This window comes from Ciconia boyciana, chromosome 1 (assembly GCF_034638445.1).
Source record: "Ciconia boyciana chromosome 1, ASM3463844v1, whole genome shotgun sequence".
NCBI classification, from domain to species: Eukaryota; Metazoa; Chordata; class Aves; order Ciconiiformes; family Ciconiidae; genus Ciconia; species Ciconia boyciana.
In genome coordinates, this window is record NC_132934.1 from 131,958,084 (window position 1) to 132,102,262 (window position 144,179).

General features: G+C 43.1%; 2 long non-coding RNA genes across 2 annotated transcripts; one reads left to right on the forward strand and one right to left on the reverse strand.

Annotated features, from left to right (window-relative positions):
- Window positions 1–4,830: 4,830 nt before the first annotated feature.
- On the reverse strand, window positions 4,831–8,545 carry LOC140647677 (uncharacterized). Its single transcript, XR_012040907.1, has 3 exons — window positions 8,071–8,545; window positions 5,605–5,651; window positions 4,831–5,090 (listed from the first exon to the last, which is right to left on the reverse strand). It is a non-coding gene; the product is annotated as an uncharacterized lncRNA (long non-coding RNA).
- On the forward strand, window positions 7,321–42,178 carry LOC140647680 (uncharacterized). The gene is made up of 3 exons (XR_012040912.1): window positions 7,321–7,528; window positions 38,819–38,948; window positions 42,109–42,178. It is a non-coding gene; the product is annotated as an uncharacterized lncRNA (long non-coding RNA).
- The last annotated feature ends 102,001 nt before the right edge of the window (window positions 42,179–144,179 follow it).

A 144,179-nucleotide genomic window follows, 5' to 3' on the forward strand; every position in this document is an offset into this window, starting at 1 on the left:
TGACTCTCAGACTTGTGCAAAGAGACTGCCTCGACCCATGCTCAGGAGCTCTCAAGGCCAAACAGGTCCAGTGGCTTAGCATGAGGCCATGCTGTCGTTCCCAGGGTCTGCAAGGCCTGGATGGGTCAAGCACCCCACAGCGCAGGCCACAGGGCTTTAGCTCTTTGCAAGCACAAGCAGGATGCTTTGAACATCCAGAAACGAGCATCTCTCTATGCATCTGCTCCAATCCTGTTACGATGGCAAGTTTTAAAACTAATGTGAGAGGAAGAAGTGGACAAGGTTTTATTTAAAATAATGTCTTCCTCCTACCTCCCCAAAAAGGGTCCAATCACAGAAAAAGCTGAGAGAAGTGTTGGAGGAGGGGATTCCTGATGAGTAACTTCAGATGAGTAAAGAGGGCCTAGGGGAAAGGAAAGGTGGCAGGAGCAGCTGGGATGGCTGTGGGAGGTATGCAGAGAATCAGGATTTTGCATTGTTTAGTTAGGCATGAGGAACCAGAGAAGATATTTTAGGAGTGTGTGCAGGGGATTTAGTGCTGGAAATGGGGAATGATTTTTGCAACAGAGCACTAAGCAATGTGTGATGCAGGTTCCAGCTGGAGCTTGGAGAGAATGAGGTTACCCACAGTGAGGAGATGGGTAACAAAGACCTTTTTCTTTTTAAAGGGAACTAAAAAGAAAATTTTCAAGGAGAGTTTAATAATAATGGCTAGATTCTTAAGGGATGCAAAACCTTTTTCACTGAAGTTCTCTGTGTTACACTCACATATACCTGCTGAAAGTCTGGCTGGTGACATGCAAAGACACTGTGCTTTGTGCCAAGGGATCAAAATGACATGTAGCTGGCCCAGGATGGCTGGGGAGAGCAGTAGCTCTCGTTGCATCACCCGACCGAGCTCTGCTCTGTATTTCTTGGCCTTAGGTCTGGGACCTGGGCCAATGCCAATTAAATTGGTGAGGGCACAGACAAGGTTAACGACAAAGTTAATCTCCCATTACTGATTGGTGAGGGAACCTCACAACTTGTAGCTTTTGTCCATTCGCAGTTAACAGAAAAGCAAAGCAGAAAGAGACCTCCTTATTTCCAGCCTGGGTCCCATCACAGTAGGAAGATTACCCAAAAGTATCACTCTGTTCACTGATACATGCAGCACTTCTCCCACAAGGATGGCAATTTGCTTATACTGAAAAGGGCTTTCTAGAACCAACCATGGGAAATTGTAAGCCGGCCTCAGTGCAGTTAATAATTTATCAGTTAATAATTTATCAGTGCAGTAAATAATTTAAAATTATTTATAATTTTTCATTTATTAATCAATGAAACTGTTCACTTTTCTCTTTTTGTCTCTTCAGTCCTACCTTCTCTTGGCTGCCACCAAAGAGTGGAGCATCATGGGCATGAACAGCATGATCAGTTTGAGAACCCTAAAACTAAGGTGATTTTTTGAACTCTGCAACCAGAGAAAGCAGAAATGAAATAGAGGATCAAAGCAGAATTTTTAGCATGTGTGATCTCTCCCAGAACAAGTCCTTTGGGGCATGAAGGATGGGGCTATCTGAACAACGGCTGCCTTCTCAACCCAATGTACAAACCATGCAGCAATACCCTGCCACGGGATGGCCGCATATTTTGCAATCTTCATCCACAGATTTCATTGCCACAATTCAAGATGGCTGATTTCTTACCTGCTGAAACGGGTTACTGACAAAATCAATTGTGTTGAAATTTTTCCTTCAGCATGTGTAAGCCCCTAGTGTTCACCACACAGAATGGAAGGGAGAGGTAAAGATGAAGAAAAGCTATGGCTGTGCACGCACTTTGGCATTGCACTCCCGAGTGCCCTGACGTTCTGCCACCCGTGACAGGACATACATGCTCTAATTGGACTTGCTAATGCAGATCTTGGGAGAAGTCACAGGAACTGGAATAGCTTTTTGCATCAGCTAAAAGGCAAGAAATCCTCCCTCCTGCTCCTGCAGGACAACAGCTCCTTTTTGCAGCCTGTCCTGTAAAATGCAAATAAGTAAATGCTCCTTGCTGACCTCTTCCTCCTACTGGATAGAGAGATATACAAAAAGAATGTAAATCACCAAGAAATACTTTGACAGCTGGCACCTGATTCTTTCCTGAGTGCCCTGATGGTCACTCTTGGGCAGCTTTTTGCTGATTCATGAGGACTGCTAAGAGAAAGCGTGTGTGACTTGTCTTTTATAGTGTAATAAAAGGAGGGAAGTGCCCTGTGTGGCTGGAACTGCAGTTCTGTGGTCTGTCTCTGAGATGCTCCATTAGCCTGCTGCTGGCAGTGATGACACAAAAATTGGAGATCCCCGATTGTACCATTAACATGAACAGATTGAAAAAACAAACTGGAATGTAACAGGGAGCCTGTGCTTTTTTTCTCTGCTTGTATGAAAACTCAGTAGATGGGAAGGACAGTTCTGTTCCCTTGCATATTGGCATAGGCTGCACAAAACCACAGCTCTGCTTTTATTAGGGTTCTCCCACATTATGTTAGATCTAGATTTACTTCTTAAGCTGAAGCCTTTGAACCATCTCTCTCTGGCTATATTTTTGGCTAGGCCATCTGATATTTGCGATTGACCAGATTATTCATCATGGCCTCTCACCTGTTTATTTTAAAACAGTGACTGCTGACACTTCTGTCAGCCTTAGGGAGGGGTCTTTCCTTCGCCATAAACAATAATGGCCTGAAAAAAAGTCCTTCCTTGCAGAAAGATGGATTAAGTTCTTATTTTGAAATGCAGTCTAAATGGTCCTGATGTACTGAAATGTTACAGCTAATATAAGCAGACGAGTCAATTTACAGCTTTCACACTACATTTTAAGAAACAAAACAAGCAGACAAGACAGCACAATAAATCTGCCTGGTGTCCCAGTCTGGTTGTTAATTGAACGCAGTTGTATCAGATAACTGGATGATGCAGCTTCCTAAAAAAACAGGAAATACACAAATTTTGTCAAGATCATGAGTTTGTCCAAAGAAGTAGAGGACAGACTAAAACAGTATATTCTTTGGGAAAAAAGCCTGTGGGCCAATGAAGAAGCATAGCTGTGGATGTGCTATCCTGCGTACACAATACAAAGTTCATATTAGAATAATCCTGATGATACTAGAAAAACAATTATATTCTTCAGGATTCAAGGGAGCAAAAGAAAAAAGAGGTATCATTTGTGGATAAATTATTTTAGAAAAATGGGAATTTATAATTTAACTATCACAGTTAAGTGTATAAAATGTATGGCTTCTTTGCTTTAAGAGTAAAGCACTGCTTTAAGAGACAAACAAGTTTTGGTATAAAACAAAACATTATCTGGGAGTTTAGTAAATATGTCTGGAGACACTGGGATTTTGGCAGAGTGTAACTCCTAGAATAGTGTGAATGGTTTTTTTCTGCTTATGTGTCTTCATGCAAAACTGGGCAAAACAAGTAAGTTGCAAGTGAAAGCAGAAGAAAACACATGGAGCTATTGAAATAGGTTAGCATCTGATTTAAAATTTAGGAATAAATGCATACATATGCACACATATATACACATATATATGTGAATGCACACACACATGTACATCATATATATATATATATACATATGTAAATGCCTATATATATATTTACATAGACAGGCTTAAATGAAAGGAAGGGACATTTAAGTCAGATAGTAGCAAAAGTTTCTAACAGTAACAACTTTCTAATATTAATGTGGAGTACTAGGGTCACCTGGGAAGGGTGTAGGCTTTCCAGTATTGGAGGATTTTAAAAGCAAGCTGGATAAATGTGTAAGGTGTGATGTAAGTATTGCTAATCCCGCCTTGGGGTAGAGAAATGGACTAGGTGTCCTTGAGGTCTCTGTCATCCAGCACTATTTCCTGTGACTCTAGGATATAGCCAAAGGATAGGTTAGGTGTTACAGATCCACATCTGATGAAGTGTAAGAAAAATAGCCTGTGATTTGCAGATGCAGACACCTATTACTGAGCACAGAGGACAGCTCCTCCCTAGCTCACCTACAAGAACAGAAAACATGGGCTTGGTGGTAGTCCCTGGCACAGCAGCCAAACTGTATAGACAGGGCTGATCAGCCTATTTCTCCCCTGCCTTACTGCTTCACATTCTGACTTATGTCGCCTTTATAGCCTTTGGCTAGGCTTTGTGTCTCTAAAGCTGTTAGTAAAGACAATTATCTAAATATAAATTACAGACATACAGCTTTGGGACAGCACACTCTGACTCAGAATTGTCTTCATACTGCTCTGTCACGTTTTTCCACCTGCATCTAGATTGCATATTGAGTCATATTGACAGTGTAGTTGGCTACAAAGTACGAGACCTTCAGTAAAGGACATTTAAAAAAAAACCATCTTAATTTTTCTCCAGTCTTGCAGAATGTGTGTATGAACTGGTATAGACTGACTAGATTTTAGACAATATCACAGGGGTTTTGCATCATTTACAGGACACAGCACAGATGATGGACCAAGAACTGAAAGCTGCAGGAATCAGGTTCCACCACTGCTGTATGGTCACAGTCAATTCACTGTTAATCTCCCCTTGCCTCAGTTTCCCCATCTTTAAAACTGGGATGAGAAAGATTGTCTGCTTCTCACAGGGAGTGGAATGAGCATAATCAGCAATTTAACAGCACTTAGGAAATACAGTATGATATACCAATATGGAGTTGTAGAGTATTCAGACCAGAGAACTCTTATTTGTAAGATCATTCTTAACGTTATGCTTTGTTATGCTTTATCAATTGTTGCTGAATGTCAAAATGAGACAAGTAATACAATGAAAAGTAAAGGGGAAGTGAGTTTTAATTGCTCTTTAACCAGCCCATTTTCAGCTTCCCACAAAAATATGGATCCCATGTGGCCATTGTCACAGCCCTGTCCCAGTGCTTTCTCAACATACACCAGGCAATTGCACCAGGTACATGCTTGACAAGAGTTTGGATGTACCTCCGTGCTGTTTCTCTGCTGTGCCTTGAGCTGCTGCTGTCCTTTCTGTCTGTCACAAACATGTCTTTCCCCTGCATTGCTGTAAGTACCCATGAATGAAGTCAGGAACTGGCTACAATCAGGAGAAAATAGTAGAAGAGGACCAGTTAGGACCTTTAAGTAGCAAAACAAACAAACAAAGCAAAACAGCCACATTATTTTAAAGCAGGGGATCGGCCATTCATACATCCCTTATGTTACATGTGATTACTAAAAACGTACCACAGCAATATTTGAATAGGCCTTAAAAATGTCCCGTTACTTTCTTACCCCATGTTGCCAGATAAAGAATATGCAGGACAGTAGCTGAAGATTTCTTTGAGGAGTGTGTTTAGGGTAAGACAACAGTCTGCCTGGTTTTATTTTTAAGCACTAAAAATCTCCCATGACAAAGCACGGAATGTACAGTGGTGGAAGAAACTCACTGCAGTAAGTCACAGGTGTACATTTTATGAGCAGGTGAAATGCATGCAGCATTTGATAGAGAGCACTTGTTCTTAAGGTGTACATTTTCAGTTCAGAAGCATTAGATATTGAAGCAGGTATGTATTCAAATTAAGAAAACATCAGATTCCTTTTTCTCTTACATGCTTTTCATAGGAGTGGCTTGATTTTCCTATTGTTCCTGATGTTCCTGAGATAAAAACAGAAGCAGAGAATTATCCTACTGTACAATGTACATTTGATCTTCATAGGATTTTTGGGTTTGCTTTCTATGAAAGCTTCATTCCAAACAGCGCTTTCTGCTCATGAATATAGAATTATATTATTACTGTAAATGTAACATGTTATTTTACATTTTAATCGAGGAGCTGATGTTCTACCTGGGTAAGTGCCTATCAGCATTAGATGACACACAATTAAAGCAGAGTGTCAAAATCTAATTTTCTAAGGCAAATGTTTAAAATTGCATATGTGCCTATTTTTGGATCAAAAACCCTTATCAAGCCGTACACTGGCTTTCCTAGCAAATATGAACGTGCAGACCATGGCAGTATGAATCATCAGCTTGCCTCTGATCAGAATTGAGGGTATATTCTGAGGGTATATTCTGGTTTGTGTATAATACTAATTGATTTTGACTTGGCACCTGAAAGCACACACTTTACTTTGACTGCATGGGAATATCATACGAGGAAAGACTGCTTTATATTTCAATGAAATTTACTGTACATTTAAGGAAATCATTAAGAGTATTTTTTTTCCTCAATGCTGCTGCAAGCTTACATTTTGGTTCATGGGAGATGAATGTTATTCCTGAGTCTAAAAACAGTATTTCATTATTCTGTAATATTTATGTCACAGTAGTACTTAGAACCTCCTCTTGCTGTTCCTGTAAAATTCTTCCCAAATTCACTAAATCATAATAATCTCAAAATTCACTATTTGCACATGCTTAGCAGATGGTTCCTAAGAGATGGCTGCTTAAACCACACTGTATTTAGCATGCTCAGTTTGGGGCTTTGCAATTGCTTTTTTTGGAAGCCAGGGGCTGCTCTGGTCCCTGGCAATTCTGCTAAGTTCAGGGAGATCGTTTTCCTGATTTTTTTTTTAATGCATCCTCCTCTGATATCATGGAAGGTGAATTAGTCTGACTGGAATGGAGAGGAACAGAGGTGCACGAAGATACAGAAATCTTAGGAAGCTGATGGGGAATAATGGTGCAGAGGGAAACTGGAACCAGCAGGTGGGATATACCAGTAAGAGAGTGAATCCCAGGCTTGGGGAACACATTACTTACAGGAGTGGAAAACAAACAGGGAGATGTGTCTGTAACCACCACCATACATCCCCCTCTTTGTATCCCTGGGTCTCTTCTGTTGCCAGAGAAAAGTAGTGACAATCACAGTAAGGGGAGTGTTTCATCCTCCCTTGGAAGGTTTCCCTCTCAGCCTGTGAGGTCGAAGTCTGTGTATTAAGAGTTCAGATGTGCCAATGGGTCCTCTGAGACAATACTGCATGCACGAATTCACGTGGGGGAGGCGAAGCCATTTGCTTTAAAATCCCCCCCCCCATTCCGGAATTTATATACAGCTATATATTTAAAGAGCATTCAGGTTGCAGAGTCAAGCACTGAAATGTTCAGAAACACCTAATTTGAGATGCCAATACGACCTTAATTTGGCCTCAGTGTGCACACACATTTTACTTACATGGTACACATTAGCTTTTTTTAGGATTAAGCCCTTCCTTTTTAGGTGTCCAGGATCAATTAGGGAAGGAGTCAGAGCTGCATATGGAATGAGTCTGTTCCCTGGAGGCCAGACCCTGCGTCATTTGCTGTAGGTGCTGGAAAGAAGCTGTGACTGGAAAGAAGAGGAAAGAGGAAAAGAAGAGGAAAGATTCATGAGTTACGTAGCTGTATACCCTCTTGCAAATCAGATTTTGTCCTTGCTTCTCACTGCTAGGTCTGACTGCCTGGGGACTCTGATACTTGAGAGCTGGGAAGCATGATTTTGTCTGAGTAAAAGTTTGGCGGAAAGGGCTTGAGTGGGGAAGAGCTGCAGTAAGGTGAGTGAACTCAGCCTTAGCTTCTGAAATTTGTTATCTGTCTTCTTGTCAGGGCCGGGCAATCCTCTGACTGAAACAGAAAATCAAGATAAGGGACACTAATCCCTGGGTCACTGATCTGTAGCCAGAGGTCCAGGTGGCTTGGAATGGCCTGGACAGAGGTGAAACTGGTCGCAGCTAGAGAGAGGAGGAAAGGGTGTGGCAGATGAGGAATGGCCAGGCTTTGGCACAATCAAGCTCACAGATGTGAGGAAAAAGGTAATGAAAAAGGGAAGCCTTCAGTAAGATGGAGTTCAGGGTTGAGAGAGAGAGATTGCTAAGCTCCACTGTCTCTTGGTAAAGCTTCATAATTTCTTCCCGTTTGCCATTGCTGAGGCTCTACCGCTTTCAGTGGCCATTGGGGATGCTACCAGCCCGCCGATGCATCAACCGCCACAGGCTGTAAACACAGAGGATTACCTGGAAAAAAAGGTCGATTAGTTCTTGTAAAGAAAACAGTGCCTTCCATTTACACTGACTGCGATATTGTAGATTCCCCTCACCTCCAGTTCTTGGAAAGAGCCTGCGAAGGAGCTTGCTGGTGCGCTGGTGCTGTGCTCGGCCAAATCCTGGCCCTGTGGCGAGGCAACATCCCCGCTTCTGCCGGGCTGGTGCCCAAGGCGTTGTCGCGCCCTATTTCCATATCAGATCCTGAGTTTTCTGCTCTTCCTTGTCCTCCTTTACTCTGTCCTCGGTTTCCCTCTGCTCCTCCCCTCAGACCCTGCTGTGGGCTCCCACCGCCTCCGCGCCCGGGGCCGCCGCGGGCCGTGCCCGCCATCCCCACAGACAGCGGGGAGCCCCACGCGTTTCCCTCCGGGGGGAGATGAGATAAGAAGGCAAGAAACCGGTGGCGGGGAGGGACGGCGCCAGCGGCTCCCGCCCCGCCGAGGAGGCCGCGGAGGGCGGCCAGGCGGCGGCGGCCACGGGGCGGCGGTGTTGCGCAGCGCTCCTGCGGGCATAGCGGGGCGGCCGGGGGCCGGGGCTGGGGCCCAGGCTGTGCGCGGGCCGGTGGCGGTGTTGTCTGGCGCCGGGGCCGGCCCTGAGGGCCCTGCCTGCCCGCCTCGCCCCGCCGGTGGATGGCACCGCGGAGGGGCCGGCGCCTGGAGCCCTCACGGGGCCCAGGCGCCATTTCGTGGCCGCGGGGGCGGGTGGCGTCTCCGGTGGTGGCCCGGCCAAGCTGGGTGGCTCGGGCCAGCCATGAGCGCCGTCAGCCTGGCTCCCACTCTCGGCCCCCAGTTTGCATTCCCGGGCATTGAAGTTATTCCCGATGCAGACAGCGCAGAGGAGCGCTGGCTGCCGGGCGATGCCTTCCTGCCTGCTAACGGCCGCCGGAGATCGCAGGGGACCAAGCGTGGCCTCAGCGGCAGGCCGCGGCGCCAGCGCGGCTGTGGGACTTCTTGTGTCATTTTGGGAAAACAAGTCAAAATCTCCGAATCGGACGCTTCAGCTCCTTAGCTGAAAAAGCAGCTGGTGCTGCTGGTGTGAGGCTGCATGAAGCATGTGGGTGTTACCCAGCCAGCATATCAAATACGAAGCAATACAATATTTCTGCCCAAAAGAAACGGTCAGGCTCTTTTCTTTGGGGTTTTTTTTTCACCTTCCAGATACAGGTAGATGCTGCTGCAGAGAAGAAAGGCAAATCCAATGCCATGGAAAAGCAAGCCAGAAGGTATAAGTAGCTAGGGACAGCCCTGGTACGGCACTGAAGTGTAGGAAGTCAAAGCATTTCTGAGCAGCAGCAGCAGCAGCGGCAGCAGCAGCAGCAGCGGCAGCAGCAGCAGATGAGTGTCTCTGAGCAAGTGTCAGAGTGTCTTGGCAACAGTACAAGATGTCTGCAACTTTCCTTCACTTATGCAGAAAACACGTCATGTAGGCAGTGCAGTGGTGCGTGAACGCAGCAGTGTAGGCTTGGTTTTGAAATATTTGCATCGAGAGCAAAGGCTTGTTTGGTCGGTGTAGGAAGGCTGAAAATTTTGTGACAGAGGCTATGGCATTTCTCTCTCTGGCCATTAATTGGTTGTTACAAATCTGCAGTGCAGTCATGTGTTTCCCCCCCCCCCCTTCCTTTCTTCTTCAAATTATTTATTCTAATAGTAATATTAGTTTTAAGTGGTGTAGAACATGAACTAGTTTCTTTGGTAACCAAGTCGGTTACACACCCACACAAAGTTAGAATCTGCTAGGTGCAGACATTTTCCCTTTTAGAAAAGATGTGGGTTTTGAAAACCACAGCAGTAGGGCAGCAGTGTATGTTCTCAGGGAGTCATTCCAGAAAAAGTTCCATATACCATATGCAGATTTATATCTAAGTCCTGATCTTTTGTTTATGCACACATATGGAATTTGAATATATTACCTGTATATTGATTTCTCCAGTGACTTCAGGATTCTATACTTCTTTCTCATCCCAGTATTTCATTCTTCCCACTCTCCCCCTCACTCTTCCCCATTTATAGAGAATAGGTGGCTGTGAAAGAGCACGCGGTAGGAATACAGCACAGGTGAATAAGCTTGCAAATACATGCTGCATTGCTTCTTACTTTATTTGGTGTAAGTAAAAATTTGCGCTGTTCCTTAATCTGCCCCCTGAAATTATAGAGGTGAACTGCAGTGGCTTTTGTAGATAGCTTCTTTTTAGGGATTTAAATATAAAAGTGGCCTTTGTGTTCTTGGTAGTTTTTTGAAAGCAAATAGGTACATGCAGGATTAAAATTAATTTGTGAATATGAATTGTAACAATTAATATGACTAATAATCCCTGCCATATTTTCTTGATCACGATCAGTAGTTTAGTCTATAGCAGAAGCAGAAGCTTGGAGACTTTTATTGCACTTTCTCTAGTGACACGTCAAATCCCCACAAAATTAAAACATGTAAATTTTTAAACATACTTCCCTCGTTCCTGTGTGTGAGGCAAGATGGCACTAGTACCTGAGAACTGAAAGGTAGCCATAAAAAGAGGCTGAGCCTGACAAGGCCATTTCATTGTTCTTGTCTGAATGAAGTGTTAAAAAGGAAACAAACAATAAATAGGGAAGAGTGAATTAGAAGGTTTTAATTTCTTTCCTTTCCTGTTCTGAATCATCAGTCATAAAACAGAATAGTAGGTATGTTTTTAGTTAAATATGTTTTTTATGCTAATGTGATGTCTTTTAACTGCAGTTCTTCCAGAGTGGGAAAAGCCTGACACAAATACAGAGAGCACCTGAAAGTACTGTTATGCAGTACTTGTTATTTCGTAACACCCTTTCCTGCGCTACAACAAAGTACATAACATGCTGTGAAATTCTGCACTAGAAAGCTGGAAAGGTTGCATTTCCTAGTTTACAAAAGCCTGATGAAGATTGAGCTGGGTGATGTGCAGTAAGCACTTTTTATAGTACTGCATAGTTAAAATTTAATCCATTATAAATAAAAGGTAATGAAAACATTAGCTGGAAGAAAAGCCTGACTTGAAGAAAACAGACACGTATTTCTATCCTCCTCTAGGTCACTTATGTCATCTTATGGCCACATCACTTTCCTAAGCCTGCAGGGAACATTTCCCTCCAGGCTTCTGCACATTCTGGTGTCTCCTCCTGGTGCCAGACACAGTCCTTTCTGCAGCATCTTTCTCAGGCGCTTCCTGTCTCTCATTGCCATAGAGACAGCGTGTGCCTATTAGAGACACCGCAGAGATGTGCTCACTCGAACCCAGGGATGGCTGGAGAAGGCAGGCCATGAGCAGACCTGTAGGCTTAAGGTGCCACAGAGAGGATTTTGTGGCCAGGTCCTGATTTGCAGAGCTGTTTCAGTACAGAAGGGCAACGGGCTCCAGAAATCCTCAGCAGGTGAAATGAGCTCATGGGGTGCAGCCAAAAGGCTTAAGAAACTCATTCCCAATGCCCTGGATTATCTGAACCATGGCCTAACACTGTTGCTGTTAAAGATGATGCACAGCATTATTTCATATTCTCAGTAATAACCAAAATGCTGCGTAGAGCAGGAAGGCTGGGCTTGTAACACAAGAGCTAAAGCAGGGAGTCAAGTCAGCCTTGATTCCCCCACCAGCCCAGTGTTTCTCTGTGGTCCTGACCAAATTGTCCTCCTCAGTTTCTTCTCTTCAGAATATGGGTATTATTTTATTTTCCCCCTTTTGTAGGGTAAGTGGGAGCCTATGGCCATCATCCAGCCTAATCTCCATGCACATACACACTGTCCAGTCACTTCCACAGTTGCTCCAGAACAGGTCTATTGCAGCCCCTGAGCAATTCAGCAAGCTTGAGCACCTTTGGTGCCTTGCCATGGGCTTGTAGTCTCCTGCATCCATTTTGGAGAGGCAGGCTCCAGGCAAGGTGCCTCAAAGCACAGTCCCTCACCAGGTATCCTAAGTCCTGCTTGTAATGTGTAACGTTGGCACTTTGTGTGTAAACTGCAGTTGGAGTAACAGGAGTGTGGGTGCAAAATACATAGTGACAGTGTTTACTGGGTGTAAGCCTATGCTTAGTCCTAAACTTGAAGTAGCACCACTACTGTAATAGGAGTGTGTATGGTTACTCTTATGGTGAGCAGCAGCTACAGGGCAGAATGTTGTTTCTGCTGAGCTGGTGCATGCCCTCTCCCATGCTTGCAGGTGAGAGTAGAGGGAAAGAAACGGGGAGCAGAGTGAATGATGCTCCTCCTTCCCCCAGCTGGCCACTGCACTGGGAGAACTGGGGCAGCACACTGCATCAGGGACAGGCCCAGAACATGCAGCATGTCTGTGTGCAGGTGCCTGGTGCAAAGACCCGTGGTCCTGTGCAGGCCAAGCGGTGTCCCTGGATGGTAAGACAAGGTTAACAAATGTGCATGCAGGCTAATAAAGCTTGACTCTCAATGGGGCTAATTAGCTTCTATACAGCAACACAGCAAAATGAGTGGCAGCTCTGCAGCTAAATCACTGGGCACAGTCCCATGCAGAGCTGCTCTGCTTTCTTTGTCTGCTTGGGAGAATCTTCTACTCGTGCAGCAGTGGTAAAGCCACAAGGACAAGGGATGCAGCTGCCAGTAAGGAGTCGAGGTACAAAGGTGGTATCCATCATTACTGTTGTTTCTGTAATGATAGCTAAAACCAGCAAAGGTCATCATTTACAGATACAGTTTCATACTGATATTCTAACACTTTCAGCCCCGGTTAGCCCCATTTTCCTGCTCTTTCTTCTTTTCTCTACCTCTTCATGAAACACGTCTTAGTCCACAGCAGCCCTTAAAAATGTGTAAGAACATGTTAGCATGTGGGCTGCAGTAAGCACTGCTCTTATCGACTGTGAAGAGAAACCAGCTTGTAAGAAAACTTGGTGTTAGCTGTACAAAGAAGCTCAAGAGAACCTGTGCCTACAACGTGAATGAGTATGCAAACTGCTGAGGGATCTCTGGGGAGGGAATAAATTGCCCAAGAAAGGAGGCGATGGGGGACAGTTCCCCAGTTTTTATGCTCCCAGCCTTCTGTTGTGAATTAGCAACTGAAACTCATCATACGGCCCTCATTTAGAAAAGCTCCAGTGTGAGCATTTATTACTTTTGGGTTTGTGTGTATGTGCTTACATTTGCTTATTTACTCAAGCCACAGCTGTTGTCCCCACCTTGAATGGAAGGGATGGGGGATGTGTCTCAGCTACCTGCAGTGTGTGGAAATCCTTCTGCGCATCTGGTTCCTGGGTCAGGCCTGGGTTTCCTTTTATTTGGAGTCTCTCAGTGTTTAGGTTGCCAAACAACACTAGCTCTGAAGCAAAAGTGCCTAATGTCACAAAGGCCTTATAAGAGCTTTACATCGCTTTTATTGAAACTTGGATTAAGCTCATAATAATGGCCTTCATGTGCTGCAAATACATTATCACACTTCTCTGAGACAGAGCCTGCTTCCATTACGCTGGTTCCTGTGGCACACAGGAATTATTGCCTACCAGAGAAGTGTTAAGTGAAATGTCGCCAGGGGATTATCACCTCCCTTTCCTGCATGGTTTTGCTAAACTGAGCAGGAGAAGAGGAGCTCCCACTGCCCTGCTTGGAAGCTTCGAGGAGGAACCCTGGTTTATGCTTTGTTTTTTTCAATAAGGAGGGAAGAAACATTGTTTTGCTGTATGTTTTTCTGGTATGAAGACCTGGCCTTCCACAGCTCATTCCAACACTTCTGGCTGCCTTTGTGGACAACATGGTATGGCCCAGGAAGATTCACCTAATGTGAGGGTCTCCCTCTCCCCATGTCCCTGCATGCTCCAAAGATGTCTCCAATGGGGTTTTACTGTCTGTACATTGCTTACAAGAACCAACTGTATAGTTTAGTCGCTTGTACCATTTGAGTTCATTGTATTCCTTGTCTGCCAGCCTTTGCTGCCAGCACAAGCAAAGGTTTTCTGACCTTAGTGTCTTTTTCTTACCCTGGTCACTCTCATCTTCCCTAAGATTGATGTGCTGTACTGTGAACTCTGGTTATTATTCACTGTGATTGTTGCCTAATTGTGATTTATGCAAACTGGTGTCACCTCAGACGAGGTGTATGTACTCCCTAGCTTGTGTACACATGCAGTTGATGGCAAGATGAAAATTGCTTGACATGTTGATATTTTATGATGTTAGATGGGTACATCTTGGAACGTATTTCAGTTGTGTAATGCTGTAGTAGCAGGCGATCATAAGACATTTTCTACAGCAAATATAATGCCTGGGACAAAGATACATGGATTTAGGCAGTGATAGATTAAAAACTAATTGTGGTGCAATTTAAAAGGTGCCAGTTTAAAAGGTTAAACATTGAAAACAGCATTTGAGGTTTTCAAGCTTCTGTCATAGCAGTCCTCTCTTGGCCAAGCTGAAGGGCTCGTCTCCTCTTTATTTTGCATTTTTCCATGTGCTCCCAAGCACACAAGGCACCTGATGTACAGAAGCAAAGGTGCAACCCCTGCCTGGGGCAGGGCACAGGGTGGGCAGTCATGGCCCGGCACTGGGGAGGGGACTGCAAGCCGCTGCGCCACTCATGCCTGCCAAATACGGTCCCTCTTCTTGCCCTGAGAAGGTATTATCTAATCTTTGTGAGAGAAATAAAAATCATAAGCAGGCAAATAGAAGCGAGGGAGGAGAGAAAGGGAGGTGGGGAAAGCAAGGATAACACCATTTCTCACTGTAGCATGAATGTATCTCGGGGTCCATTTAATGACAGCCTTTCCTCCTCCCTGTCTTTACCCTCCCGCCCCCTCTCCAGACAACTTGCGTGGGAACTGGAGTGAGGCGAGGGAGATGCTTTGGGAGTGAACTGAATATAAAGAAGTGTGTGGAGCAAAACACAAGAGCTTGGGAAGAGGCACCAGGTGTAGGAACACAAACAGGCAGATGTCCTGGAGTAAGTCGGCAGCTGAAGGTGACTTTCAAGTAGAGCACATACAGTCCTCAGTCTAGACCTTTCCAGAATTGTGGCCGGGCATACTTTACTGAGAAAATTTAAGGATATTTAAGTTGGTAGTGTTGACAAAGCAGTGACAGTGGCGGCTGCAGAAAAAGTCCGTATCACAGAGGTGGCAAGGAGGTGATGTGTGGGACCCACGTTGCTGAGGGTACAGCTGGGGAGTTTGAACTTGGCACCCGCAAGGTGGAGAAAATCACCTGCTTGTCGAGTTGCAGAACCAACACCTAGAAAACTTTGGCTTCTTGTAAGGCCTCCTGTGAGAGACTTTCTTTTCTGTGACTCGGCTTCCATAACTGCTAAACAGAAAAGCAGTGTATTTGTCAGTGTCACGGGAATCAGTGCATCAGTGCTGGAAAATGGCTGTGAGGTCTTTGGATGGACGGTACCATGAAAAGCACTTCAGCGAAAGGATCATCGTAAAAACACTTAGCCTGGTATTTTACCATTTAGGTTTTAAAACAGATATTCTTAATACTGTATTCTGCAGAATGAGCTAGTGTTGCTGTTAATTTAAAAGTGACTTGCAATGTCTTTTCTGGTTTTGTGATTTAAAAAGTGCCTGCTTTGTTTTGCTTGCTGTCTCCTTTTTTAAAAAAAGAATAATATGTCTTTCTTTTTTTGATTTCATGTTTGGGAGATGTAAGATTAGAGCTGGATGAAAATTTGAGGGTTTTTTCCTAACATTAACTTTTATCCAACCAAGAAAAAACATTATATTATCAAAATTAAAAAAAATAAATTCTGATAGGGAAATAATGAAATGGGCTTATAAACCAGGTTCTGAATTACAGTTTTTCTAAATTTTGTAGTCTATTGAAAATGTTACTGGCATTATTTTGCCCCAACTGGAGCCAAATGTAGGTCTTGCAAGTAGTGGGAGAAGGCTATTTTGTAACAGGGGAGGTGAGTTTGTTCAGGAAAACTGTCCCAACCAGAGGTGGGGCATGGAGCTATAGCTCACGGTAGGGAAGTGTACCGTTCCAGTGAAATCCAGCTGAACTGCTTCAAAACGTAAGCGCTTTGTGTCAAAATAAAATATTTACATCTGAATGGGACTAGCTAAAACAAGATACTTTAAAAAGTTTTTGTGGTTAGCGAAAAGAAAGAATAACATCAGAGATCCCCTTTCCCACCAGTATTTTATTATGTGAGATTTGCACTATCCGCTGAAAAATCTTTCCAACATGAAGTTTCTAGTCCAATTCTACCTAGGATGAATCCAAAATACAGTGGCTGTAGTGACTGTCTCTTAACCCCTTCCATATTTTAACGTGTTTGTTAGTCGCTACTGAGATGAAGCATGTTCTGAAATGTTACCTGTCTGATAACAGGGGAGGATAATGTTATGAGAAGCATTTTGCTAAATTAGTAACTTAGTATTTCAGTAAGAAGTATTTTAATGTTACCTTACTCTTTCTATAATTTGTTCAAATTAAGTTGGATTTAATGTAAGCTGCATGATACAACTGTCAAGCTAGGCATATACAACAAGATGTGAGAGTTCAGATACATGTGTATGTGATATATTTCTATATTTAAGAGAATTCTGTTAAATTTAAGACCCAGAATTTAGCCACCTGATATGATACAACACACTAAAAAATACCTGAATTGTAATTCTACCTACATGTCATTCCTGAAAAAAACATAAGGAAAAAGTGATATGACATATAGAGTACACCTATAATGATTTAATTTGCTGCAGAGTCATCCATCAGCAAAACGATAACTAGTCAAGCCTTTTGTCAACAGAACACTATTAAATTTATCATTTAAGGTGGTAGGTAAACAAGAGAGTTAATGAACCAGAGACAAGTTGGTCATGATGGACAAGAAATACAGGGATTCTGCATTGCCTTCTCCCTTGTTCATCCTTTCATACCTGTGCTATTTTGATTTGGCACCAATTTTACTCCTGTTTTACATTTGTCTTGCACTGCAGTAAATAATTACACAAAGATTAAGACAATTGCAAATCAGGCTTGACATATTTCACAGAGCAAATTGCAGGAGCTGTAGTTAGGACTCCTTAGGTGCTTGCCCTGGTTTTGCAAATCACTTGCTATGTGACCTTGGACAATTAACCTTTCTGTGTTTCTGTTTATCTAACTGTACTACCTCCTGGGGTGTTATTAGGCTTAATTTATCAATCAGTCAATATGCTCTTATAAAATATTTTGAAATCTCTGCTGAAAGAGACCAGGTAAGTGCAGAAGAGTATTTAGAAGGATAATTCACCTATTAAACTTGGTTTGTAGTGACTTTGATTCACTAGGTTTTATGAACAGAATTTGATCCAAAATATTTAGCAAGTAGAGATGGAGAAAACCAGGAGAGAGTTATCAAGATCATGGATATTTAAAAAGATGAAAAATTTCAAGAATTGGTAATGGGTCTCTTTAGGCATGATATGACACTGAGTCTTTCAAACAAGCTTAAATAAATGAATATTTGCATTAATACGTGTTACTCAGCAAAGTATTATCAACATTTTTAGTTTGCAAGTCAACCATGAAAAAGCAGGAAGATTTTTGAAAAAAGATCTGTAAATAAAGCTAGTCAGAAAAGACAATTTCCAGTTTTCCTTATCTTTTAAATGAAAGCTTCAGTCACCTCAGAGAGGAGCAGAATTTGCAAGGTCTGAGCTCATGCATTTCTGTGACTGTAAGGTTTAAGATTGCAAGTCCATGCTTGAAGTAGGCAGAAAAGCTTTTTTTCCCAGAAATTTCTTCTTGGATGTAGGAAATTGCCTTCATAGAATCAAATTTTCTAATGAAGATGATTATTTTTGGTCAGAAAAATTCCTGTGTAGACTACTCCGTAAAAAATGATAAACTATAAACTATGTCCAAAGTTTCATCCACTGGAGACTATCCTTTACTCTCCTTACATCAGCGCAAACTGGGAGGGTTTTGCAATGGCTGCTTCAAGGTTTACACCAGAGGAACTGAGAGCAGCCGGAAAACTAACCCCAAACTCACAGGTGCCAAGGGAAAGCACAGCAGAAACTAGAGACGTGACGGATGTATGAAGCAAGGTGTAAATGCCGATTTTTCTGTTTACTGGAAGAGCACCCCAGCAGTAGTGGGGAGGAAAAGAGCAGAGCACTTTGCAGGTAGCCCGTTGGACACGTTACATTGTAAACAGATAACGAGGAAGGAAAAATGGGTATGCAGCCATCAGGGAAGGTAGCCGTAGAAGTTGAAAGAACTAATGTTTCATAATTAAGAAAGGTTCGGAGATGTATGTATTGTACATAAAATGACTCGAGACATGATGTTAGGACTGCATATTGTTTCATTTAGAAATCGATCCTGCATGCTACATAGCTGTGGTAACATAATTTCTTTCCTGATTAACAGGGCATTTCTCCCTCTTCCGAAGGCACAGCACTGAAAAAACCCCCAACCCCTTATTTTGCTTATTGCAATGTATATTCTAGGATTTGGAGAACTTGCTTCTCCACCCAGGGAGAGTAGCCGGGAGCCCAGCTCGATGCCAGGCTCAGGCTGCTGACTTGGCTTTTCTTCAGTGAGCACTGCAGCCCTTTTGCCTCCTACTCCCATCCCGAGCTGCAAACTAATAAGGTTTTTTCTCCTGCTGGCTGCAAAGAAAGAAAGCAATTGAAAGAGTGTCATACCTATGCTGAAATACTTGGGAAGGGCTGGCATATTATGGGATAGGAGGGTCATAACAGTGCGTAGGTATAAATTGATGTGAGAGTGATTTTTGCAGTTAACTCATTCTTAAGCTGAAGGCACATCTTTACATCTGCTCTGGAAACACCGTGGTTTATTTGTCTTTAGCAGGAGCTTAATTTTGTCTGATTCCAAGTGAATGTTTTCAAGCCCAGCAGATGAACCCAGTCTGATTCTCCACTGCCTTGTGCTCTGAGTAGTCACTCAAGTTTGCGGAAAGCAGCCCTTTGTGCTGCCTAACCTGGCCCTGCCGTTCACCTTTGTGGCAGCATTTCTGGCTAGAGTATGGGCACCACCTTGTTTTTCATTCTGCAAGGCAAGGGAGGCTCAGACCAGGGGACAGGAGTCACAGTTACGTTGCTGCTTTGTCCTCAGAATGGCATATCTTTATGTTTTTCATATTTTTCCTCTAAGCTGGGTGAAAAGTGGTTCAACTCTATGCGAACTTCTGTTCAACCATCACTAAGTTTGGTTTAGGGGGTACAAGTTAAAGTCTCTCATGCTTTCTTTGGGGGTGCAAGCTTACTAGGGACAGGTGCTGATAAAGACTGTCCTTACAAGTTAGAAGCTTCTGCGTGTTGTTACTGCTGGGCTGCCACATTCATCTTCTAAGAGTGCCTGGTATTATCATACCTAGGTGACTGATTATCATGTCTTGAGTGATTACCGTATCTTGAGTGGTTGAACACAGGCAATTTCTTTTATTATATGACCATTCAATATCGGAGATAGCAGAGGCCTGAATTTCCACGGAACGAATGCACTTTTACCTCTATTAGCAGACTCAGAATGAGATAACTTTGCCGGCAAAGCAATGTTGTCCGGGAGCACAGCGTCAGGCCTGATGAGTCACCCTGCTCTTGCTGAGTGGCTTGCGCACCGTTCTAGGGTCCCTTACGCAGGGTTAATAACACTAGCACAGGGGAAGTTGCTCTCTTGCTGGCTAACACTCCACTTTCTATTCAGAAATGGGCTGGGCTCATCATTATGCCAGTTTTTTTATCAGCCAAGAAGTTGTAGGAAGCAAAACCCTTTGAAAAACAAAAATTATTCATCAACAGTTTATACACCAGTTGTTGAATGAATTATTTGTGACCGTCACTGCACTGGCTCTGTGTGGAAGAGTTATAAGCCTCTGGCTTTGCTTACTAAGTCCTGGCCAAGCTTTCCTTGGTCGTTTCCACTCTCTGTGGCATTTCCTTTTTGCATTGCTTTATTCATAAGGTGGTGATTTTTATCGCTCTCTGCTCAGCAATAATGTGGTTCCTATCCTTCCTGCAAGAAGAAATTTCTTATTCTTTTTATTACGTATAATCATTCTTTTCTTAATTTATAGCATGTCATGTATTATTCAGTGACATCTCTTGGCTCTGATTACAGGTTCTATATAATCTTACACACTTCAAAAATGATTGTTTAAATTACAATAAAATAATATCCAGCTCATTTATCTGGTGAATTTGTCTTTCATTTGCAGTTATCGGGGCCAATGTTTTATACAAAAGAACTTTCTTCAGGAACCTTGCAGAGAAGTGGAGCTAATGTGCTGGGATTCCCTGAGAAAGAGAAAGAGACAGCCCTAGGGAGCACTACCTGCCTCAGGGGAAAGATGTTGAGGTTTGGAGAGAAATGGCACAGAATCTATAAATCACTGGAGGCCTGAACCAGAGTGCATTGAAGATGGTGGGAGCAATGTCAATGGATGGCAAATTGTGGTCTCAGCAGGTTTTTAAAGTCTTCCAAAGGTGGAAACTGAATAAAGCTTTCTTGTCCTCCTCACCACCTCCAGACAGACTCAGAGCTCATCCTAAGGGACATGTGAACACTGGGACCCTTGTGCCTCCATCCCTCTGCTCTCTTCTGGTGGCCTGAGCCAGCAAGAGCCAAGTGTGGTTTGGTTTGATTTGAGATGGGAAGAAGACTGGTACAGGAAGTAGGGTCAATGGAGGGGACCTGCTTTTAGGAAGCGGAGAAATGAGGAGAGGCTTGAAAAGCTGCCCTTCCTTGCCCCTGATGAAATTAATTTTCACACTGTTTCTCAAGATCAATGAAATCATCTGTGCTGTGGTATTTTCCCATCAATCCAGATACAAGTTGCTTCTATTAATAGTTAAGTATTGTGGTAGTGTTATGCAAACCCTGTTGGAAATTGGGCTTCTGTTGTTTTTAGCAGTGGGGACACACAGAGGACAGCATACCTGCTCCTTTTAACTGCTAGTTTCAGCCAAAACTTGTTGGTCCATTTACCCTTTTCCTATGTATTTAGAATATCTCTGGTCCTCTCCTTGATGCCAGCTACCTGCTTTCTGTCTGAGAGAGAGAGAATTTCCTGCTGCGCTCTTGAACAAACAATAGACGCAGTGCAATCGCGCCTGGGCTAAACCCTGGAATAAAGCTACTAGAAGCATCCAGGCTTTTCCCTTGCTTGGTGAAGACCCACTGACTCAAGGGAGGAGACCTTTGCGTGGGTTTTCAGAGTGCTGTTAGGACTGAGTGCAGTTGATGGGTGTTACGGGTCTAATCTGGCTACCCCTTCAGCTCCCTGGTCCTTATGGAATAATGCAAGATGTCCTTATGAACTCACCTTATTTCCCAGAAAGATGTATTTTTCTTTGCTCCTTCAGTCTACCTCCACTTCAGAAGAGGCTGCTGGATGCTCCTGTAGCTGGTGCAGCTCCTCTGGCCACCACTATGTTTGGCAGGAGCCATTTCGTAGGGAAATCACTCCTTCACGCCTCAGCCCTCCTCCCATCCAGTTCCAAGTCCAGATGCCTTGAAGAGAACACAAATCCTGCCCAGGAATTTATTTTGTCTAACTTCATCTTCTCAAGCTAGAGGTACTTCTAGGTTCTGACCCACTGGGCAGGCCAAATTGATATCAAGATTTTGTATCTTGGGCCCATTTCTAACCCATATTGTAAAAGCAGAATGGCACATACCAAGGAGTGGGCATGTCTCTTCCAGTGTTACTTCAATCTGCTACAAAGATACCGCTCCTGTGTGATTTCTGGCCAGATGTCCAGATTTCAACTTCAGCTTTCTCACTTTAGGGGGCGAGGGCAGGTGCTGGGTGTCCGTGCCTAGTCTGAGCCCCTTAGCTTATCCTTTTTGCACCTTTGGGTTAGGTGCAGGGTCAGCTGCAGTGGGTGACTCCTCCCCAGCTAGCATTCCCAGGGTGGCACGGAAACCACTTCTAATGTGAAATCAGTTCCTATTAGCAAAACTGCCCACTGGAAGCTTTCATTTACACTCCTGATGCCAGGAAAAATAACATGTTTCTTACCCTTCTCACACAGACAGTTCCTCCTACAAGCTCTTTTATCAAATAAAAGCAAGGGAGGTTTTTTTGTTGTTGCTTTTTGTTGAAGATGCCTGACTGAAAACCTGCAGTACCCACTCTTCTCTCTGGTTAGGATCCAGCACTGCAGAAACTCATTTTCACTCTAGTCCAGCTGAAAACTTTAAAGACTGTGGACAGGAGTTGGAGCAGTCTCTGGGTGCTGATTCTTGTCAGGTTTATAGATGTATTCCTAAGCAAGTCGTTTCTATTCTCTGCAGGATGTTACTTCTATCTCTAAGGGCTAGGTTATGTAAAAATAATGGCAGAAGCCTGCCTTAACCTGGCAAAAGCTGGGAATCCTGATTGTTCAATGAAAAGCTGCCTTTTCAATCAGTCTTCCTCTCTAATTAGTGCTGCATGGTGGAGCTGATCTTTTAATAATAACGAAAAAAAGAGAGTAATTTGGTTGATGATTGATGGGAGAAAATCTGAATATGTTATTAGAAGTACCGATCAATCAGCTGCGTCTAGAGGGGGTTTAATAAAAACCATATTTGTCAAAAATCATAAGATAGATTTTTCAATATGAATCACTTGAGTGGCTCCCCCATGCAGGCATTCTGTCTAAGGCAGGCTGGTGTGACTGGGGGAGAGAGGCTGCCCGCTTTACTTCATGCACTAGGACAAGTTACCGTGGACCTCAGCAGGCCTTATTGGAAAAAATGCCTTTCACTGGGGTAATCCGAGTGTGCAGAAGAACAGAGTGGGCCAAGTCAGCCACGAGAGGTGGTTTTACAACACTAGGAATGAACACAAAGCTGAGTTGATACACCTTAATACAAAGACCGATTGTGACTAGTAATTGCTTTTTGGTATGACACTGTTCTTTTTTTCATCGGCTCCATTTTAAGGATTGGTACTAACTGGCCTGGAATTGTAGGCCTAAAATGTTATACTAGCTTGGTGTGGGAAGTATTTCCTGGGTTAAAATTCTCTTACTTTACTGCAATATTAACTCAAGCAAATAGCATGAAGGGATATAGTCTTTTGCTACTGACCTGCATTTGAGGAAATAGAGCTAATAAAACATGCACTTATACCCCACAGGCTTTGGTATGGATATACACAAGAAGCCAGAAAAATAAACTCCTTTCATCTAGGAGAAAAAGGCAAGAAGAATCAGAAAGGCTTTTCTTAGATGGTTAGATTTCTTCAGTCTTATAATGTCTTAGGAAACACAGCATTGTTAAAAATACCCGACAAAGGTATGAGCTTATGCTCTCTTGTAGCTCCTCCTAGCATAACCTCCCTTATTAGGAGGTATTAGAGGTTCCCTGAAAAACCCCAAACCAAGCCTGTGAAGTCTCTTACCCAGCTTTCATTGCTGTGGTATGGCCTGGCCAGTTAGTGGTGGCAGCTGGGATGCTGGGAGCAAGGATCAAAGGGAAACAGATCTGAACCGTGCTATTGGGAATAGGATTGCCTTAGGAAAAGATAGAAACTTTCCTATGACCTTTCTCAGGCACAAAGGGCTGGTGCATGTTGGTTGCATGCTGTCTTTTTGCACTAAAAAGATAGTCTCTGAGTTTGGAGGTATTGACTCCATCCAGCTTTAACTATTTTAACAGAAGCGAGGGGGTCAGACTCCCTGCTGAGGACAGGCTCCTTCAGTGGGCAATCCAGCATGCCCCATTAAACTCTGAATTACCCTCTGGGGAGCTTACATCTCTCCATGGACAATACAAGGAGACTAGCCTTCCATTTTAGGTAGCTGAGTTAGCTGATGTAAATACCCCCGTAGTGCTGTGTGTGTAATCTCACATCACAGCCGTGGCATCTCGGTGTGAGCCAGGGCAGAAGCTAACTGATTGCAACCAGGCTTTAAAAAGAAATGTAATTAGATGTAAGTCACCATTTCAGAGGAGTTGTGCTGACAGCTAGGGGATTAATTCTGCTCTTACTTATTAAGCATATGCTCCAGATTTTTGATATAATTTAAGTTGAAGAGAATATTACATGACAGGCATCCCTTTAAACTGTTACAACTTCTTGGATCTCCTTCCAGCATTAATTGTAATCCCAAGTGATGAGACTACCCATTTAATTCAAACTCAGTAATGTGTTCTGCCTCTGGTGAAGTGGTTGCTGGGTGTGAGGAGTTGTTCCGCGGCTCCTGTCCGCGTAGGCACTCAAGGCTGGTTAAGGGACTCGATTCTGCAGTGGCTGGCGTGAGCTCTCTGGTCGCAAGGAAAACAAAACCTCCCACCCTGTAGACTGCCTGGTCTTCCCCTTGGCTCTGCTCTGCTGTTCCTGGCTCTTCCCCTCCTCCACTTATTGTGGAAGAAACTTTGGCGCTTCCTCGTCCCCTGGGGCTGTGGCATCCATCACCCTGACATGCAGTACAGACCGTATTTATGAACCGTAATACAAAAAGACATCTCTTAACTATGGCAAGCAAGTGTTAATGCAACATGCTGCTGCAACACCGGCAGTACTGAAGCCCTTAGGCAAAGGGCTGGACAAGACTTGGAGATCCAGAAAACTCACCTAAGCAGCTAATTTTCAGCAAAGTGTGCTCTATAGTGCTCACGGGACCAGGACGAGCCAGGCGAGAGAGGGGGGCAAGAACACGGGTTTTTCACTGGGTGGTTTTGAAGTCGGAGCCTCTGTTTCTCTTGAAGATCTGACAACAGAGGTGTTAGTTACCCTGCTGAGGGAGGCTGGGGGTCATGGGTGGCACCCACGCCATGGTCCTCAGTGAACCACCGGAGGCTGAGAAGTGCTAGTGGTGTTGGAGCAAGGAGAGGTGAGCAGTCACCCCTCTGCAGGCAGAGCGGTCTCTCCTGTGAGCAGCTCTGCAACGGTTTCCCCAGTCAGGAAGCTGTCCCACATTTGTAAATAGTCAAAAATGATAGTCATGCTGCTAGCTGAGATAAGCGTAATAAGGAACTTGACGCAGGCAAGAGAACTGCATTAGGAAAAGAAGCCTGGGCTGCTTTTTCCCTCAGCAAAATGCTCAGCTAGTTAATGCTGGTGTAGCTGAATCTGAGCTGTGTCACCCACCTTGATATTGTATTATTAATTGCATAACAATTGTGTTGCTATTCTTTACCACGGATGGGGAGTTTAACTATTTCATTAGCTCAGTGGGAATGGTACACAGAAACAGTTTAATTCTGTAGGATTATACTGAGTCACAACACTCAAAGGAGCAAATTCTAGGATACTAGAACAAATTTGGACACCACCAACCTCCTCACAGCACAGACTTCAGCTAAGATCTCTCTGACTAAAATACGCAGCTAAGGCAGAGCTGAACGTGACTCATAGGAAATAGTATGCTGACCTGAATACACATGCTGAGTACATGCCGTGGGTGGGCAGCTTAAACGCTTTGTAAAGCCATTTCTCTTAGTCCTGTTTTCCCCCCTCCTGATAAACAGTGAAAACCAAACTTCAATAATCTGAGTTTCCCCTTTGCCCTGCAAAAGCAATAAATATGCTGTCCCCACCCCCCCGACATCAGGGGCTCCTCTGTCACAGATTTATGTAGAAAAGCTTCTGACAAATCTGGTGCAAGGCTCGCTGACGAGCAGTGGGAAGGATTTGCAGCTGGGAGAGATGTCGGAGGCACTGTGAGGCGAGGGCGTAGGTTTGGGTGAAGCGATGGGTCGCCAGGGTGGATCTGCAGGGACCGCTACAGCTGGGCAGGTCCCTGCACAGACACATGCTGCACTGGCTGAGTGCTGGGCTTCGGTGTTTTGTCTGAGGTAGTGCTCAGTGGAGGCACTTACCAGTGCAAAAATACAAACGCTGATAGGATTATAATGCCTGGTAGTTCACAATGGAATAAGTTCACAATTCCTAATCCCTACCTTGAGCTAGGAAAAGGGCAAACAGTGATGAAACTTCTTTTCTTTGTCCACTCAGGTCTTAGGCAGCATGAACAGTAGGCAGCCAGCATGGTTACAGCCTCACATAGCAATTCCCACAGACTGCATTTGGGCACACATTCCACTACAGGCAAAACCTGCCTCTGTAAGGGGAATTCAGGGAGAAAGAGGAGCTTATGTTTTCTTGACATTAATGAGAAGGATCTGGCATTAACTGAAAGTAATTGACAGCATTAGGGCAATGATAAAGGGCTGGCCTTGTTGCCAGAAAGACAGATTAGAGGGATAGACACTTTTTGAGTCCAAGAATTATTCCAGAGGCAAGGAAGTGCATCCTCTCTAAATCCATAGGGATATATAATGGATCTACTTAAATTTTCAGTGCTGCACAAAAACTTTCAGTCTCTGAAACAACAAACCCTTTTTTTTTTCCTACTGTGGAAAAATATAGAGCAGGATTATACTGATCTATTGTTAACTGTACCGTGGTCTACAGCTGAGCTCTTGCTAAAGAAAGTGAATCCATGAACATGTTACCATGACACTATAAGTTACTGCGTGCCAGCTGAAATGTGCTAACTGTGAGAGAAGATTGCACCAATGGATGAAACATTCTATTTTTTCATTTTTTTTTTCTTTCATGTGCTTTTGTGCTAAATACTTACAGAGGATGACCGTACTGTATGAACTGTAATTCACTGGTGTTCACCCGCACCAGAGTTTGTGCTGTGTTGGGGCATTCGATTATATTGCATTGACTGAACAATCCTAAATGTACATAGGACTGCAGATAATTGGGTGCCTTAAGACAAGGGCAGAACTATGCAGCTGGGACTTCATCACTGCTTAAGTATGGAGTGTGTGTATAGCAACACGTCTGCTTGAATGGATACTTTAATTTAGAAAATATTTATGCCTATGGAAACGATGTAGCTCATCTAAAGACACCATGCTCATAACTGTTGTCTTTCTTACAAATAGGAGTAAGACATTTAAACAACTTTATAATATTCTTTGCACCTAGCTCAACTTTGAACTTTTGAGTCACCAAAGGTGTGTGACTAATTTTGCAAAAGGGATTAGAACAAAATAAGGAAAATATGCAAAATTCTGTACAGAAAAAATACTGATCTAACTCTAGTCTTTTTGGCCTCAGTCTTAAAACCCACACTGACTTCAGTGCAAGTGGAATTTAGATCAGTATTGGTGATCGTTTTGGAACAGAGAGACAAAATGAACATCAGCGAGTCACCAGGATGAGATGGTATTCACCCCAGCATCCCAGAGGAATGTGGGGATAAAGCAGCTGAGCTATTAGCTGTGGTGTAAAGCCTCTCTTGCAGGACTCCTTGTTTTCTGCAGTTTGTAAGGAAGTAAACGGGATGCTGATTTTTAAGGGGACTAGGGAAAATCTGATGAGAGACAGACATCTGTACCAAGCAGATCTGTTGAAACAGTAATGGAGTAGAATCCGTGGAAAGAAGGATGAATATTATGTATGAAGAGTCACAATATCTTTTGTAGTGGGGATGTGTGCCTCCTGTTGGTCTTCTTTTCATGTAGCTGCAGCAGACCTGGTTGATACCATCCACATAAATTTCCAAGTCTTTTGACGAAGTTTAGAGTAGAATAGAATAGAATTTAGAATAGAATATTTCAGTTGGAGGGGACCTACAAGGATCATCTGCTCCAACTGCCTGAGCAATTCAGGGCTGACCAAAAGTTAAAGCATGTTATCAAGGGCATTGTCCAAATGCCCAATATTGACAGGCTTGGGGCATTGACCACCTCTCTAGGAAGCCTGTTCTGGTGTTTGACCACCCTCTTGGTAAAGAAATGCTTGCTAATGTCCAGTCTGAACCTCCCCTGATGCAGCTCTGAGCCATTCCCACGCATCCTGTCAGTGTTCATCCAGGGAGAAGAGACCAGCACCTACCTTTGTTGAGTTCTGCCAAAAAAGGTCCCTTTAGGAAACTAGGCAGCCAAGGATAAGAGGGAAGGCCCTCGTAAGGGTAAGTAGTTGTTTAGAAGATAGGTAACATAGGGTAAAAATAGTTCTTCCAGGGGAGAGAGGTTACTAATAAAGGTCCAGAATGCTTTGTGCTGAGACCTCTGCAATTCAACCTATGAAGTTATGAATTCACTTATGAATAATCCTCTGTAAAACTGGGTAAATATAGACTATTGACAAACTTGTACTGATGATACTAAATTCTTCAGAGTAGTAAAGATGAAAGCTGATTGCGCAGAACTGCAGAAAGATATTGCATGGCTGAGGAACTGGGCAGTAAAATAGGAAAAAAAGAAATTTAATCTAAAATGGTGCATGTTGGAAATCAACAGTCCTGACTTCATACATAAGAACGATGGACTGAGCTGGCCATTAGCACTCACCAGTCTGTGGAGGTTACTGACTACACGGAAAGCACCTCAGGCTCAGAAAGTCCCTGAGCTGCAAATTGGTGGAGGCTGGAGAAGTATTCATGATAAGTAGCTTATATGCCTCCCTGCTACACTCCACTTTAGATGCCTGCTTCTGGCTGCTGTTGAAGGCAGGATCCTAGCATCGCTGTACCATCAGTCAGAGACAGGACTGCTGTATTCTTGCTTTCTCAGGCTTTTAAAAATCTCTCTCTTTATAGTGTTTACTGTCTGAGCCACTGAGAAATACTTCTCAGTTTGGACAAAGAGTTCATAGGAAACAGAAAAAAAAATCTCTAAATGTATTGGCTAAATCCAAAACATTTAATGGGTTTTCTTCATGTGTGCTTAGACAGAAAGAGAAATTAGATATATTGAACCTGTGGTACTTAGAAAAGTACCACTGTTCTGAGCAAATTAATGCATCCTTAGGTCAAGATACATGAAACTGAGTTACAGGTTTATTATAATCCGTCTGTGGAAACAAAAAGATTTATTTTTAATTACTTTCTTGAATCGTCCAGCATAATGCTTGCTTATATTTTTCCCTTCTAAAATTTTAGAGATATAGTCATGTACGAACATATATTCAGACTTAGTGGTTTTGGAGGAAAAGATATTCTTATTTTAAGGGAAAATACCATTCTGTATCTCAGCATCAATAAAAGCAAATGGTTTTTGCCTGCTATTATTTCTCATTTTGATGATAGAGGACACAGTTAAAATAGAAAAAAGAAATTTTAGAACCTGCATACTGCTTAAGACCCAGGAATTTCTGTATATGCAAATGAGAACATCCATATGCAAATGTCACCAGAAAATGCTTTGACAAAGTCTGACAAAAATTCGTGTGCATTTAAATCCTTGTATAAAGAGAATCATACAATCATAGAACTATGTAGGCTGAAAGGGACTTTTGGAGATTGTCTGATCTCACTCCCCCTGCTCAAAAAGGGCCAAATTCAAAGTTAAGACTAGGTTGCTCATGGCCTTGTCCAGACGAGTTTTTAATATCTCCAAGGCTGGAGATCCCATGAGCTTTCTGGGCACTGGTTCCGGTGTCTGACCACTCTCATGGAGAAGTGTTCTCCATATGTCTAATTGCTGTAACTTGTGCCCATTGCCTCTTGTCCTTTTGCTGTCCACCCCTGAGAAAAGCTTGGCTCTGTCTTCTCTGTAACCACCAGCTGTACAACGAGTACAGCCCCTCTGAGCCTTCCCTTCCCAGGCTGAACAGCCCCAGCTCTCCCAGCCTCTCCTCAAATGTCCTGTGCTATGACCCCCTGACCATCGTGGTGGCCCTCTATTGGACTTGATCCGGTACGTCAGGCTGTTTCTTCCACCCCAAACTACGCCCCTCCGCACCACCCCACCTACAAAGCCACTGGGCATGAAAACCTCAGGATAAGCTGAAATAGGTGTTTAATGTCAAATTTACTGAGTACCAATCTGCAGTAGCAAAGCCTGAAACGTTTGACCTGTCTACCTTGACATGTGCGATTTTTAGCACTCAGGTACTAGCTGAAAGATGGTCACAGATCATATTTGTGAATATAGCTTAATCATAAGAACATGTGAATATTATGGAAAGGATATCTGGTCACCTAAAGGTAATAGTCAAAAAGTGTGCATGGATGTGGCATATTTTCAAACCAGTTTGGCGTCCATGTGGCCGCCTTTTCAGAACTGCCTGTGGTAATGCTTTAAGTGTTGCAATAGGGAGCTGGCGTCTAAGCCCTTTTGAAAAACTAGTCCTCTTTCACACCCTACATTGGGAGACAATCTGTTTTTTAGCCCCAAAATATGGAAACTAATGAGGGCTTTCTTTGAACATTTATTTCCCAAATCCCTTTTATTGCTGTTTGCTTGTGTGATAAAATTGTTTGAAAAATCAGCCTTGGGCTTACTGAGGTGCTTAAACATATGCCTAATGTAGAAGGTATCCTACTGAAGCCATCTACTTAATGTCAGGAATGCGTTTGTACTCTGGGAAGAACTGGTCTTCATCCTTCATATTTAACAAGAATAGGGATGTGTACAGAGAAGACAGCCCTTTGCTTTTAAAATATTTGGGCTTTTTGTCCCTTGATATAGCCATTTCCTTAGTCTTATTAGCCTATTCCCTTCCCTTAGTCTATTCCCTTCTAGAAGTAAATTGTGGCATATTTTTGCACAAATATTCAAGCAAGATTTCTTATTTTACATGTCATTTAATTTGTCAACTTTATTGCAGGATGGGGAAATGGTGCTGAATGCAGCTGTCACCCTCAGTGCTTGGCCTTGGCAGGTTTTCCAGCAAGAATGAATCTTACAGCTTGTCTACCCTCCAGCCTTTAGTTAGCTGGAACTGCTTTTTACCATTATAGCTGCTCAGCTGCAATTAAGAGGGCATCTGAGTATTTGGGAATTCCTTGGACCATTAGTTTGAGCAACTCTAATTATGCTAGGAAAGTTTTTTTTTTTTATTCTGTCCTTTTAATTACGTAGAAGCAGTTTATGTGGGAGGAAACTATCTGGATTGTTGAGAAATTTGCTATTTTGCAAACCCAGTATTTTGGCGACACAACTGTAGCTTTTACCTAGAGCTGTGCAAAACTCATCAGTTTCGTTTCAGTGGACCGTTTGTGAGAATTTCCACCATTTCATGCAACTCTTACTGTTTCTCTGTTTGGCTTTTTAAAATTTATTTAGAGTTACCAAAAAATACCTGTACTTACACAAAATACAGGCAGACAAACATACACCAACAAAGCCAAAGATTCCTGTGGCCCAGCTCTATGTACCTGAAGCTTCTTGCTTTTGCTCATCCTCATCCAGCCCAAAACTGTGTTGCTGGCCACAGGCTCCGCCTCTCCTCACCAGTCCAAGGCTACACAAGTAAAAAGGAAATTCCTGCTGTTCAGAAAAGACCATCTTGCTTTTGATTTTTATTACATGGTTTTTGTATTCTGCCAAGCTGTTTCTGTCCAAAGGCAAGACTTTCCCTTTGATTCTGATGACTGCAAAGAGTTTCTAAGCCTCCAAAAGACTACTTAGAGGAGCCTTCCCATTGACATCAAATAGCTTCAGATCCAGGGAGGCTCATTCTGAAGACACGAAAAACAATTCTGAATTTTTTCAAACTCTACATTGTAATATTGATGTTTGCAATGTATCTGCTTCTTCCAAACTGCTTTTCCCCAGCTGAATTTAGAATTACTAGATTCTTCAGCTATAATATACGTATATAATATCTGTAAAAGAATGGATGCTCTAGAATAATTTGTGGGAACGTTTTGTCTCAATATGCTTAATAGCTGTAAATATTGTCAGTTGTTCTTGTAGATAATCATACTGAGACCATTTAGCACACATTTGTCTTGAATACTATTTATTATAAGTTCTGAGTCTTAAAATCACAGGTTTCTATTAGAAGTCATTAGCCTCTTTGTAGAATGGCTTTTTCTGACAGTAGAATTTCCTGCAAGTCCTGAGTCATTTGTCACCGCTTCGGTGATAATGGAATTTGCAAAAGCAGTTCATTCTGCGCTTTTTCAATGTACAGGTGTCAGCCAGATGTCATCTGGACAAAGTGCTGAATAAGCAGTATTACAGAAAAGAAGAAAGAAAACTTTGACAGCAAATGCAAGCAGCCTCTGCTTATCGGTCTAGTTGCAGCAGGGCAGTCTGCCTCCAAAGCCGTTGCCCAGTCACTGAATAACCACACCAGTGGAAAACACTGGGGCTGGGAAAAGGAAGGCCAGACATGCTTTTCTCACTGTACCCAGGGCAGCTTTTCATCAGTCCTGTTCTTGGTCTGTCCTCCTTGATGTGTCTAACCTCTGTGGCAGTGCATGAGTGGAGATGAGGGTTTCTAGCTTGAAACTGGAATGCAGTGATTTAGGAGGGATGTTTGCGTGTTGTTCTCAGGTGACTGCAGAGTCAACAGCTTTTTTGATCAACTGAATGATCCCACAAAAGGATAGTTCTGCTATCTCAACTGCAGAATGAATGTTTGAAATATTCCTATAATTTACTGGGTTCCATGTATCTGGATAGTCAGCTGTGGCTGATGACATGGGCTGTACAGCAGCAAGTACAATGGAGAATACAAGAGGATCTCCACCTTTGCTATAGGGACAGCCCTAGTGCTTAGTAGTGATAGAGGATGTGAAAAGCAGGCAGCAGCTTATCAGTAAATTTACCCCTACAATGCCGGCATAGGTGTCAGGGAAAATCATGTCATGGACACATTGCAGGTGGAAGAGATGGGAGTTACATCCCTTTTCTACCTGATCGGCAAGTCAGAAGGTAGGCAGAAATCTGGCATATTGCATCTCAGTGACAGGGCAGTTGGACTTGTTCCCCAAAGGAGAAAGCCTGCATTGCTCAGTTTTTGAAGTGTGAAGAAAAAGTCCTGAGCCATGGTTGTGTTGGCAAAGAAAATCTGAAATGCACGTTCTTTCCTAGGTCAGGAAGCTCATGTCTACCTGGTCATCAGTGAAACAGTGTACCACAACCAGAAGACGATCTGGATATATCCATGGTTCAAGCAGTGGCATCTCATGGGCTGCGTCAGTATGTGACTGCCTTACATCCCTGGCATTAGACTCACCCTAACCTGTGTGGTGCATGGTGCTGCTCAGTTACTTTAACCCCTGCTCGAAGCACTGAGTGTCAAACTTCAAATAAAGCCAGGTCTTTGCTTGGAAAATAGTTAAAATATTTTTTTTGCAGATAATTTTTATTGCTAAATCTAAACCATTGCAAAACTAGATGTGTTATCTAAAACAAGCATTTGGGGAGCCATTTCATGTATTTCCATCATCTGTTTCAGGACAAAATGCATTGCCCTCTGGAGTGTGCCCATCTATCTCAGTTGACTACACACGGAGTTTAGACCAGACTCTTAGACAGCTTTGTGTGATGAATCTTACCCTTAGTGTAGTGGCTCTCAGTTTGAAGAAAATGGTGATACGGCGGGCAGGGGCAGGAAAACATCTAACATCTACGGGGCTCATCCACAGCCTAACACATCAAAATAATTATCCCTACGACCTTTTCCTTTTTGAGAAGGACTCACTCTTGCAGAGAGCTAAGTCTCCCCAGTTGCTGAATGCTTTCAGCAGCAGTTGGGGTTTCTGCGCCGCTGACGGGGAGTATGCAGCTCTTTCCAGGATTAGGGCTTTGGTGATCTCATGCCGCTTCTGACAGCGCAAAGCATCTCTTGCAGTGAAGGGCCAGAAAAGTCTGGAATTGATGTATGAGCAGGCGGAGCGTGTAGGCACGCTTCCGAGAGCAAGGCCTGTTGTTGTAGCTGTAAACTAGCTGATTAAATGTTAATCCTAACCATGTGGGACCTGGCTCACCAGAGGTGTAATTATTTAATCTGGAAATGTAATGCCTTTGGATATGTAAAGAACTGCGCATTTAGTTATAGACAGGTTATGCAAACTGCAATGACGAATTTACGCTGTGAATGTACCCTGTGTAACATGAGTCCCATTATAACACACTGGTTGTTATTTGTACGTCTTGCATTGTCCCTACTAGATGGCATGTGTGTTCTTAAAATTAAGCAGGGTAAAACAGTAATACGCATCTATGCAGCTAAATAACATGACCTCTAAATGCCATCTACAAGTTGGGGCAACAATACCAAAAGCCTATTGAGTTAACTACAACCGGTCAAAGAATGGGAAAACTTTTTGTGGTGGAAATGGGCCCTGTTTTTGTGTGAAGAGGTGAATTTTGCATTTTTCAGCAAGATCTTTCAAGTTCTGCTCACAAATGTAACTTCTTCTGGCCTTTTATAACTATGCTATAGAACTTATAACTTAGTTCATTTGCAGAAAGAGGAGAAATCAGCTTATTTTCTTCCTTGCTTTGTAGCTTGACCTCTCTCTTCTGGACTTAGATAAATATAGAAGTAAGTGGTTGGTCAATAGGAATGAGTTCTTTTCATCTGTTGTATTTAGGGCAATTTTTAAAAACCTCTCTTTCTTTCTCTCTCTCTTTCTAGCTTTAACTTAATTTTGCCTATCTTAACCAACTTAATGACACCAGTATTAATCTACAGGCAGTCTTGCTCTATCTAAGTCTGCATTTTTTCCCTGCAGAGGTAAGGGAAATGCAGCCAAAAATATCACACCGTTTGAATCATGAGTATAGAAGAGAAACTGGATGGGGAAGAGGGCAGCAAGCTTCAGAGGCACAAAAGGCTACTGCAGAAAGCAAGGGAGCAGTCTCTTTTCCAAGTGTGTGGTAGACATGACAGGAAGTAATGAGCTTTGCTTGTAAGAAGATGGTAAGAAACGGTTCTAAACATAGACAAAGTGAAAGACTGTGATACATTGTCTGAGAATGATATTATTGGAGATCTGTAAGAAGAAATTAGATGGGCACCTGTTAACGATGAGGTAGGGGTGGTTAATTGGACATCGGGGGCTGAGGTCCCTTCCAGCTCAGTTCTTTGCGTTCTGTGATGTAGAGGTTCTGTGATGTAGAGCTTCTTCCTTGCCATAAAATCATTACTAGGTGGATAGGGCCAAATGAGTGAAACCTATGGATTGGACTTCCCTTTGTGGTACAGTGGCCTGTTTGGGAACAGACGATAGAAACTAGGATGATGGAGATATGCTGGGCAGCCCGTTGGCGTTGCAGGAGGAGTTTGCTCGATGTGTGCTCTCACAGCTCCAGCTGTGGCTGCGGCTTCTCTTGGTCTCTACAGCACCTTCTCAGCTCTGTGCCCAAGGGCTAGGGGATGAGGAATTACATGTTACTGTATGGGTAAGTCCTCGTTTATCAAGCAGAGTGTTTATTGGCTATCAGGGAGCAGATCGCAAAAATATTTATTTTTTCTGAGGTGGCCTGCTTCTGAATTTTCTGCAGCTTAGATCTTATATTACTCAGTCAACAGATCTGATAGAGGAAATCTGCACAATTAAGATGATTAATTTTCCATGCCACCTGTCTTAAAGTATATAAAGTATACCTGTTCTGCCATGAATGATTACTACAGATGATGAATCAGCAAGGATGGGCCCATGTTTAACACTTTGGTTTGTGATTTTTGTTATAATCTCTGACATGACTGATTATGCTATGGCCTGGAGCAATTTATTGAATTAATGAATTACTTACTAATACATGAGTGTGATTAATTGAGATGCCTGTTTGGATCCTATTCTGCGTAATGAAGCTTGAGCACTGACAGGTGCAGCCTGTGGGCCCGATTCTGTTTTCCAGGAAATGATGGGGAGTCACAGAGATAATCCACACCAGCAAAGGCTGCACGACTGTGTTGAGTAAACTCCCATGGAGAAGGTAACAGGCACCTCTTAATTCAGCGACCTGGAAGATTTACAGCCATGCAGTTCCCATGAGTGAAAACATGCTGTCCCTTCCTACCATGTTCTCTGCCTTTTCCTCCTTCAGCTCTTACTTTTCTATCTACTTACTGTGATTTATTGCCACCGCCTGCAATGACAAGTCAGGAGGGGCAGGAGCTGGCTTGCCTCTGGAAAGCTGGTGTGAAATTAGGCGCCGCTTTCCTGAACATTAGGTGCAGAAAAGAGAGACCTTGTAGTGCCTGGTTGAGTCGTTATAAATGCTCTGCTAGGGTTTGTCCTTGAATGTGGGTGTTTTCAAGATTTGATACATTAACATTATGAGTATAAACAGCACCCGGTCATCTGTTGGATGGTGACTCCTTCTCAGATAAGTGACCAGCAGAAACCGAGCACCCAAATATCAAATCCTCTCCTCACCTCTGGCAGCAGGTAGAAGAGGAAAGGAAATTTCAGTTGTGTTTTTCTCCGTAAGATCGCTCGCCGTGAGTGTGCAGCAGAAGACCTGGTGGCTGGACGGACAGAGGGGATGGCAAGGTGGTATGTCCCAGGACGGTCCCCACTGCGTTCCTCCTTCTCAGCCTGACCTGCCAAGCCCGGGCTTCGCCACGCGTGGGTGGCAGGTGGCTGTGAGTGAGGGGCCTTCGCCCGGCTAAATTGCTCCCCACATTGTTCAGACAAACCATGGAGGAGCTAATCCGAGAAGGTCAGCAAACCAGGCTGTACGACAGGAAAATTGTAGGCTTGATACCTTCCCTCTCAGAGGGGTAATTTAGGCCTGCTTTGGTCGAGGTGAATGGTGTAAAGCTGCTCGAAGGAAGAATCGGGTGTCTGCATGCTTTGCTTGTGTGGCTTCTGGGAGCTGAAGAGTGAGAAAGGGGGACAAAAGGCTCCCTGGCCTAATTTTTGTGCCAGTGAGGAGGATGTGTGTATGGATCACTGCTGTTTTGCTGAGCAGCCAAGTTCTGATAATGACTAGAAAGCCACAGAGCTTATTGCTCCACAGAGCAGTATACCTTTTTCTACGAAACGGGCTATTAGCGCTTGTGGCACAATAAAAAGGCTGTCTTTTCTAGTCCCTCATTACAATAGCTTAACTTCAGTTTTACTCTTTTCAGAGTTACCAAGCTAGCTCTAATTGAAGGGAAGGATGCCGGTAGGGTTGCTGGAGAGGCCATACAGAGTGAGGCTGGTGGTAAAGCAGCAAGGCACGTTTGGGGAGTAAGAGTTGTTTCAGTGGGCAAGTGGGTTTTGATTTATATTGAGAAAGCTTCTCTTCTACTGAATGTGTTTTCTTAGGGTGCTTCTGGTGATCCATTTCCACGGCAGAGCCGTTTTAAGCCTTCCAGAGGCTCTGGGCTTGGTGCTCCAGTCATCGGTCTTGGGTGCAGTAGTGCTTGTCTTGCTGTGCTGGCAACACAGACCCACAAATACCCGTGTCATGCCTGAGCAGTGGGTCTGACGCATTTTGGTGTTACAGCTTATACGAAGTGGTTGTGAAGGCCCTTTCAGACCAGGACCCCAAAGCTGAGCATAATTCCCAGTGAATTACTCGAGGGGTTTCTTCTCAGCACCCCCCTTCTCCTACTCTGCCCGAATCTGAAGCCACAGCTCTGTAAGACTCATCTGGCCTTTGAAGGAGAAGCACGGTGAAATAGGATTGGAAATGTCAGGGACAACATGCGAAGTAGCTCAGTGAGGAGCCCTCCACATAGCCCCCGAGGGCAGCTGGGTTTCACTGCGGATAACGTAAGCCCGAGGCATCCACATGACTCACGGTGGCTGTTTGGGCTCCTGTCTGGATATCAGGACCAAAAAATTCAGGCTGTGCAGCTGTTAATGAAATGATCTCTTGAGAGCAGCTTTGCATGTGAGGGATGCTTATTTTGTGTGTATAATTTGTAAGGCCGTCATTAGCTTTTTTCTTGACCCCTATTCCCAGGATGGTGAAAAACAATTTCATTTGCAAATAGTAGATTTCAAGGTCTATGATTTGAAAAATCTTCTTGAAACAATAATGCAAATACTGTGCACTGACTCTGTGGCTCAGGGCTTGCATGGTAGCTTTCTTATTGTATTAGTGCCTTTGAGTATTCTCCTCTTGTACTGATTCCCCGCAATAGAGATATTGACAGAAGGATCCCTTTGAGTCTTAAGTTTGCCCGACTGTGGGAAAGAGTAGAGAAAGGTATTTGGAGAAGAAGAGTGGGAATAATTGTTTTTTCTATTGGTGCAATGTATTGAACAACAGAATTTTTTCACTCTTATCCATGCGAAGTAAACATTTTGTAAATTTTTGCGCTGAACAAAAGATTCAGAGAAAAGCAAACCCAAAGGGCATAATCTGGAGGAAAAGGAATAGAAATGATAACCAGAGGTTTGCAGTAGAGTAGGATGGCAGTCAACTACATGAAGCGCGTGGCCATCTGTATTTGCAGGGGCTTATATGTCCTTTGAAATGGATGTGTGGCTAAGTGTACTTAGTCAGTGTGGGTGACCAAAGGACTTGGTCAAAAAAAGTTAAAACTCCTAACATCCCGCAGCTCAAATGAAATACTGTTTCATTATTAAGATTTTTAAAGGTCTGTAGTAAAACAGAAGCATCATTTTTAATAGAAGTGTTTTGTTTAAGTAATGTCACATAATATCTATGATTTGGGGGTTTTGCTAGTTTGACCATTAAATGACTTGACTTCCCATTAAATCATACAATATTTCAGAATTTTGCTGAGTTCAAGCATAGAGGAGATGTGGGATGGAGTTCAGGAGACAAAGTATATGGGGGAGAATATGGAGAAGAAAAAAAGAAAACAATGTTTAGGGCAAATAGTTCTCTAAACTATATTTACACCTGAAAGACCTGTCCATGAAGAGTGGTTGGGCCTGGGGTTTGAAGGCTGCATTGGCTAGAAGGAGCCATTTTGGGATTTCTGGCAGGAAGCTGTTGGACGAGGAGTATGGAGTTGGTCTGAGTGAAGATCGTGATTTCCGGATCATGTTTCTGAAGAACAGTTTGTGGTGGTGTGCTCCCCTCCGGCCCCATGCAAGCAGTAGCCGTAAGTGGGAGTCATCCTGATGATAGCTGCATCCAGCTTATGCTGGACCTTGAGGACGGATGGCAACAAAGTAGCCAAGGGCTGCCTGAAGCAGCGATCTAAACCTCTTGCTGATATGCAAATATGACCATAAGTCAATCGTCTTACTCCTTAAATAGTGGACAGCCCAGGACCCGTTGAGCTCTCCTGCACGGCAGCGGGCTGCACGCCAGGACCTTCCCTTGAGCAGGGACGCCTCTCAAGGCTACTCCTCGAGGCTGAGAGATTCCTTGCCGCAACAGATCCTCGGTAAGTGACTAATGTGCTAAACTTTGAAATCTTAGTTAAGTGATATAAAGGATTGATTGCACACATATAATCCTTTAGACATAAACCATTCACCAAGTCTGGGACTAGGACTGGATCTAGCGCACCTAGACTCCTCTCTGAGAAGAAGTTTAGAAAGCAAGGGGATCCTTTCTGAACCTCATGACTCAATGGGGGGGTCTCCCTGACGGTTTTGTCCAGCCCTGTCCTCTATGCAGTAAATAATCAAGTGTACCTTGCTATCGAATCTTGTTAAACCACTGTCGCACTGAACTTTAACTCCCTGTTCTATATCAAGAAAGTATATTTTTGCTTCTCTCTTACGAGTGAAGTGCACTCTCACTCCATCCGTGACACAGTTGCAGTAGGATCTAGGCTGTACAAGGACAATTTCAAAATTCTCTGTGCACCAGAAATTCTGAGAAATTAATGTTTCAGAAACCAGGTGCTTCTAAAATGAGTGAAATTCACTCATGCTGTCAGCTGCTCAGAGTAGGCGACGTCCCTGTTGGGTTTATCGCTGTCACCCAACAGCTGCCTGGGACTCCCGTTAGAGCTTGCCTCCCTGGGCTCCGGGGCTCCTGAGTCCACAGCAAAAAGCCTGAAATGCTGATCTGCCTTATTGCTCCAGAGCAGGAGAGCCTGGAAAGCGGCACATCTCCTCTCCTGGCACTGTCCACCTCTGGGGTTGTTCTCAAACCCTTCGGTGGGAACCCTGATTGGATTTGCCAAAAATTCATCATCCTAAGATATAGCAGCTACAAGACTTTGGCCCAGCGGGATGGCATTTACATTTTGAAACCTCTCTAGAGTGTAGTCCGTGTAAGTGCCATGTTACCAGCTTCTGAAGGGCATTCAGTGCTTGATGCCATTGTGAAGCCCGAGTGCCACATAAAAGGTGTATGACACAAAAACTTTTGATTTCTATTGCTTGGTCATAGAAAAACATGGAAGTGCACAAATGAGAAGATACAAATGATGATTTATGGTGCAATAGCTATCATTCTGCTGCATCTCTCATATGTTAGGCACAGATTCAAAGCATGCGTAGCGCTACAGTTTGCACTAGTACTTGTTGGATCCTCATCCCACTGAAACATGTGATAAGCTGCAGAAAAGCCACTGAAAGACGTGACTTGACCTACCTTGGATAAAGTCAGCAAAAATGGCAAGAGAGAGAGAGGGAGAGGGAGAGCTGAGACCTCTCTGAAGGTGACTCCTAGGTTCTGCTCTCTCTGCTCTCCTGGGGCTTTCTCTGGCATTGCGCTTTTTTCCAAGCTCTGAAGTGCAGCTATGCTTTAAAAGCCCTACAGAGCCGGAGGCATTTTTTTCCCTTGCTTTTATTGATTTTACTTGACATGCTGATGTTGCTTTGCAGAAGGAAGTCCTCTGTTGTGGCCTGTATAGGAAGCGGGGAGGGAGAGCCAGTGTCAGCCACAGCATATGGACTGAGCGCTCAAGAATCAAATTCACTTTTGCTTTCATGAGTGGTCCTGCTGCATGGACGAGTAGGATATATTACTCCTGATGGTTGCGGGTTACGCGCACCAAGAGTAATGGCACAGAGAAACTGTGAAATAGCTTTCTGTATGATCAAATACTGTTAAAGATCAGAAAAACCAATGGAAACCAGGGTGTTTAGGCTTACAGTCAGATTTCTCCTTTCAGCTCTGCCTGCCCCCTGTGATGTTCAGAAGCCTAATGGATCTCTGAGCAGCAAAATGCTTCCTCCCCTCTCCCCCTTTTACTCTGGTTGTGTGATGTGTAATGGGGTGGGTTGTGGGTGTCTCTCAGTTCAAGCTCTGCATGCCCCCAGCCCCGGCAGGGAGGGTCAGTCATGGACCTCCTCCCTGCCTGAGAGAGCACCCTTTCCTGCAGGCCAGGGGAGGACACCTGGCTGAGAGAGTGAACGAAGTCCAGTTGGCATCTGCACCGTGACATTTACTCACAGAGCTCAGGATACCTGACCAAGAGAAATGCAAACCCAGATCCGTCAACCCCATTGGTCTCACACAGGGCTGCGAGCCTCCGTGTCCTCTCAGAGATTCATGGGAACCCTGTTTGGTGAGAAAAGAGCATCTCATCACAGCACCTGATTGTGCTGCATAATGACAATATCCTATGCTGCAGGGAACTCCCTTCTTCCTAAATCTCTGCAAAATGGCTCAAGGAACTAAAAGGGTTGTATTGCAATCAGCTAGGGATCACTGCTGTCTGATAGCTCTGTAGCATCTGCTCTGATTTTCTGTAGCACCCTTGATCTCTGCAGGTAAGCATGGAAAGAGAGAGTAACAGACCTCGAGAAGAGGAAACAACCTTAGCAGAAGAGATAGCTTTCTGCGATGACAGGTACAACCCAAATGCGAAGAGTTAGGAGGAGATGGGAGCTGAGACCTTTTCCTTTCCCCTCCTAGACAGGCCGTGTTTCAGGGCTGGGATGTGATCCCTCAGCCAAGGAATGGTGCAAACCTGGCTACATTGGCTGCCCAGGGAAGCGGTTGAGTTGCCATCCCTGGAGGTATTTAAAAGACGTTTGGATGAGGTGCTTAGGGACATGGTGTAGTGGTGGTCTTGGTAGTGTTAGGTTTATGGTTGGACTCGATGATCTTAAAGGTCTTTTCCAACCTATGCGATTCTGTGATTCTGTGAAAATATGCTGCAAAATAACACACAGCATCCTTGAGTGCTGGCTCTCTGATTGCTCATGCTGCTTAAATACCAGCACATTCTTTGACTGGTTTGGCCTGTGCCAGTTAGTGCTCTCTGAGATGCTGCACAGTCAGTTTGTGAGACAGCTGATAGTAGTGGCCATGCCCAAAAAGCAGCAGGGTTGTGATTGCACCAAGGTTGTCTCTCTGCACTTTTAAGCCACCCTCCACTGCTATTCCAGAGGGCTTTGCACCTTCAGACACCCTGCTATGCCCTGGCACTATGCCCCAGCCATGCAGGGAGGACTTTTGGCTTCATGGCATAGGAGGGGCGTTCTGATTTCACACCAAACTTCACACCCACAGGTTATGCACCAGTCTCTCTGTGTTCCCAGTGCACTGCTCTGGCTTTAATTCTTCGCATCCCAGTACATCTGAATCTCCTCTGTTTCCAGGGTCATGATGGTCCAATTCTGTTGTTCACTCTCTTGCAGACCTATATTTAGAGACTGGAAGAAGTGGAGCAGTTTTGAACTGATGGATGGTAGTCCTCTCATACTTGAGTCTTTTCATCCTAGAGAGCTTTCACTCCACCTTTACCAGAGGAAATGAAACATTTACTTTTTCCCCTACCAGTGTCAGGTAAGCACAGTACCCCTTACTGAATCTATAACCTGGGTGAAGAAAAGGAAACTTTGGCTATTGTACAATTCATGGCATCCTTGCCGTACTTCTTCTCACTCTGTGCGTGTAATACTTTTCTCGCATTTACACTGAAGATTTTCTTGAGCTCTTCTTTCTGGTGCTATTACAGGTAACAGGTAAGTAAAATGCCATTGCAGAACATAAGCACAGCATGTAAAAGTGGTGATGAGTTTTTGTAGCTGCTTCTTTCAGAGGTATGCACATCACACTCTGAACTCCTCACCAAGTACAGGGGAACTCAGAAATGCAAGTATCCTCTTGAGTGTGGTTTCTTTAAATTTAGTTTAATCTTTACAGTCTTCATTTCCTATTGTCATCATTGCTGGCTTACAGGGCAATGCAAGAAAAGGGGGACCTTTCTCAATGGCCAGCTATCATGTTTTTTGTGAAACTTTCATCCTCTCTGGCTGGCATTGCTGTAGAGAAACATGTGGTACCCCAGGACCTTGTCTGAGAGCTACCGCTGTGTCCCGCTGGCTCTGTCTCTGCAAGGTACCTGTCCTTCTGTGGTGACAGCAGCAGGCACTGGGGCTCTGTATGGCCCCTTCCCTGCTGGATCTGAGGGGCTGATTGAAACATTGGACTCATGATTTCCTTTTATGCTGAGATATACTTTGACTTGCAAGTATAATTTATTGAGAAGGGACAGGTGAGTGTTAGCGGGGACATGTTTTGCTTTAAGTCCATAAACAGCAAGAACAGTTTTGCTATTTAATTCCTCTTCATTAAGATGAACGCACAGGATAGTTTCTGTGTGGCAGTGCCCCATGTGTCATTCTCTTCTTCCAGAGAACAGCTTGTTTTTGGAAAGACATATCCACAAGGACTAATAAATCAGTCCAAAACGCTGATTAGTTGCAGCACCAGGAGGATGTCTTGCAGCATCTCCACCCAAAGTGTGCTGCCCAAGGTAGTGAGCTCAACTTATTACCAGCTCCTCCTTCACTTGAAGTTATCAGTCTGACCTTTTTACCACCTTTACTAGCAGACATTTGGCTGCTGGCTGCTGACTCAGAAGCTGCTCTCTCAGCTGAGAATACCCTGCTTTGTGAGTCATGCACCGTCTCTACAGGCAAACTGCTTAAAGGGCATGGTTGAATGTTGGCTGCTTCTGTGCTCCTTGAGCATCATGCTGCCAAGCGGATTGGAAAGTGTCAGCAAATGTTGCATCGTATATAATTATTTTCCTGGGTATCCTTCTAAAGCCACTCTAGCTCCATATATCAATTAACATTACTGTGATTCCAGTTCATATATGTGGTTGATGAAGAGGTGGGCAAGTCCTCCTTCCCAGCTGATCTTGTGACAGGTACCACTGATGTGTCAGACAGTGAGTCATCAAAAATTTGTTTGATTTTGTTAGGTTAGGCTGCATTTTTCTAAGCCCTCCAAGTGGCCATAGCTGCTTCCTTGAGCGGCTGACTTCAGAGAAATGTCAAGATCCATAAATAGGCATTACAGATGAGCAGCACATAAGTAATGCCTGCCTATGCTGTCTGTTAACATCTGCTACTCATTAGTAGTCAAAATGTAATAGCATTCAGTAATGGGAAAGGTCACATCTCTGTCAAACTGTTAGTGGAAACATTTTTATCTAGAAATATATATCTCTGTATAAAATATGTATGTTTGTATACACACACACACATTTGTATGTGTGTATATATATCTTTTTTTTTTTTTTTTTTTTTCTGTTATGATTAACTGATGTCCTGGGTATATCAATCCTAAACATTCACGGCAAGGGTGGATGTTGCAGCTATCAAGCTGAAATCAGAAATATTTTTGAAAGTCTGATAAAGCAAACAGCTTATAACTCGGTGATGCAATTTTCCAAAACTTTGTAGAGGAAACAGTGAAGGATCATATCATCAAATGAGCATGTGTGTTCCTTGGAATTAGCTCCTGTAGAATAAGGTGCAGTTTTTTCTATCTTGTAATTGCCAGACACCTAATTTTTCAACACTTCACGTGTAATTATAGAAATTAGTCTGCTGTAACCTTTGCGTACAAGCAAGGTGATTAGTCTGACGCCACGGTGGTCTTTGTTATAGAAGTACACGTGACAGATTTGATACCTAAAATGTTTTGTGTTTCTGCTAAGAAACATTGGCTCTTACTTCAGGATGTGATTTGCTAAATGAGATTTCACAGAGATCTGGTCGTTAATCTGGCTATGAATTGTTTTCTGGTTTGGTAAAATTTTTAAGTCTGTTGTTTTTTTCTGGAGAGGGATTTATTTTTTGGTTTTGTTTTTTTGCAAATGTGTCCAAAATTATGATGGTTCATTCCTTGCATTTCAAACAGAAATTGGCAATACTGTTGGCAACAGCAAGTGTTAACAGCACAGAAAAAGACAAATATTTGTAAAGATGTATAAAGAATTACTGTTCTTTAAAAAATGTGAGGATTTGTAGGAAGTCTTACCCCTGAAGACATGTGAGGCTACTTTCCACAGTGGTACTTGAAAGAGGTCATCTGTCCCTACTTCTAAGCTTATTTGGGATCTGATTGGTTCTTGCTATTCCATCAAATATTCCTGGTAAGCTCTGCCTTTATATGAAATAAACTCCTCTTTCCTCCAGCTGAAGCAACGAGAAAGTAGCAACGTCTTGTTTAACTATATGACCAAGGCCACTAAAATGGATGTGCTTCCCCACCGGTGAGGGGAACCTGGCCCAAAGCCGGGTGAGGAGCAGAGTGCAGGTTCCATAGGACTTGTCTGGTGACTCTCCGGTGCTACGTGAGTCAGCGTGAGTCTGCAGGGAGAATGGATAGAGGGGTGCTGCCGCTGCGCCGGCTCGCTGCCTTCCTCCCACGCCTCTCTGCACCTCCAAGGAGGGAGTGGGGCTGGGATGGAAAGGCTGTGACATACAGGTGGCTTGCTATTTTTATGATTATGACCTTATCTTCAGTTTGCTGGAGTTTAAACTTGGTTACAAATGACCTTAGCTGTGCAAAGTGGCTGTTCAGAGCATGCAAGTTTGGCCCCTGCTGTACGTTACCCTCCCTCACTGCCTCCTTCGGCTGTAGAGGGAGGCTGGGCATATCTAAGGTTAGACGGTATGAATATCCTCCAGAGATTTTTAAGCCCGGATAGTGCATTAGGGTTATTAAGCTTGTGTCATGCAGTAGGGGCAGAGCAAAAGGGCTTGGCCAATAATCCCGCACTGGTCCCCTGACTCTTGTTTGGGACCTGGCATATCTTCTTTTAAAAAGAAATCCAGCATCTATTTAAAGACTGCCAGTGATGAAGAATACTCTACATCCCTGAGTAAGCTGTTTCAATGATTAATTACCTGCTCTGTTAAAAATTCACTCCTCATTTCTAATCTGAGTCTGTCTAGCTTCGGCTTCCCAGTGTTGGCTCTTTAATAGCCAGGAGAAAAAAAGACAAGAGATCCATCTGTGTCTCAGTGCAGCCCCTTGTAAATTGTGATCAAGCCACCTTTTAACCTTCTCTTAGATGAACTACACATATAAAGATGCCTTTCACTCACTGCAAGGAAAGCTTTTAATTTTTTTTTTTTTCATAGCTCCAGTCATTTTTTAGGTTCTTTTCTGGGTTATTATCTCCAGCAAGGTGACTTGGATGTATGCAGTAGCTCTGCACACTATTCCTGGATCCTTGGTGTTTCCAGAATGCCTCCCTGAGGGGGTGGAAGCCAGGTGCCTGCAGGATCCCATTGGGATCGAGGAGCCCAGCCCTGGACCACAGGGCCTGGGACTCCTCAGAAGAATGGCTTAGACCTGGGCAATCCCATGGAGATGGTGACAAACAGTTTTTCCCTTTGCCATGTGGGTATGAAGAATGTTTCCCTTTTTTCCCCAAGAATAGCTTTTCGTGGAGAGTTTATAAAATAATTTTGTTCCATGTCAGAACAGAAAACATTTGCCACAGAACTGGCTTTGATGGATTCATGCAGACATTTTCTCCACTGTGTTCTTTGCTTACGGATGGAAGAAACCTTCTCAAAGGTTTTCTGGACAGTGGAAAAATATTGATAAGGTCCTTAATGTGCTCTTCAAAAATGTGTATGATGTGGTCAGGCAGGAAGATTTATGAGTAACTGGGGAAAATGGGAACATCAATCCTTTTCACACTCAGGCTTATGAAGTAATTGAATGTCCTCAAGCAGACACCATCAATGTAAAGATGCAAATTACCTTTGTTTTGGTCTGACAGACATTCAGGTGGGGTGATAGCCTCCCCCTGGGTTTGGTGACTGTGACTTTAGTTGAAAAGAGCCAGATGATCACTTTATATAATTTTGACTAAAGCACGCAGGTAGTTGTGGGGGTTGCCCCATGTTGTAGGGCCAGGTAGGTCTGTGCACTCTGCATGGGTTTGCACTGTTCTTCACTTGGTCTTTCCCAGCAATGGCCTGGAAGAAGGAAGATGCTATGCAGGCTTCAGCCATCACATGCTTATCCTGGACTGTGCATGGCCATGTCAGGCTGCATTTTTAATGCTGTTTTGACCTGAGCTCAGTAGTTTCAAGGCAGGGGGGGCATGGCTGCAGGCTCCTCACGGGTCTGCAGTGAGCACACACACGTCTCCTGCAGAAAATGCACTCTGCTGAGTGGCAATGCTGTCCAATTTTGGAGCTGTCTCCTGGGTGAGATACATATAGTGGACAGGGTATGCACTGATATTAGCACTTCTTCGACTCCTGGGAGTAGTAGATACATAGCTGCTATGCTACCCTCAGCTTCATGTCACTGATTATGCAAATTATGCCTGAGTTAGCTCACATTTGGCAAGTAATTTGCACAGATCGATGAACTTCATGTGAGAAACCCGTGTGCTTTAGTGCAGGTAGAATGCTGTCAGCCTCACTGAATGTCTTTATACAGCTGAGTTGCTCCCAGGTTCTGCTGCTTGGCGTGCCCCGATCTCAATGGCTGCTGTGCTTTGAGTAAACCAGGTAATGCTTTATCCATCCCTTCCCCCCTCGCATCTTGGCCCTTCTAGATTATTGGCCAGTGCCAAGTGTCTTGATGGAAATAGGAAAGAGATGCACGGACTTAGGCTGATAAAACTAATTTCATGTTAGGGCTCTAAACATACACTATTTGGAAAGCAGTGGGATTTAAATCAGTGATTTGTAATTGTTAAGCTGGTTGACTTACTGGCAGTGTTCTGACGTAAGAGGTGCTTAGCTCTGCTTGTAAATACTCGGTCTTGAGTTATGGGTTTTTTTTTTAAAAGCTGAGGTATCCAGCTTTTCAGTAAGTGCTACTTAAAAGTGGATCATTAACAGAGCTCTATTTTGCAGTCCAAGAATAAGTAACCTGTAGGCAGAAGCAGCTGCTACCGATTGACCTATTACTTGCTGTACCAGTGAGTTCTAGAGGACTTTTAAAACAGCATTAGATATTGGCCTGATTTCTCTTGATTTGTCAAGTAGGCTGTAGGTGAAGCATTGATTTTATATAGCAGAGCCAACTACAGACTGGATACTTTTGCTCTGAAAGTCATTGTGACAGAGGGCATTACATTCGACCTGCCATGATGAAGCCCTGACTTCTGTTCCCAGGCAGGTGTGAAAAGCCCTCTGGTAACGCTTGCAAATTGCAAAATATCAAGAGCTGCCTGGGGAAGAGGCGAATACTAGAGTCGTGTTCTCCTGACTGGCAATTTGGTACCTAAGCCAAATGGTTTTCATTCCCTTGTCAGTGCCTGAGATTGTATCTGAGCCTTGCAGAGAGGTGACGTGCCTGTCAAATGCACAAATCATGCAAGGTATGTGAAGTCTGACAGCCCTGCAAGGCCTCTGCTGTTAGAGGACCTGGAGCTGATCGTGTCATTGCCAAATTCACCCCGGGGTGAGGGAGGAGGGACCCCTAGGGACTTTTGGCCAGAGCCCTTCTGTAGTTTGTTAACACTGTGTCTTAGTGTCAGCGCACTGCACGTGGCTGTTTTCTGCAAATCCCCTTGGATTTCCTTTACATGTGGTAAGTGGGAACCAAATGAACAGGCTGGTCTTTTTGTCAGAGTTTGGCTGAATTGGTTTTTGTGTCGACTGCAAACTGGGCCATGCAAACACAGCACGTTTTGTGTGCTGTGATGAAATGGCTTTATCTATACATGTTCAGATGCAGGTAGAGAGATGATAAACTTAGTTTTGGATTACTTATTTAGAAAATGGTGTTTCTGCCTGGAGAAACAGCTTCCTAAATGGCACTGGGAAGTTCATGATGAACAAAGATCAAGGATTTAGGATATCCCTCCTTATGGATATTTCCACAGCTTGCCTCTTCACCCCTGCTCTCTACGGCATGTCAACTTTCCGTTGTTGCTCAGATCCCCCAGTGCACAGCACAGGGTCAGACACTTCGAAGATCAGAGGTCTCAGTATGTGGTAGAGGAGTTGTTTTATGAAGTTGAGACCCAACTGCAGAGTATAGGTACTCGGGCTGCTTAAGTTTGCTGCTGGACACTTCAGAGCTGGATGAAGGCACCGCAGAGTCATCTCAAGGGGAGATGTGTTTACACTGAAAAGGCTGACTGTGCAAGTAGTGGTGTTATGGGGATCAGGCATGGCTTGAGTCCTTCAAAGCACTTCCCCTGCCTTGCTCTGCAGCATGCGGGGGGCCACTGCTCTCGGCTCAGGTGAGGCACCTCACTGCTGTCATAGGCAGCTTTCTGCTCGCCTAATGCACCCTCTTGCTAGCTCCACAGAGTGGGTATATCCCCGCTGCAGGTCTTTGGCTTTGAGCTTGCCATTCTGCTTTATGTATTCCTATCAGTGTGTCTCCAGTGTCTCCTCTTGGCTCAGTGAGGTGTCTGCCATGACGTATGGTGGTGTCTCAGTTTTGAGACGATATTATTGCCACAGTCCCTCTGGCCTGAATGCCAGGAGGGTGTCCTGTTTAATGGAGCCAAAATGCTGAGTGGTTGAAGGAGCTGTTCTTGTATGCATCTTTGCTCTCTGCTGCCCGTTATGGTTGGGCATCTTTTCCTTTTTTTGTTTTGGAGCGGAGCCTCATGGATGGCTCTAGAAGTAAGTGGCAGGAAAGAAAAACAGACACATCCTTTTTTAAACTTTTCCGGTAATCATGTAAAAGAAGGGAGCTGGTATTGACTACAACTAGTAAGTTGTTGACTTGACGAGAGTGAAGAGACAGCCAATGATTGAGGAGGAAATGTTAGCCATCCCCATTTCAAACTCTCCATTAATTTCATACCCGTTTCATCCTGGTGACCAATGTCTGCTGCCAACAGAGAACAAATCCATTAAAGGCTCAGTGCTGCCACCTCTTCCCTTCTGGTGTGATCTATCCACAAGAGTTCTCATCCTGAACTGCTCTGGCAGAACTAGGACTAAACTTATTCCTCATCCCCTCTTCTTACCCTATTGCTCCTAAAATGCTTTCAGGCCTTCACCAGTCTTCATGAGGAAGGGCACACACTGATGCAGTTGTGAGGTGAGAGGAGAAAAGAAAGGAAGGAAATACCTTTCCAAGCTGTCTGTAGTGGGAGCTGACAGTGGCAGCCAGCAACATAGAGCAGAGGAGGTGTATTTTGGTCAACTAAGCCCATTTTTCTGTGAATCACCTTCCCTTTTTCATTCAATCCCATTCTGCTCCAAGAAGCCATCAACAAACTCAATAACTCAACAAAAACAAACCATATATCTGCTTGAGAACAGACCATTAAGTCTGTAGCATCCCGCTTGTGAGCTGTATAGCTATGGATTGGTTCCATATAGTTAGGGATCCTGCCAAAGACTTTTCAGAAGTGACTGATGATTCTGTGTGCATCAGTTTTTGGCACCTGAACACCCACCCCCTGAAAGTCTCATCCATTATACATACTGTTACAGAACATGCAGCCTAGTCCTGCCTCATCAGTGCAGTGCTCTGGTTTCCAGGGGGAACAGATTAAGGTTTCTCCCTCCTTGTGTTTGCTGAGAGTGTTCCATAAATAGCGTTGCCCTGACATACAAACCCTCAAAATTCATCTGGATATCTGTATAGCCCTTATGGTAAATTCAGTGTTAGGATCGTGCAGAATTAGAACAGACTTTCTTTTTTTTTTTTTTTCAGCAGAACTGGCAAAATTTTATCTAAATGCCATTTCATTTTAAAAACATCCCTTCATCTGAGTTGTTTAATACATATTTCTCTGGGTTGTTTGCATAAATTTAGCTATTAAGAATAAAGCAGAGTGGGTTGGAGAAAACCAAAACAATCTTCCTGGCTCATCCCTCTTTCACCAGCAAGCTAGTGTTGTTTTGTACAGCCCTTTGCCACATGTTTTTCTAAATACCAGCACTGCTGGAATGATTGGGAAATCCACCACTGTATTCAGCAGAGCCAGGAACATACCTCAGGTGCTTTGAATCCACTTCTGCGGATGCAGATATTCTGGCATGACAGAAACGAAGAAGAGTCTGTCCATCTTCCTCTGTTCCAGCTTTACTACCAAATCCAGATGTAGGTCTAGAAAGTTGATGACTTCAGTAGACCGCTCTGCATGCCAGGAGGCCCATGGCTTTGGGTTGCCTGCCAGCCATCCTGGCTGCTGTTGCTGCTGCTGCTGTGGACAGGGCCCGTGAGTGAGCAAGGGAAGCTGTTACCTCCCGGAAGCATCCGTATTGACACCGAACAACGTTGCTCTTCCATGATCCACAAGCCCCAGCTCTCAGGACTCTCTGCCTGGCTTACAGCCACTTCTTACCTCCTAGACTTTCCATGGTAGGAGTAAACTCGTGGTGCGTTCTTCTTCCCTGGGGTGGTTTAATGTAGTTTTGCCCATACTGATGAGATGCCCCCGAGCATGGTCTGCCTGGTGTGAAACTGTGGAGCCTGGAAGTCATGGCCCATTTTGCAGCAAAGTCAGTCCTGTGCTGCAAGAACATTGTTACATTAAGTGAAAGATCATCAGACATCTCAGAATGGACTTGGTTGGTTAGATCTCTTACATAAATTTAATGAGGAATGGCCAGTGTTTTTGTAAAGCCAGTTGATAATTATCAGCTGAACTTGACATTTCTGCTAATGGATTAATACAATTTATTTTACTGTGGAGGGGACCTTCTGTGTAGAGAAGCCAATTTCACTTTCAGTTCCAGGTGGAAGATAATACCCAGCATTATTTCTAGAGACATCTTCATTTAAAGTCAAAGATAATTTCAAATATAATTCAAATTCTTGCAAATCTTTGGTCTTCTGCCTGGCCAAAAATATAGTTATTTGCTTAACTCTGTGATTAAGCTGAATGCATCTCTTCTCTGTAGAAGAGTTGTTGCTCTTTAGGGAGATAAGGTTTGAGTTCTGTCTATCATTCATTCTTTTTATAAACTGCCTCCAATGAAATACATATGAAAAACATGCACATTGCACTTCTTTTTCCTAGCCACAAATCCTGCATGCTCTGGTCTGCAGATCATGTTTGGTCTCTCATTTCCCATATGGAATTGTGGTGTTTGGCTGATGGCTTAATTTTGATCCTCCCTCCAGTAGTGGGAACAGAAGGAAGCTCTTCTAAAAGGTGAGATTATTGCCATAGAACGATTTTTTTTTTTTGCTGCTGTTAATGATATTCAGAAAGACCCCAGGCCTGATGGCTACAAGGGAACTTTAAAGTTCAACTGAAGCAAAATAAATGTTTCAATGGGAGGAATGTTTTGATTGGAAGTGGATGAAAACCTATCAGATAATTATGGAAAAAATGGCTGTCCTATACTCTTGCCAAGCTACTATCTATTTATACCAACTTGTGAACTGCCTTTGGTGGGATCTCAAGGCTATTGAAAAGCAAAGACCAAGGAGTCTTAGTAAAGCATTAGGTATATGGTTATTCTTATAATACTTGAAATGAAAGTATTAATGTTTTTAAAAACTCCATTGACTTTTGATACTCCAAGATATCTTTACTAGACAGTTAACAATAAAACATTTTTCTGTGTTTGGGTAGTTATTTTTGCATGAGTTTTCATTGCTGCCATGTTCAAGCACCGTGATTGACTTTTTAAAATACAATTATTTCCTTGAAATTCCTGCTGGCCCAAATTCTTATAAGCTTTGTTGCACAACATTTATGTGTAAGGACAAATTTGATTTATGATTCTTTAAAGCAAAATAAGGAGTCCTTTTCTGTTCACATACTGGTTGTTATTGCCTGAGTATGTCTACTAAATGGGCAGATTTACTTGACGTTCCATGAAACAAGGTAACTGGGCAGAAAATGGCATTCTTGGCTCTACATGGAAAAAACCCTTTCTTTTTCTCTTGACATTCCTACCAAGCAAAGACTTGAATCAAACCTCTTGCCTTTTTGTGTGTGAGGACACATCTTTGACTCTGGCTGGGCAGTCCTGGCTCCCCCTGCAAAGTTCTGTGACGAAGCAGCACTGTGTCTTTTTGAATGTGAGGTACATAATATGGTTGCACAATGTTGGCAGAACGGTTGGCCCAAAAGAATATGCCCATATCATTCAAATTAATGTTCTCATCCAGACGTGGCTAGTTGGTCAGGTCTCAAAACACTTGCTGGTTATCCAAGAGAATGTATCTTTTTTGCAAGACTTTTTGTCACAGAACCATCCTGAAAGTCTAGCTTCCAGGAGTGCAATTTGATATTTCTGAGGGTGACAGATTATAAGGAACTCGTCTGTGAAGCCCAATTTTTTTTTTCAGTAAAGAGGATTAGCTAGAGGAATCAATGACCAAAGGGAACGACAGATTCACCATCCCTTGATATCTTCATAGCCAGTCTGAGTGCCTTTCTGAATGATAATCAAAGATGGGTTGATTGGCTCTGTGCAGGGGTAACTCTGCGGCTTGTGTTGTGAACGGGCTGAGTGCAGCTGCTCCAGTGGCGGCTTCTGGCCCTGAGATTCAGGAGCTAAAGGCAAAGCTCCCTAGGGAGGTATATCTGGTCCCATGTCTGGAGTGTCGCTTTGCTGGCATAGTGCCACCAATGCCTGGCACTGCACTGAAGGAGCAGTGCCACCGAAGGCTCTTGGTGCATGGGGGGACAGTGCCCAGCTGTTGGGGACAGCACTGGAGGCTCTTGGGCCAGGGAGCTGAGATGAGCCAAAGGAGTTTGTGCAGCTGTGACGGGGCTGCTTCTGCCCTGTGCGGATGTGCTGGCTCCCTCTTTATCTGAGAAGCTGTGTGACCTTATCTTCATTCTCCGCCTGCCCTTCTTACTGCTGCTGCTTCGTGCTCTCTCTGTCAGCGCTTTTTGTCTTCTCTCTCTCTGGCGTTTTCCAGTTCTCTCCAAAATCATCCCACTGTCCCAACTGATATGCCTTTCCCTTCCCCCACGTATCACACTCCGCTCGTCTGCCCCACCACTTCCCCTCTCCCCTCTCCTGTTTCTGTTGTGCCTACCTAGACTGTGAACTCCCTGGGGTCCTGCTACTCTGTGGGTATTTCATAGGGCTGGCTTTTAGGTTAGTGCCATAGGGATGCACAGAAATATGCATTGTCTGACCTGTTTGTTCCAGCGTGGACCACGAGGAGGTAAGTGCTTGAAGTACAGGAAGGTAGATCCCATTTATCTACATTAACGCTTGGCTACATGCTCATTAATCCTTGGTGCTGTAGGTCCCACTGTAGAAAGTGTGATTAATAACAACAACAATAATAATTTACAAAGATTTTTATTTTAGGGGGAAAAAGCAGAGGGAATCTAAAATTGATAAAAGTTATTGTTCAGGTCATAAGGCTGAAAGTTACACTGAAATTAAAGTTGTGATGAAAAGTTTTTAATTCTGTACTCTTCTGTCTTTGCCTTTGAACAAAGATTTGTTTCTGAGGTCATGGTTTACACCTGAAGCCACCATCAACAGAGGACTGTTCTTCTCACGGCCATCCGCTGGCCTATTCATCTGGCAATGGGGAAGGGAACAATTTTGAATATGACGTTGCATCCTGCAGAATTTCCTTGCTGGAGCAGAAGGAAAGACCAAGTACTACAGCACTGCAAGCTGGGGTCCAGCACTCCTTTTCTCTGTAGTAGCCTGACCATGCTTTCTCCATCCAGTGGACGGAGAAAGCAGAACAGCATCACCTCTGCCAGTCCTGGACTGAGAGACCCTGAAATGTTTTCTGAAGTACATTGGTGTTTTCCTACTGCAGACTTCAGCAAGAGAAGCAGCAAGGGTCACTCTGGTGTGCAGGACTTCTGAGTACGTGTGTGAACCCTTGCTAAAAGGGAGGAGAGAGATAAAATCAGATGTGCCAGCAACAGTGGCTACATTTCCTTTTCCTGCTAATGTTCCTGAACAATTGCAATATTTAAATGTTAGCTGCTTCTTCAGGGTTTTGTTTCGACCTTAATATTTTTCAAGCTGAGGATTAGAGCCAGAAGATTTCTATTGTTTCTGAGCTGTGCCTCTCTAAAGCAAATAGTCAGGGCGTGCACCTCCGCTGCACCGGCCCCTTCCCACCTACCTCCCTTTGGTGCGTCCGGGCTGTCACGCTGTGTGTTATCTCCCACTGGGGGGACGAGGGACCTGCTCTAGGCAGTTTGGAAAAATAATCGACTTTGGGCTGATGATTGGCACTGTGACGATCATGTTTGCTGATCGAAACATTGACTTTCCCTGGCAGGAAATGAACATTGGAGAAATGATGTGGAAGTGTTATTTTTTTAAGCATTTCGAAATGTGGGCTAGAGAGAGAAAGAAAAGGGTTTGCAAGAGGGGAAAAAAAAAAAGAAAATGACTACCCTCAAAATATATCTATTTTCTCTTGTAATGTTTGCGATGTGCTTTGGAAGCTGGGAGATTAATTTTCTTTTTCTAATGCTGTTTGCCAGAGTGACACAAATTCTGCCTGTCTTTTCTCCTGTGTTTCAGTGGCAATGTGTGTGATGTGTGCAACTCTGGAATACTATTTAACTGCGGCAGGTAGGAGAGCACATGTCTTCTGGGAGAACTCGACTGCTGCTTTGTTTTTATTTTTTTGGAAAAGTTCTTATTTCAGTGTAGTGTTAAATATACATATTTTTTTAAATGGCAAAATTTTAAAAGTGGGTTTGGTTCAGATTCCCAGCCAAATGTGGTTCTGACCCTGCAGATGTTTTAACACGTGTACCCTGTGTGTTTATAGTGCATGTCACATTAACGCATGTTTTGATATCTCTAAAAATATTTTCAGACCATGCTCCTGAAGTCAGTGAAACTTTCTGTGCACATGCAATTGCAAATTGGGTAAATTGGTTTTGATCCTCAGAAGATTTTTGATGCATCCTATTTTTAAGCCTAAATGAAAGCAGGCTACATAAACTGTACAGGAAAGAGGGGTACTCACCAGCTAACTATAATCACGTATATTCAGACAGAGACTTGTGTCTCCAGGGTCTCTCTATAGTCATTGGAGATAGAGATATTACTCCAGAGATGATACAAAGCACTTACTTACTTAATTTAGGCACTTCGGGAGACTAGTCTTCTAATTTAGGTGCAAAAAATTAGGTGGTGTGAGTAGCCCTCCCTGTTTTAATTCCTGGATTCAAGTAATCCAGAAAATGGTTGTTGCCATGCGAATAAATGATGGGAGTACTAACAGCACCGGTGGCTCCGACAAGGACTTCCCGCGTCCCCCGGCAAGCTAATTAACCTTCCCATCTCCATCCTGCGACACGAGCATGCCGGGCTCTGCGGGGCTTTTGTGGGCTGCGCTCGTTAATATTGCCAGCGCACCCTCAGACCCTGGGAGGAAAGGTGGAAGAGAAGAGGAAATATTTTTACAGCAGGCAGCCGCTTGATTTCTCCCCTATTACGGGAGGTGACAAGCGCAATTCGTGAGCGCTGGGCAGGAGGAGGGACGTGCGTGAGCTCAGCTGGCGCTCGCCTCCCTGGGAGCAGGCAGGACCTTGGCTCTGGGAGGTGGTGGCTGTGGCTGTCCTGTGCGAGGCTTTCCTCTAAAAAGAGTAGGAAAACACAGCTCGGGCACACCACCTTACCTCGGCAAGCCAGACAAAACCCGTCCGTGAGTCCTTGCCCCACACTGCTGCTGGGCACGGGCTGTAAGCCTGGGGAGCGCTTTAGCATGCTGCACGTGAAAGGTGCCAAAGGAAGAGATGACTTTGCTCTGCATCTGCATCTCTCATCCACACAGGGACAACGCTAATGAGTTTGGTGTCTCTGCCACAGCCTCTAGCATGAATTTGTCCGTAGCAGAAAAAGATGGTGGCTGCTGTTGAGCTGCAGTGGCACCGGCACTGGGGACCGAAACATGCTGGGTGGGGGGCATGTTGGAATTCATCTCTTAGTGCCACAGACTTGCAAACTAAGTCTTTTACTCTTGGAATTCCCCTGAGCAGAACAGACAGGACTCTGCACCCAGCAGCAATCCTTGGTGCAGAGCAGCAGGTGAGTTGTATTTTTTTGCTGTTTTCAGCCTCCCAAACTTTCATTGTTGTCAACTGACTGTGGAAGGTGTTGGTAGTCTCTGAAGCAGCATGGGCAGACTCATGCTGAAAGACTTAGCTCTCCTATGAAAGGATGAGTGGGAGGACTGGCACAGAGTTGAGCTTGATTAGTATTGAGCGTAAGTTTTTCCTTGACAAGTCTTTGGCACATTTCTGATTACTTGCCTCTTCTCTGTGCCAAGTCCTTGCAAGACATGTACTGAATGTCCGGTGCCAAACAATCTTTTTAAATATTAATCACTAAGAAAGCACATAAATTCTATGGTTCAAAAACTATGTATGTGTCATTTGATCTAAAACAAAACAACTTTGGGCCACACTTGGTTTCAGTTTCTTGTTTTCTGTGGTTTAGAGGTTTTTTCTCCCTATAAACCACTTACCCATGCAGACCAGATTATGGCTGGCCTATGCTTGTGTGTAAGCAGGTGCAATTCTGTCATTAACCGTGTGCTATGGCCAGCTTAATTCCCAGTCTTGGTGCTAGCGTGGATGGCCAGAATGAGCAGAGCTGGAAAAGCCTGCTGGATCTGGGCTTTCACAGGTGGCGTGGTGTCTGCACCACAGGTAACTTCCTCCTCCCGCCCTACCCCTGAAGAAGCCAACCCCAGGTGACAAAGGTGCACAAGGCCCTTTCTTTGAGGTGGTATCTAAACAGAAGCAAGGATGGCAGGAATACCCATAGTCTTTATTTTGGTGTTGCTCTTCTTGGGGGTGAGGTTTGATCTGATACCTGAGCCTGAGAAAAGGTTTGCAAGTGGCTAAAGATATAGGACCTCTTTTGTCCTTTCCTTTCTCAAACAAGCAGCCTTCCTGCTTCACCTGCCCTGGCCCTGAGTCTCACCTGGCCTGTTGGTGAATTGGTTTGGCTTCCTATACTGGCTTGTCAAAAAAAGAGAAAAAGACATTTTCTGCCGGTTTTATGTGCGAGAGAAGAGCCATCTTGTGAAATCTGACTGTGAGCCTTACAGTTGAGCAAGGTTTACTCTGGTCAGGTTGCACCATATGTTCTTCAAGTCTTCAAGTCAAGTCTGGGGGAACAGTTCAGAGAGAATCTAACTTTGTAAAAAAAAGAAGATGAAATGTTGAAATGGGTAAGGTGATCCTTCACTGGAAGGGAATGCATTCACTAGGCACAGCTGGTAAATAGAAGACACCAATATTTTTACTTTCTCCTCTTTTCATTCAGATCAGTCAACTTTGACTCCCTAGTACTCCTCGATGATGAGATCTGAAGGCAGGAGGTCCACCCTACCTGAAGCACTTACAGCCATACTGGAGTAGGAGGGGAAACCTGCAAGTAACTGGCCCAATTTGAAGAGTGACTGAGCTGCTGCTCCCTGTCATGAGCCATTAAAAACAGGGCCAGTTGTTCTGGTGCCTTCTCAGAGTCGGGTGGCAGGCACTAGGGCTTGAAGTTTCAGTGCCATGATGTGCTACCTGCACAGACAGTGAGCAGAGCGATGTAGATCAGCGGTTCTCGTATTGCTTTTCATGTTTTCCCATTCTTCCTATTTCAAAGACAATATTCAAATGTATTTCAAGAAGTTCTGCACGCTCTTTGATGCCCTCAGATCCAGTTCCTCTGGGGACACAACAGAAATCTCTAGCCTATTCCCTTTATTTCTGCTCTCTGGGATTCTTCTGCCCATAGGCAGTAAGTTTTTTGGCTTCTCTGTGTGGGCAATGACTCTCATAAGATGTGAAGCCATTTCAGCCTAGTTTTGCAAGACTGCAAATTATGTCACTGAAAAAGAGAATATGGATTCCCCTGCCTCTGTCATCTGACAGTGTCTGAAGTCTTCCAAAAAGTCTCAGAATTTCCCTTTAAGTTGGAGGAGAAATCTTGATTAAAACTTGCCTTTCTCCTGTTGGCCTATGAGACCTTATGCTCTCTGAATCTCACTTCAGTTCACACTGATGGTGTAGAAGAAGCTACTGCTTTCAGGGAAAACACCTTGTTATCAACTTTCAAAATGTGCACATTTTGAAATTAATTTTTGTTTGGCTTCAGAAAATCCAGGATTTTCAAAATGTCACCTTTCAAAAAATTTTGGGTGGGGCAAAGTTTCTAAAATTTTAATTTCAAAGCCCAGTGTTCTTCTATTTTGTACTTTCACTTGTATTTTGTTTTGATAATTTTCACTATTTTGTGATCTGCCAATTGTGGTACTCAAGTAATTTGTACTGATCCTGTTAATTTATTGTAATGTAATAGAGATATTCTATTCTTTTTTACTTTTTAAGTTATCTAAGCTTTTTAAGCTATCATCTAAGTTATCCCTAGCCTAGGGATAACTTATCACAGGGGTAGCTGTGTGGGACTGAAAATGTATAATAAACTTTTCAAGTATAATTTGAAATGGTTCATTTTAAAATATTGCATGGGAATACAAATCAAAATGAACATTTTATGTAATGCAAATTTTAAAACAATGCCATTTGTGATGAGAAAATGTTGCAATCTGAAATTTTGGTGAAGCTTACCTCCTTGGCCTCTCTTTAACAGCTACTGTTCAAAGACATAGGAAAGCCCTCTGGTACTTTATAATTTGATAGGGGTTTTTTTTTTGTTCTAGACACTTCTCCATTTTGCGTAAAGATCACTGATGCAGCTAAAGAAAAGGGCAGATGTGAGATAATGCACATCTATTTTGAGCAAAGATTTGACTGGCTCTTTCCAGCCAACCCCCACAAAATAGATGACTATACACTTTTTACTTAGCTCCATACCACTACTAAAGCTGCTGTAATAGCAAGGTGATTCTTTTAAAGTGTGGTTACTGTGATGGGATGAGAATCCCAAAACAATTCATTGTGGAAATGCAGTCATCCTATTTGTTGCCAAGAAATGTATCCTGACTTCTGTGTCTACGTTAAGTGAGGTTAGCTCACAGTCAGGTTGTAAACTTCAGGCTATCAAGGGTGATGGAATCAAATAATACTGTGGTTCAACTGTGGGATATAGCTGTTCACTTTAAGTGGAAACCCAGGAGCATATCACGTCATGTCATATTCAGGTCTGCAGACCTGTGCTTTTCTTTGGGACTAACTCAGACACAGTGCATGAATGGAATAACCATTAAAAAAACCTTCAGAGAGCATTGCTGAGACTAAGGAGCATGACTTTCTTGCTAAAATTAGCCGTGTTCGAGGGTATGAAGGGGGGAGGGGAGAAAGGAGTGGAATTAGTCACGGTAATGTCAGCTTTGGGTTAAATCCAACTGAAATCCAGTGAAGCATTTCTGTTTTCCAAGGGCTGTACATTGCTTCTTTGGACAAATTAAGTACTGCAATTCTTTGACATCTCCAAGATCCCCAAGCAAGTTTAGAGGATCCAGCATCCACTCACATCCACTGCCCAGCTGAAGACATTTCCCTCTCTGACGTCCTTCCAGCAGCTTGACCCTGCGCCACTACAGCAGGGGCTGATTCCACTTGAGTCACTTGCCTGGGAGGAGTGCTGGCATTTCAAGGAGAAGGAGCTGGAAGGAGAGGAGCTGGAAGACTTGGGAGCAATTGTCATTCTCTGCCTTCATGCCGTGTGCTGGGGCTGGCCATGGCTTTCAGAGGGGTGAAGGTACCCTGGCTGGGAAACAGCCCCAGCCAGAGCCCCTGGTGCGGTGCTCCAGCCTCAAACAGCCCAAGGCTGCAGGGAGAGCCTGCGGTTCTGGCTCCTGAAAGCTGGGAACCCCCGGGCCCAGAAAGCTTCTCACTTCACCCAGCAACATGATGTCAGGGAAGAGAGAAAAAAACATCCCCCCCACCCTCCACCCCCTTCAAGCAGGCTAAGTGCTGATCTCTTATCACATTTCAGATGCTGTCACTACACCCAGCTGGGATATTTTCAGTGGAAATACCTAAGGAGAAATGAGAACAGTTTTGGTAAAAATAAATATCCAGAACTCAGCCTCCTCTGCATTGCAATATGATGGGATTTGGAAAGAGTAACAAGGTGTGTGAAAGAAAGAGCTTGTTTATGCAGGAAGCTGCTGTGAAGCAGGACAAACCAGGCTTCACAGCTCTGTGCTGCTGTGCCTGAGCTGTTTCCAGTGCTGGAGTTAGTCATTTGGAAACCACCTGCAGTGTAAAACCCATCCTTTCTACTGGGCTTTCTCTGCAAACCTCTCACCGGTGCTGTCATGAGACAGGCAGCACCGTTCCCTAGCCCCTCCGTGTTGTAGTGCAGACTTTCTCACCCCTTTAGCCGACATCTACTTCAGTCCCTTAAAAATTATTTGTGCCTTGCTGTACTACATGGTTGGAGTGCATGTGTGTGCACACACTTTGCAAGTCATTTGCAGCTTATAACTTCACAGACTGAGGATGCTGCTGTATGTCTGCAAAATAGGAATATAGTCCCTGATAAACAAGGGAGACAGAGCTCGGGCTCGGACAGATGGAAGCTTGATTGCACCTATTGCTGCACCTATATTCCTCAGAATTGGCCTCCTGTTGAAGAGGGTCTGCCATAAAGGCCTGGTGGCCACAGCTGGGCATGTTGGCTGTTCTCAGGAGCAGGCTCCCAGGAAGAAGTATATACACTGCAGTGTATATAGGGGCTTCCTTCAGTCTCGGGAAAGCTCCATGGCTCCTACACCTGCTTTTCCTGGTTCTTCAGAGCCTTGTGAAAATGACAAGTGCTGACTATCTAAACAGACGCTTGATAGAATATATTCTCTCTGTAGACCACTCTTCCATTTGCACTCTGCTTTTCAATAGCCTTCCCGTTACCTTTGTGGTATTGACATGTGAGCAGGACCCCATGTGATAAGCAATATGCCTGCTCTTACCCTTGTAAGCTAACCTACCTCTTCTGGACATGGAGGCATATCCCACCTTTGCCACAGGGGAAGACGGTTTGCATGGGCAGTTACCCTAAAGCACTCAGAATACTCTAAAATCCCACTGTAGCCTACCTGGAAGCAGTTGGCATTCACTTGCCGTGGTGAAGAAGTGAGGCTCTGTGATCAGCCTGCAGTGGCAAACGGATGGTGCCAGCTGCTCTGATGACTGCATGTCAGCATTCTCCCAAATCGCTGTCTTTCAGACACTGGTTATTGAGTTACTGCTTTCAGAGATGCCGGCCAGGAGACTGTTACACCAGGGAGCTTGTACACATCAGCGGGATCAAGGACACTCTCTTTGGAAAGAGAGAGCAGCTGAATAAATAATATATGTTTCTTTTTTTGTAAAATTGCTTTCCTTCTTCAGCAGGTTGAGTGTCTTTCAGGGTACAAACCAGAGAAACTTTGGCCTTTGACTAAGCCCTGGAAACCTGGTAGAAAACAGAACAAAGTTTTGTGTTGTACTCCAGAAACAAAGCAGCAGCAGCAGCGCTATCTCCCCTCCTACTGCAGCAGTTTCTGTAGGAAGCTAAATAATATTTACCAGATTTGTACGTGTGTCTCTAAGGAATTCTGAAACCACTTTTAGAAATACCTGTCCCTGTTTCAATTATCTCCATTCAGCAAGTAGCTCTATTGCTACTCAGTGGGGTCTGAAACATTAATGACATTTCCCAGCGGGGGCCCAGATGGATGAGGCAAAGTAGAAAGAATTGGTTTAGCCATGGAAAAAAGCATTGAAATCAGAAATCTCAAAGTTATGCTAAGTTTTGTAATTTTATTAGTTAATTTAACAGTTCATTTAACAACTGTTAATCAGTTTTTTAAAAATAATTCTTCTCTCTAATTAGAAACACTTAATATTATATTGGTATTCTTATTTAAACCTCATGATTGTCTTTCAGTTGTGAAAACTGTAAATTTAACCCTTAATGTTGAATGAAGATCTTCGCCATTTTGAATATAGTTTTGTAATATGGCTATTAGATGTGCTGTGTAATTAATATTCTTAAATGAACATGACCTTAGATTTACCTGTGAACCTGAAGATCTTTCAGATATGTGTAGTTGAGACAAATTACTCATCCTACATTTTTTGAACTTGAATGAGCTTTCTAATCGACTCTCCCAAGTTTCAGATAATGTTAATCATCTAAAACTTTGGAAGAGAAGATAATTATCTGCTTTCTCAACAGGAAATTATCCTAGCCTAGCGTAGCCTAGCCTGCCCTATTTCCTGGTGTCAGGATGTAATAACGGAGTGTTTTCCAGAAGTATGTTGAAAGTGCTCTGTTTACTAACACTGAACTAACACTTCTTACTGGAAGTTTGTTCTTGCTCTTATCCTCTCTCCCCACGGGGAGGATTGTTTGAGCTGTTCTGTTGCTAAATTACAGTAGGTTTTTTCCCCTTTTACTCTATATGTGCCTGTCACTTGGTGTTTATTTAGGGAAAGGAAAAATGATGATTGCAGAATTGCACCTTGCAGAAGGAGCCTAATTTGCTGAGGTCTGCAAGGGTCAAAGGTCTGGGAGCTCCTACTTGCACGTCAAACCAAACTGAAAGAAACTTTCATCTCCCACATAAGTCAGTCTGTCCCTGTGCAACAAACTTCTGCTGTGCCTAGGAGCTGAATTTGCCAAACTAACAGGAGCAACCAAGTCTTTAAGAACCTTTTTGTGCAAAAAGCTGATTGTCCTAAGCTTGTAGGGAGGGGGGAGAGTTGTAGATGCTCAGTGTTTAACAGGGTGAATTCTTACTGCCTTTAATGCACCTGCCCATGTGGTTGGCTTTTTTTTCCCCAGTAGATTTTAAGGCTTTCTATCCCAGTATCTCATAAATACATTATTAATAAGTCAGGTACAGTCTCTTCACTGAATTCTCCTGAGTTGCTGTGGAGAGCACAACATACTGCTTTACTGCTGCTGCACAGAGCTGTGGGCCTGGAGGCATTGGATCCTATCGCGTTGTTCACCTCCTCATAAAGGAATAAGAAAGCAGAGGTGGGAGTACAGACTCTTGCAGTTCTATCCAAAGCAAAGGAGACCGAAGGAAAGGAGCGTCTGGCAGCACTAACCTGAGATACGCAGAGCAATTGCTTGCTGGCTATTTCATTCTTATCTAAAGAATAAACCAGTCCTGAAATTACTTAGGCTTGGCACTGAATTGTTAATGAGCTTGTTGACATGAAGTTAAAAAGATTCGAAAAGGCGACATATGGACTAAGATATGATAAGGACAGGATGCCTCTCACTCACAGAAATACCAGGAGATAGCTATAACACTCAGCGATGATACGGAATTTCTTGAAAGCATGACTTGTCTTTTTACCACCTGCTTCTTTGCAAGGGGGGGCCAGGATAATACCCCCAAGGGAGATTGCTCCTTCCAGCCTGCCATTTCACAGTATCAACTCGCAGAGGCAAGGTGGTTGGAAACAGATCGACTCCTGGAAGTTCTGAAGTTGTCTTGGCTCTTAGCTGTCTGGAAGACTGCTTTGCTTAGGTGTGTTATCTCCATGGAAGTAAAAAAAACCCAATTTTTTAGAATCATTTGAGTCATTTTGAGCACTAGACATGCTTTCAGAGAAAAATCAGTAAAGCAAAGGGCTAAGTTCTTGATTATTTACTGGCAACAAAGTTACAATACAGAAATATGAAAAAATAAATAAATGCAAACTTCAAATGTACCTCACAGCTACAGATTGCTCCATCTGTCACACAGGATTTCTTTGTGGAAGCCAAAGAGACATTTCTGTCCCTGAGCCCTGTTTTAGAACTGCACCTCAGGTGGGGCTTCTCTGTGTCCCTTCCCCTTTACACTGCAGGTGAAGTTGTTTGTTGCCTCTGCTGCTGAATACAGGTGAGGGAGCAAATAATTTCCAAAAACTTCTAACCCTCATCCACCCTCTATTTTTTTTTCTTCTGATCTACCTTCTAGCTTAATCTGATCTGCATTTAAGATATATAATTTTTGCAGTGCTTATTTTTCAGACTTCCTCAATTGCAATGTGGTTATGCATCTATAATGTAATATTTGTCATAAGGCTTGTCGTAAAGGGTTTTTTTTGGAAAAAAGGTTTAGATTGGTTTTTTTTTTGCTAACCTTTTATGAATACTAGGTATAACACAGATGCAAGGGGTATGGGACATGGAACAATTACCTCTCTCCAGTGATGTTAATTTTATGGGGGATATTTTATTCAAATCTAAAGTGGCCCAATCATATATATGCATGCCTTGATGCCATTTGGAGCTGGCAGGTAAGTCTTACACTTTATGACGATGCTGGATCCTAGTACCTTTATGGTGTTATCCTAGCATTACTGATGTTTGTGGCCAAAAAAGTGTCTTTAGGATTTCACTCTGGACCTTTTAGGAAGCAAAAATACTGTTCTGAAATTAAACCAGAAATCCTGATCAACAGTAGAGCTTTTATCTGGTTTTCTTGCCTATGTCTACATGGCTTCCTACAGTACTATATCTCTACTATCTCCCTAGTTCTGTAATCAGAAATTTACCAATGGTGCCACTATAACTTTGCTAATTAATATATATTCACACCATTTTTAAGAGCTGCTAGTAAATTTTGACTCTTCCAGCACATAAATCTGCCACATGGTATGTAGTTACTTCCCAAAATAGGAGAGACATCTCGCTTACAACTCACTTACAATCACCGTTCCAGGCTAGTTAAGGTAAGAAGTTTCAAGATATGATTCATCATGATATATATGAGATTATGCTTTCAAATTCATCCTTGGCTCTGTCTCTTAACATTTTCACTAAATGCTGAGCTGACAGCTGGTGTCAATGCACAAGCTTCGCATTTTGCCTTACTGTTATGAGACTTTGCAAGATCTCTGCAATAGTGGTAGTATTTTCCTTAACAAATAACTAATTTTAAAAAATTAGTGTTGTATGAGGGAAGGTGCTGGAAAAATAGTATGTTCCTGAGAGGTCAAAAAAAGAATGTTGCTAGAAACCGAGTCTGATGTGCCATGCAGACCATTCTGTACAAATTAGCTGTTACTTATCTGTCAGAAATAAATATACATTGGCTAATGAAGACATGATTTGGAAAAAGGTGGAGAGACAGGTTATCTGATTAGGTAGGTATGGATATAATTCCTTGCCACAGAAAGTACTAAGCAAGTTTTAGTACACACGTGCTCGCAGAACTTTGACCCTGATAATAACATGTTAAAAAAGAGACAAATATTAAAAGTAATTAAAAAATAATTTGGAGACAAAATACCTCTTAGAATAGCAGTCCTGGTATTATTAATAAGTGATTACATCTTGGCGAGGGACAAATATATAGAAAAATCAATACTAATTCATTTGGATCATTCAACAACATTAAATATGATGGACCACAAATCCATGCTGGGTTCCTGGTGGCTCTGCTAGAGGTAGATATTTCTGTGCTTCTGTTACTCCATTGCTTCCTTGAAACCTCGCAAAAATAATCTGAAGCATATGGGTTTTTTGACCTGAATTTTTTATTTGCCATTCCCATGTATTTGAAGGCTGTTAGAGAAGGCAAAATTCTCTGTGCTCTGGCTGGCAGGTGTATTTCTCACCTTTCCTGACCTTGGGATGGTTCTGTATGACACTCTGCAATAGGTAGAAGTTCATCAAATCATTAGGGATGTTGATAGATTCCTAGAAGCAGTAAGGGACATAGAAAGGACAGAAGATTTCTGGTCTTTTTGTTGATGTGGTTTGGAGCCCTCCTTTCTCTGTGGGATTGTTTGCTGTTTCCAGACACAGTCAGAGGTAGTTGCAAGTCTCCCTGTTGATACATGGACTCACAACTTTTTTTTTCCTAGGCTATCTTTTCTATATTTAGCCATACATCAGTAATCTTCCAAAAAAATTGGACAACACCATCGTTAGCACTGAGGAAAACTTAGAAGATTTGACTAAGCAGGATGTGGGTGGTAGACTTATGTGAGTACTGCTCAAATTGGTTCAGAACAGATTTGACATCTGCATTTCCTCATGGATTAGTTGGGATGAATAACTTTGACTTGTGAGGTTGTTTAGGAATGCTTCATTTTAAAAAAATTGCACTGGGTGCTTAGGTCATATGACAACTTTTTATTTCCCTCATGGGATTACTGAGATCTTGGTTTAAAAGCTATGAAATGAAAGCCCTGTGAAAACTGTTAACAACACATTGAGCTCAATAAATCCTTATGAAAAAGATCTATGCATCATGTAAGTTTTACTTAAAGACTGACAGATCTGTCCTTGGTATCAATTGTCATAATTCTACTGACACCAATGTTGTCATGCTATTCTATGTAATCTGAAGATCTGCCCTTCAGAATAAGACTGGCATGGTGTGTTTGCTCGTTTTCCTAAGCATAGTTTTTCTGTTGTGAACACTGAATTGTCTGTATGAATTTTTAGTTATATATTAATTTGTAGGAAAGCCTGTGAAAACCCTAGTTTTAGTTACTGATGCTGCTACTGGCGCTTAGTCATAGGCCAAGACCCACTCTACTAGGTACTGCACAAACCTGTAAGAAGGAGCTTGCAATTGGAAGAAGCAGTTTACAATCCATAGCTAAGATGGGAGACAACTGATGTCGATAGCATATTGAGGAGCCCAGGGAAATGGAGGTAAAGTAGCCTAGCATGATGCAGTGATCTCGGCACACCTGAGAGCCGAGATCACTGTTGACATATTTTGTAGACATCAGGCAAGAGAGTGCTTCAAGGAGGCATGTGAGGGATGTCTTTTGTTGGCTTTTTTCCTAGCAGCAATAGAAAGCATAGAAGGTGCTTACTTGAAAATCTAAGAGGAAAATAAAACTAGTATCTTGAACTGGGTGGTAGTAAGATACGGCTACTGATGCAGAGATAGTAGGGAAGAAGTAAGCTGCAAAGGGCTTTGAATTTCTATTGGATTTGAGAAGGCTGCTTCTCAAGGTTTAGCAAGACCTAGAAATAATAGCTAGCTGAACTCAGGGCTAAGTGTGCAAATACATTTCTGAATCATATTTCTTTAAATCAGGGTAGCTCTGTTCAGTGATAAGAGTCAGGTAGGAACTTTTTGCATTGATTCTGCTTAGAGAGGCCTACCTTCCAGATAACTTTAAGACACAATTCAATGTAGTGATTTGATGCTGAACATGATTAGAGTATTAGTGCTTGTAGAGGAGGCCTCCCTCCCTTTTTCCCAATTTAACAGATGAAATAAGGGACATTTCAGCTCAGGTTTGAAGGCTGGGATTCAGCGTTTGAAGTGCCAGTGGTATATAGCTCTTACTGTAGAAAGTTCTTCTTGCTGTGCTCTGACAGAGCTCAGATCTCACTCTTAAGGCATAAGGCAAAGTCTGCTCCCCTGAGGTTTTTCATGTTCCAAGTGTAGGCTGATTGAACTCTCGCAAATGCTTTCCTTATTTTGGTGTATGTCAGGTTGTTCTGGAAATGCTCTGAGTACATACTTATCACAAACAAAACAGCAATGAGAATTTTTAAAATAAATGACTGAATCAGTGCTTTATGAGGGCCATTTACATTAGACAAGTACTGACTGATCTCATGCCAAAGCACTCTCTTTTGGACTATTAGCAAAATAAAAGGTTCATATGTTTCAATATCTATGGTCTAGCTAAAGACATCAGGCTGAAATATGCTGGAGTTAGATATAGCCGTAATATTTTCATATGGGATCCATCAGTCAGAAAGTGCATGGGCCTCAGGAAATGAAATAACAAGCTTAGTAATGGCGGGAGCTTAGAGAGAGAATATGGTTAACGTAATTAGAAAGAGTTTCAATCAAGGAACAAGTTCATCCTACAAGTGTTCTTCCACAGAGAAAGCACTTTCCATGAATGACTTTTGCTGCCCTGGCTTCTTGATCTTCATGCAAAATTAACTAAGACTCATCAAAATTTCATGGCCTATAAACTAAGCCACTTCAGTTTAGTGTCACCCAGATGAAATATTGAAGTGTGACCATGGCACTTGGTAATAAACTATCATTTTAAAAGAATGGGTGGGGAAACCTGTGGTGCTGAGGAAATAAAAAGCAATTAAAAACTGTATATAAAAGAGGAATCACAAGAAGGAATTAAGCTTCCAAGGAATGAGGAACTCAAGGAAATAATTGAAGGAATAAATGTCATTCTAACCTTTTAAAATATTAAAAAATTAATATACCTGAAATATCATCAAAACCCAATCCTGTAAACAAATCTATATTCATGGGCCTTCAAGTCTGTCTTCAGGGTGCTCTTTAAATGTGCAAAGCATCGATCTGGTGGCCTAAGGAGGACCTAAGAGATGATGTGAGATCAAGTTACAACCACAGAGAGAAGAATGCTGAAATTTCCAGATCCTCTTTTCCTTCTGGATTACACTTTGGATTACATATAATTTATAACCTAGGATAACACCTGGGAAATCCTTCAAGAAATTATACTCTGAAAAGCCTGTTTATAGCTGACACAAATCTATTTAGCAGGCATGTTTATCAGATTTACTTATGTTCCTGCACAACTGAAAGGTGTTGATAGATGTAATACGGCTGCTAAGCTCCAAACAGCTGCTTGTTGCTCTTGTAGCATGCATGGATGTTAGCTGGTAAAATGTAAATGACTGACTGATTTAATATCAGCTTTTTTTTTTAATGTGAATATTTATGAGTATATCATCATCTATGGGATTGTCTTTGAACAATGGTCCCAAACCATCAAATACTGCTGATGCTCCACCTCTGTCATCTGGCAACTTGCAGATGAATTCTGTTGCAAACCCACTGAAAAGCAAGTTATAAATCCCTAGCTGATGCTGTTAAGTGTCATGGGGCATTTACAGTAGTTACGGATGTAAATCATTCATAATCCAATATCAAACTGAAAAGAGCAAATGAGTTTGTCTCTGTGGTTAAAAAGAATAAGGTATTGATTACCATAACAAATTAACAACTTGAAGCCTGACATATGTCCTCTGAGTGCTGAGAGCTGTGAACTGGAACAGTCATGTATTACACATTAGCCTCATGAGATTTAAAAGCAATTGTGCTGCAAGAATAGCTAGTTATTAGAAGAGTTCTGTAAAAATGATTTTAATGGCATTTACTGCAGGGCTAGAACAATTACCAACCTGCAATCAAACTAATAGCTTTTCATTAATTAAGATAGTTGAGCAAGACCCTGTCTTCACACTTTTGTTGTGGGAAATGATGCTGGATGTATTTTCAATGGCAGGCAGATGGGTGACAATGTGAACTATTGCAGGATGGCGGAGTTAGCCAAAAAGCACTTGGCGCTTCCAGAGGCTTCTACATTGAGAGGGTTAGATGTTGGCTTTTGATGGGACTGGATTTGCTCTATGGAGTGGAAACTTACAGGGAAAATGAACATAGAAAATCTGTGTGTATGTTGGGGGAAAGGGTTAGGTTAAATCCCTACTGAAAAACCCTTTAAGCATGCTTCTGTCTGCTTTGGATTTTCTCTCCTTTCCTCTCCCCCATCGTGATGAGTGAGATTTCACCAGCTAATATAACGAGATGACAATGTGAAAGTGCACCAGTTTGAATCGATATTCATCTCTAGCCAGCAAGCTGCTTTCAGGATAGTACTTACAATAGTGCTAAACCGATAGGAGCCTGGAAACTACAAGGGAATGGGGTGAATATTCATTCACATTTTTAAGGAACTTCTCTTTGACTGTACTCACACTTACTCCCTGTCTTGTTTATGCAAATGTTTTTGTAAAGTGGTTTGTTGGCAACAGTATTCGTGGAAATTGAGAAACATAGCAAATATTGCAAATGATGATAGATTTCTTTTTTCAGATCTACAGCAGGGCTTGCAAGGAAAGCCATGAATTACATTCATAGTCACAGAACAAAAACATATTGTTTGATTATTCTGTAAACCAAAATAATCAAAGTTGAAGATGCTCAAAACTTGCAAGATATATTTTGCTAATCAGCTAGAGATAAAAATTCTCCACAGAGGTTATTATGACTACTTTACACTGCAGATATTGTGGTATGCTGCTGGACAATTTGAAAACAGAAAATAGCAGGTATGTTTGTGACGATCTGTTTAGCTGGCCTTATGAGTGATATAAATGATCCTTTTTGCTTGACTGAGTATTGAAAGAAACAGGTGGTAGACCTATGAAGATAGGGAAGCTCCCAGAAGCCAAAGGAGAGACTTTTTAGGTTTACAGCTGAAATGAAAGCCATTTTGCCCCTCCTTTCACCCTGCAGTGGTGAGCTTTCACCAGGAGGAGGGAAGTGGCTTAAGGTGTTTGAAGGCAAAAATTGAGATTAGTATTTAATCCATGAGGAACAAAGTAATGTACTGCTGCCATTGGCAAAACTGAGTTTTGTGGTGAGTTCTGGGGGAAAGCAGGACATGATGGGGCTGGGAAAGCTTGGGGATGCTCAGCTGGGTGGAATATCTCTCTCTCTTTCCCCTTGACAAATCTCCTGAACTCCTGATCTGGTCTGATCTTCCTTGGGTGGAACATCTAATGCTAGAGTAAATTGTTGTCATATTGAAGTTGACAATGTGTGTTGATAATATTTCATTATATGAATATAAAAATCACACAAAAACTCATTGGGAACCCTTGAACCTGTTGAAGACCACTGTAATAATATGCAGAGATCTAGGAACACCTGGGAAAGCTGCTGCTGTGGTTTTAAGAAACTTAAATGCCCTGAAGTGTTATTTATTTGGTGACATATGACAAATTGTTCTATGAGGGCTAGATGATTGCAACTTAAAAATAAATTAAAGCCTCTCTCTGGGTGTCCTGCTCAATTTTGATATACAACACTCTAATTTGGCTTCCTGGAATGTGCAGCATTTAAAGAACCAATTAAAATTATAAAACTCTGGCAAAGTTTCCCATCAGCGTTATTGCTTCTTCACTTTGTTACCTTGTATTTTGTATCATTCCTCATGCTTTATCTGTTGTAGATCTCTTTCTCATGCTAATTAAAGTAAGTTTAGTTCTTGATGTGTGGAAGTGTTCATTAGTGTATTTGCTGGAGGGCTGCTCCATCCTTCTCTTCTTGGCTGGGCCACCACACTAGAGGTATAAGTGGTGGATAGGAAATGGCTTCTGCCCCTCTAGCTTGCATCCGTAGATGGTCCAGTCCCACTTCAGACTGCAGGAACGTTTTCAGCTGACTTCAGCTGACTTTGCTTCTGACCCTGCATGGGTAGCATCATGTGCTGTCCCAATGCATAGAGAGATAACTAATATTGTTGTCTCACTTTCCTGTGGCTAATCCCCAATCAAAAAAGTTGCTGAAAGTGGATGAAATGTTCTTTTTCACTGTTGGCTGCAATAGGAAATAGGGTTTGAACAGATCAGTTCAGTGGAAGCGCTTCTTTTATACTCGGAATTGATTTGGAATGACAATTTAAGCGAGAGAGATTTTGGCACAGTAATGTTCACATTCATACCAATCTCATAAGCTACAAGGAGAAAAGTGTGGTGGTTTTTTTTTTTTTTCTTTTGTAAGGCGATCACCTTGCTTTATTTTCTCCATATAACCTGGGGCTACTGCAGAGCGGATAAGGCTTTGGCTGTAACATTAATATCCACACAGCGTAACGATCCGGTTGTGCATGGTGAATCCCTCATTTGGTGTTGCAGCCTTTGTAGATTATGCTGCTGGTTGGTGGAGTTGCCTTCCCTGTGGGAATCAAAGCACGCACTCATTTCCACTTCTGGCAAGGAAATGAATATCCTATTCATGTAGCTGTATATTGCTTTTAATTGGTTTAGTATTAAACTATCAGCTGCCTGAATGAAATGTTGTGGGGAAGTTCATTTCTAGAAGGCAGTTTGTCTCTGGACAATTACAGAGTGGTTTTTTCCATGTTACTGAATCACAGGAGGGAATATCTCATGTAGAAAACTGTATTTTCAGAGAAATTAATGACCCTTTAATAAAACAATGAGCATGTTTTCTTAAATAAAATGGCTGACAAATATTACCACCGACTTGGGTCGTAACTCATCTGCCCAATAAAAAAAGTGGATAAATATTTATGAATTGCACATCAGGAGCAATCAGGGAGAACTGGCAGTAGAAAACATACAAATAATATTTTTTAACGTTATCAACCCCTTTATTAACTTCTTAGAACAGAGGCTCTTTGGGGCAGAAAGCCCCTGGAGGTGGGGATCCCTCGTCGTATGCAGTTCAGAGACATCAGCCAGCTCTCTTCCCCTGAACATCAGGCTAGAGGGCCAAATGGAAGTGGCTCTGCCAGCTGCTGTGGAGCCGTGCTGGGGGGTGGCCTCTGTTGTCCTCAACTAATGACAGTGTTGATGTGGCAGTGCCACATCCGAGCGCTTGGTGAGGTCTGCAGCTGACAGTGTGGATGGGGCATGAACGTGTTGCCATGGAGGGAGTGATGATGAAAAATCCAGTGCTGTCCCTCTAATCCAGTACCTCTTTTCTTTCTGCCCTCCACTCAGGAGGGGAATATCTCCTTTTCCTCAAATATGGGTGGAAAAATAAAAAGGATAAAGCAACTTCCATGGCACCTTGTCTATGACTCTGTCAAGATCTCACGAGGTAGACAGACGCTCAGTCTAAGTGGCGTGTTACTGGATCAAACTGTTCCACAAATGTCTTTGGTGCTGCAGTAAATGATATTAGGAATTCAGTCAATGATATTCTGGTCAGAGACACTGTAATACTTGTTCCTCAGCATGGTATCAGGATACAGTGCTGCTGAACGAGGTGTAAAACTGCTGCTCAGACCATCTGTAGGTATTAGAGATCCCATGGCTCATTTCGTAAAATGTGGGGTATCTCGTAGTCCTTGCCACGTTTCAACATACGTACGTACATCCTGGGAAACTAAATCCATCCACAGTGTTTTCAGTTCTGAGGAAGAAGAAATATATGAATGTTATGTATTTAGAAGGGACCTTGACATAATCTGCTAAGGTGACTGGGACTTACAGTTCTATGTATCTCACCTTGACACTCCTATAGTGATCCCAGTAATGTATGTTTGGCTAAATCATGTCTCCAGAAAAGCATCCAGTCTTGATTTAAAGACCTCTAGAAACTGAGAATCTGGCATGTCCCCCCCACTTATCCCACTGCTTAATATCTTCACTATTAAAACCATGTGCCTGATCAGCCTCAACTTCCAACCATTATTTCTTGACATGCTTTTCTCTGGTAGATTAAACAGCCCTCTCCCACCTGGAAAAGCTTCCCCCAGAGGTCCTTAGATACTGTAATCCAGGGACGTCTAAGTCTTCTTCCTGGCAAGCTTTTAAAATGCCTTGTGGTGCAGTGTTATCTCCAGCCCTGGAATAATTTTTGCAGTTCTTTTCTGAGGCTTCTGCATTTTCAAAATCCGTTTTAAAGACTTTGCAGGCTTGGTGTGATATGTAGTGGGGGGACAGTCACATATAAACACATACTATACAAGTGATATATTTTAGACTGATTTAATCTTAACTACTACATGGAATAAAATGTAGGTGCAGCCTTTCACACATTAGATCATATTTAAAAATAAGATCTCTACCCATGCATCTGAAACAAATGTTACACCTGTATGACTTGAAAAGGTGCACTTCATCAGAACAACGTTAATGGAGTTTTTGCTTTCATAACCAACCCACAAAATATGGAGAAGTTCTTGTGGTCTGACTCAAAATACGTTTATTTTTCTTTTTGGCAACATGTATTAAAGGAAACTCTTTCAGGTTGACCATGAAATTTTCTAAAGCAATCAGTTTTGTTTAAAAAATGATAATGCAATTTTACACTTCTAAAGTTTTTCTGCATTTTCTACTGCCACTAATTGCAGGGCTGGACTGAGTAATTTGTAAATGGACATGCACATCAGTTGATAAGATTTTGTACAGTAAACAAAGGAAGTTTGTGCAACTGAATACATAGTCTGGTATGTAAGGCTTCTGTGAAGCCACAGCTCCACTAAAGGAGGGTGTAGACAGGCTCCTGGCATGAGAAGGGGGCCATCTCCCAGTCCCCCGTCCAGGGAGGGCAGGAGGACCTCTCTTCAGTTGGAGTCTGAAGACGATGAAAGCTAGCAAGGAGGGAGGGAAAGAGCCTGGGGACAGAAAGAGGGGGAAGAAAAGGGAAGGGAAGAACCCCTGAGAAGCTCAGCAAAAAGAAAAGGTTAAAAAAACAACATCCAGAGTCTGGAAGGCTGCAGCTTGAGCTGCGGCAGGGGCTGGGACTGTCTGCTGAGGGAGAGAGGAGGCAGAGACCCCCCGGGCAAGGAGAGGGGCTTCAGCCCCAGGAGGCTTCAGTGAGTCTTTGGGCAGGTGCAGGGCTTTGGCGGGGCTCAGGAGGGGACAGAGCCTGGGAAAGGGGAGGAGGGCTCCCACCAGGGCCTGGGCTGTGTGGAGGTATGGCAACTGATGGGAAGGGCGGGCTGGGATGGGGCAGAAGATGAAGACAAAGTACTGAAAGGGGAGTTGAGATTCAGTGGGAGCCTGGTAAGACTGGGACTGGTGATCGGGCAGGCTGGCACGTAGGGAAGGAGTCAGAGCTTGGCTGGAGAAAAAAAATCACAGATCTCCACGAATGTCCATGTGGCAAATGCATGACTGTTATGAACACCTAGCTGCCAGCACGTGCTTCATGGATCAGTGCCACTGGCTTCGACTGTGACACTTGCATGTGTCAGGCCTGGGGGTGTCTTGTCACACCAGCAAGGGGTGAAAAACCCACCATCAGGGAGAAAGCAATCCAGTTTAAGTGACTTGCCTGACACGGTTTCAAAACTCTGCAATGTAAGTGGATGCTGAAAAATCCAGTTTCTCTCTGGCCAGGCTTGTATGCACTCAACTATGTTGGGGACAGTGAGGGCCATAGTGAAGAGAAAGCTCATCTTAGGTTTTGGGATCACTGAAGACTCAGCAGATTGTATGTACTCAAAGCTGTGAAGCCCCATCACTATGCTGGGGGTGCTTCTTGGGCACTGGCTGGGCAGTGATTGCTTCTGCTACAGCATTTTGTGTCATCCTCTTGCTTGTGCTCCCCTTCTCCCATTGATTTGGTAGTTCCAGTCATTATTCTCTTACTTCCTACGCAGGGTGTCGGTTGCATAGCAAAAGACTGCTTCTTCAACTGCACTTTGCCCTGGGTATGACAGGCTGGCACTGACTCCTGGTGGGAAGAGGGGGTGGAGTGGTTTAGAGAATTGCCATCAAGAAAGAAACAAGTGATTGCATTATTCCCCTTCAAACCACGCTCTACACCCCCCAGCCAGCTACTGTTGCCTCACTGGGTCCAGATGGTTTCAGCTCAGCTTGATGTTTTTTCCTAGCGTGCATTTATGCTGCCATCAGCCCGTGCAGCAGCCAGCTGTTGTGATTGGGCAATGTTACTGTCATTACCTTCTTCCGCTTGGCATGCATGGTGGTTATGTTTTGCCTCAAGTTAAATTGCACATTTCTTGGGGTTTTTCCCTGTGCACTTGTAATGGGTCGTTGAAATTGTGCTCCATTTCTGCCTACAGCCTGTTTGTCCATAAAGCATAGCCATGGTGGGAGAAATGGGACAGGGAGCAAGTAAGTACTGGGTTTTCTGTACTGCCGTCTCCCCGGAAAGCAGGGACTCCTGGTTCAAGCTGGAGCAGGCAGAAGGTGACTGGGAGGGGAGGAATTACCTTCAAATTGAGGTGGAGAAGGAACTGTTTCATTTGAGTTTTGAAAAATATATGTGCTTTGTGGCTTAAATCTAACCCTCTCCCTCCTGTGGCTTCCTTCCAGTAAAGGGGGCTCTTTCTGACACCCACAGTTGTACATGGGTGAGTTGAGGGTCTCGCACACACCATCTTAAATTGTATCAGGAACCCCTCTCCCCTCATTTCCCTTCTCCGTCTGGGGGAACAGTGAGAAGTCAGATTTCTTCTATAACAACACAGATGTGAGAATGTGAGTCTGCCTTCCTCCTTACAAGCAACCAGTGGAAGAATGTGCGGGAACATGGAAAAGGCTGTGAACTACAGCACCCTGTTTATCTGGCTCTGAGCCTTCCTGCTGCAGTGATCCCAAATCAAGGAACATGTTTTCTTGATTATAGCCCTGTTAATTCTTTATTTGGCATTTATTAAAACTTTAAACTGTGCTTAGAAACCACCCAGTGACTAATGATCACTCATTAGGGACCAAGGAAGCTTGCAGGGTGGTTCAGTTACTGTTGGCAGAAGTAGCAGAGGTTTACCTTTTCACCAGTGTCCTGGTGTGAATAGCAAGACTTTATTTTGGACTGTGGGGTTTATCTCAGGTAAGGAATTTTAGGGTGAAGGTGTGAGGCCCATGGCTACCCCCCACAGCTGCTCCCACTTTCTACACAGACTATGCAGCCGTATCATCAAGGGTTGCCTGAGCAATCCAGATCACTTTAGCAAGTCACTGCAGCTACTTCTGTGGCTTAAATCCTGCCTTGTACTGCACAGGTAGAGAGCTTACACCATGCAATCAGCATTGTAATACTTCTGTTACTCAAGCTGTGGCCCTTTAGTGTGCACAGATGGGAGAGATCCCTGCTGGATAGTACTTATAAGGCGTTCTGCCACAGGAACGTGCCGCTTCTTTTCAGAGAATTAAGTGGGCTGCTGATTTTGTTTGTGTCACCCTGCTGAGTGTTGTCAGGACAGCTATTGTATCACCCCTCATTCCCTTCACCCCATCCCTTCCCTGAAGAAGGGCACAGATGAGCTTGTTTTGAATGCAGATGTGTGTGGAAGCATTGCCAGGGAAAACAGTTTTCAAAGTTATCCAGGAAAATGAAAACTGAGAGAGGATTGCTATACTGACATACCTTGGTTGCACTAAAATGGGTGAAGAGACCCTCGGCATCTGGGAAAACTGGAATATTAGACTTAATTTACAAATAAAGGTGTGCTATATGTACATGTATTTGTTGTATGTGTTTTGGAAGCACAGTAGTACAAGTTGCATTCTGTTAAAATAATTGACATTTCTCTACAGTACCCTGAACTGTAATATTTTCCCCTTCCATAGAGAATATTGCATGGAGGAGTAGGCATTCCTTTGAGCATCACTTAGAAAGAAAAGTTCTTCAAAAGCAAATACAAAGAAAAGGAAAAACTTGCTCTGCCTCAATCTTCTCATAAGCAGCCAATAAACCAGCCTTCAAAGAGACTTCTGAGACTGGCCGACAAGAGGTCACCCTTGGGCATAGTAGCTGAACAAAGCTGGCTCCTGATTGCAGCAGATATCTGTTGGAAACAGGTACTTTGTTTTCTGTGCAGGCAAGAGAGAGGAGTGGGGAACCAGTGGGCTGATCCTTGGGAGTGCTGAGCTATGCAGGGTTTAGGAAGCTGGAGGAAGCTAGGGACAAGCTCGGTGTCTGGCATATTTTGAGTATCTCTCAGAATCACACCCTGCAATAGCTGCAGAGCTCTGTTCCCACTCCCAGGGTAGCTGTGGGTTGGTAGAGGGTGGTCTGCCATCAGCACAGCACATCTACTATCCCTGGTCCCCACAGCCCACGTGGTTGGAAGGGGATGGGATATGCTAGCTCGGTGTCATCTGGGGATTTGTGCATTGCCTCCTTTCATTTGTGTCCTCTTTTTCTTTAACATTGTGACATCAAAGGGACAGGTCAGGGCTGTTCCCTTGATCACTGAGGCCTATTAATGCCAGATGCTTGGCAGGTTCGTAGATTGGTTGTGATGACTCTGATCCAGCTGTAGGAGCAGAAAGTCCCTAAATTTCACTCCTAGATGAGCCATGTATCTGTAATGCAGAGATACATGTGGTGTGATTTCTTTTCACCAAGGTGTAAGCCCTCATCTCATTCATGTTAACTTCCAACACCATTTCTTACAAGTCCACGGTTGCTGCAGCACTGTGTTTGGTCTAACCAGTGAAGATAGGCATGGCTGAATTGATGCTACATGATCAACTTTGACATTTATGTTCTTCAGCACTCCCATCCCCCACTTAACAAATGCCATATGGATCGAGATCAATCATGATCAATAACGAGAACCAGAATTTTCTTGCCATGGTTCCATTCCTGACTGATGAAAGCCTGACAGAGTTGGGGCCTAAGCATGCATTTGCAACATGTGTAAGGAAATGGTGTTAGCTTTTGATTTTGTGAGACTTTTGATTTTGTGAGACTAGTATGTTTGCTATGACTTGTGCTAGATGTTTAGACTTGTTGGGGCATTTGCCTGTCTGCAGGAGGGTCTGCGATTCTGCGTGCCACAGCTGAGAGAGGATGCTTGCTGGGAAAACTCCCAGTACACATTGTCTTACAGATGTTGCATTTGCTTGCTCATGCCTTGCTGTTTCCAGTAGCTTAAGGTAGGGTAAGGGCCCTTGGCATGGATCAGCAAGTAGCAGGCGGGCCACTCTCAGCCAGCACAGGTGGGAGCCACATAAATGCAAAAGGACAATCTTTGAGAGGCACAGGTTCCTGGTTCCTGACTCCTACAGGAATCCAAATTCAGCAGGACTAATGGATGCTGGCTCACTCTGAAGCAATATAGCATCAATGAGTTAGCAGTAGCATCTTCCCTCTTTGAGGAAAAGCCTTTCCTAGCTTGCGTTGTATAGTCACCAAGTCTGTGCCACACCTAAGTGCTGTAAACCGCTGGGCTACTGGATGAAAGCAGGCAGAGCCACCACTTACTCCACTTTCTGTGAAGACTGCTCTGACTGGTGTGCTCTGAGGCAAGACATGACAGCCTATCATCGACTATAGTACTCCACACAAGGTAGACATCAACCCATCAAGACATTTGTGTGTCAACACTGACAGACACATCCTGAGAGCACTTCAATACTAGATCATCCTGGGTCTGGAGTTTGACCCCTGCGAGTAGGGACTTGGTGGACCTGAAGTTTGGTCTTAGATGCTCATCTCGTTGTGAGCACTTGACCCCACGATGATCACACTCACTGGAGGAGCTATTCTCCACAGGGCATCATGGCTGTGGGAGCTTTTCAGGTTGTGAGGGTGGGAGTAATTGTCCCAGACGCACTCCAGTACCAGCCACTTTGCTCAGCTAAGGATTTAGCCCTGCATTTGTATAGCTGGCAAGTTCAGTAGGGTATAACGAAGTTGGAACTGCCTTTTAATTTTCTTCAGTAGTTGGGCTAGAGTTACGATTGTAATTTGGACCTGATTCTGAAAAGAATCTCAGGTCTTTGTGATTGGGCACATGATTTCATTCAGTTTAATTTAATTTTGACACTGGCAAGATTCTCATTTAAAGTGCACATTTCCAAGTGTATAAATCTATAGGAATGACACTGGCTCAGAACCTTTACCAGGCAGGCTGTCATAACTAACGCCTATTAGTTAAATTAATGTAACAACGTGCACTTTTAGTGCTTAGGAAAGAATCTGTTCCTCAAATATAAACCACAAAGACCTGCAAATGGCTATTTAATTAAACCCATTTTTTTCTTTCCAGATACTTTCTCTAAAATTTCTTTCTTTCTTCGGGTAAACTGTTCTTACAGGAGAATGTGAATTCAGAATGCTAAAATCAAGGAAAGGCCAAGTTATGGTATAATGAGTATATTAAAGCTTATCTGATACTCTCTTCTAAGTGAATCTCTATTTCTAGTATAAAATACAGAGGAAATTGAATTAGTTTGAAAATGTTTCTGTGGTGAAAGGTGAACACAAAAGTCTTCACTGGGAGCTGATCTATGTGAGTAGCACGTAGGAAACGTGTTCTTGCAATCAATTCCTGAATTACCTGGAAGTTTTACGAATTACTATGTTATGTCAGAGCATCTTAACTTTCATTTCATTTTTTGAAATCTTTCCATTTTGCTTCACAGTGATCTTCAAATGTGCTTTGTTTCTAAATGGTTAAGAGAGGCCCAGAAAATGCAGGAAAGCTGGGACATGTCTGGAGCTCATGTAACTTATTGCAGGTACCTTCAGTCGCTGGAGCACAACTTCTGGTCTGTGCCACTTAAATCCTGATGTACAAGAATAAGAGCTCTATACTTCCATGCCGTGATCTTGTTTGAAGAGCAGTGTCCGGAGCTAACCACAGTATTGTTTGATGATTAATGAAAAAATGCTTTTGCCAGAGAAATCAGAGAAGATACATCTACTGTAGACTTCTAGTGCTCTGGGTTATTAATAGACAATTAGCAACAAGTATTTAATACATTTAATAAAGGCTGCTATGGTCCCTTTCTCATTGCATCAAAACAATTAAAAAATGGTTATTTACATAAAAGATTAGGAGATCAGCTTTGGGTAAGAAACAGAAATTTGTAACCAGAAATAAATATGTAGCGTGTCCATTGTAGGCTTTACAAATGTGCTAAGTACTTTGAGTTAATTGGTAATTAACTCAGGGCAAAGTCTACAGATAGTCTAAACATATTGATTGCCAACTCTTCCTTTTTCTGCAACACAATCACTGTGCATTGCCGAGCTGAATTAAAATAAAAAAGCACTACAGAATGTAATTTCTGCTGCAGACTGAAGATATTTTTATGGTGTGGCATGCTACTGGAATAGGGCAGTAGTCATCAACCACTGTTTAGACATATGCAGCACATTTTGTGTTCTAGAAATCAGAAAGATCTACAGGGAGTACACGTAATTAAAGAAGATAGGATCACCATAAAACTGTGATTTTATTATAATTATAAATGGCCATGGCTAGAATAGACCCTCCACATCTGTTAAAGGACTGATTTTCAGAAAGAAAAAGAAACAAACTGGCTACAGGAGCACGTGCACTCTGGACATTAGAGCTCCAAGCTGGGGTATGAGAAACTGCGAAGAGGGAACAATGCATGCTCTGGGAAACCACAAATGCACACAGATGCACGTTCTGGGAAACCACAAATGCCAGAAGATGCATAAAGGGGTGCTCCAAGAAGTTATACATTATCCTGTGAGTTGTTCAGGAAGAGTGGGTATCTGGCATTCTCCTTGTAAATGGACTTGAAACTATTTGTGGCACACTCAATAAAAAGTAGACTGATGAAAATTATAGTTTACTATTTCCTTCGTTTTACGTGAAGGTGATTGTATCCTTCATTGCATTCACATTGAATCATATACAAGTCTAATGCAATTCAGTCACAAAAGGTGAGACTCATCTCACTTAATTTTATATGTCCACAAAGCAGAAGTCTACATCTGAACTGGTTGTCTGGCCTCCTTTATGACTGTGGAGACAACGGAGAATCTGGAGATGCTTCTAGAGAATGATTCATCTGCTCTGTTTCAGACATCTGTCTGAGGAGGAGATGAATTATACCCTGGGAGAGCCTCTTTCTCCTTGACTATGAAGAGAGTTAGACAACTAGCTCAGATGAAGATGTCTGTGCTATAATTGTCTAAGATCAAGCAAAACGAATCCCATGTGAGGTGACACAAATTAACACAATGTGCACCCTTGCCATGGCACACTTCCAAAAACCTCTTGTTCTGCAGCTCTAGCACAGATGCTTGCATAGTCAGCCGGGACTCCCGTTCCCCTAGCACCAGTGGCAAGATTTCCTCACTTTCCACTGTAGGTTTGAAATGCAAACCCCCATGGGCACCCATGACCATAAGACTGCTGGCTTGAGGAGGTCCAGCCCACTCCTGAGGTTCCCAGGACCCTTTCCAACCTGCAGTGAAAGAGGAAGGGGCTTCCTGCACCTCGTCAGGTGATGGTTAAACCATTGTGGGTACTGCACAGTGCTTTTGGGTTGCCACAATGGTAAGAGCAATCTGCTGGCCCAAATGGTCCCATCCTGAGTATCCTCCACCATTCTCAAACAGCATCTGTAAAGTGTTTTGATTGAGCAGCCTTGGAAAGGTCTGTGGGCAACAGCAAATAAAATAACAAGCAAAACAGAACTTGGCTGCCTGACTTCTCAAAACATCCTGCTAAGACATTTGAAATATTGTCTCTTGCGCAGCCCTGCTCCTCTGAGACATCCAAAAAGGAGTTCATTTTCATACTTGGTGTGTACTTTTGCTGCTTGAGGTATTTCTTTCTGCTTCTCATTAATGCTCTTTTCAATCCCACTGGGAAAGTGCTAGGTAAAGTGACCAAGAAAAGCTTTCTTGATGCTCTTCCCAACTTCATGAAATATTAATTCTTATTGTATTTGAGCCTTTTGTTTATTTAATATTTGCCCAGGGACAGTATAAGCTGTCCATATTGCTTTCCATCAGAATTACCAGTGCAGGAAAAGGGAATGCTATAACTTAATATCTTCCTTATTAATATTTTTAATACAACCACAAGACAAACACAAATAGTCCAGTCTTGCTATATATCATTCTTGTTTATATGTGCATTGAAGATGAAAGGGGTGAATGTTGTTCAATATAGGTTTTCTTTTTGTGGCTACTGGGAGCTGTGGACAATATTTTTTTAAGATTAATGCCTGAAGTTAGGTGTCTATGATGAAAAGGTTGAAATATCTTTCTGACTACACGGTCCTTCCTCCATGTGGAAGAGCAAGTGGGACAATATTCCACAGTCTCCTGGCTCCTCAGGCATCTTTCCTGTGTGTGTTATCAGAGACAGTGTGATGCTCTGGGAATCAGTTTGGCATTGGGTTCTGTGAAAAGCCCACAGCAGAAACACCAGGGTTTCAGCTCCAGCTCTGGTTTCCATTTCTTGATGAGGATGGAAGATGTCAACAAAGTCAGACTCCTGGAAATGTTGCTGGCTTCCTGGAAGAGTTGATGTCTGCACTTTTTCCTGCCTACACTGATATTAACAATGAGTGTCCCCCAAGTACATGATCGATTGGTCTACTCAGGCCAGGAAAAAGCCTGGTCCCTTCTCCCGTGAGTGGGGACCACCTTTAGAAAATGCAAGGCCAAGGACAGGGTGGTGTCATGGACACTTATCCCTCCATCAAATGTCTCTTGTAGGTGAGGATGGGGACAGAGATGGATGAGAGCAATGGGTGGCAATTAAGTAGCCTGATTTTTCAGAAATCCTGGGCAATCTTTGGAGTCGTCGGAAATAATGCTGTTCAGTACTTCCAGTACTGAAAAGCCAGTTCAACTTATCTGGAAGCCAACATTACAGTTAGATGCCTACTTTCAGTGGATATACTGTCTTTTACTACCCTCTTTCATTCCAGTGTTATGCACATCCCAATCTACTGCACTTGGAAAAAAGTCTGTCATAAAATAAATTTTTGGAATTAATTTTGAATGGATGCAATGGCTGGGATTTCCAGCTCTGGTCAGTTCTTACCCCCAGTCATGCTTCTGGGCAACAGCTTTTTTTCTATATACATAACTTTGAAGCCTACCATGCTTTGGATGTTGTAATACTGATGTTATTATTAGTAATAACAACAACAATAATAAAGTAATACTGTCTGAGCTAAGTATGTCACTGAGAGTGAGGCTTTTTATTATTTTTATAATGTAAATTTGTACTTAGTCCTCAGCTGTTTTCCCCAAATTGATGCTGAGCTTGAATATGAGGGCCAGTAAACTTGCACAGTTTCTCCAGCTGCCTTGGCAAAAATATTACCTGTGGAAGCCAGTGAAACATTTATTACACGTTACTCCTACTGTGCCCACAAGGACACTTCTCCAAATGTGGCTGTGCAGAGATTAAAGATATACTTATTAGTTTAGTTTGTCACAGTATTATTATAAATTAGATTATCTTGTGCTACGTGAAGTATGATAGAGTCTGGTAAGCGTTTAATTCTTGAAAAGGTACTGCATAGTGTATACTTGAGTTTTCATTGCTGGCTGGGGCCGGGGCTGTCTCTTGTCTGTGTCTCTCATCCATATCATGGATGGCCCGGGACCTGCAGGCTTAGCTTTTACGTCAAGAGAAGCAACAGTGGTTTTTGGCGCATGAGCTCCCTGGAATAGTAATTTTTAAAAATTCCTGCCATAAAGGTGTGCTAAAATGTTTGCAAGGTGCTAGACTGTATGTTTTTTAAGAGTGATTCGTATTCTTAAGCGAGCAAAGGAAGAAAAAAGTAAACGCTAAGATTGTGTGAAGTCAGTGGGAAGGAACATGCACTGTATGGAGGGCTGTAATTAGGAGGGAGGGGAAAGAAAGCCCAAATCTCCCCAAGAGCCTCAGAATTAGGAGTCTGTGAAGGGGGCAGCAGTTTCAACAGTCTAGCAGTAGCAATTGGCTGGAAAAAGCGAAAAAGAATCAATGGGGGGAAAAATCAAATGATTTGTTCAGTAGTACTCTTTGCTGCTTATGCAGTCAAAAGACAGCTGTCCAACTACAGAGCTGGTCGGAAAAGTAAAAAAGTTATTAACTGCATAAATTATACAGTGAGAGAAGCAAATGCATTCCATCCAATGTGTCCATCAGATGACACTGTCTGTTTTGAAAAAGAACAGTTGGGGATAATAAGGAAATTGCAGCAAAATGAAACAAATTCCTTGCATTTATCTTCATCGCAGAGGACAAGGGGGAAATACCTGCTCTAGAGCTTCTTTTTTTGGTAGGTAATAAAGACGAGGAACAATTTAAAAATGCAATTAATCACTAGGGCCAGATGGTATTCATCCAGGAGTTTTGAAAGAATTTAAGAGTGGTTCATCTGTCAGCAAAAGTACATGAACTATCATTAAAGCCAGCTACCATAAAGGAGGACTGGAACGTTGCCAAAGTCATAGTTCCCTTATTAAAAAGAAAAAAGCAACTTTACTTTACCTCATTACTAGTTAAATTAGTAAGGAAAATAATTAGGGGCATGTACGATGGTTAAGTGATCACCACAGGCAAAATCTGTCTTCTTCCAAATTACTTAGGGGAATTGACGACGTGGTAGGTAAGGGCGAGATGGCACACGTGAACTTCGGAGTAGCCACTGATAAAATGCCATGCTGGCAGGTGAGAGGCCAAGTCTGTTGCGGTGTAGAAACTAATTACGGCAAAGTAAATAGGCAGAGTAGGAACAGATCCTCAGCTCTGCAACCGGAGGGCATCGGACTGAGTCCGCTCCAAGCTGACTTAGTAGCCTTCCTCGACTGAAAACTGTGGAGGTTAAACAACAGCCCGTCTGCCATGTTCTTGTCAGCATGAAGGTGCCTATGTGCCTTCAGGGATCTGAAATAACTTTTAGTCTCCATCTGAAAATTTACTTCTGAAAAGTAAAAGTCAGGGGGAAATACGTGTCTCTGAACACAGATTTGGCTTTTGGGCTGCAGTTTAGATTTTTGATTGGAAATATTTGCGCAGCCTCGGGTCTCCTGTGCAGCAGGGGACGTTGCCTGCCAAAATTTGCCTGCTCCTGTCCCCTTGCTTTAGCCTCCCTGTTAAACTTTTGATGCAGAATGCATGGAGAAAAATCAGGGGCTTCCTCTCTTGACTGCTGCCTCTCAGGTAAGCTGCACTTTCTCAGACGCGTTTCCAGTTCCCTAGGAGCTCGCCTGCAAGTGATAGACCTGTGCCTCCTCTTCCCGTTGGAGTGAATCCTGAGATCCAGCCTATTTTTGACTGAGGCTTTGACTGTACTTGCTAGACACCAGTTGTTTTTTCCTGTAGGCTGAGCAGCCTTGGTACCTGCCTACATTTCTGTAGGGAACCTGCGGAGAGCAAAACCCATCAGTGACAGAGAAGCAGCCTCATTATGTACCAGCCAGAAATATCCACTGCATTCCTTCCACAGGGCTATTGTGACAATTTTGTATTTATTTATTTTTAACCCCCTTCCCCCAGTTTTTCAGCCCTTCAGCTGTGCCATAAGGTTTCGGACAAAAGAGCTGTCTCTTGTGTCATCTGCTCTGCTTTTTTCCCCCAGCATCACTGCTTTGGTGGGACACGAGATGCTGGGGCAGTGCTGCGTTCACGAATAACTCCTTGGATACTTTCCATTTTCTGGAGAACTGTTCCTTCACCAGTAAAATGGGAGAGGAGAAGTGGCAAAGCATCTCACTTCCATTTAAAGCTCCTCTCTGATAGATAACAGTAGAGCACTGCATTTGGATTCACCGTCTGTGCTCGGGGGGACGGGGAGAGCACAGATGGCAGCGAGGTGGAGGGCTCCAGCAGAGTCTGGACGGGTTGTCTCAGCTCGGTCTGTGGTGCATGTCCCCCAGATGGCTTGGTCCTTTGTGTGCTCTTCCAGCCCAGCTTGCCCTGTGCCTCTGGTCTTACGTACAGCTAGCTCCCTGCCTGCATGTGCCAAGGAGAAAGGGCCTGGAGTGTCGAGGGAGGGCAGTCAGAGGCAGGGGGAGATGCTGTGTTGAGTCGGGGGCTGTCCTCCACCAATGTCCCTGGGCTCCCGCTGACCTCTGCTGCTGCGTCCCTTTCCCCAGGCAGCCACAGCAGTGGGCGACTGCGTCTAGCACCCCTCTTTGCACCCATCTGCAACGAGACACCTGGGGCCAGAGCCCCTTTTGCTTGATCTGTGCTATGGCTCTGGAGGCCGTTGCTTACTTGGGTTGCCATGGCTTTTTCAAGGATGGGGGATGAGAGCGGCACAGTGCCGTGCACAGTGCAGACCAGGGTGATGCTCCGCTCTGCACAGACCTTGTCAAGCAAGTGAAACAGCACACAGGCTGCCTCAAAATGTTTTGAATACGGACTGCCTTTTAGGGGTGCAGAACAATAAAGAGGCCAGAATTCTTTAGCTGGTTATTGTGTATGTTTCTTCACCAGGCTATGAAAATTAGTGCCTACAAAATGTGATTATTGTTGTTTGATCGTTCTGGAAATTTTGCCGTTGCAGGGACAGGCCTCTGTATGCATTTGAGCCTGGCTGTTTGTCCACATCCTAATTACACGTTCTAATTATAAGTAATTCCAGGCGCAGGCATAAGCTGTTTTTCTGCTGTAGATGTTCCAACAAGATTCAGACATATTGTCAACATGTTTTAGCAGTTTAATTGTAGAGCTGGAAAGCAAAGAGTTGTGAGCTTTATTCTTAGGCCTGGCACGTCCCTCGCGTCCCCCTCACCCGGCTGTAGGTGTGCAAAGGCGGGGGGTCCAACCCGAGCTCGTCACTGAGGCTCCCTCCGCAGCCCAGGAGGAGAGGCAGGTGCCCTCTGCACTGCGGGTCAAGGGGGTCTGGATACCTGGCTTGGGATAGGCACTGAGCTTCTAGCTAGGCGGACTGGGTGGGATTAATGTCCCCCTTGCATCTATGGGTCTGGAGCAATACTGTCGTGCCTGACTTGTGCATCACTGCTGCTTACCTGCTTGTGCGTTGTGGTGGTGCTTCCTGGCGTATCGCAGCTGAGGTCTGCTCCCCAGGTGGTGGACTTAAAGGCTCATTGATGCTAATGGCCTCTCAAGCAGCCCCCGAGAACCCCTCCACTCTGTCCCCTGGATATTTTTTCAAACATGAAAGAGGTATTTCCAAAGAGAGGAAGAGTTTTTAAATTGTCCTCACTCTGCTGATGCATTTCACTAATGTAAAAATGGCATGTCAGAATATTTATTCTGAGCAAGAAATGCAGAAAAAACATTTCCTGATTTTGTCAGTGGCAGTCTGTAGTGGAGTCGCCTGCGCTCTGCATTGCTGGTGACTGGTGCGCAGCGCTGCATTCCCAAAAGGATCTGCCTTCTTCCTGAGTTCAAATTTTCAAGTTCATTTTCATATACTTTCAAAATACATTTGTGCCATTGGTACGGCTGGCGTCTTGCATTAATAGCAAGGTGTTGTTTTTGTTTCATTTTGGAGAGCTTAGTTTTGCTCTCTTACTGCTTTGTCACAAGTCATTGTAGCAAACCTGCCGCTTCCAAAATCATGGATGGCACAAGCACAGGAACTGCTTTTGTTGTGTTTGTTTACCAACCCCCCAAAAGTCCTTGTTAGTCTCAACAAGATCCCAGCTTCTGTGGTACTTATGAGCTTTTCTACCAATGTGCCCTACAAAAGGCTCTTAGATGTATAAATTATGCAGAGTGCTATGATCATGCAGCTGAAATAAAACACAACAATTTCTCAAAACAAGCTGCACAAAACTGCACTGTGCCAGTTTCACAACGGTATAGTGAGACTTAGCGGTAATTAATTAATATTTCATACATGGCTTTCCAAACCTTGATGAAACGTTTCGTACTGAAGTGATGGACACAAGTTCATTGCATGACACTTTCCTGCCGTCCAGAAACACACCAGGCACACCGCAGCGTGAACTCCTCCATTAAAATTTAGTTTTCCACAGTCTGTGGTACTTTTTCTTTCTGTCTTGATAAGATCAGTGAATGTTTTGCTGCAGGAGAGAGGGCAACGCAGCTGTATGGAGGTTATGCACGGAATCCAAATGGGAAAGGAGCGATACAGAGTATATATAATGCATTATGTACACAGAAAGTAATCAAGTATGTAGTCGTTGCGGGCAAAGAGACAATTCCAGCTCTTACTGGGCAGACATTGTGCTGAACACCTGCCTATTGCACCTATAAATAAAATCTCTGCGGTTCTTCCTTTCAGACTGAGCAGCCCGAGCATGTGTTTTCTGGAGCAGCTGTCTGCTCAGGGAAAAGAGCAGAGAGTCACCCTGTGGTGGTAACTGTTTAATTTACATCGGTAACAACAGCCCTGGCACAGGCTGTCCTCCTCGCCAGCTCCTAGTGTGGTGGTGAGGGAATTCAGCTGCTAAAGCTGGAGGGAGGAGATTCCTCCTTCGCCGTGCCGAGGAGAGGGTGCTGGCACTGGCTGCAGCCCACTGCTCCTTGCTGCGTGCTCCTGCTCCCCGGAGCAGTTCACCCCAGCTGGGAAGACACGTTTGCTGGGTCTCTGGCGCAAGGAGCCCCCCACAGCCGTGCAGCCAGAGTCCCTAGCAGTCCACCCTGACAGGAGAGGGGAGCCCGAAGTACGTTTTTTTTCTTTGTCCCTGCTCCTTCTTATTTTACTTTACAGCTCTGTGTCTCCAAATCCAGCATGAAGCTCTTCCTTCCCCCCGCCTTGACAGTGCAGTGCTGGAGAACTGCTGTGGCTAGCAAGGAGGAGACTTTACCTTCTTGTCTTTCTTTTCATCAGACACCTCTGGGAGGGCACCAAGGAAATCTGGATTTCTAAATTAGCCTTGTTTGTCTGGGACAGTATATATACCTATACCTATACCCATACCCGAGTCTATATTGTCTCTAGGGTTTCTTTCTACAGCCTGTCAGGGAAATACGAGCTCCAGTTTCCAGCCTCTAACGCAGTGCCTAAGCACGGGAGCTTGCAGAAGACAGGAATACCGTGGCATGCCCGTGCATAGACCTGACAAAATCAGCTGTGATTCTGAGGTCACATTATTGGATCTGTTCTCATACCAGAATAGCTGGAGGGAGTCATTGAAATTGTCTGTGACTATCAAAAATAAATACATTTGGCATTTCTAATTCTCCATCATTTGTTACCTGTTCTTCCTCTCATTCAAATTGGATGTCATCCAACGGGGTAACAAAATCAATCTCATCCGACTCAGATGGCCAGTTACGATCCACCAGGATTATCAATAACTGGGGGAAATGAGCAAATTAAGGGAAGCTCTGAATATTGTTGTTGACTTTTTGGACAGCAAGTTATCAATAACCCAATATTTTATGATAATTGAGATTCATGAGTGTATAATTAGTAGACAAAAACAGGACTGGAATTTGTGAGGAATGTGAAGCTTTAAATAATTAATTTTGCTATGGGTATTACAAGTGCTTTTCTTCCCATATGTCTAAATTGGAAAAGATGTGAAGTGAATTGAATTTGCCCTTTAGAAACATGAAGCACAACAGAACTGATTCCAAAGTTTGGTATTCATATTGTTCATTTTACCTAAAATACTACCTTAATAAATATATAGCAATTCTAAAAAACACAAGCCCTGTCATATAACATCGAATAAGCCATTGGTGTTATGTGAATATGCAAGTTTATTAAATTCAGACCATGTTACTCTGTCTTTGAATGTTACATATACAAATAAGTGCATGATAAACCTCCATCATTTTAGAAGAAGAATTAGCTATGAAATTAATTCAAATATTATTTTTTGTTTTCTTCACAGGGAAAAATCTGCCTTCAGTGGTATACATCTTCATTCATTCTTTCTTCGGATCTGTTTTCTGAGGGATGTTTAATAGCCCATAGAAAAAAATCACATATTTTTCTATGAGAAACGGTGGTTTCATCAAAATAGAAATTTGCCACAGGAAAAAAGACTTTGATGAAATTGTGTCCATGAAAAATGAAAAACAATGTCTGCTTCTCCTTGTGGCTGAGTCAGTGTGATACATCACGGGATGCTCCTAGGCCTCCGCTCTGTGGAGAAGCCATGGGAAATACAGCCTGGCCGGGGAACAGTGCCCACCTGCGAGAACAAGAGGATGAGGGGAGACAACTCCCAAAAGGCTTTTTGGCAGCTGGAGTGGACACAGAGATTAATGTTAACTCAGACCAAAACAAAGAGTTTCATTTCCGGCCAGTGAATCAAAGAGAAAAGCTTTGTTTTTGGAATGGCAAGAAATGCTTTATTTTAATCCCAAAGTTCCAAAATTCCTGAATCATGGTTGTGCAAAACTTCTGTTGCTTCCATTCACACATTCTACTTTTCTGTGTCATTTTTGTAGGAAACAAATCCAGGGTGATCAGCATCTCCTGCAGCATGGAAATCCCGTGTCTTTGTTCTAGTTCCTCTGTTGTTAAATGAGTTTAATGAAAACACTTGAAGCACTTCCATTTCTTAAAATGGAAGGTATGACAGATAGGAAAAGGTAACAGCTCATATTATTTTCTTCCTCAAGTCAGAGGATGTTCTGTTACTCTGGAATGCACAAAATTCACATTCCCAAGGCTGATAATGCAAATTTGCTGCTGCCTTGTGTCATAGATGAGCTATGGAGCAGTTAAAACTTTACAAGTGAATCGGAAACAGTCTTTTCTCCCCCATTTACTTGCTGATGTCTTTAGGCACAGGTTTCCAGAACCTGCACATGAAGCTTTATACAATCCACACAAAATAACTGATTGCCATCTCAGGCAATCCATGTGCAAGAGATTGAAGACTCAACTGATTTTCTTGGACTCTTCTGTTTGAGTGGATAGAGAGGTCTCTGATATGCTGGATCTAAAAGACATGAAGCGGTCTGCTGGATGCTATCCGCACAGCTAAGCTGGGCAATTATGCTCCATAGCAAATGAGTAGCCACGTGCTACAAATGGAGCGTGCCCTAGAGGTAAGGCATGATGTTTGCCAACAGCTGATCCCATTCTAGCTCCGGCAAGGGTATTTTAGTCTCCTTTATCCAGCTAAGGTAGGTATTATCAAGGTACTAAGCAGTTTTCAAACTGTATCAGTTTAAAAATATCTGTGGGAGACTTTAGTACCACTTTCACACATATTGCTTTCACAGGTGTATAAGGCCAGAAGGACTTTTACCCTCTGCACAGTAAAAGATGCTATTTCATCCAGTGTGTCTTGCATTGCACTGAGAAAAAAATCCAAGAAAGATTGCTTGTGTCGGAAGAAAGACCAACTAATAGGACAGCAAATACATTATGGAAGATACAGATTCATCAGCTGACTTAATACAAGGTGCTACGTCTTCCTACAGACTTTGTAGGAAGTCTGTAGGACTTTCTTTCACATCCTTCAGCTACTGTGGTGACAACTACTAAAATCTTTATTCCAGTGTTTCAAGTGATGACACCATGTCCCTTCATACCTTCCTAGATTGTTTCGGGAGTAGTCTGCTGTCCAAAGAAACTTCTAGCTCCATGCATCCTGGTCTGTGGAGCTACCTTTTTCATCAGGTATCTCAGACCAGTGGAGGGATTTACAGAATATGCCTGTATTGCTAACATGGCAGGGAATCAAACTCTGGCCTCAGGATTAAGGGGCACAAACTGCCTTGCATCCATGCTATTTAAGGCAAGCTCCCTCCAGAGCAGACTGGCTGCGTTTCCATTGCACAGCCTCTGGCCTTCAGGTGAGCCTGAAGCCTTAAAATATTGGTGTTATTCCATATGCTTCATTTCAAGATGTCTGAGATCTGATCTCCTCTGTAAGGCTTGGGCTGCAGGCCAGCCAAGCAGTGGTTTCATGGCACAAAATGTGGCTGTATGTGTCCAACGGCATGCACAGTGCACGAAGGCATGTGGTGGCCCCTGTTGGTGCAAAGCCTGCTGAGAGTGAGTCAGCCAATGCTGATGTAGTCTTGTCCACCCTCCCTTTGGGACCAGTCCTTGGCACATGTATCCCCAGTGCCTTTCCCAGGCGTGGTGGTAGGAGCTAGGGGAAAGATCCACACGAGCCAGGAAGGGTGCAATGCTTAAGCTCTTGTTCTCTTTTGTGTAGGGTAAAGGTGTGCAGTGTAGGCATCACTGGTGTTTTAGACTCCCAACCATCTACTGTGATTTCTCCTCCCAGAGAATTATTTTTGTCAATGCTGGAGGGTCAACACCAGAGTGGGAATGGCATATGAGCAAATACCAGCCTGGACCCCATGTGCACAGCTGGGGAAGCCAGTACTTTAGAGTTTCTGTGTTAAGAGATAGTTTTGAAAGACTTTTTGTGATAACAACATAAGCTTTATGTTTTTTGCTTCTTACCCTGAATACAAGGGTTGAGGTTTTTTTTTTAGGGGGGGCAGTTAAAGACTGAGGTGTCCCCACTGCCTGCCCAAGCCCTGTATTGAACAAAAGCTTGTGTAAGCTCCCTTGAAATCCTCATTGCATTCATTGTGGAAAATTAGATTATTCTCATATCAGTGAGTTTCAGCTGCAGATTTCTATTTAGTTCATTAATTTGCCTTGAAGTTGGATGGAATCAGGAATATATTTCTCACTTTGATTGAGTAGTTAGGGTTGATACTTTCTTGCTTTCATGCTACTCCTTTTAAAAGTCTTTCAGCTGTGTTTTTGAAAATAAAGTGAGTGAATTTATCATATTTAGACATCAGCAAGCACCACATGGCAGAGACAGCTACTCTGGAATCCTAACGGGCTCTCAAGAATTATCCTCTGTGATTATCTCCACGTCTGAAGGACCATATGTCACAGGCTCTGCAAATAGCATCTGGTTATATCACACAAAGAGGTTTCTTCTATCTATTTTGCAAGCAGCTCAACCCAAACTGGTGAGCAAATCCCCGAATATATTGAAAGGAGCTGGATTCCTTTGAAGTGTGTTATTGAAACTGATGTATTCTGTGAGCTGGATGCCTGTTTTCCCTAAAGACAGTCTAACTCTCTTATTATTTCATGTTGTGTCAGAAAGGACACGTGATAAATCAAATGAGTAGCTAAGCCAGTATACCAGAAAAATAATTATGAATGACCTTTTTCTCTTCTAGCTACAAATGTTATCCAGAAAGGGTACAACCCTTTCAGCTCCAAGATAGGCCAGAGTACCTCTAATCTATCAGGGCAGAAATCCTGTAATGGGAAATGAATGCCACCTCAGCAAACAATACCATAATTACTCAAACAATTGCTATATTGATCTGAAATTTCATAGGTCAAGTGGATGGCCTGTCTTTGGGTGATAGGGGATGGTGATGCTTTTTTGCAAGCTCCTTCTGGACTCAGTCCAGGTGACTCCATGGACCTTCCTGAGACGCCTGGTGGCACAGGGGGCTGCATGTGCATTCCCCGCCAGGTCTGTGCTCTGATCTATGGCCCTGCCTATGTGTATCGTCAGGTGAAAACTCTGGTGATCTAATCACAAAACTCAAGTGATATAAAAATCCCCTCGAACCCTCATTAGGAAATACCTTATTTCATATCCTCGCTGATGAAAGCAGCACATGCACCACTTCCTTATTTCCTATATATATAGCTTTTCTGCAGGCTTCCAGTCGTTGCAGCAGAGTTATGCCAGTAAGACCCAAGATTTTGGCCTGCACAGAAGCACGTTAACTGTTTTCCAGATGAAAGTGATAAGCAGAGTGGGTCTGACTCACCTTTCATGCTCAGGTACACACTCAGTGCAGAATCAGTGCGAGGATGCCAGTATCCTACATATGCATTTAAAGGTGGAGAGGTGCAATGTTATAAATCCCTATCTAAAACAAACGGTGCTTCATGAAAAGATGCCAGAGGGGCACTGGAAAGAAAAATGTCCCTGTGTTAAGTTTGTGGCATGGCTTCTTTCTTTGGTGGCCCTCTGAAATTGAGGCTGGGGACCACACCCATCAGTCCTATCTTAGCACACTTTGTGTTTTTATTGTCCAGGTAAAACTGGATATCTGGAGACTTCCAGCAGGAAACATTAGGTGCCCCAATGGCATAGACAGGCTCTGCCACGTCTTCTCTGACCCTGGTGGTTTGGCTGCTGAGCATGAGGCCACCTCTGATATTAGGCCACTATGCAGCCTGAGGTCTCACTGCTGGCAAACCAGCAACATGGCCAGAAGGAGCTGCGGGAAGACTCATCCCGGGGCTTGGGGGCCGCATTTCAGCTCCAGCCCTCGTGCTGGGTCCTGCCTGAGCTATGCTGCAGTGTAATCATCCCTATCAGTCGCCCTTGCTGATCCCACCCTTTCCTCCCTGACTTGGCCCCAGAGGTGCCCTGTCCCCATGGCCATCCCCAGCCTGGCTCTGCTGGTCACCTCTGGGTGTCGGGGGACGGGGATGCTGGGGGAGGTCCCTGCCCCAGGCTGCCCCACTGCCCCACCGCTGCCCATCCCAGTTGTGCCCTGCCAATAGGTATTTAGGGGTAACTGAAGCCAGACGAAATTAGGTGGAAACACAGCGTACGGAAACCCAAATGAACTGGGTCAATCCAAAAGCTGAATGCTGGCTCTTAAGACTTATAGTGTCTGTGTAAGGCAACAGCTACGGTGTTTTTAAATAAACTTACAGTCCCAGTAGAGAGATTTTGAAATGAGGAAGATCATTGTAGCATTTAAAATGATGTATTCATGGAGATTTATATATTTCCACAGCTCTTTCCTGCTAGCAATATACACATATATGTGTATATATGTACCTACTCCAGGGTGGAAATGTTTATTTTGGTTATTATTGTGAACACCTCACCGGTCTTTTATCTGTCACTACCTAGCAGAATGCTGTACTTAGCAGTAATTGTTATTTTAATTAATATTAATCTGTACGATGCCTCTTACATTTAATGTTAGGCTTCTGTGACTCACTGGTACTGATACGTGATCTACAGTTGCATAAACAGCCTGTGTAATATATGGCCTGTCATCTCTAATACATTTTGATGCATTTTTCTGTGTTTTGCTGTTTTGGGGATTATATCTGGTTTTACAGACAAATGGCCTAATTCTCAGTGCTTTGTCATTTATTTGTATTTCATGCCAATTTTTTTCACAGATCTAAATTAAAGAAAGGAAAAAATATACCACAGAACCTCAGTGTCTCATAATAAAAGGCTGAATCCAGCCCTCATAACTCTCATTTCAATCAGTCACAAAGGGAAAGGTTCAGACCATTCGTTTAAAAATATTTGTCTTTTTCTCCCTCCTGGTAATTTCCTAGTGATTTCTTATTGTCATGAGGAAATTTCTACTATATATAAATATCTATGTGCTCCAGTATACACAGACCCTTTTGTACAAGAGGTTGAAATCTATCGGTGTTTACTGATAACTGGTCAAGCCCAGCATGCATCCACTCTCTGGAGAGAACTTGGGAACTTCTGGCTTTGCACTATGATCACCTTTTAGTATAAGGAGCTTAGAGAGTCCATTCAGAAGTTATCTCAGAGGGGCCAGAAAAGAAGATTAAACAGCTTTCAAGCTTCAGGAAAGTGCCTCGTGTGGTGGGCCAAGGCTCAGACTGTGGGGGATGTATGTAATAAATTATGTGGCTAATTTTTGAATTGAAATATTCAACGGAGCTATGTGGAATATAAGGAGTATTGTATGCTAATGAGAGTCTTGACTTGAGGGTTTAAACAGTTTTAGTCATACCCGGGCATTATTTTTTTGCTCCTTTTCCCCTACTAGCAATTGATTACGGATCTTGAGATTAGCTGTGTGTACGCGCGTGGGTGCATTTGCAAGCATATATAGTATTTATATACATGCACGTATGTTTGTGCAACAATTGTGATGCCATGATGTACAGTAAGAAAGGGTGACCCTTAGGTTTCGTTTGCCCGAGAATCATGTGGTAGCTCTGTTTGATACTCTTCATATACAAACTTTGTTCCCTCACACATTTCCCTTCACTACCATGTTGGCAACTTCCAGTTCCCAACCCTGCTGTGAGAAAATACCTAGTATGAGTGTGCTGGGCTCCTGCCACGGGGCTTCCTCAGTCCTTAATATCCCTCAGCCAACTGCTGCTGGGATCTGGTCTGCCCTCTTTCGCCTCTTGGGGCTGAAAAACAGTTACTGAGTCTTGGCTGGGATAAAGGGTAGGATGTGTAGAGGAATGACAGCCACGGGATATCAATTTCTGATAGGTATTTGTTGTGCTGTCACCATTGGATGCTGGTTAAAAGCCCCACTATGCCTTAAAATAACTGTCTTCCTTTTTCAAAGCTGCTTCTTGATAGAGCTGATAAAACAAAAGTCTGCAATTAAAATTCATGTTTGCAAATGACAATGAGAGGTGAACACAGTACTAAAGACTCTGCAACCCATGAGTCCTTCTAGAAAGTCTTTATGGAGAGGAGAATTTAGCCCAAAAAGCTTTGAAACCCAGTTGGAATACGGCTGGGAATTCTGATGCGTTCAAGACATTGATAATGTATGGGTAACGTGGCTGGTAAATTCAATACGTTGGGTACTTATACACACAAACGCACAAACACATACACAGACACACACACACACTTTCTCACTGTTTCTCTCAAGTGCGCACATACATAGTTCCCGTTCTGGCATATGTACACAGAAGCTTAATTTTTGCTAACTCTGGAAAATGCATGCATGTTGTTGAAGTAAGTCTTGCCAAATTAGACAGCATTGCTTTGGGAAAAATAACATTTCCAGTTCAAATGTAGAACTGAAGGCCTCTGAAATGTTGCATTTCCCATCTCCCCAAGTCTGCATTTATCCAATAATCAGTCAACAAGTTCAGCTAGATGAAGGCTGACAGTAATACCAGCTGATGAAGATGATCTGCAGGGATCACGAGGCCAGATAACGGACCCTAAGCCATTCAGCCAAGCACTCCTGTAAGTACAGCCTTTAAAGATGAGTTCAAGAGCGTGGCTGCCTAGGGACCAACCCGTACAAGCAGCAGAGCTTCTGTTGGCATTTGCAGCAACAGCAAGGAGATTATCAATAGTGTGCTCTGTAGGATCATTGCTGTTCACTCTGTCAAGGGTCAAGACATGATACCACACATTGAGGGACTCAGCACTAAATCCAGAGCATGTGAGCGGAAACCTTCTGTGTCACCCTGTGTATCACCGGTCTGTTGCCATCAGCCTACTTTGACGCTTACAGCTTCGTTGGGAAGGGAAAATCCTATGAGGTGTTGAGTGGGGCTGAGCCTATTTAAGGTCAGTCCTTTCTATCTTCAGCTCAAATCACCTCTGCTGAGGGCCTCCCTTTCTGCTTCTTACTTTTTTCTTTCAGAGAGGTGTTTCAGAGCCAGAGTGTCTCTAAGGCAGGATAGGAAGTTATATATTCCTGGACAACGTGAAATTTGTCCTAGTTCACAACACATCAGTATTTTGATTAAGTCCAAAAAGACAGTTAAAATATATATAAAATATAAGGAGCAGCAGAGTTATGACTAGTTCTGAAGAGTTCCTATTTAGGGAAATAGGAGACGAAAAATGGTTTGCTTTTGCCTTAAGTGATAAATCCAATAACACTGGGAAGGGTGATTTAGTCTATCTGTGTTCTCTCTCTTTTAAGCTGATTATGCATCGTCTCTGGAGAAGACTGATGAAAACTTTCAGCTAAGATTCTGTAACATCAATAAAACCATCCAGGAACAATTGTTTCAGAGTAAGCTCCCCATTTTCTAGAAAGCTTTCCATTTAAATAAGGATAGAAAAATGACTTTTTCAGAAGCATCGTGGGAAGGGCAAGCCAGTGAAACAGCCATTCAAGACTCCACAATATGGCATGATTGGGCCATCCAGATACCTAATCAAAAAAATTAGAACAATTTGTAATTCAAATGTTTATACTGGATGTTTCCATTTGCACTAAGCAGACCTGGTTTTAATGGCTCAATAGGAAATGCCTATTCTTTTTTTAACTCACCAACTGCCTGGCATTTAGCATGAATAAATTCAGGCTATGCATCTTGGCCTATGAATATGACATCGCTTTAAGAGGTTTATTTGTGAGTCAAGCCTCTTGTTCAGATACACTCCCAAGCTCCTCAGTAAAATCATGACTACCATCAAGTTATGGCATTAGTCACTGAAAATCTCTTGCTTGGTTATGATGGGTTGCTCTGATTTTTTCCAACGCATTTTTAATCTTTAGATTTCTATGCTGTTTTTTATTCAAACCTTTCTCTCTAAGATCTTCTCACTAAATGACTTCTGAGTGAAACAGACATCTCTGCAGTACATTCCTTTGCTTTTCTGCCAAAGTAAATCTAGATTAACTCCACAGAATTTGCTGAAATTGTTATGTCTTTAGGAAGGAATGGAGACTCAAAATCCAGGTAGTGACTGTAGTATACGGTATATTGCTGTATGATCCACTTTCAGCTGGTGTAGGAATATATGCATCGGTGTGTGGTGCTCATGATATGTTTTGAATGTTGCAGCTGAAATAGAATGAATTATAATTGACACACTTGGGCTAGTGGTGCTAGCTTGCTTGCTTGCTATTTTTATTAACCAGTCTTTCCCTGTTTTTTCTCTTGCTAAGGAGAAGATTGATGCTTCCTTGGAAAAAAAATTATGAACCTAGCCCAGTCTTTGTGCATTGAATTATTCATGGAGCCACCGTAATTGCATGTATCAGTCAATGCCTGCAGAAAAATGCAAGGCTAGGCAAGTAATGGCTGTAGGTAAACACACATTTAGTCATACAATAGTTACGGTAACTGTGTGCATTTTCTATGCACAGTTGGATGAATGTTGTTATGACAGCTTTCACAGCTATGAGTTCAGTGCAGTACTGCGTAGCACAAGAATATTGCTTGTCTTCTGGGACTGGCTAAAAAGGAAAACTGCTGTTCTATTTTGGCCAAATACTTTAAGACATATTTTGTCTCAGAGAATCATAGACAACCAGAACCTTGAGAAGCCGCCCTTAGTCTGTCCCCTCCCAGACATACTTACAAATGTTTGTAAGTCAATTCATTGACAAATGTTTACCCAGTTCTCCAAAATCTCCAGCAAGAGAGGGTCCACAGCCTGATGAATTACCATTGCAGTGACTTACGAGCTCTACTGTTAGAACAGTTTTCCCACTATTATCCAGTCCAAATCCTTCTTGCTGTAATTTGGGCCTATGCGACTTTCCCTAGGCACTATGACCGTGGAGAAGAGGTGAATTCACCCTCTTCGCAACAAAGCAAACTGCTAGTTAGCGTGCCAGTAGTGGTGGGAAGCGCTGAAGTCAACAGAATAACACTCCCAGCTTTAAAAGAAAAGTGTAAGTATTGTTAGCTAAGATACCACTTTGACGGGACATGGTGATCCTTTACAAGTGTCTTTAATCTTTTAGGATTTTAAATCGTCACGCTAGAAATGTAGCAGGTAAAACCACATAGATAGACTTTCTTTCTGCAAAGTGTGTGACTACACAACTCAAAGCCTTATCAGAGGCTTCCTGGATGCTGGCTTATACCCATTTTGAAAAACATTTCATATATATTTCATATATTTATGTCAAGGGACAGACAGAGAGAAGGATCATTCCTTCACTGTAATAGCTTCTAGGGATTTCAGTCTAGCAATTCCCTTTGTGGGCACCAAATTTAGGAGCCTGATGTGAGATATTCCTGGCTATGTTTAGACTACTAATTGAGATAGGAGATGGAGGGCCGTCGTGCACAAACAAACATCTCCCCGTTGAGGGCTGCTAGAGGTGTTTAGTGCCTCTGATTTTTGAATCTAAAGCCTTTTGAAACACGTTCCTTAGAAGATTGCTAAAAGGTAAGGCGTGCCTCAGCGGTGCTCCCTTTCTGCTGAGTGTCCCAGCCACGCTGCTTACAGCTGGCACTGCCAGCAGGTTAGAGGCTTGGTTCAGAGCAGTGTAGTGGCAAGAGGAGATGCATCGGCGTTTGTCTGATCTCAGGGCGGGTTGTGGGAGCCCGACAGGAGTGGAAAAGGGAAGTGCCAGGGTGGAAAGGTGGGCTCAGGCAATACTGCTGTTGGGTGAGAGAGGGGAGATGTGCTTTCACTGGCTGCACAACAGCAGCCTGTCAGAGCAGGATCAAAATCCCCGTTAGTAAATAGCTCTAAGATTGCAATAAGGGATCACTGAATGCTTATATAGGATGGGTAAAGGTGTACCAAGAATGGGAGGAACAGATGCAAGTCTGTGGGCAAAAAGCCAAGAAGGACAAAATGCAAGACAACTGTCGACAAAATCCCATCATTCATGAAATGGGATACATGGTTGTTCATGAAGCCTGTTCTCAAGGAGAAAGATTTTTAAAAATTTATTTCTGCTTGAGGCATTACGTTATGCTTTTCATAGCTAGTGTGAATACAAATATCAGATGAAGGACATTTATGGTCATTCTTATTACTGAATACACTGGGAGGATGGAGGTTGCCTACTTTCATGCTTGTGGTCTCCACTCATTCAGACAACTTTTGCAAATCCCACCCTCAAGTGACTTGTTGCATACTGTACGTCAAGTCACTCACAGAGGTGGGAGCAGCAGCCTCGCTCCCAGATGTGTTTCTTTAATCATCTGAGTGTATTTCTTCCCAAAGCAATGAGTTACCACTTCATGTATTTGTTGCTGCATGGAATATTAATATTGTAATCATGTCTGTCTCCTTAAGGGACTTGTATTTTATGGCAGCAATTCGATACTGTTCACTATTTGGAGTTAAAAGAAATACAAGAGTTGAAGATTTTAAAGGCCTCTTCTAAAAACCAGGCAAAAAGCATACCAGAAATCACCTCCTCAGTTCAGAAAAAACCAGAAAGAAAAATATCGTTCATGATCACCAAAACCACGAACTATTGTTCATGATCACTGTTGTTTTTTTAAAAACACCCAGGAAAAAGTGCCTTCTAAAATATTTAAAATGTTGTGATTTTCTGATAGGGTCCTGAATAAACCGCACAACCCAAATGGGTTTTGAGATCTGTGCCCAAGGCTGGCGCTGCAGGGTGCAGCGGAGTAACCCTGCCCGAGCTCAGGGGCAGAGCTGCGTGAGAAAAGGCTGCAGGAAATCTTGTTGGGGCAGGGACACCTCCACGGGCTCGAGCTGCATTTCAGCTCCAGCCCTCGCCCTCGGTCCCTGCCCAACCTACACTGCAGCTCTGCCCACGCCTGCCCACATCTTTCGCTGATCCTGACCCCCAGCTTGGCCTCGGAGCTGCTCCATCCCCATGGCTGTGGTCACAGTCCCCAGCCCGTCTCTGCTCGCTGCCTCTGGGGCCGTGGGACAGGGCCATGGGGAGAGGTTCCTGCCCCGACCTGCCCCGCTGTCCCCGGCAGCACTGTGCCCTGACCCTTTTTCCTGATAACTAAGGCATTGCTGCTAGCATGAAGAGGCATTCACAACAGCTGTATAAAAAAAGCTTGCAATTAATTTTATTCCCTTTTTCACTGTACAAATAATTCTCAGTCAGAGAGCAAGAGAAAAAATGTATTTGTAACCATTGGTTTAATCACTGGCATGGCAGCAGTTCTATGGGTCCGTGGTACGTTTAAGGCTTGATTCTGTAAATACTTACGCGTCTGCACATCATACAAGTGAACCAACTGCATGGCTGTAAGAATATCTATGTGTGTATACATGTGTCTGTGTATGTATATATATGCCTACCTTTGCAGGAAGTGGTCCTTGTTCCATGGAGAATCTATTGCCTAAATGGTCCCAGGCTAATCTATGCAGATATTTTAAGCTCATTTTGCTCGATGGCAGATGGAGACAAACAGCTTATAACATTAATTTTCTTATTGGATCTCATTTGACAAAATCCCCAGTTACTTTAGTCTCGCATGAACCATTATTCTTTTGTAGATACGTGCCTAATAAGCTTAAATTCTGAAAATGAATATTTGCACTTACTAATATCAAGGGAGAGTTAAAATCAAACATGCTGCACAGTCTTCTGGGAAAGTCAGCAGTAAAGCACTGTTTTCAATAATCAATAAGTCAACCAAGCAAATCTCTAGACTGTTGTTACAAGGGGATCTGTCATCACGCAAAGCAAAGATTTGCCTGAGAAACCACTAAGTAAATGCTTCTGCCACTTAGTAGTGGGCTTTTTTTGTATTGTGAGCTGCAGATTAAAGTGCAGGCATGCACAGATTTGTTTTGCATTCCAAACAGAGACAGCGTCTGGACCAAAGCACCCATATGTAGTCCTCAGCAACTTGGGCTAGTTTAAGGATGGGAAGATACCCTCTATATTCCCTGTCTCAAACTCTTGTTGTACTGCTCCCTCTCCGTTTTCCTTGTGCCTTCTGCATTTTGTATCTCTCAGCATTAAAATACTAAGAAAAATTTACTTGACGCTTTTACAGGCTATCAAACAAATAAACGGTCTTATACCTCACTGATCTGTATCCACCTGTGACAATTAACAGCCCCCAAAAGGGACTTCACTCCCCCATAAATGTCCAAATGCATAGCAAGAACGTGAGCTATCTGCTTGCAACAGTATCATCATTTTCTTACAAAATGTATCAGAAAACACTTACCAGAAAATAATAAAGTCTCAATATAATATGAAACTGAGCTTCATTGCTACAAACAAAATGCATTCTGTGCTGCACTGTTTTTTGCTTTTCCGGCTGTCCTTGCTTGTTTCCTAATTTTGTTTGAATATGAGCTTAAGGGTTGGGACCTAAAATCCTTGGTAGCCAAGTAACTGCCCCAAAGCTTCATGTTTGGAGGCTCAAACATGCATGTTACGGTTCCCTCCAACCCCCCTCCCTTGGCATTTATCTTCCTTTCTACTGCTGCTGAGATTTGCCTCTGTCTTGGGGGAATATGAATGACTCATTGTTTATCGATAAAAAAATCCTTTTCCATTCTGTAAATCATCTCTCTCTTTTTGGACATCCTTCCCAGCAAATGTGGCAGGCGCTGTGGTGAGAGAATGGGCATGCAGACAGGCTGCTAATGCGAGGGTGCCCTTCTGAGGGCTGCTTCCACTTCTTGGACACATCTGCAAAATAATCAGATGAACAGGGCGGGCCCCAGTGGCAAACACAAACTCTAGGATGAAAACTGTATGTTTTGTGCAGCCAGGTTGGACCTGTGAGTAGTTGAAAACAGAGCTGCTTGTAGTTGTGACAAATACTGTACATAGGACAGTAGTATAAGCACATAGGGTCCATGGATATTGTGGCACAGAAGCAACAGATTCAAAGACGTAGGCAGTCTCTCCCCTCCCAGGGGATACAGGAGATTCAAGTCTGGGCAGCGGCACCCCCACCACTGCCAGAGCCCATCGACACGTAGCAGTGTAACGCCTCTTGTGATGGTGCTGGCCTGAAATGTTTTGCTTGACCTTGGAACCTATCTTTTTCCCACTCATCATCTAGCCTGACCTGATGGCTTTGTAGAGTTGGCATTTATCAGTGCCTACTTGTTCTCCCTTTCCGTTCTGCTTTATCTAATCTTTGTACGGGAGATACAAGTCCTCCTTTCCATGACCTTTGCCTTTCCCTTGTCTTATACCCATTAACAGCTAACTACCCTCATCAGAAAAGGCTAATTCCTTTATATTGGCAAGGCCAGGACCTCATGAAATCAGAGGTGAAACTCCCATTGACTTCAGCTGGAGCAAAAGTGTCTCAGTTTAATCAAAGAACTGGAGGAGAAAAGCAAAACAGAAGGCAGAGAGAGTAAGTTCAGCCTACGACAAACTCCAAAATGATCAAAAGCTTATAAAGAGCTCAACCCTTCCTAGATATTCATGCAACACCCAGGACGACATGGCTACCCTCAGGACTGAAGCCTGTTACAGCTACCGCCCACCTCAACAAATACTGATCATCTAATTATAACGCTTCCTTCAAACCTGGAGTCTGTAGGCACTGGGCTAGTTAGCCGCTGGTTGTGATACGATTTTATTTTCAGTGACGAGTATTCATTGGTTGCTGTACGAATTTCCTTCTGAAATGTGGCACTTTTCATTAAGGTGACAAATGCTGGCATTTGTTGGGATGTGGTATTGATCGCATCAAGCTCTGCAATGACGGCTGGCAGCAGAAGAACAACACAGGAGCTGGCCGTGCCCGGCTGGATCAGGCGGCTTCCCTAGGGTTTGTTTTCTTCCTGCAGTATAGTTCTGACTTAGTGTGAATAAAATCACTTAAGAGGTAACATGCTGATTTGCTGAACTATCTATCAAGCGAACTGTTCAAAGCAGAGATAGGGCCAGCTGACATAAATAAGAAGTGTGCTGCTCTGAATGGCAGAGGTAATTCTCCACCTGTGAGAGTTTTATTGCCTACTGCTGCACAACCGCGTTCAAGTGCTGAGCAGTTTCCACTGGATGAATGAAAGAGTTTGGGGACCTTCTTGCGAGCACGCGCTACAGGGAAACATCACATGTTACAGTCCCGACTTTTTTCTTGCTAGGGAATCTGGACATTATTTTTTAATTACTCATAGTTCTTTTAAACATACTATAACATCAAGCCCCGATGAGGAATCCAAATAGCCAGTAATCCTCCGGTATACTTGTCCCTGCAAAAACTCTACGTTAGAGTCCACTATTTTATGAAGGAAATGAGAGATCACCTTCTATGCTCTAAGATATTTAACATCACGAAAGACATGAGCAATTAGACTGCCTTCTGCTCAGGACTGCTAGAACGGTCAAGGAAGAGAAATAGTTGTGGCACCTCATATGAGGCCAGTAGCCAATTTGTTTCCTTGCCTAACTGTTTTTCATCCAACTTCTCCTTGCTGCTTCCTAAAAATGAGTGTAAGATATATGTATATATATATGAGCTCAAAAGGCAGAAAACACTGCTAGAAAAAAATCCATTACTGTTCTTAATTAACAAAATTGTTATTGTTAATAAAAGCTTTCTACAGTGCTGTAAAGGAAATAAGTCCTTTTAGGGGAGATGTATCACCTTCTGGATTGAACTTCTAAATGGTATTTTTTTATACTATTGAAAATAACTGGTCTTTGTCCTCATCTAATGAGAGTGACCTCCTATACAAAGCTCTTTGAGATCTGTTTATGAAGAGTGCCACATAAGAAACTGATACTGACTTTTATTTGTTAACTTTATGTATATCTGGCAGTTACATCTCTTTTATTACCTTTAGATTGAATGACTAGGCCTCTTAATATATTGTTGTAGGACTTGTTTTCCAAACATCTCTTACTTTTGTTGCTCTCTTCTCAATTTTTGTCATTTTCCTTCTTTTTTTCTTTCTTTTTCTTTTAAAGCGTGCAGCCCTCTGAGACTTAAAAAGGTCTTCTGTAGAATAAGGTAATTATCTTGCCTAGAAGGAGATCAACACAAAGTTTGAGAATGAAAATTCGAGGAAAATAAAATGTGAAGGGTACGGAAACATTCACAACTCTGAAACTGTGGACCTGCCCTTTACCAAACTTTTAACTAATTCTTGTCAACTGATGATTTACTTCTCTATGATTTCCACTTGTGTTGTTACTGATTAAAATAGTATCAGGAGAGCTTGTGGAAGCAAATGTGTTTTAAGCATCATAAACCACATCTAAGAAAGGATGGATGGAGCGATGGGCCTCTGTGAGAGAGCCCCCGTCCTGAGTACAGTGCCCTCCCGCTATAGCCAATAACGTTTTCCAGGAGGATTTGTTTGGCTCTTTCTCCCTTCTCTAAGTTTTGATGTCTGAGGCAGGTGGCCACGGAGGCACGTGGCACCCCGGGGAGCCCAGAGACCTGGCACCGTCCCTAGCAGGAAAGGCACTCGCAGTGGGTGGCAGAGGGGAAGCCCCTCTGTGCGGTTCTGCTCTCCAGGCAGCTGGAAACACTCCAAAGTGGGGAGAGGACTAGTGAAGTGAAACAATTACAGGACAAACACCCCCCCCTCCCAAAACCACAATCCCTAAGCTGTGATAACACTCAGTTGCTCTATGTCATTCAAGGATGAAAGAGAGAGGGGAAAGGGGAGGGAAATTTGCTTTTGAGATATGTATTTAGTGAAAAATTTCAAACCATTAAGACTTCTTTTCAAACTCTGAAATGGAAAAACTTTCTAAATATTTCATGGATCTTAGTCTCTGTTTAGCTAATTACTTGCTTAGAAAACAAATCTGTGAATTCAGCAACTGGGAATACCAATATAAAAATATGGCCATATTGACTTTTGTGTTGCATACCAGTCAGTGAACAGGTATTGTATAGCCATTTCTACCTCTTTCCCCTTATGTCTCCCCAGGAACAAAAGCCAACGGTAAGGAGGTACAGACCTACTTCTCAGTTGATCTAGACTGGCTTTCCAGAGCCATACATGATGGGCCAGTGCCTGTATGGGCCAGTGTCTTGACATGGGTGTGCTCTCCACATTTGCCTGGGTCCCCAACCCTGTGCGTCGCATTGCTGATGGAAACATTTGCATGGGTCAGCTGGTTTCAAAATTTCAAATACTGACTTTTTGCCACCTTAAATGTGTGCAAAATATTAATTCCAATGTTCTTTTTGTCCTTGCTTAAAAGCTACATGCTACTGACAAGCCCTGCACAGACTCTGCGTGGCACACTGACCAGCCCTGTGCTGAGAGTTGTTACAGCTGTGCTTTTCAAGAACCAGTTACCATTCCTACTTATGGCAGTGATGGGCCCATGCTTAATTTCAGGCTGATTCTGGAGACACGGCTACCGAGCCGCAGTGAGACTGTTGTACAAAGACAACAGTTTTCCATTGAAATAGGTCAGTTCTCCAACATGATCAGCAGACTGCTTAATTCCTAGACATTGGGCTAATTGGATTGTCCAGATACAAGATACAACAATCTTTTGTATTCTTAGAAATAATTGTGGAATTACAAGTTTTCCATAGATTTAGCAGTACTCTCCACCCTCTCTCTCCATTAAAAGAATTCAATCCTATTTCAGAAGATAACCTTGAGAGAATGAGGAAGGTATATGCTTTGCCTCTATCTTAATAAAAGTCTGATATGAAGGTTTAATTAAGAGAGAGAAAATAACCAGGAATGAGCACAGGATTTAAAGCAAAATAGACCTCGTATAAGTGAAGGAAGAATCATGAATGTGATTCAAAAGGTTCCCTTGCAGAGACAGGGCAGAGTTTCTCACTGAAGCCTGGGGTAAGATCTGCCATAGCTGTTCTCCATTGTCCAGCTGTGATGGCAATTCTTATCCACACTTTTCCCTTCTTCTGTTGTGGTGGTTTAGCCCCAGTCAGCAATTAAGTACCACGCAGCCGCTTGCTCACCCTCCCCTCCGGTGGGATGGGGGAGAGAATCAGAAGAGCAAAAGTAAGAAAACTCGTGGGTTGAGATAAGAACAGTTTAATAATTGGAACATAATAACAACAACAACAACAACAACAATAATAATATTGTAATGAGAAGGAAAACAACAAGAGAGCGAGAGAGGAACAAAACCCAGGAAAAAACAAGTGATACAACCACTCACCACCCGCCAACTGATGCGCAGCCCGTCCCTGAGCAGCAATGGTTGCCCCCCAGCCAACTCCCCCCAGTTTCTATACTGAGCGTGACGCCATATGGTATGGAATAGCCCTTTGGCCAGTTTGGATCAACTGTCCTGGCTGTGCCCTCCCAGCTTCTTGTGCGCCCAGCAGAGCACGGGAAGGTGAAAAGTCCTTGACCAGTGTAAGCACTGCTTAGCAACGACTAAAACATCAGTGTGTTATCAACATTATTCTCATACTAAAATCCAAAACACAGCACTATACCAGCTACGAGGAAGAAAATTAACTCTATCGCAGCCCAAACCAGGACATCTGTCCTGGTTTACAAGGCTAAGAGAAATTTTTTTCCAATTTGTCTATTCTTTGGACTTAGTGCATTTTCTTTCTTTTCTTGTGGTGTTGTGGTGCTAAGGTTTTGCTGTTTGGTATTTTTTGTAAGAGTTTTAAACACCTGCCGTTCCCACTAGTCCTTCTCATGTCACTTTTGTTGCATTAGAGTAAGCAAAGGAGAAGCTGCTACATCTGCTGTGTTAACCTTCTATGTTCTGCTAGAGACACAAATATTTTCTGTAAACTGTCATACCAAAGCAAAAAGTGGAGGGAAGTAAAGAATGGAGAAACTTAAGTTGCCTGGTCTGACAATATCTGTCTTCTGTGATGATTTTGGAGTGCACTTGTTTCTTTATGCATGCATGTATAAACCTCTCCCATCCCAATAACTGTACAAATCTCTGAAAAAAAAAGTTTTAGTAAGTATATCATACTCAAGGGATTTCAGAGCTCAGAAAGTGAAATCCAGCTATCTTGTTTATTCATAGATGTATCCTTCCCTTGAGCTTCTCAGGGTTTGGCAGTAGGGCTTACTGAAGGAGTCCTAGGAAAAAATTCTGTCTTGCTTCATACGGCAGGTGTGACATTGAAAATACATGGCTTTTCATGGAGATGGTCTTGAAGGTATATAATTGTATGCTTAGTCAATCATTAGTTCTTCTTTCCAGAGGTTTAGAATCAGGCTTATAAAATTTCATGTTGTTAGGATACGTTTATACTTTAATTTGAGTCTAACAGCGCTATAGTCACATCTTTGTCTGTACAGCACTGAAGATAATGAGAAGCTATTACTGGGATTCCTACATGCTGCTACAATAATGCGAATATATTGTTGGGATTCCTAGATGTTGCTGCAATAGCAATAAATGCTAAAAAAAATGTTTTAAATTTATCTTTGGCTGACAGACTAGTTTGAAAATGTGGTTGGCCACTGAAGGGGATATTTTTCCCAAGCTAGATTTATCTGTTTTAAGGGAGAAGTTTTAAAAGCCAGCGAAATATTCCCAGGATAATTCACACACAGCTGACTGAATAATTCATAATGAATAATGTATTTAGATTTTGCCTCTCTCTTCATAAGGAGATTAGGATATTCTCAGATACATTCATTATTCAAACTAATACTGGGTTTTCTCATCCCCCCACCCCCCCTGGGCTCGATTCTGTCACCTTTACTCAAGTTGAGTAACGTTTTCTGTGGGGAATCGTGCTGATTTTAGTGGCAGTTCCTGCACAGCATGGTACGGGAGAGAGCATCTGGACGCAAGTGAATAGGTTACAAGCACTTGTGAATATTTGATGGTTGTACTTTGAAGCTCCTCCTGTATAGGATTGCTATGCAAATCCTAGGAGGTACTTTTGTTAGCTCTTGTAATTAACCATCGCAACCCCAATTTATTAAACATACAATTCAAATTCTGATTGCAGCTGAGAGGCAAGCTAACATCTTGCTTTCCATGAGCAGTGGAGCTTAGCTTTGAACACTTTGCTGTTTACAGAAAGCGAACACAAAAGATCAAGAGTGAAGGCTAAAAGAAATGTGCTCGAGTGGGCAGTCATTCAGAATTTCTCTTGTTACTGGTGTTGCTTCTGGAGACTGCCTACAGGCATTTTTTCAGCATTGAGAAAATGCATTAATTACTTCTGCGCCTTCCTGTTCCCTGTGACTGCAGTTCTTTCTGGCAAATATTTTTAACATAGACCTGGCCTTTGACTGTGCAAATGAAGCTTCCCTCTCAACTTCCAGCAGCAGTGCCTAAAGGCAGAGCTATCAGGGTAGATGGGGGTACACCTCCACTGCAGTATGCCTTGCTGGATGCTCTGCGGCCACCAGTTCCACCCTGCTGTGCAGAAGAAACTTCAGCCTGGTGGCTCTGTAGGCTGGTGTTTCCTGCTCCCTGGCTAGCTGTGCTCCCAGGTCGCCTCCTATTGCTCCCACCCAGCTAAGGCTGTGGGAGAAATTTGGCCCAGTTCTGCCTTGCTACCCTTGGTGAGAGCTGGCTGCAGCTGTCCGCTGACCTGCGTTCTCCAGTCGCTCCGAGTAGCCTCAGGGAATTCACATCTGAGCTGGTGTGCCATCCAGCGTAGGAAGGGGTGGTGGCTCCCTGTCTCCTCCCCAGCACCCACTGCCTCCTCTGCAGGTCTCCGGTGAGGAATCGGAGTTATGCAGGACTTTTGCTTTGCTGGTAGACAGAGGTGAAGGGGGAGTGAAGGACCCTTGAACATCCCTCTCCGCAACCATGTTTTGGTTGACAGTTTTGTGTTTTATAGCTGTCTGTGGTGGGCTGAACTGAATATTTTGCCTTTCCAAAAGAAAAAGATGACTTTTTCCTGAAAATCGTACCGTCTCTGCCAATGATTGGGCCAGAAAATCTCTCTTTCAACACTCTGTCAAGATTTCTCATTCTTCCTGTGTCAAAACCAAGAGCTACCTCAGAGGGGAAGACTTTGGACTAAATATATTCAGTATTTTTACATAAAAATGTAAGATGTTTTATGTAAGAAGATTATCCGATATTTTATACACCTACATTCTCTCTATCTAGGGAAAATGAGCCACCTGAAACGTTCTGCCAATGTGAAGTATAAAACCTGCGACAAAGCCTTTGGAGCAAAGTGCCGTGCCTCCAACATGGGGAATGCAGTCTTCTGTATGACGGAGAAAGGGCACCTTATCAATACACCTATGTGCTTGCAGTGTCTGCACTAGAAAGTGGTTTCCTGGTTCTATTAAAGTTCACGCCAGCCTGGAGTTGGCAGGTTTAGAGTTCTTTGAACCCGGTCCAACTCTTAATTTGATAGACAGGGTTGGAAAAAGGCAGTTTAGTCTATGACAGTAAAACAAACACAAATAGTCTCCTGGCTCTCTGATGGTGTTTACAAGAGCATTAAAATGATTTCCTGCTAATGATACACAGTTGTAGGGATTGCAGCACTATATCATGAGGGTAATGCTGCTGCTGCTGTGGTGTGGATCTAGAGAGATCCAAACCGAAATGCCAGCAGAGGAACTGGACAATGTACAATACCAGGAATGAAAATCCAGCAAAATAGAGTCAAAGTGTTGCTGCTGTACTTTTAAAAAGAGAGAAGATCATTGCAGGAAGTGTGCTTCCACATTGGCTTTGCCTGATGCTTTACTGATGTATTTGTTATTATTTACTTGGTATAGATAGACCCGGTTTTAAATGCATCTCCTCTTTGCATGGTCTAAGACCTTACTCCAAATCAGGTTCCTCATTTCTTGTATTAATTCATATCATGCCTTCTGTATAAATGGCCTCTTATAACGCACATTTAGGTTCAGGAGAGCATTACAGAACACTTGCAGGTTTACTATTTTAGGCTTGATACTATAATTTATTTTTAAAGAAAGTTTGAAACTTGCTTTTCTGTAACCACTAAATTTTTATTTAAATGAAAGGCAATAAAACAATGTTCAGGAAGTACTTTTACATACATACATTTTGCATAAATACTGCCTCGGAAAGCAGAGAATTTTATATTTACGCTCTGGGCCTTTTCTCTGCTATAATGCAGGTTCTCCTGTGACAGCAGTGCCCTTTCTCCTTTGGGACACTAGCACTCATCTGGTTCCGCGGGAACACAGAAGCCCCCGATTTCTTTTTGTTCAGGACAGAAGTTGTGATAACCTTGCAAATGCAGTGAATGTCAAATCAGTAAACTGCTGACTTGCCTAGCGTCTGTCTTTTCAGCCTATTTATGCCATAGCTCTATGTTAAAGAGCACTGTAAACCACTTATGATTTGACCCATTCTGTGCAAACGAAGCAAAATGTGCAGATAACACAAACCATAATTCCAGATGTCAGTAGGTTGCAGATAGCTCCCTTAGTATTTTTAATGAAAGATGAACAATAAAGACTCTTTTATCTCATTAATAATCTACATATTATTCATATTAATAGAACTGGGCCCTGCAAACTCATAAATATCAGTAGATGTTGTGATACTGGCCTTGCTGCGAGTGCTTTATGGGTTATAAATTACTATAAATTATCATTAGATACAGGTTTCAGTGGAGCTGCACTGAAAAGCCCTCCCTCCCTCCTAGTTTTTAAAGGCATCACAAGGCTATACTGATGTTGAAAACTGGTTATCAGCTGTAAAATTGGAATTGATGTGTGACTTGGAAGTTCAGATTTTGTGGTGTTTCCTGTTGTGCCTTGTGCAGGAATTCACTGGTTTTCTTGTTTCACATTTTTAGTGTGATTTTAGGGGTTTACTTTTCCCTGAAGACTGAATTTTTGAGAACCTTTGGAAACATGGTTGCTATGGAGGCTGTGGAGAGGAGGTATGGAGTGGGGGAGACATTTCAATTGCAGTTGCTAGAGCTCGTTTGTGTACCTGATCCATTCACTTCCCAAAACAGCTGATTTGATCGCTGGTGCCCCTATGACAAACCAGCAAGGCAAGGATTAAACTATCACATTGTTAAAAATGGTTATAAAGCTAAGGCATTCATAGGGCTTAGAAGAAGATGAAAGTCAGATTGGCCGGGGATAGGAGATTTCAGAATTTAGGATTCCCTTTGTCTTCAACTTCACTGCTTTTGGGTTTGTAATGAGTGAGCTGAACGTAACTTTACTTAGGTTCATCACAAGGGGGGAAAATGCTGAAAGGAATGATTAGTCATACAGCCAGTGGAGTTACCGGAAATTTGGCAACCAAGCAAATAGGAAAAAAAGTAAGGTTTTAAAAAGATGAATTTCTCTTTGTGCTAATCTAAAGCTTATTTACAGTGATATCACCCATCAAGAGACTATTTCTCCCATTGCTTTTGTCTTGGGCAGACTGCCATGTGCCAGCACTTGGTGGCTTCACCGGGCTTTTCATGCTGTTCTAATCATTGTCCCCTGTGCAGAAGAGGAGGCAGCCAACAGCCCATGACGACACCTGCTTTTTGGGGCCAGCAGCAGAAATGAGAATTAACTCTGCAACAACTTGGCTTTTGTCGTTTTGAAATCCCAACTTTGGATGCATTAATTACATTTCCACTTGGAGAAAAAAAAAGTCTGTTATTACCTAGGAGTGTAATTTTGGGTTCTGTGCTTTCTCATTGCTTGTAATTGTCAGGATTAAGAATGGTTCCCGGATTCCAGCTCCTCTGTCTGCTCCACTTTGTTCCCAGGATTTACACTGCACTAGGTTGCTGCAGCTTCCATTCCCCTTGCTCTGTTCCCTCCCCATACATTAACTGATCATCAGGATTAATGCATTCCTGAAAGGTAAGGAGCAGAAGCCTGTCTCCTTGACAGCAGGGGACAAACTCATAATAAATACATAAAAATAAACATAAATAGAGCCAGCAGCAGATTGTGATGGCAGTAAAGAAGGGTTTGCTTGATGCTTTATGAAAATGAAAGCTCTATCTTCTGCCTTCACTGCCATCATTAAGAGAGCCCTGTTAATCTGCTCTCTGAACGTGATCATCATTTCTATAAACATAAAATACTCTGCTTTAACTCCAAGTCCCCTCCCCCAGCTTAGTGTCACTGAAAGTAATTGCAATTAAAATAAGGGGCTGCCCAGGCAGCCACTGCAAGTGCAGATTCAGATAACAATAGAGCCTAAGTTCAGCACCTGGTATGACACAGGGAGGAATACCGTTTCCAACAGCATTTCTCCAGATCAGTTGCTCTTCCCCTGGCACCTGGCTGGTGGTGGAAGCTACATCATAGGTGGCCATCCATGGTGGAAAATTATTTCAAATAGGTCCTACTGGCCCTTATATCCTATGGGACTTGACAGAGGTGACTGATCTGAAACTGGCAGAGGCTCAGTGCAGCAGTATAACATGGTACATGAATTATTGCAATATGGATTAAGTGCTATATACAGATATAAAATGACTGACTGACCGTAATTGTTAAGCTAGGAATAAAATAGCTAGAATGCTGTGTGCTAAGTTTCATCTCACTGTCTTAAATTATACATCAATATGGCACAGCAGCAAACCCAGCATAACGGTAATATTGTCCAATGGGCTATCTATCTCTGGGAACTTGCCGAACCTGATCAAGGTAACGTCCAGCTGTCTTCTGTGCTAAATAAAATTATTTTCTGATCCCAGGTAAGCTCCTGAGGGACTACTGGGAGCTTCTGACTTCTGTGAAGCAGAACATTTAGAAACTGTGAATGAAAAGTTTTATGCTTGTAGACATTGCAGCTAGTCTTGCTCTTAGTTTGTAAGTGTCAGATCCAGTGCTCAGCTTCCCCATGAGCCCTTCATGCCTCTCTGACAGCAGGGAATGAGAGTAATGCTGGTGTAACTGGCTGCCTCCCAGTTTCTGCTCCATGGTAAAGTGGAATCCTGCCCACGCGGGTCTGCAGGAGCAGTTCTCTGTCCCCATGAAAGCAAGCTAGCGTGAGGAACATGATGGAGTGGAAGGGGCTTCACTGGAATAATTTAGTGTCCATGCCTGCTAGGCCAGGTTCTTAACGTGGTAAGAAACTGGATAGCCTCTAGGATCTGACTACTTGTGGAGTAAAAGCAGCTCAGAGCCTGAAGGAGGCAAAGTGAGGAATAAAACCACCTTTTCTTGACTTTCCCTAGCCTTTCACCTGCCCTGGGAACAGCTAACAAATGGCAGCAGTTTTAATTACAGATTTAGCTTTTTATCTGTTTACAAATTGCCTTACGGATCATTTCAAACTAGGTGATCTGTTATTTTACACCAGTGGTCTGGGATAGAGCTTATGGTAGACACTGCACTGAGTAACTGAACAATTTTTGCCATCTTATGGGTTTGCTCTGTGAACTGTTCTTTGTAGATAGATCATTCATTTGAGAGAGGAGGCTGCAGGAGTTTACTTTTCTCTGATGGTCCAGTTCCACTGTTAAGTGGCCAAATAATTTTTACTAAAGCCTTTGTTTATGTAAAGAATAGATATTCAGACTACTTTTACCATAGTTCAAGCCCGACATTCATCCTAACTACACTGTTACTTAAAAGACCTGCTTTCATGGTAAGCAACACAAAATACGATAGGCTGGCCTGTGACTGTCTTCAGAGGATGGAGGTTAAGATAATGTCCTAGGTGTACAAGGGGAAATATAATTTTGTCTTCCTTTCTCTTTCTCCACTTGTTTCAGGTTGCCAAATTTTTGGTCCTGTTTTTGTTCGTGTGTCATCCTGCCCACCCCTTCCCAAAATTGGTGGGATTGCAGTAAAGAAGCTTTGAGGAAGAGACACAAGCAGAAATTTGGCTGTGTCTCTTCTAAAGCCAGTGCAGGAGCAAACCTCCTGAGGTGGGCTGTAATAACTTTCTGCAGAGAGCAAGGAAGACTTGGTAACTACCTGGTCCTTTCTTTGTTCCAGTAATAGTACAACTACATGCTGTCCCCTCCCTTGGGCAGATGGCGATTTGGATGATAATCCTGCAGCGAGTCCCTCCTGCTTACCTTGTTCACACTGTAACTGGGAAGTATTTTCCATGTGCTTGTGCTGTGCTGGTTTCTAAAGCTATGGAAAGAAGGGCTGTATCGAGGTGAGCCGTTCAAATTTCATCTAAAAAATTAAAAATAGCACTGTGAAGATAAACCTGGAATAGCTCGCTCTGTCTACTCTATACTTTGCTTAGCATTTCCTTTCACCCCGCAGCCCAGCCCATCACTCCCATGTGGTGTTACCGTCGCCATAGCATATGTTAGTTACTGGACCAGTGCCATCGGTTTCCAGTGAAGTAGCACATAGTTTTTGCATATAGCCCTTCTGATAAAATTCTGCATGGTTTCTTTGCTGTGACTCAATAAATTGAATCCTTCTTGCAGGAGAAAGATGAAAGAGTGCATGAGATAAATGACTAAAATACCAAAATCTTGTGACGTTCTGCAGGTACCTTGATTAAAAATACTTCAGACTTGGTGCTTTTGTTGTATGTGAGCCAAAATGCCACGTACAAATCTTTATCACTGGGTAGATTTTATAAGGTCGCCTGTCATCTGAACGCCAGCCACAAAAAATTAGCATCTTAAAAAACTACCATTAATTCTTTTCATACACCTTTTAATCTTCATTTTACTCCCGGCCTTATACTGTGAGTTCATGCAAGGTGACAAACTGGGACCTTAAAAATGCACTATTTCTTTGGCATTTCATGAACACTTCAAGTTTCATGAACTTTACAAGAGTCACGATCAAAAAGTTTGAAAAATATCCCCAAAGTTCCTCGTGTCTTTTGTATTCTTCAGAATTAAGCTATGTCAGGTATTTCTGCAAATGGGCAGCATCCATTGCAATTTCACTGAACTAAGAGAAAACTTTGAGCTCTTTTTTTTTTCCCCTCTTGCATTTTTTTTAACCCTGTGAAGAAACAACAACCTTTAGTAAATTGCAAGAGAGGACAGGCAGTCTTATGTTCTGGAAAGATAATCAGGACAACAGTATTAAAAGCTCCCCTTTTTGGCACAGTAACTCGAATGCTTGAAGAAGATGGGTTGTAGCTGCCCCCAAGCTCAGTGAAAGACACTTCACTTTCTCAGGGTTACTTATTAAACTGTAGATGCAGCTCTCACGCTGTATGTGGAGAGGCGAAATAATTACGCAAAAAAGTGAGCGAAAAGGAATTACCAAACTTTACCTGTGCACATGCAACACACAGCAGACATCTTTCTCATTCATGAAAGAGCCTTTAGTCCTGCTGAAACAAGGGGAAAATATAAGAACTTGCCTTGCAGGTCAGTGTGCAAGGGGCCTGAAGATCTAATAGACTCTAAAAAATACTACCTGTGGCATATCTTGACACAGAAACACTGGAGCAAGCACAGCACTGTATCGAGTTTCCTATTTTTCAGCTGATGGCTTTGATGTTTTATGACAGTTTTTAACACTGATGAGGCAAAACAACCTCAGAATGTGCAAAACCATAGCAACTGCTGCAGGAGGATATATCTGGAGACAAATCGTCCTCATCTCTTCTAATTTTACTGCATTTCTTCCCCTCTAAGCAAACGATGGTTGTCCATCCATGAGTGGGTTTTGTGTTGGGATAGGATTGGATTGGAGTTTCAGAAGAGACTCGAGCCCAGCGATATGCAGGAGTGAGCACACATGCTGAAACCTGTAGTGATTTTGCTGGGATAAGGGAGTGCCATCCAGTGTCTGTTGATTATTTATTGGGTTAAAAGGTCTGTGGGGGAGAAACCGCTATTGCCCAGACTCTGCTGGGTGCTCCCCAGTACTGTTGGCAGAAGGGCACGCGATCGTGATGCCTCCTTTTGGGCCCCCAGCTCTGGGCTAGTGGCCTATCTGTGGGCTACGCTGGTTTGTCTCTCTTGAACAAAAGCTGGAGCCAGATCTAACGGGTCTTTCTGATGAAAATTCTCTTGGAAACTGGTGTGTTTCTGTGGAAACTTTTGGTTTAGCAGACCCGGCCTTTCTGAGGGAGAAAAATATCTGCTCTGACATTTCCCAACTGCTTTAGTTGTAAGTGGTGCGAATAATGGTTTGTCAGTCATTATTGTCAGCAGGTCTTGATATATTAGATTCAATAAAATCACACACATTGCTTGCTTACTAACACCTTCAAAATATATACAGTCATGCCTCATTTTTGCTTTTTGAAGCAGGAAATATACAAAACAGCTTCAAACTTCTCCTTGGGTAGAAAAGTTAATTTCCAGTGTTTTAAAGAAAATTCATTGTAACAAATATATGATCAGAAATTGTCAATTTTTACTTTTATTGTAAGACACTATTTTAGTTTACAGCCCGAGTACTACAGGATTTGGGAAATAAAGCAGTCCCACAAGGATCCAGACTGAGAGACCCATCCTTTTTGCTGCAAACAAGAAGACTTTAGCCAAAACCAGCCGGGACCCGCACAAAGGGGATCAGCACTGAGTGGGCGCTGGCAAGCCCAGCTAGCTGCCTAGTTACTTTAACACAGAGCCTCCGTCAAATTCCTGGAATTGATTAGTTGTTAAATCCAAGGAAAACAGTTGTGTAGCTGAAGGGAGTGGAGGCAGTTTTTGAGTGGCATCGTAATTTCTCCTGCGATCTTTCCTGGACACTGATGTGCCCTTACGCTACGGGTAGGAGAACTGCAGCTGAATTAGTCAATACAATGCCACCGCTCTCTCTTGTGTGAATGCCTGTATTACCAAACAAAGAAAATCCCTACAGAAAGCGAGGCCGTGTTATCCATTTGTCCGGGTAAAATCTGCTCATGATTTTTCCACCTGCTTCGCAGGGTCCCAGATAGCAAAGCCGGGTACAGCGGTCTCTCTCGGCTCCCCGTGCAGCGCAGGCCGCAGGTGCTGGCAGTTCCTACCCGAATCACAATTACTCTTTTTGAAGCAGTCCCCAGCTTAATAAATGAGCTGGGTTCGTTGCGCCCAAAACTGGGAGAAATCTGCCCAAAGACAGCCCCCGCCCCACAACCCCTCACAGAAAAAGCTGCTTGCTAAATGTACACACACACACACCCCCGCCGGCCCCCGGAGCTGCAAGCACCGCCACCCCCGCGGGCCCCTCACACCCCTCCTCTCGCCCGTGTCCCCACCGCCGCTCCCGCCTCCGGGGTCCCGCCGCGGCTGCGGGAGCGGAGCGGGAGCGGGACGGGCCGGGCTGCCGCCCGCCGCCCGCCGGGGAAGGCCGCGGCTGAGGAGACACCTGGGTTTCCCTGGCAACAGGTAGGCGCCCGCCGCGGCGGCCGGGGGAGCCGGGGTTTCCCCGCTACGCGCCCTGCCGCGCCGTTGGCGAGCCCCGGGAGCGCCTCGCCGGCCGGGGGCGACCGGGCAGGGTCAGGCCGGGGACCGGCCGCCACCTCCGCGGCGGGGCAGCCCCCGGGCCAGTCCCGCCGCCCCCTCGCAGGAGGGAGCTGGGGCGGCAGGCGAAGAGCGGCCCCGCCCGCAGCGGGAAGGTAAGGGGGCCCTGCCGGTGCGGGGGCGGGGGGATGGAGGGGACGTGGGACAGCGCTCGGGGTCAGGTACAGGGGCTTAGCCCAGGCCGCGGCATGCTTCACCTGCCCGTGGCCCGAGGACTCGCGGTTGGGGTGCAGCTCCTCAGGCCGGCGAAGGGCCCCATTTCCCCGGGGCGGGGGCTCGCAGGCTTCCCCCCTCACTGCGCCCCGCCTCCGCCACCCCGCTTTGCCCGACTGGGGCTTCTCCCCTCCTGGCCTCCGCCACCCCGCTTGGCTTCGCTGCCGGCCTCCTCGTGCCTGGGCGGCTTTTTCCGGCAGGCATGCGTGCCCGCTGCCTCCCGCCACCGCCCAGCCGCCTGACCCTGCGTGTGCCCCCAGAGCCCGCTTTGCTTTTGCGTGGGCCTGGGCTCAGCGAGGCAGCGTCTCCCCTTCCGTCTCTGTCAGCCGGCAAAGGCTTGCCTGCTTCCCACTTAATTTCCTTCTTGTTTACATTTATCCTCAGTGAAGGCTGGCAGGTCACTGGCCTCACTGGTGCCTTTTCCCCTCTCTGTCAACGCGGGGGAATGCTGAGCACCCCACCCGCCAGGGTGCCCGGTCCGCGTGCTCCATCTTAGTGCCCGCCAGGCTTTCTGTCCGGTGTCCCAGGCACGTATGTATGGATGCTGCCAGTTAATCTCGGCTTCTTCTGCTGGGCACAGACGCATCAGGTTGGGCACAGGTTTGCTGTAATGAGGCTATGTGGCTCCTGGATGGGAGCTGGCTCCTGCGTGGGCAGTGAGCTCATGTCTGTCTGTGTGTGCCCCCGTAGACAGACATGCCCGCGATCCAAAGCTCTGTTTCCTCGGCGGGTTGCGGGTCTCCTACCAGAGGGGATGCCTCGGTCATACCCTGGGATGCACGAGAGGAAACGGCCTCTCAGCGCCAGGCATCACCTCCGATATTCACTGCCGGGTGAGGTCAGACAGAGGTGGGCAGTACTGTAAGGCTTGCCGTGTTGTGGCCAAGTAACTCCTTTCCTACCGCTTTATTTTCTTCTTTCCCTGAATCTCAAACCTGAAGCACAGGGAAGGGCAAAATAAAGCAATGGGGGTCCTGGTACATGTTCTTAAAAAAAACACTTTACAAAAACTAAAAACATAAAAGAAAAGTTTTTAAGAAAAGTTCTTTAAAAAAATTACCGCCACTTAAAATTTGCCTGTGTTTTGTAACAGTAATGCTACAGTAGAGCTTGCTGCTGAAGTTAAATGTCAAATAGTCTTCCCATAAAACTTATCAAGAAAATGGGGCTGATTGGTGACCTCAGGCACTAATACAACAATAGCAAATAGGCCACAGCATCACAGACAAAGATACAAACTGACCTTGAATGTCAATTAACAGAAGATTTTATCCACAATTTTTTTATTGCATGCAAGATCTCTGGACTCTGCTGTGTCCCTGTGTTTCCTCCATGTTGCGTTTGCAGAAAAAGAAAAGGAGCACAAAGCTCCCTTTATTTTATTAAAACCAGAAGTTGTTTATAATTCTGTGGCCAGTGTGATATTTCCTGATAATGTAAAAACTCAATTCAAAAAGGAAATAATGTGTTACCTTGCATTGTTCCCCCAAATAACTTAGAGGGAGATAACTTGATAAAAACATTTCTATCACACCCTCTGGTTAGTTAAGTGTAGTTGTTATGTTTCCAAAAATAGATAGTCCCCAAGTGTGCCTGAGATCTGCAACATGGAGGTCAGTTCTGTGTCACGCGTAGCCTTTTCTGCCACAGCCATTCTGCCTTAAAATTGTCATGGACTTCTCCCCTATTTCCTTAATTCAGTCATAATTTTGCATCGTTCTACAAAGTAGATGCATGCTTGTAATCAAAGAGAGACAAGCTTGTAATCAGAAAGTAGCCAACAATAGTTGTTTGACGCCAGAAAAATAAAATACGTTCAGACGTTTGAAATAAGGGAAATTGTCACTTTTTATGGCTTCTGGCAAAACTCCATGACTAACTTCCTTAAGAAATTTATCTACTAAATAATGAATAATGAACCAATATCTCTTTAAACTCTCCACAGAATTACTTCTTTGTCTTATTTTTCAATGACTTATAATGTTTTGGCTTTCCCAGCATTATTGATATTAAATCAGCTTGCTGACTGAGGGGATGTCTTTGCAAAGAGAGTGGCCAGGAATTGTGCAAAGGCCGGGGAGAGCGTGCTGGGGCGGGAGCTGGGAGATCGGGGCCATTCCAGAAGAAGCGGGATGCTTTTCCTTGTACTTCACCTCAGGCATAGGTATGGCTTACTCCTTCCCTCAGTCAAAAAAAGGAGCTTCAGAGGCTTAAACATACACTCGGACAGCTGCTAATGAGACTTTTGTCTCTTCATACATTTCAAAATCTACATGCTATATTTCAGTCTCGGGCCTTCTGGGCATTTGTGTCTAATTAGGCTGGAGGGCCTCCAGTTTGAGATTACCTATGCTGCTTGGTGCCCAATTTCTTTATATGACTTTGGCAATAACGCAGATTACTGTGAGTTTATGTGCAAGCAAATTAGGGACAGATGTAAGCATTCTTGTAAGCCCTATTCCTGCTTTCTTAGCACTGATTGAATTCCACCATCATCTGTTTTTTTCTACGTGAAATGACAAGTGTGCTGATTATAGCATATTTGTAACTAGGGGTACTCTGTAAGATGCGAGGCTTTTAAATACTTCATCTCCTCTTGCCTTTTTTTTTTTCCCAAGGGAGAAACAATACAGCTTCAAGAAAAGCTTCCCAGTTCCAGATTCAAATAATGAAAAAGAGGAAGGGACTCTGAGCTGAGCTATACATAGCACAGCAACAAATGTTTTGGGTTTGTTTATGTTTTCATAACAGCTTAGAGTAGAATGGAGGAAACACAATACGTAGCACGTGAATTGGCGTTTAGCACTATGAAGTAATATTCCATTGGTTAGGACTCCTGTTTACTATTACTTTAGAAAAAAAAGTCCCTGTGCTTAACGGAGGAATATAGAAAGACTGCTATGGCTGTCTCCTCAGCCATCACTGAATAAATAAACCAGATCTTAATTTTCCTAATTGTTGTCCACTTTATGAACGCTAGATGCACTCTTAGGATGTTATCCCTGGTTTTGTCAAGCCAAAGCTTGACGTGAAATCCCAATTCCGGTGAACTAAATGACAAAATTTACTGAACAATAGTTTCATTTTGGATGTCAGTAGGACTGGTTACACATTCAAAGGCACACACCACCTTAAAGGAACCTTAGAAGTGTTTGGAAATATATGTTAAAATGTGATTTGTGAAATGCTAAGTGGCAGGGACGAAACCCAAATATTAAAGTACTCCTCTAAATGAATAAACCAATATTTTAGAATGATAGCAAATATCTATAAATCTTCCGGTACTTGGCATCCTGCGGTCTTACATAACTGAATATAGATTTTAAGTGCCTAACTTCAGACACTGGTAGGTGAATATTTTAGATTAATAACTACAAAGATAACGCACTCCAGAAAACATCAGATTCTTCACAGTTATAATTTTGGAATATTAGACTTACAGCTCAGAAATACTGTGTTTGAAAACAAAATTCTTCATGACCTCATTAGGAAGACCTAAGAATAACTGTTTCCTGACATCCAAACTCCTGTTTAGATATAAATGTTAGGGATCCTTACCTCAGGTCCCCCTGTGAGAGCTCTACAGAAATGTTCTGGTGCCGAGATGGTGAGGAACAGTGCCCATGAAAAGTGAGTGTCTTCTGCCTGTCAGGCTCCCAGATGTTTGCTTGTGATTGTGCAGTTGATAGAGTCAATTTTATTTCTTTGAAGAAAAAAGATTACAGGTGAAACACACACCTAATTCTTAGATTTAAATCATATGACATTAATTAAGCAGTTCCACATTTTAGAATGCTCTAAAAAAATCAACACCTCGTGTTTACAGGACTTGGAGCCACAGTAAACTCATTATTCCTAACATTGCATATATTATGAAAAAGAAAAAAGGCTGCCTGAATGTCAAATAGTGACAAACGTGTACATCCAACAGAAATACTGTGCAGCCACCCTTTTGTAGGCAACTTCTATATTAAAGGAATTTCCTTTCTTTATGAAGTGCTGAGACAGCTGGGACAGGCTGAAATGTCACATCTGAAATGTCTCTGCTTTCATCTCTGGAATAAGGAGGAGTAAGCAGCGAGGGGGCATTGCTTGGTGGCAAGAGCAGCCAGAGAGGCTTGGTCCTGAATACTCAGAAGCAGGCACATCTGTCCTGTTGAAGGTCCTGTGCCCTGTTCCCTGCCTCCCCAAACTGTGGTGAGGGATAGCCTTGCAATGCCTTTGAAACCTGTGCCTAAACGTTGTGGCGTGAGCTTCTATCTGTTTAGGAATACAATAGTGCACTTTGATATATCGTATGATCATTCATTTTCACAGAAAGCAAAGTGACTGCTCAATAATAGAATGTTCCTTCAGAAGAAGCTGAGCTACTTTTCATGGGAAGACTAACACTTTTAAACCCCGTTTTCATCCTGTAACTTTCCAGAGATCAACATAAATCTGCAAGTGTTAACTTTGAAAAGGAAACTGTTTGATGCTCGGCTCTGAAGGAGGAAATACAGGTGTTCTTGTGTCAGAGAGCAAACTTAGGAGATCTCAGAAACTACAAACCTGAGTCCACCTGGTCTTTGCCAAAATAGTTTTATAGTGAAGGGCTTCAGAAATGTTTTTAGGTAAATCGGATACGTGTTTCCCAGTGTTTCGAATGCAAAGGAGAGGATAAATGCCTTAATAAGTTAGGAAGGCAGTAGCCTCATTTATCAAAAAGATAAGGGGAACCCGGATGACAGAATTATCAATATTTTGCAGAGAAAAAAGCTTATGGTAGGATGAAGCAGTGTACTGCAGTGGGTTAGTGGCTTTGTCTTTTGGTCTCAGAACACTAACCTGAACTCTGAAAAAGCATTTGGGGAAGAGATATTCTTAGACACCCAGTTTGGACTTTTTGTGATGTTACAAATGAAACGCAAGTGGCATTTTGGGTTTTTGTTTTTGTTTGTATAAAATTGGAGTAGTGCTCTGGCTTGGGTACTTCTACTTTTTTTCAGCACTTTCTGAACTCACTGTAGCTGCAGCTTGGCTGTCATGTTCTTCCTTTAATTGGAAGCTGGCCAAGGGGATGGTTGGCAAGCCTGTTTTTTGGGAGTCTGGACATTATCTTGCTGCTTTGGGGCCTCTGCAGTATTAATAAACCACGAATAAACTTCCTGGCATTTCTTTAATGACATTATGGTTAAAGAACAATCAGTTTAAGCCTTCAGAGAATAGCTATTGCAGAAGAACAGAAAACACAGTCCACTGACATCTAGCAAATGACTCTTTTATTTGCTAAAGCAAAAAGGCTTATTGGATCTTTGCACGGCAGAAAGAATAGACCTGGGACATAGTATAAATAATAAACTACCACTAATAATATAGCCCTTCCACTATAGAATCTTAGGCATACTGGTTAAGAATCTCTTTTCCTCACTTGATCTGCAGATGATATTAATTGAATTTTGTGTCCTGATCTTGAATTTATGTTTTGGGATCTTATCTTGAAAATGCCATTCAAGTTGCTACCTAGTATGTATCTCAGCTGGCCAGAGCCAAGAAAATATGCCTAGATTTAGCGGGGATCTACTTAACTTTCCTTAGACAGGGGGCCGCAGGCAGAATTGCTCTGCTGTGATGTGGAGGACCATTAAACAGCATGTTCTGTAGAAATCCGCCATGTAGGGATGTTGCAGGGTGAGCCAGGAGTCCATCTGGTCTGTGCTGCCACTCTTTGAGGAGCTGAGTGGCGTGGCCAGCAAGAAGCCCCCATCTGTGCCATCAGCCTTTGGTCAGCAGTGTCTTGCAAGTGAATTTTTCAACAGCAGAGAAGGGGTCTCTGGGGGATGCATGTAAGGATTTTCCTTGATGGTATAGTTCTGTATTGAGTGTTGTGGTAGCTGTACTCAGCAATACTACAGCTTTTCCTCTCCTACAGTGTATCTCTGTGTGACATGCAAATCACTAATGAGTAGCTAATTAGGCATAAGTGATCATGATTTTATTATATTTTCCTGTAATAAATATATTCAAGTCCCTATTCTCACTGGTTTATGAAAATGACCAATTTTGTAGTGCTGAAAACAAGTTTCAAGACAAAAAAAAAAGGTAAAACATTTTCTTTCTGTCTAAGAATGTTAAACTTGATGACCAAAAAGACAAAGAAAACCCAACAAAGAAAAAATATTACTTTAGAAATCCCCAAGTGAGAAGGTAGGGGTGTGAAGGTTTTATAAAATAGAAGTTAAGGACTTCAGGAAATTGATAAAGGCACACAAAAATCTCAATGGCAAATAGAATTATGGATGAAATATCTTTTTCTTGGTTTTTTTTTAATTTTAAAGAAGCATAGTAAGAACAAAAGTAGTCTGCACAAAAGAATGGGCCATTGTTGGGTGAAAAATGTCCATTAGAATTAGAACGAAGTATTCATTGAATTACTTCTCTTCTTCATGTGTCAGTGAAGGACAGGCTGCTGCACCTCTGCTGATGGTGATCATGAAGTGTGTAACACCCTCCTCTACCTTTGCTGTGCTGCTGTGCTACTGTGTGAACTACTGTTGTGCTACTGTGTGAACTGTTACTATTAGGCTTATTTAAAAATCTAGACCTGACAACTGATACCCAGACGTTTTTAAGGAATTCACTGGAGGATTCTGTGGGTTATGAAGCTTGAATTTTTCAATATGCTTTGGAACACAGAGAAGTTACAGAGAACTTGGGAATTTGTCACCAATGCTTTAAAAAGGAATCTTCTGGATAATTGCAAACCTATCAATTTGGCTCTGGACCTGGAAAAAGTAAAAGAAATTCTCCTACTGGACTACATTTAAACTTCCTATCATTCTTTAAGACTAGTCACCAGTGATTTTTGGAAAATAGATTTTATCAACCTGACTCTTTATTCCTTTCTTTATTCTCTTATTTGAGAGATAACAAATACACGTTGATCAATGCCATTGTGTTGAAGTAATATCTAATATGCTTCTGTGAGGCATGATTTTTTGATGAAGTAACTAGACTGAAATGAAATCAATGCGATGCTTCTTAAATGGACTAAGAACTGGCAGACAGGCTGTGAAACATGACTGTAAATGGGGAATCCTCACTGAGTATGTGCCTTTCTGTTGGATCCTATAAGAACTGGTTATTATCAGTAACTATTTAGCACTTTTACTGATGACCTAGATGGTAACAATATCAGTTTTCCACAGGACTAAGGGAAATTGAAGAAAGAGGATAGCTATCTGATGCAAAGAGATCTGTCAGTGTTAGTAAAGTGGGTGCAAGCTGTAGTGTATCATGAATGAGGTTTTAGTGAGTGTGGCTCTTGGACACATGCTTGGCAGTACTGAGTAAGGGTAGAGAAATATTTTGCATATGCAAATCGTGTTCCTACAAATAAACATGATTTTATGAAGGGGAAAGGGGGTTCAGTAGTGTCATGACAATAAAAGATGAGGAAAAATTGAACTCCAAGGTTACTATCTACTGGCTTTACCAAAGAGGGGTGGCTCAGTATCGCTTGCTCCGTTTATGTACCAGTTCTGGTTCATCATATGGGAAAAGGCATTCTTCAGTGTAGCCAGCAAAGGCGTGACAAAATGCGGTGTCTGGAAAGCAAAACTGGACCCCAGCAAGGTTTGCCTTTGTAACAGTCAGGTAAACTGACCGTTGGAATATTAATATCAGTACCAACATTATTTAAAAAGAAATTGTAGTTGAAAAGGCTGTGATTCTGGAAAGTCCTGTGTTTTTCAGACCTGAACTCTAAGAGGGCTCCTGTCACGTAAGAAATATTACCTAAATTCAATCTTTTTTGTGCTTAATACAGACATTTCCAAGAGAAGCATGGGTCTCTCTCTCCAAGGGCTTAATTGTTTAGAGAACTTGGAAGCTGTATTCAGGCCTCTGAACATGGATGAAACTTAATTTAGTGTCTTGCTCTGCTCAGAATTTATATGAAAGAATTGGCCTTATGTTAAAGTTTTTATTGTCAGGAACAGAAGCAGGGAAAGTCCTGTGTATGTTTTAGAACCTGGCAGATGTCTGTATGCCGCACTCCTCTCTCCTGTTGCTCTCTTACCCTGTTGCTTGAGACTTCCTAAACTACCAGGACAAAGAGAATGGGAATTTAACTTACATATTTCTTCTGTTCTCTGATGCAGCTGGTTTTGGCCTGTAACTAGAGCAGCTGAACATAGTGCTCAACTCAGGCAACTTTTCTGAATTGGCCAAATGCAGTAAGGGGCTAAGATGAAATTTTTACTTTCAGCTGGATGAAATTCTGGCCTGCTCTTGACAGAGCTTTCACCAAAACCCTGGTAGAGAGTTTGCCTGTGACTGTGTTTTTATTATTGCCCCTTGAGAGAATTTTGTGGCTCTCTGCAGGGATTATACTGCAATTTCTTAATGTTGAAGTGCTGTGTGACAGAAAGCAAAAGCAACTTCAGTGTTACCAGTGTAGACATCTTGGTTAGCCCAAGGGCTCTCAGATGTACAGAGACGGGTTCTGCTCTGCTCCATGTTCTCAACAATCAGCAAAATTTAGAATTTTGATCTTTAGAAAGTCCATCGTGTTTAAGTACAGCCCTGATTATCTGTCCATTTTCTGCTTATGCTGTTCACTACTGACAGGGCTCTGGAAATAATACATGAAAAAGTCTTGCATCTGGAGCAGTTAATGTTTACCTGCATGTTTTTCACCTTTTTGGTAATTAAAACACAGCGATGAAAAATGCTATTCAGCTGAATCAAGGTATTTCATATAAAATTAGTAAAGTCAGTAATTATACATACATTTTCTCTATCACTTTTGTCCACTGGAACAATTTATCCTTCCATCCTACTAAAATTGAAAATAATGAAGCAGGCTTGCTTTGCAGAGGACTTTGAAATGACATGCCCAGATCACTTAGAAACAGAGCCAGGACTAGTATCTGGGAATCCCAAGCTGCTTTTGTATCCACTGGACCATGCTGATGACACCACTAAATACAGAATTTGGGAAGTACCCAAGTGCAAATGCATAATCAAATTTCAGGTCTTGCTTTAGGAATATACTAAGAATGTTTTTTAAATCTCTGATGATAAGTTCTTTTTCAAATAGAATTTTTTTTTATTTATAAAACTATAAACAGAAAATGTGACCCTCTATGCTTGTTCTCAAGAAAAAAAATTACATTTTTTTCCTATGACCATAAAAATACTTGCATTTTTTTTCCTATTCCAGTTACTGCATTGAAAGCTTACCCTTTGTTCATGTTCAATTCCTGTCTTCAGTTTACCTGTGATAGCAGCCTACAGCACGCATAGCCTATATTCTCCAGCAGTTGCAGCAACACTTATACATAGGAGCTGTTTGTAACATCAGTAGAAGTATCTCTTTCTCCTCTTTTGAAGTCGTGCCTTAAAATGATCCTTTCTCCGCAATTTTTGGCACCAATTGAATTTCTTGGAAGAGCTGATAATTTCCCAGCAGGCTTAAAAAGAACATCCAGTTGCTTTCTTTTGCACCCCCCAATTTGTGCTGATCTGTGCCCTCTTGTTTTACAGATGGATTGGAGGTGTCTCTGATAAAGGGCTGTCTATTGTTCAAACGGGACTTAGTGTAATGATCTCTTAGTCTTGTGTCCAGGTCTTTAAGTGTTACAGTCTACAAATTACCATCCCTATCTCTTTTTGTCTTGCTTTATCTTGCTGAAAGAATGAATGTGGCTGTCTCAGTCATGGCCTGGACTATCAGTTTCCTCACTGAGAAGACAAGAGGGTTCTTGCTGTACGTGTCTATATTCCAGTGACCTGCCCGATGGCAGACATTGCAAACTCATCTGAGAGGACTTCTGTTCACCTGTCTGACATCTCTGCTCTGAAGATTCTGGTTATTAAAGCATCTGTGTGAAAGATACTGGCTTAGGTTAGCCTTATGTTTGTTTGCTGAGGTTTGTAAATCTAGTTGTTGAACCAGTTTTGTCTCCACTATCACTGGCATCTTTCCAAAGACAGAAGTAGTGTTCAATGAATATTTACCATTAACTGTTCTGTTAAATATTATCCCATTTCATTAACACCAAGCTTAATTAGAACCCCAGAAAGGACAGTCTAATCTCTGTTTGAATAACTGCAGCAACTTGCCACAATGTAAATCAAGGTTTTAGCAGGGTAATTCAACAACCTTGCCTTGTTAGTTAAATGATTAAACATCTGCTGTGTTGAAGAGAGAAACGTGTTTTGTCTTACACTTGCAGCTCATCCAATAGCTAGAAATTGAAGCTGTTGACTATCAGTGACTAATAGCTTGAAGTCCTGTTTCTGTGGCACACTGCAGTTGGCAAGAGTCTGTCTGCTTCAAGGTTCCAGGGAAAAGTGTGATACTTTCTGGAAAAAAAAAAAAAAAAAAAAAAGAAGCCAAAATAATTCTGTCTTTCACTTATTACTCTGAATCGTATGTGCACAGAAATACACCCAATATAAACTTAGAAATATTATTTTATGTTTAAACTTAAAAGTTAAAAACAACATGAGATTTATTTTAAAGTTTACAACCAATACTGTGAAAAACACAAAACTGATCAGAGTTATCACCTGTTTTGTTAAATGTTGATCAAACCCAAGCAAGGCTTGTATTTTTTTAATGTCGGAACAGGAGCATACCATGTAATCTGCGCTGTGTGGTGCTGCAGTAACTAAGTTGTACCAGTAATGTACATGATTCCCATGCAGCGGTGTAAACCCTGCTGGCTTCCCCTACTGGTGCACTCCTTTTCCCCTGCCCCTGGATGCAGCAGAGGGGTAAGAGTTTTGGAGAAGCTGGCTGGCTGCCCCTGGCTGGCAGCCCCATCTGCTTGCAATGTGCCTGCTGCAGATTTGACTGCTGAATGACCAGCCTCCATGGAAAAGAAATACATGCCAATGGCATGGGCATACCTGCCAAGAGAGAAATACTAATTAGGAGCTTTCTGCTTGCAGTCTCGGACCCAGCCATAGGTGCATGAGTATTTTGTATGACCAGTAGCTATTTATGGATGACTCCTAAGCACAAGCAACGGAAGGATTAGCAAGATGTACAGTATGTGATACTTTGCCCTTTCCACAAACATCAGGGTCACAGCACTAAAGAATTGCAATGAGGTCATAAAAATACTCTTTTTTTCCAAGTTTTAAAGATCAGCACTATTTGTCATGGAGCAAAATGGCTTGGAAGTTGAACTTCTGTTCCCACAATTGTATTTAAGAAATGCTCATGAATCTTGACAGACTTATGAGTGATTGTAAGCAGCTGAATGAGAACAATAGGCCTGCAATAGCCATGGGACATGGGTGGGCCCCACCGTCAGTGTATCTGTGCTGATGAAGTCTTGCGTGGCAGGTAGGCTATGTCAGGGCAGAGCGCCGGGAGCTCAGGCAGTCACACTGCGACATATTTGAGCTTCAGTTCCAGCTATTCCTCAGCTGCCTAAACGCTGTGTCTGAAGAAATGTGTTAAATAAAGTGCATTTTGCGTGCTTTTTTTAGAGGCTGAACTGTGTCTTACCGTGATGCAGATTCGTATCTAAGAGCATGCTGGCTGTCATAGCTTTAACCCCAACCCACTCTCTTAGTTCAGGGAGGCATATGTTGCCAGCTCAGGGCTGGCTCAGAGAGAGGTAAATACAGATGGGTCCATGTGTATGTGTGTTCTTATATATGTTTATAGCTAAATGTTGTATTAACATGAATATAATTAACTGAGGAAAAGATAATTCCTGGAGAAGTTGCCTAGGACTGAAAGTCTTATGTGGCCAAGAGCAGAAAGCTTACAAAGGGATGAATTTTCTTGATGCCTAGACATTACTTCTTAAAAGATTAAAAGAAGATACAGAAAGGGAGAAGCAGGATATAAAAAAGCAAAGTAGTGAGATTGTTGATTGTGGTAATTGAGGATAGACTGATAACGGGGACAAGTTGCTTGTAATTTACTGCCCACTTACAAATTACACAGGGAAAGAAACAGCTATTCTGCACAACCCGATATGACAGAGGCCCTTTTCCATCTGCAACTAACTAAAAATTTACTGGTGTTTTGTAATTCCATGTAACTGAATCAGAATCAGTAAAACACTTTGCTTCTTTCTTTTAAATGTAGTTGCCTTTGGGTAGAAAATATTTCCTAATGGCTCCTAAACTCTTTAAGTGGTGTTTTTCTGTGAGTATATGAAGATCTATTCTGCACAAAGGAATACCGTAGTCTGAAATCTGTATTTTGGAATCACATTGTCAGATAAATTTCTTTATAAGACATGACAAGCTAAGTAGTTAATTGCATTGAAAAGGCTTTAAGTTTAAAAATTATTAGAATATTAAATTACATATGTATAATTTTAAAGGAAATAGTGTATTGATCTGTAGAACATTGAAAAGATATTAGTTCTGCAAAAAAACATTTCTGGAAATACATTACTTACGGCCAAAAAGTTGTTTATATATAAAATCTTTCATATTCCATGTATATTAAATGCAGTGTACTCTGTCTATAAAGATCTTTTGCGGTTTACAGTTTGATCTGAACACCATGTAACAAAGAGTTCTGCTTGTGATGAAATTTTGTGTAATTGAAAGCCCAAATGAAGAAGATGCCTAGTAGGGAAGGAATAAAATGCGCAAGCTATAAATAAATGGACGCTCTGAGGTTAGTGTATGAGGTGCTTTTCATTTCTACAAGCTGGAATGCTAATATCAAAGAAGAAACTACAAAAGATGGAAAGAAATTGCAACCACTGTCACACTCAAAAGGTCTGTGTGACAAAAGGCAGGTGAAAGAGGAGATGAGATCACAAAAGAGATATTTTTGCAAGAAGAAAAGAGGCTCTTACTAGACTACAAATAAAACCAAAATGCAGTGAAGAATTAGAAACTAGGTACTTTAAACAGCGGAGGGAATTCCATAGTCCAGCAGTACTACACAGGTGGGAAAGATTGTATCCTACTTATTGCACTTTAATTTCTGTATCAGTCGAGGTATGTCTTTTTCAGAAAAAGAGATGTGATCTGATTATCTGGTAATTCAGACAACCCATTATGATGTTTAATTTGCAAATATTCATGACCTAGAACATTTCACTAAGCAGCTGATAGCATGAGGAAGAGTTAAAGCTGTTGGTTCAGCCTCCTGCTGTGCAGGGAGTGTGTTGGTAGAAGTAGCTGCAAAAGAGCAAGACAGATCTGCAAGTTGGGCTCCTGATACATTGGCTTGGAATGAAATCGATACGTGGATGAGACGGGATTTTCGTCCTCCGTGTTCTTCAAGGAGATACACACATGCAAAGGATTTGATGAGTGGAATTGTTAGACTATATCTGAGCAGTGCTACACAGGGACATAATACTTTGTATCCTCAAGTCTCTAGGGAGAACTACAAGACAACAGGATTAACTATCAGTGGATTCGCTCTGTAGACAGAAACTCGTCTACATGATTGGAATAGGTAATTGATGGAAGAACAGATAGTGCAGACTTCTGCAGCAGATTAGTTTTGCACTTTTCTTTTTCTCATTACAGCCTTTGTCATGAAAATGAATATACTTTATGCCATTTTCTGTTCTCCTTACAGTCATGACAGTGGAAATGTTATCACTTTTGATTTTTCAAATTTTTACATTCCTAAGGCCTGATATAATTATTTTTGCATAATATATTCTCTGTTTCAGTGTCTTTATAAAAAAATTAGCATTGGTGGAGTTTGGTAGGAAATTATATTCTTCCCTGACAAGTTAAAGATGGTATTGTTCAAAGGAATAGTTAATTATCTTAGGAAGCCATTTTCATTAAGACCTAGTTTTAATAGCTGGTTAAGCATAAGAAAAAGTGTCGATGAGGACTTTCCATAGATGCTAAGAAGGGAAGGAGCTATATTGCTCTAGTCTGACTTCCAGCATAAAAGAGATCCAGGGATTCTTGCATCTGACTCTCTATATTGCTAGAAAGTCGTCTAGCTTTGATTTGCCAGCGGCAAATGATGGAGGATCTAATACAAGCTTTTGGAGAGCAGTCCAATGACTAGTTGTTCTGGTGAAAACCAATGAAATTGAAAATAACTGGAATAACTTTATATTTGTGGGATGAATTGTCTGTCACAGGCATGCAACCTCAAAAAAATATTTTAAAAAGTTGAAATCTTTAGAAAGGGATAGTAGCTTCAAAGAAGAATTAATTGACAGATATCCTTTGGCTTCTGCTGTACTGGACTTTTCATTTCATAAGCTCTCATTGTTCACACCATATACCTTATTTCTAGACTGAAACTATCTAGTTTTAGTTTCTAGATTCTGCATTTTTTACAATCTTTTTGTCTTTTATATTATTCAGCATCAGAATAATGAGCAGGGATGTCTATTTTTGGTGTCTGCATAGATTTGTGGGAAGCACAGATTTGGTTCACTTCGGTCACTCAGCACCTTCAGTTCCCATGCCAGTCAGGGTCGGAGGGATCAAAATCCACATAGAATTCTTAATTGCCTGTAATTGCTAAAGAATATTAATAGGATAAAGTTGTATGCCAAAGATCAGCAACGCTTGCTTCTCTTCTGTACCTCAGGTACCTGATGATAGCAAATTCTAAAGATTGTGTCCTTATTGCCCTTGAAATGAAGCTAGACTGTGAAAAATATAGCAATAGGTATAGAGCTGATAGGAATGGTATTTCTTAAAATGGTATGTTGGTACATGTATGTTCCTGGACCTTACTGGTATCCCACTGATGAGATGTTGCTGAGTTATATAATATCTACATATAATATATCTCCCATTCGTATCATAAGGTTTTGTGGACAGAATGTGTTCTCACCTACGGTGATGTTACTTTTCCACATCGGTCTTCTAACAAACTGGCTTATACTTTCATTTTTGTGCCCATTAAAAACAAGCCTTAAAATGGCTTAAAATGGGCTGCCCCCTTTTGGAGACAATCAGACTTTGTTTCAATGTTTTTTAAAAGCAATCCCGAGGAGAAATACCAGTAATCTAAATAGAGAATCCTGAGCAGAGCAAGCCACTGCAGTGCAGAACATAATTCATAGAAAGCATTTGACTATAGCATTTTTGATGATTCATTCTCCTGACTCAGATGGCAGAGAGAACCAGGCATGGGAACAGTGTATTTTTGCAATAAAAGAATGGGAGATGCAAGGGCACACTTGTTGTGATGACCCTGGAAATGGTAGCAGGTTATTCTGGTGTCCGTTCTGGGCCAGGTCGTGACGAGTTGGGGAGAGGGAGGGAGAGCACAATCAGTAAATGTATGAATACAGTATAAATTAGTGAAGGATGTGGGGAAAATGTCTAACCAAGTATAGCTGATGACTTTTTAAAAAAGTTTGGCTGGTAAAGATAATTTCAGTTGCTATAGGGCATGCAGTATTGTATGACATCCTAATTTTTTTCATAAATTGTTCTGTGAGATGAGGGCAGTTCTGCACAAGATTGGTTTCTTGTGCACTTGTGTTGTGTCTTGTATTTGCGTTACCCTGTGACTAACTAGTGATGAGGTCTGCCTGAAGCTTTACACCCTGCTGAGCTGCAATAAAATCTCTCTGCCCCATGAGCACTCCAGTGTCTGGCATTGTGGTTGTTTTAATGGGATTATTTTTTCTTGTACAGGGGTGCTGATTTGGGCCTCCCTTGTCTGCCTGGCCACGTCTGTCGCGGAGCTTGTTGGATTTTGGTAGCTTGGTGACACCTGCCCCTTTGTCAAATTTAGCTGAAACCAGCCTGCACATTTAAAAGCATGGGGATAAAAGTGCCAGTGGTCAGACAATCCTGTTTCTCGAGGAATCCACCTTAAAATGAACACCACAGACTTAGCGTAGCTCTTGGTAACTGGATTAAAACTAACTGCCTTCAAAAGAATTGTCATGCAGTGCAGTCTTCCCAGGGAGGCCCCTATTTGGGAATTTGTTGAGTTGAATTGGGGTGGGAGGGAAAACCAGGTGCACTGTGCCTCCGATTTGCAAATCTCACACCACATGTGGTCCAGCCAGTTGTGCCTGACAGCCCTCAGCACACGACAAGTACGTACCTAGTGACACACTGAGTCGGGGACTGTAAGTATCCCAGAAACAGAAGGATCCCTTTTGCAGGGCAGTCGTGGCCACATTTTTAATCTGGTCAGAAGCCTTTTCCCCGCCTACTGCTGAGGGGACCTTCAGTAAGAGGGTGGCCAGGTGTGGGATGTACAAGTTGCTGAGGTAGCAGTGCTCAGGACCTGGGCAAGAAATGGTCCGAAGTGCTATGCGAGACGTTTTCCACTGAGCCCCAGCTTTCTCGCACTCGTGGTCCTGCCGTGCATGTACAGTGGTTCCTCTGTGCGCCTGGCTGCCGGCTGGGGCCGCCTGCAGCTCGACTGCGCTGTGGGAGCACACGAGCTCTGGCCGAGCGACCTGGTGACACGATGGTAGGTGTCCTGCCCTGCCACTGGAAGCAGGTGGGGGCTTGCTTGGCCTGGGAGGGCCAGTGCCAGCACTATGGACAGACACTTCAGGTGGAGTGCAAAGTACTGATGTTTTTGCTGGCTACTGCCTCTTCGTGCTGGCCTTCAGAGGATGTTTTGAATTTATTTTTGACCAATGAAGCATAGGAAGGTCCTTGAAACCCAGGGAGAGTGACGGGAGGTGGGGCGATACAGGTTCCTCCCCATCTTTAATTTTGTTGCTTTCACGGCTGCCTCTACGCGTTTATGTACACTAGCTTCATAAATGCATGGCAGTCCGTAAACTTTACATCGTCTTTCCTTCAAAGCTGGCTTATCCTGGCCGGGGAGTCTTCCGCAAGACTATATGAGTCACAAAAAGTAGCAATATGCTAAGTTAAATACAGTAAATGATTTATCTCCTCTCCCTCTGGTTTGTGTTTTGAAATGTACGCTGCGCGGTTTGATAGCTTCCTACCACTGCTGCCAGGCCACCTGTCCCCCACCGCGTCCAAGTCTTTGTCTCCAAAAATACTGCTGCAGCTCAGACAAACAGCTTGGCAGCCATGCCAGGGAAGACCTTTAAAATGACAATCTCATATCGCCACAATGGGAGAGAAAGATACGTTACATGTCTGGCCCAACAGTTCAGAACTACAGAGCTGGAAATACCACGCCATGTCTAAAATGCATGTAGTGAGTTGATCAGCCTCTGGAGACAGGCATTGTCTGGCTTCACAATAGTTAAGGTAGTACTACTGCTTTCTGTGATATAGTATGATTTTTTTGTCTTTTTTTTAATCAGTGACTCAAGCTATTAGCATCGGTAGATTAGGCTTTTATCCCTTGCCACAAACCCAGTGCTTTTCTCTGCTTACCAGTTCTTTTTCAGCTGTTAGTGAAGCTATTGTAAATATGGAATGCCGTGTGGTGGCTGCGGACAGGCACTTGAAGTTTTTGAAGAAGTAGGTTAAAAGTAAACAGACGATTAAGTGGGTGACCCACTGAGATTTAGGTCTCCAGAAGCAGCAGTAGGGTTGCCTCTATGCTTTTGTTGCTATTGGTTTGGTTTATATAGACTTTGGCTATATGTTTCCATACCCAAGCTAGATAGCAGCAGCCCAGAAGACGGCAGGGAGCCCGGCACTGGCAGCACGCTCACTGGATAGGAGTGTTGTTGCTGAGCCCTTGGCTGCCGCGGCTGGACGTCAGAGCTAGGTGGTAGCCCTGACGCTGGCCCATGTGAGCTGGCATCGCAGTCGCTGGGACTGCAGATAGATACTCATCTTGTGCTGGACATCAAAGAGAGAGCGAGAGAATGGAGTTGCAGTCGCTTGGGATTTATGTGTTGTATGGACGGATGTAACAACTTTTTTCTGCAGAGCTGCAGGGTGAAAAAACCCAAGCGGGATGCAGCTCCTGCAAAGCGTCCTTGTCCCTGGCAGCAGCATCCTCTGGTGCGCAGCAGCATCCTCTGGTGCGCAGCGGTGGGACTTCAGGGATGACACATCCTCGCCGCTGGGCTCTGCAGAAGGCACTGCTTTGCAAGCCATCACGATGGGCTGCCCGATATCCTCTGGGTCCAGGCCAATATTGATTGTGAGAGAGATGTGGCAAAGCCACTTTGTAAGCGCATGGTGTTCAAGGGGACGACGTGAGGGAGGCAAAATGTCTCAAGTTTCTGCCTACGTGCAGATAGAATAAGGAAGCACATCTGTTAAAACAAAAGGTCTGTGTTGCTTGTTTGGTTTTAAGAAACTTTCCATCCTCCCATTGAAAGAAGCCGTTGGGGTGAAAGGAGTGCAGTCGTGAGGGTTTAATATTGTTGGCATCTGTTTCTACTGAGGTTACATAATTGCTGTTTTCCTGGGAAATGAAATCATGGAAATGAAAAACTGAATCCACCAGAGCATAAGCAGGCACAACTTTGATTTCGGGCACCTGTCTGTGCCAGTATTTAATTTGGCACAGGAAATGTAGCATCAAAATGAATATAAACAAGTAGCACAGGAATAATGGCACAACTGGCATTCAGACACCAAGATGTGAGAACAAACACATCCCTTCCCAGCATGGGAAACTTCCCAGCGTATAGTGTGTGCGGGGGACGAGGCCAATGTCAGGAGCAGGCAAGGAGAGTCCTGTGCAGCAGGAATGGCAGGGAGGGTTTGGGAAATACACTTGCAGAAACCGAACAACCCATACCTTAAATGAACTGGAAGGAGAGAAGGGCAAGCTGCAACCAAAGAAGAGAAGCTGGAAGGTTGTAAGGCCTTTCCTCTGTCTCGCCTTAGTAATTATCTCTTGTTTGCAGAGCTTCCATTAATTGGAATGCATTTCCTAATGAAATTAGGCTGGCAGCCAGTATTCAAGTCTTTTTACTGCTAGGGAAAATTTGTTCTTTGAGCAACTCAGCCATTGATTTTTGTTTGTGTTTTCATTCATCATGAGACTGTTACGTGCCAAAAATTCCACGCTCCGTTGTATTGCTTTGGACAGTCTGAGTTATTTGATTTATTCCCTTGCTCCCGTGTCTTGAAAACTGAATTCTACAGCAGTGCCCCATTTGTAGTTACTTTGTTGTATGGTTTTCACACCCCCCCTCCCTTTTTTTTTAAAAGTTGGCCTTCCTTTTAACTACCTATCTGTTAGAACAGCATGAAATACATGGCAGTGCAAAGACACTAAGAATCCCAAGGAAAAAAATAATAAGGCTTCAAAAAACTGGTTGAAGTGACATTTGCATTGTGGGATTTCTAAATTTAAAAGGATTCTCAAACTTGCCTGGTTTATAGGGAGCACAGGAGCTGGACTAATATCAGTACAGAAAAGCACATTTTGAAGTGAGATCTTTGACAAAATGAAACTGGCAACAGTTGAGCTGGAAGGGGTCAAAACCCTGTTCAGACCTCAGACAGTCTTTGAACTGTGCTTTGCTTATCTCTTTGAGGAAAGGTGGGACTGGAGACAGCAGTTACAGTGTTATTTGGATGCGGTGTCTTCTTTGCTGCTTCAGCCAGGTCAGGACTAGGGTGTGCTCATGGGTGTGCAAACGGCCTTGTCTATCTTACTTTGCAGGATACTGTTTGATATGTTGGCAGTATCTACATACATATCTTATCCTTCAGGCTGAATCACTTTCAAGAATTAATCTTTCTGCTACATCCTCACTAGATGATATATATCTGTACTGATCATCCTCCATAACAAATACGAATCTTATAAAATGCATGCAGCCATTTTACAACAGACTTTAAGTAATTGATCCGCTGGTCTCCTTTCTCATTCAGCACATAGCAAGGATAGTGAGCAAGGCTGAAGGTTAGATGAAGAGAGAATGATTTGAGTTACCTCCAGCTCAGAATGATCAAAAATATGAGACTGGCTTTAAAATTAGTTTTTGAAAAGCAATATGCTTAAGGTTCGTCTTAGTTTCTTTGATGTTTGAGACTTAAACGAATGCACTCAATTTACCTTTACAGATTTGTCTCAATTCATGCTAGCATAAATGGTTGTGAATTAAACCTTAGTCACCCACCATCTACAGCAACTGGAAGTACAGGAACAAAATCAGTATTATAGGACCCATGACTGAAATCAGGAGAGAAAAAAACCAGTGGAATTCTGTACTTACTGCAGTTTCTGGAACAGTGACATTCTTTTCTTCAACTTACTAAAGCTTCCCCCTGCGTGTGTGTTTTAGACTGTATGTGTGCATGGAAACTCACACAATTGGTGCTACTTACTTAAACAAAAAATAATTTTCTTTGGTGTATTTTAATTCTTTCTCCTCATGATTCAAGTAGGTTTATTTCCTATCCAGAAAGCAAATAATGCAGTAGTAGCCATCTTCAAGAGACAGGCTTACTGTGAGAAGTCACATTGAGAAATTATGCTGAGAACCCCCAAATACCATGCATATTGTGGATGATGTGAAGAACTTAGTGTTGCCAACACATGCTTATGGTGAGAAAGAAAGTCAGCCAGCTTCCTTAGCTGCTGGGCTGAGGCTGTGGCCTCGTGGTGCAGCTATGACAAAATTGTGTGTACAGAGGATATGTGCTTCAAGAAGGACTAATGGGCTAGTTTAATTGGATGTTCAGTTGGAACAGTTCACAAAGAGAGGCAGCCCTCAGATCAAGTTAAAGATGCTTCTGAGATTATTGGAACAAACGAGAGGCTTTGGGGATGTCTTTCACTGGAAAATGAAAGGGGGAGAAAAAGGAGTGTAACAGAGGGTGGTCTTGTAAAGGGAAAGAAAGAAGGGCAGGCATATTTGCATCAGGTTGTTGTAACTGTCCTCTGAAGACACATAATAGAAGTTTTCCCTCTCTAGCTGTACAGATAACTCCTGGTAATCACTTTTGAAGCAATGTGATTATCAGCTACCTAGAGTACAGTATCAGAACTGCACCAGATACCACAGCAACTTGAATGGGCTTTTGGTCATACATTTACAAACAACGGGTGGTATTTTCCTCTAACGCCAGAGCTGATCAAACTCTCCATTGCAGTGCTCTCTAACAAGCCCTGGCACTTCTGTGAAATTTGCAAATAAATGTCTTAGTCAACCACTTCTTCAGGTTATTGATTACTGACCAGCAAATAGTCCTCAGCACACCTCCCATCTATAATGAAGAAGATATTCTATACATTTCTTTGCATTATTCACTTCCTTCTGGTCTTGTGATGTTGTAGAAAATCTAGCAGGCTGTAGGTCATAGTTGTAGTCTTTTTTTGCATGTTATAAAGCAAACAAACTGGCCACCTCCTCTTCCTAAAATTGCAGCAATAAGATCAGAAAGTGACCCAAGGCTTTTGAGGATTGTTTCCCTGTCAATGTACAGCTGGTACCTGACTGTCTTTCCATTCACAATGAAATGGCTACAGAAAACAAGGTGTACAGGTGCAGAAGAAAATAACTGTGGGAAGAACATGTAGTATCTTAGTGATGCTAGAAATACATTGCCACTGGGGAATGTGCTGGTTTATGGTATTGAAATGATCAACTCTCTCTTTAGGGTCTGAAATTCCATGGCTACTGATGTGTTTACAAGAGTAATTTCTGCTTTGTCCTGTGACTGCATTGTCCCTATCTTAAATATGTTGTGCATAAATATGGAAGAAGAGAGAAATACAGATGCACACAACATGCAGATGTCCGAATCCGCATTGTGAGACTCGACTAGCGTACAAACATAGTACCACAATAAGATCATGTTTGACTGCTGGGACATTTACTTTTCCCAGCAAAGCATTTATTTGCTTTTCATTATTCTTAATAAATGGAGAAAGGACATAGATTTGTGTTTTGCCTGCCTGTCTTTCCCACGAGGTGTTTATCTTTTATAAATAAACCAACAAAATAAACCAAAAGACAATGTTTTGACAGAGTGCCTGATTGTGAGAACACAAAGTTGCAGCTAAGAGGATTCCTGTAGGATTTTCAACACCAGGCAGTCCTAGAGAGGATCAGCTGCCACTTCCCTTTGCAGAGCAGGGTACAGGAATGTCCCAAGGCATCGCAGGGAATGGCAGGGGTCCTTTGGGATCATCTACAGCAAAGGATCAGTCACACAGGGCTTGGCATCAAAGTCAATTTTTCTTTCTGGGAACTGTGTCCCAATGCTGTTACGGCAAGTGTCTCACCTCCTGGTTCTCCCAGCCTGAGAGGTAGGTAGTTAATTTTTAAATAGTTGGTAGTTCCCGCACCTCTTTCTTAATTTTTGTCTTAAGTCAACTGTCTCTACTTGCAGTTCTTTCCCACTGACAGTAGTTAAGCCGGGGATGATGGTGGTGTGGTGTATGGACCAGATGACCTCCTTTCCAATCTAAATTATTCTATATTTTGGGAAAGCATATTAGTACATACTCATCAGGGGAGTAGCAGACTCATCTGTGCTGAGGGGAGAAAGTGTGACGACAGCACTGGAAGACAGTTCTGGGTTGAAGACGGGAACCTTGTTGAGTAGAAAATGGAGACTCGAGACCTGCCCCACGACACCTACAGAGCCTTAACAGCAGCTAGGCTGTTGGTATTGATCAGTGTCACAGGCAGCGGTTGCAACATATCTATCATTCACGTGGTCTCTCTAGGCTGACCAAAAAATGTGCACTGCACCGTGGCCACGTATACTCTTCACTTGTTAGCACGGTACCCAGCACAGCTGTGACTTGTGCCAAGTAGCACTCTCCCAAAAAGCTTGAGCATCTTCTAGGAACCAGGAGAAAATATTTGAGAAATAAATTTGTCAATAGATAGGCCCGGCCACACCTATGTTACAAACCTAAAATATTTCTTACTATGAGAATTCTTTCCAAATCCTTTAGGCTAATGATATAGTGGTGTTTTTGCTGGAGACAAGACACGATATGCAGGAAAATATTTTCCTTGAAGACAGTGATTGGCTTCAGACTTCTCCAAGTGGTTCTCACTGGAGAAAACAGCAGCTTGTTAGGTATTATTGAGATCTGTAAGGTCGCTGCTGAACTGCTTCATGCTACAGCTCTGTGACCTCTGTGAATGTTACTCGTTTTCACTGTGATTGGAGCCCCCCATGCTGCAACGTGTTCTGCCACATGCGTGTATCTGTGTGTGAAACAGCCACTGTGGCTCACATACAGAGTGGCTTTTTGAAACTTTGCTGATTGAGAAGCGGTGAAGGTTTTGAATGAACTCCAAGATGAGTTGAGGACTGAGTTTCATTTTGCATTGAGACCCCTCTTCTGTTGCTGTGACCTTTGCATGCCTGGGGTTCAGACCATCCAGACAGTGACCCCTTTTCATTTTTTTGCAGTAAATTGCTCCAACGTTTTAAGTTGTAATAGTTTCAGAAGTTTAAAACCATGGGTTGTTAACTGATTTCTTGTGTGAGAGAAGATGTGATGCTTGCTCCAAGAGGTCAAAAATTTTTGCAGGCCTCCAGAGGATATGTGCATGGACTTGCAGATCTGGGGTAGACTCAAGAAGAATCTGAGCAGCATAGAAATGTGGGAAGCCAAAAATATGTTCAGACACACTTTTATGTATTTGTCTGAGTTTCCCCTGTGGGACAGGATCCGAGGGTTTTCTAGTCTTACGCGGACATTCTTTTGATACTACAGCACAGAAGGGCTGGGTCTGCTCCGTGTGCTTGTGTGTGTCTGCATATACTAGCTGTGCCAGGGCCTATAGGCACTGTCTTTTAAACCCTGCCGTGAATAATGAAATACTCTTTGAGGTTTTTCTGGAGTCCTGCAATAGGGAACTGCTGCTCCTGAAACCTTTATTTCTCTTCCTGGACGGAATTGTGTGCAGCATCCAATGTAATGCTCTGTCATCAGGATTACATGCTGCTACTGCCTTGATAGCTTTCTGGTTTGTTTTTTTTTTTCCTTTTTTAGTATATGGAAGCTACAGCTTTTAGCAGTTGATGTGTCCATCTTGTCCACTGATTTACCACTTTGTCTGTATCTTCCCCCCTCACCACCCAATTTCTGCAGCGTGGAAGGCTAAGCCCTTCCAGAGCAGAAGAGTCATGACAAAAGCTGTAGTCGGGCAGCAGGTTGTAACTGGCATCTGGATGCTTTCTGCTGGTGTTTTTGAAGATGTTTCCTCTGGGCTTCTGGGAAGGCTGGATGCCTCGCTGGCAGGGTTTTCCCCACAGAAGAGTGAGGGGAGGTGGGGCAGGCACAGAGGAGTGCTGCACTGCAGCTCTCTTTCCGAGCCAGGCAGCAAGCTTTTAGTACCTGTGGAGTAGTGAACAAGATTGTGTAGCATATAATTTTTCCTGTAATTCATTCATATGCAGGCCATGGAGAGGCTGAGTTGTGTCTCTCAGGGATGTGCTGTGAACACGCCACAGTAGGAGCTGTGCAGTTTCACTGGTAATGAAGTCGATGTCAGAAGCATCTCTGTCTTTCCCCGGGCTCAGATAAGTCATAGGGTAATAAAATGAATTCCTCCCAGTCCTTTTCCCCAGACAGCACACAGCTATGGGCAGTGATTGCTTTGTGTCCCACATCTCACATCCTGAACACTTTTCATGTTATATGCTGGGCTACACCTGAGCCTCCTCCCTTTTCTTCACTGATCCTCCATGAAGTTCAAAGGTCCTGCCTGTTTTTCTGTGGCAGGAGGGAAAGTACTGCTGTCCCACAGACCCACTTGCTCATGGCTTTGACAGACTGGGTGCAGAGGAGTTGGAAGGAGCTGCTCTCATTCCTTCTTCATATTCCTGTCTCAGCTGGTGGGAAGAAGCTGCGTACTCCTACTTGG